The sequence below is a fragment of the Prinia subflava genome, chromosome 1 (genome assembly GCF_021018805.1).
Source record: "Prinia subflava isolate CZ2003 ecotype Zambia chromosome 1, Cam_Psub_1.2, whole genome shotgun sequence".
Classification (NCBI taxonomy): Eukaryota; Metazoa; Chordata; class Aves; order Passeriformes; family Cisticolidae; genus Prinia; species Prinia subflava.
Window position 1 is genome coordinate 106,850,756 of NC_086247.1, and position 119,643 is coordinate 106,970,398.

The following is a 119,643-nucleotide window of genomic DNA, read 5'->3' on the forward strand; positions in this document are numbered from 1 at the left end:
CCTTTTGGGAGCTTTTTTTTTAGCCTTCCCCACTTAAACCCCAAATGTCTTTCCCCACCATCTCACCAGACTGAGACTGAGCAAGGTGGTGGATGAAGCACACAGAAACAAACAGTGAATTGGGTCAGTGGGTCTACAAAAGCTTTTTTGAGAAGCTGAGATTCAAAGATGCCTGAGTTGGCTGTGGACTCTTTATGAGTTTGTGGTCCCAAGAATTGCAATACAGCCACCATTTCCTAGGCCCTAACCACTGCAGCATCAGAGTGGTGACAGGATATTTGAAGTTAGGGCTTGAAATCATATTTACAAGTATTTTATTTGTGGCCCACTAAGGCCCACACAAGACTTCAGGAACATACTGAGATTTAGCAGTGGGAGCAGAAAGAACAGCAGCACAACAGCCTTTTAGCAAGAGACTTGATGCTTCATTAAAGGCAGTATGAACAAGACACATGGAGTCATGCTTTAAAACGTCATCCAGGGTAAGTGCCCAGCTTGCAATCAGATGCATCCCAAACACATGGGACTACATCTCTGCCACCTCCCATCTCAGCTTCAGGACACCTCTCCCTGCAGGCCAGAGCCAGCCTTGGGACAGCTGAGCAGTCCCTGTGCCCAACAGCTGGAAAAACAAGGTGGAGAGCTGGAGCGCATGAGGAGCCATGAACGGAAGCACATGAGGGTTGAGCGCTGCTTGCTCAGCACTGCAGTCCATTCCCAAGTGGCTTTCCCTCATTATCCCCTTGCTCACAGGAGAAACAAAACCCTCAGTACATGGAGCTGTTGCAGTCACACTGAGGAAAGACGAGGTAATGGCAGGAGAGGACAAGGAGGAGGTGGAGAAGAGCAGGATGGGTGGGGAGGAGGCAGCTCTGTGAGGTCTTTTTCCACAGACACATCAGTCACTGTAGGAGCAGAATAAGAGGTCAGGACAGGAAGATCAGGGCATGACCACGAGGAAGGTAAGCAGGAGGCTGGGAAACAAGGGCAGGATGAAGAAAGTCCTGGGGCTCATGAAGCTGCTCTGCAGGAACATGCTGGAAATAGGAAAACAGAGATGTTTGTCTCAATTGTCGATTTGAGAAGCCATTAAAACACACAGAGCTGCAGAAATCTTTTTTTCTGCATTTTTCCCAAACCTGCTAAAGCCACCATGTAGGGAAAGCATTTGTTAGTACACGTGGAGGAATCTCTGTGTGCCCTTGCACACACCACTGATTGACTTCAGGTTACGCTCAGTGAAGGCCATTCAACCCACAGGGAAAGAAACACCTCCAGACAGGAACTACAGCACAGAAGTCAAGACACTTTCCTACTCTGCTTCTGCAGAGCTTCCTTTGGGGGCACTGGCAAGGTACACTGCCAAGAAAGGCATAGGCTGCAAACAGAGCCTGAGGTTTCTCTAGTTCCAAAAAAAGGAAAAATAAACCCTGCATTAAAACATAAGATGAATTTCATCAGGCAGAGGATGTTGCCACCTGTTGCTTAAATAAGGGGAGACATCAGTTCCATGTGGTTTGGGTCATTCCTGGGATTTGAATTCTTGTGCATGTTCCACGGACTAACAGAATATTTTTTTCTGCTCATAACTCAGGTGCCAGCAATTCCTCAAAACACTAATTTCTCTGCACTCTTCACTGTAATCAGGTTTGCACATCAGGTGGGCTACCACAGCAAGCAAACATGACCCGAAAAGCCTTCATATCAGCCCAGCTGTGTACTTAGCTGCCATTTTTTCCCTGGTGCCACCTAGCATGAGGTGCAAACCTTTTGAGAGAGCCAAATCTTGAGCACCCAAAAGCAAATCAAAGACAGAAAGGATATTTAAAATTATTTTCAAAGAACTGTTATAAAGTGTATGGCCAACACACACTAGGAATAGGAGTGAAACTGCTGCCCTTATTTGCAGTTCAAAGAATTAGGTTGTAACGTTGAGAATTAGAACTGAATACATTCTTCGTGCAGGATTAAATAAAAATGCTGATGTTTCTGTGAGACAGTAGCTTGGCAGACAATGAGAAATGAAATAAAATGAGCCCGGGTTGCTCTGCAGTCAGAGCTGATGAAACAGCAGCATTGGATTGGTATTCCCCCGGTAAAATGCCTCTGGGAAAAGATCTATTAATCACAACCATCTGGAAGGGAGCCTCGGCTGCAGATGCAGTTGGGATACTGGGGACAGGGCTGAGCAGCCAGACCAGTGGCTGTGGCCAGGAAGGAACAGCAGGGACTAAGCTACACAGGCTGTGGGGACAGGGGAGAAACCCCAACAGGGTCCAGTGCACAGGAGTGGAGATGCAAAGCTTTGGGAGTCACACTGATTTAATCAGAATTTAATTTCTGTTAGGTTTCCAAACATGATGAAATTACTCTGCAACTGGTTAGTCTTCTGAGGGCTCAACCATGCAGGGTCTAAAATCACTAACACAGCAGCAGAAAGGGAAGGGAGCTCCTGCCATGCCAAGTGGTAGGACACTCAGTCACTGAGCTGGCCAAATTAGCTTCATCTACTTTACCAAGACCCATTGCCCTGCCCACATCTCCTGCAAGTAAAGAAAATTTTGCTTCTGCAGGGAGGCACAAATCTATATCCAGAGAGAAAACTGAGGAAAATTACAAATTTAGGTGATTTTCTAAAGTTCTCATGAGGCCTTTACTAGTCATGTGATGCTGTCAACACAGTTCTCAGGCATGGCACATACAAAGTTGGGTTGAAAGGAAATTTGAAGTCCATCTATCTCCACCATCTTCCACAGGAAGGGCCACTTTCCACTACGCCAGGTTACTCAGAGTCCCATCCAGCCTGGCTTTGAAGAATTCCAGAGATGAGGTACCCACTACTACTCAGGGCAACCTGTTCTAGTGCCTCACCATCCTCACAGCTAAGAATTTCTTCCTAAAATCTAATCTAAACTGTCAGTTAAAAAAACCATTATTCCCCCCTGTCCTATCACTCCATGCCCTTGTTAGAAGTCCCTCTCCAGCTCTCTTGTAGGGCCCCCATGGGTACTGGAAGGTGCTCTAAGGTCTCCCTGGAACCTTCTCTTCTCCAAGCTGAACATCCCCAACTCTCTCAGCCTGTCTTCACAGGAGAGGTGCTCCATGACCATCTTTGTGGCCTCCTCTGGACTTCCTCCAACAGGTCCATTTCCTTTCTTTGTGGGGATCCCAGAGCTGGATGCAGCACTGCAGGTGGGGTTTCACCAGAGCAAAGGGTCAGAATCCTCTCCCTCTCCCTGATGGCCATGCAGCTTTGGATGAAGCCTAGGACACATTTGTTTTCTGGGCTGCAAAGGCACAGTGCTGGATCACACCCAGCCTCTCATCCATCAGCACCCCCAAATCCTTCTCCTGAAGGCTGCTCCTCTGCCTAGCCTGTATTTTGCTTGAGATTGCCCCAACACATACAGGACTCAGATGACTCAAGTGTGGGGAGAAGTGATTCAGAATGTCCCAAAAGAGAGAAGGAAATTCTTAAGGTTACCAAATGAGGTCTTGAGAGCAGAAAAGGGATTCCTCTTGCCTCTCTGTAATCTTGCTACACTACAAAAATCTGGTCACTGTGACATGACTGTTTTTTCCATTTCCTTTCATTGTGAAGATTATTGCTGGCAGACTGGGGCAGGGGGTATCCGAGAAGCCAGAGGAATTATATTCCCTTAGTAAAGCAAAAACTCAAGTTTTATCTCGACCTATGTGTCTAACTGTCCCATGGCAAGCTGAAATATGATCGCCTTCATTAAAAAACTGCCCTGTCTGCACAAAGCAAGCATCTTGGCTGCCTCAGAAACCTCTCCAGATGACAGTGCAAAAGTGATATATTACAGAACCAGAGCTGCTTTTGCAGCCAGAAGGGGAATGGATAAAAATTTTGTCTTGTTTTCCTGTCAGTCAGCAGTTCCTTATGATATTGCTCAAAAATCTGTTCTAGTGGTCATGCCCTTTTAATAGTGAAAGGGAAGAGAACAGGGTGCAGCATGCAGGAATTACTTGCAGTTGCAGCCATTACTTGCACCCCAGGACCCCAGTTCTGCTGCTGGGTCCCCACCTGTAGTCTCAGATGCCCTCCTGTATCCCTTCCTGCTCATGCAGACACACCCCAGGCAGCTGTGGATTCCTGAAGAACGGATCAAACTCTCCCGTCTCTGGCACCACAGTAAGGGAAGGCCTTCTGTTCACGGGGCTTCCTCTCTGTTGCCCAGAGCCAAAGAAAGCCAATAACCTCCATCAAGCCAAGAGGATGGGAACAGTGCTTTCTTCCAGCACTAGACAGTATTTGGATCCATGTGTGGGGGAGGAATCCCATTAGCACCCCCTGAAGATGACCTGTGCCATTTTTACCAGGATTTAACACACACTTCAAATGCTGAACACTTGTGACTAGATAGAAGGGAAGCTGCCAAGAGGAACAAGCTGAGCAGTTCCTGGGAGAAGTAACCATGTGGCAACAGGAAGGCAGCAGTGGGCAAATCCGCAGCATAGAGCACAGCTCCAGAAGTGCTCCATCCCTGAAGGCAGCCCATTTTCAGGAAGAGTAGCACAGCAGAACCTGGTGTGAGGAGCCCAGGCTATCCTCATGGCTGGCCACCTCAGCAGAACAGGATACTCACCAGAATGTGGGATGAGGCAGGTGTGGGCTGTGGAGAAGGGAGCAACCGCCTTTGCTGAGTTTTAGAGTGCACAGTGTGAGAAAACAGAGATGTTGGCAGTGGAGAAACATCAACTACACTGAGAGAGGTTTGTAAACATTAGGGGTTGGAAACCCAAGAACTGTGCAAAAGCAACCTCGTCAGGTCATCTGCAGGGAAAAGTTCCTCCTTACCTCGGGCACTAACACAGCCTGCCCTCAACTACCCCAGACAAATCGGCCTGACAATACTGCACAAACAGGAAGGTGAACCCTTCATGTATTGGCTTGCTCCACAACTTCAGCTACACTTTCTGCTTGTTGTCAAAGCATGAACCAGTGATCCAGCCCAACTCCTGACCTCCACATTGATTTACCTGTATTGAAACCTTTAAAAGCATTATTTAAAGCCATTTATATTTAAATCAGATCCAGGGGTTTCTTGAATCAATGAAGACAAAAGCAATCACCAAACAATTAATAATCTCTTATGCATACCGTGGAAATTATGAAGGGGAAATGTAGATTTGCTTCACTCCCTGAAGTGCCCAACTGAGGAATGGTTTTGGCTCCTTGACCACAAGAGTACTCTGGTCACACAGTGTCACCCAAACCAAAGAGGTCAAACGTGGCCTTTTGAAGAGTCAGTGCAGTTCACTGCCTATCAAATGGGAAAATTGCAGTGAAAGCCAAAATAATTACATCACTCTCTCAAAACTTTGTATTACATCACTCCCTCAAAACTTTGTATTTCATTCTGGAAGCAACAATTGCAGCATCCTGATACTCAGGATGCTGAACCTCCATTGCAGTCAGCCAGATAAGCAACCCAATGTGGGAATGTGTTTTATATGAGAAGAAAATCCTAAGTTTGCAGTCTTTACTCACTTCATATATAAAAATATAGATACATTTTCCTACCTATCTCTATCTAAAATGAAATATACCTACCACCCATATTTAAGTGCAATTGCATATTAAAAAGGGCTATTTGAAATGCCATTGTTGGCAGGAGCAGGATTATTTTCTCTCCCTCACTGCCTCTTTCACAGAACATGCACTAAGCTGAATGGAGATCTTCCTTCTCATACAAAAGCAGCAAAACTTCCAGCCTCACAACTATCTGGGACTACATTATTGGAGCAACTCCTGATATAGAAATGCCCAGCAGATGCACAGAACTGCTCCTTAACAGCTCTTGTTCTGTGCCTCTGCAAAGCAGGCGGTGTTTCCCTGCACACTTTAAAAGAAACAGAAGACAAGTCCAATACTATCCAGTGACACCTGGATGCAACAGGTTTCTGGCTGATCAGCATACACACCACAAAACCTCTCCTGCATGTGCTCAGGGTTGTGACACTAATTCAGGGAAATTTTAGTACCCAAATATTAGCAATTAAAATGAGTTTTGGCTTTGCAGAAATAACACATTTAAGTTATGTTTTATTCAGTGGAAGAAAAAAAACACAAACCCGGGCTGTCTCATAGTGCTTCATTAGCTTACAGATTTTGTACTACATTTGTAGTACAGTACATTACATGTACTGTATTTTTGGCTACACAGCTACTGTATTGCAGAGGTTCACACATCATTCTCAATTTTACTTTTTTAATACAAAAGCCCTGGTGCAGCCCAAACTTATCATGAAAAGCCAAAGCATTTTTAAAAAAAGTTGAGGCAACAGAAGTCTTCCCCAAAAGGGCAATGCTCTATTTCAGACAAGAACTCCAAACACACACTCTACATTTTTACCCAAGTACAAATGCCGTATAATAGATTATATTGCCTAGAGAAGCTGTGCATGTTCCATCCCTGGCAGTGTTCAAGGCCAGGCTGGATGGGGTTTTGAGCAACCAGGTCTAGTGGAAGGTGTCCCTATCCATGATGTGAGGCCTGGAATTAAACTTCAAGAACCTTCCAGCCCAAATGATTAATACAAAAGATCTAATGAGCTTACACAAGTTTCTGATCATCCTGAGTGTGTGTGAGAAGCTAGAGAGTAACAGTGGAAAGAATGAAGACAAGCATAGTGAAACCAAGTTTCCTGATAAATGACATCTCCATTTCAGAGCAAATGGGGATGCTAAAGTACCAGCATATACCCCCATAGAGTGCATCCTCAATTTTGATGGGTCCAAAAAGCAGTTCAGAATTATGTCCTAGATAACTGTTACCAAATTATTCAATTTACTGAATTAAACTGAAACTTGAGGGGCAGATGCAGGCAGTATACGTTCTCTGAGATCTACCACAGATCAGATTTTGCAATTCTATTTACTTGCAAGGGAAAGCTACGTCCACTTACTGATACTCAGTGTCTTCTCTGAAAAAGAGGCAGAATATTTGAAATGAGTTACAAGAAGGCCTTTATGCAGACTACTGAAAATGCAACTTCTTTGAGAAGCTAGCTGAATAAATCATATTTCTGCAATCATAACTCATGTAAAAGAAAAATGAGCAGAAACACAGCAGTAGGAGGAATAATACAGGGAACATCTGCAAAAAATGAGATATTCTTCATTATTCCACAGGCAAACAGACATAAGAGATGCCCATCAATTTTTAACAATTTACAAGTGTGTTGTTTCCCACCCATCCATCAGATCCTCCTAAAAGCTTGCAGAAGGCAGTAAGAACAGCAGGAAAAGCAGGACTGCCAGAAGGGGAGCTGGTGGGACACAGCACAAAGTGTGCAGGCTCTTGGTGCCCTCTCCTGGGCATGACAGAAAGATCCTTGTTTAGCCAATTCAGAGCATGGCCACGGAAATGGGGCCTTCAACACCTTAAAGTGATTCCTCAGATGAATCAAAGACACAGGTCAATCAGAGAGAAAGTTCACACACTTCTAGAGAAGTACTCAGCTGTTTAACTCCATTACAATTCCTGACACAGCAGCGTGTTACATCACAACATTGTTTATTATGTAACTTTTTACAATACAAACAAAAATACAGAAATGCAGTATATGAATACAGCTAAATGCAAAATGGTGATGTTTTTCTTGAGGCCATATTTCCATTTCTAGTAAAATAAAGAAAGACTGCACACAGGTAGAAACAGGTTGGTAGTTAACTCCACAATTTTGCCTAGAAATGACCTATAAATGCATTTTCCTGCTACTTACCATAAAACGTAAAAAGGGAGTTAAAGGAAAGATTTACTCACTGGTTCCTACCATATGAAAGAAGCTATATTCTATTTAGGAGGGCCAATATATGGAAAAATATCTAAATTAAATGTTATTACAAAAAATGAAGCAATAATGAGATCCTTCTGGCTAAAGAAGTTACTAAATGAGAATAGCATATATTTAAAGAATCCAAAACATAAAAGGGTTGTTATAAAAAGCTTAGGTGCACTGTAAGCTTACAACTTTTGTTTTTTCCATGTGTCCTTTTAAACAATGGAAGTGTCAAAAATAGGGTCAACTGTGTTAGACTAAATTACATTATTGTATATGCTGCACTGAATGGAATTCTTGTATTATAATAATAGAGAAGCATTGTTTGCATCATATTATGGCAATTTATCCTCACTAAAAACCGTCTAGAGTCCTGCATTTTTTGTAAACTGTCAAACCACCAGAACATGATTGTGCAACAGTAAAATGTTTTCTTTTGCATTAAAATGACACCTGTTAAAAAAAAAAAAGAATGAAAAAAGGTACTTAGAGCTGTTATTTTTCCAAGTACACAACACCCTAGACAATTCAAGGCATCTCATTCTCCATCAAAATTAACAAAAATTTGTCATGCTGTTAAATCCATTACTATGGATACGACTGGTGCAAAATTGGTCAAACGGATCCAACAAACACTGATGTCCAGGCTGGTATATTGGCAACTAATACATAACTGGTGGTCAGAATGATGCATTTAAAATATCTTCCCTTTCTTCTTATTCTTTTCCAAGGTTCTAAAATTCCATTAAAAAAAAAAAGTTTGTTAAATAACACATACATGTTCTGATTTTTTAAAAAAACTATATATACCTTTTAAAAAAGGAATTTTAATAAGGCTTTGCTGGTTACAGCACAATGGATGAAACTTACTAAGTACACAGTAGTTGTACTGTGTGAATCAAGTAATGCAGTTACCACCAGATTTCCCCTCCAAAGGACATTGGGAATTAAACATTTTAATTCTCAAAGCTATAATTCTTCATCCCTCAGAAGTCTGACACAATCTATCAATATAAATATTTATTTTTTTACACAGATATATTTATGTGTGGGTACAATGTTTTTTTGCAGGCTAAAATCTGCTTTAATAATAATTTTCCCATTATTGCTGAAATGTGGTCATTTGTAACTAAAAGCAGCTCAAGATTTTTCTTGGCTTTTAAGTGACACCTCCATAATGGTAAACGACCACGGATGGACCATTACTGTCTCAGAAATTGCCTTTGAGCAGAAAGCTACAGAACTTCCACTGTGAAGTGCAGGACAAGACTCCAATTTACCTGGAAGAATTCTGTTGTTCCAAAATACGTTGTTGAGCCTCCCAGTTCGCTTTCTCGTCCTCAAACTGACGACGCTTTTCCTCCAATTCTTTGTGTTGTGCCTCCAAATTCTTTTTCATTTGCTCATGGCGTCGCTGCAGCTGTAGAAGATTATGAACAGAGTCAGTAGGTGCAGAAAATACAGCAACTTTTAGAACTATATTAATAAATACCAGCAACTGAACTTACTAATGCAAGAAAATTATGTATTCTATTTCTCTTCAGAGAAAGCAGCTGAGATTAAAAAGTGTATCACCAGTAACAGAAACCAAAAGGTTATTAATCTCATAGCTTCACTGTACAGTTAACAGAAAATGCTCCAAATGCTGCCCAATTCACAAACAGGATTTATAAGCAGCTACATTTGGCAAGTAAAAGAAAATTAAAAAATACTTTGGTATTTGATGCAAACATTAAGCAGCAAGTTGCAGAGCATATGAGTATCACTAATGCATAAAAGAGCAGCATCTTTGACTTTGGGGTGAAAAAAAAATTGCTTTCATCCTACAGCGTTAACTACATTGTGTATCTATTTGGAAAAAAAGACTAGGTGGATTAATTTATTCACTAATCAAATGAATTAGTATTATTGAGGAAGCAACTTGTCAACATTCCAAAACAGAATAAGAATTCTCTCCTGCACACTGATGGGACAGACTGACAATCAAATGTATTGTGTGGGAGTATGGAAACTTTTGTCAGGAGAAGTGATTCCTTTTGTGTGGTATAATGGGTTTTTTTGAATTGAGATAATCATAGAATGGTTTGAGTTGGCAGGGACCTTAAAGATCATTTAATTCAAATCCTCCTGCCAAGGGCAGGGACCTGGATGCTCAAAGTCACATCCAGCCTGGCCTTGAACAGGGGATACCCACAATGTCTCTGGACAACCTGTTCCAGTGCCTCACCACTCTCATAATAAAGAACTTTCTCCTATTATCTGATCTAAACCTACATTCTTTCAGTTTAGAGCGATTCCTCTTTCCGATCATTCCATACCCCAGTAAATAGTCCCTCTCCATCTTTCTTGTTGGGTCCCTTCAGTACTGGAAGGCCCCAATTAGGCCACCACACAGCCTCTTCTTTTCCAGGCCTAGCAATTCCAGTTCTCTCAGCCTTCACTCACACGAGTAAAGTGCTCCATCCCTCTAATTGTTTTGGTGGCCTCCTCTGGACTCACTCCAACAGTTCCTTGTCCTTCCTGTGCGCTGGGGGTCCCAAAGCTGGATGTTGCACTGTAGGTAGGGTCTTACCAGAGCAGAGCAGAAGGGCAGAATCCCCTTCCTTGCCCTGATGTCCACACTTCAGAGAAAGTGATATAAAACCTCCTCTTTCCTTACTCTCTCACAAGACCCTGTTTTACACAAACCCTTGAAAACCTATTTCCTTTTACACATTTTACATGGCACTGTCTGTTTCCTACTTTTCTATATTTAGATAAATGTAACAGAAGTTTACCATGAATGGTGAAGATAAAAGAATGTATTGCATGAACATAAAAAACTGGTATGACAAGATACACTCAGTCAAAAAGTCATGAGATAGTACACAAAAACCAGAAATATTTTTGGTTTTTCTGTAACAAGGAGAATGTGGAGGCCAGAAGTATAAAAAAGTGTTCAAAAACATTCCAGACAGAAATTGAGGAAAGGATGAATCAAGTAACTACAAAAGCCATGATCCAGATAAAACATATAGCTTCAAAATTCTCAAGTTGCTGACTGGTGTATCTTACTATTCATATCCCTTTCTATTCAGTTCTCAAAAAAAAAAAAAATCTAGACTGGTTTTTTTTTCCCTCTGATCCAGTATGCCTTGGCACCTCTTACAGTGCCTAGGCTGCCAAGCATTTCAACTACCCTTCCAAGTTTCCTCATTTTACTTCAAATTTGGAGACAAACCTTCTTTAGGAACTTTGACAGTTCTGAACTTCTCTTTTAGGCTTCTTGTGAGAAACTGCTTTCCCAAAACTAAAAAATTACCTGATTTTTTACTTAGGAAGTTTTACTTAAACTTTTATAATAGTCCCTTAAAAATATCACTTTCAGAGCCCCTGGAAGCCTGTGAATAAACAGATTCACTGTGAAGACTTCACCCGGAGATAACAGAAATTAGAGTTAAGTATCCATAAAATTAAGTATCCAAAAAAACCAGAACACTGACAAAAACAAATCCCTGACTCTTCCTTAGCCTAGGAATTCTGATTTTGGTGATGTCCTATAGGCATTATGTCCAATTCCTGAAATGCTTTTTCAATACACACAACAAATGATCATTATTGCATTAGCTTATGTAAGCCATGAAAGTCTCAAGAACTTTTAAAATCACATGGAAGAATAAGCACAAAATACACCAAAGAAAAGGGAGCAGAAGACAGTAAGGAAGTTAAGGCATATTTTAACATGCTATGCCTGAAAATAAAAATAAAATGCATGTGAACATTAAAATTACATTTTAAGTTTAGGCTTATACCATTTCAGCGAAGACAACAAGCTGAGAAAGAAGAATGGTGTTGTCTTGACACATACAAACCAACTATGGAATCAATTATGTTGCAGAGTCTTGGCAAGAAGTCCCATCTCTACACTTGTTGAGCCCCAAGTTATATTGGTGTTTAAAACATTTTGATTACCTCAGCTTCAGAGTCCTTCAGCTTCTGGACTTTTTCTTTGACTTTCATCTCAAACACCTGTTCCATTTCCATTTCCATTTTTTTCATTTTGGCTACATGCTCCCTCCTTTCCTCCTCCATCTGTGCCAACGGGCTCCTGCCATAAATCCAGAAGAAGCAGTTAGCTAGTAAGAACTTTTTTCCCTGTCTGTTACATTAGGGCATCTGGAAAAGGCAAGATAAAAATGCTGAAGCAGTAAGATAAACACATCGCTGTAGGCACTGCTAGCTTAAATTCAATTTGCATTATTATATTAACTGTTTAGATAAGCTTTACTGAAAAAAGATATTTCACACAACGTCTTTTTCTCCCCCACAATTGATTTACACTACATTTAGGTTAACAGAAACTCTTGATTTTCTATCTGTAGAACCACCTGGTCATGGGAAGAGAAGAAACCAATGTTATAACAAGGAAAAGAAAATTAGCACCTTCCAAGTGATCCTTCAGGCAACTTTTTCTTTCCCATAATTCAAATATATAAAAAAAATTTAATGGACATAATAAGAAAATTAGGAGCACTGCAGACTAAAGTCCTATTTTCTCTCTAAATCTTCATTGTTCCCAAGGCAGCCCAAGAGACATTTAACATTACAACTGTGTTGAATGCTCTGGTCATAGTTTTAAAGGGAGATCACCTTCAAAAAAAAGGTTTGGGGAACTGAACATCAGTATTTCAAAGTATTTGTTAGAAAGTTTTTCTTTAGAAAGCTATTAACAGGCGTAACATATAAAAATAATGTACATTATTTTTAATTTTTCCATATCCTGTATGATATACTTTCCTGGATTGTACTTAATTTTCAAAGCTGAATAAGCCTCCTATCCATGTTATGTGATATGGGTTTTAAATACAAAGTTTCACTGTAAATATCTAATAAAACAGGATGATTGACATCTAGTGATGATTGCTATAGAGTTTTGTTAAGACTCTGCTGTTCCACAAAGAGCACTCAAACCCACTGGCCTCTGGTTTCAGTTTTGAATATCTGTGGCTTAAAAGGACAAAATTTTAGCTATTGTGTTGGCAAAAATGAAGGATTGATTATATTTGGAATCATTACAATCAATCAGCAGAGGATATCTAATGCATATATTGAACTGAATCTGAATTAATAGCTGCAACACTTGGATTTGTCAGTAAAATGATGCAGAATATATAGAACTGAAATTGATCATCAGATTACTTTTTACTTTAGTTCTTCAGAAGGTCAACTACTAGCAATCTTTTACAAGGAAAAAATTAATGGTTAAACACAGGTGAGGTACAATAATGCACAAAAATACTAAGGAGGTGAAAGAAGGTGAGTAGCAGTACTTGTGGAAGCTAAGCAGCTGTCAAAACAAGACTTTTTTTCTAGAGATGTAAAGTTCTCAAATGAATCTGCTCTTCAAAAATTAATTGCAAAGTAGAATAAATATCGAGCAATCATTGCTGCAGTTTTGACTTGAAAGGGGTGCAGAACTGTCTTTTGATTGAAAACTGAGTAATCCAATGGGGATGCCATGCAAGCTGTATTTGAGAAAGTGGTAAGAATCAGTCTGCACAGAAAATCTGAAGAACTGACAAGCGAGCATTTACAGCTGAGAGCTTTACAACATAGGTCACAACTGGTTTGCTGGGTCCTAAGTATGTGACACAGATAAAAGCACATCAGCCTGTATCTCAGGACAAAATTATATAAGGGATTTAAACAAAACCAAACAAAAAAACCACACACACATACACAAAAAAAAAAAGAGAGCCGAAGGGAAAAAAAATCCACAAACCACTAAACAAAGATGTAAAACATTTAATTGATTTCAGAGGACATGCTCTAGTAACAGTCCTCTAAGTTATTCTGCAAAAATTAAAAATTATTCTAGATATGTGCAAAGTAGAATCTCTGCAAGCAGGTAATAAGATAAAATCATGGTCAGAAATTATTGAAGTTACTAAATCCCCAATTCAATGATGAATTGTAAATTTACAGGTAAGACTAAAAATTCCACTAATTCTTTATAAGCATCTATATAAAGATGACTGAGCCATGGATAGAAACTGGGGTAATTCCATAATTTATGTGCTTCTACTGATTTTTGAAATTTGACCAAATTTGACTTGAATCTTAGCCAAAAGGTTTCTAAAGAGTATGGGTTTTTAGACAGGTACTTGTCACTGTAAACATTTATAAATCCCTAAAGTTTACAGTAGCACAGCTTTAGGAAAAAAAACCCAAACCAAATGCTAGTGGAAAAAACAACGCTAAGAGTGGGATACCAGGGAACTGTTTTAACTTTGAAACATCAGACATCAAAGTGAAATCCTTTTTGTGTTTATAGAATTTTTGTCTTAAGATTTTTGGAAAAATTTAAATGACCACTTACATGCCTTCAACTGTGTCAAATCTAAAAAACAAAAAATACAGAGGCTTAGCTTAGCATGCTTAAATAAAACCACAAAACCAAAAAGCAATAATTAAAAAAGTAAATTCAGTATTATTAGATTCCTAACAATTTTGCTCCCCCAAAAGCAAATTTTTCACACTAAAAGGAAAAATTGTTAGTTAAAGCTTGTTATATTTATTTCAAATTCAGTTAGTTGATCTCTACTGTCATGTCAACATTAACACGGTTTGATGTGCAGATGCTTTCAGGAATAGTTTTCCTACAACATCTATGCTTTTTAAAAGATTTCAAGTATTTTAGTGCCATGAACCACCACTTGCTCTAAACAAGTTTTCAGAAACCACTGCCACCTGGAGGCTTCTCTCCTCGTTTCGCATTTGTCAGCTAGCAGAGGCCAGTGTACTGAATGCCCAGGAATGCTGTGACGCTGCAGCAGGAGCACTCGGCTCCCGCGGCCAGCAGAGGTCTCAGCGGCCGCAGCGTCACCTCCCCGGGCTGCGGATGCTGCAGCCAGCGTGCCTCGGCTCGGAAAACGGGCTGGAAACAGGCTCTGATCTCACCATCCCCTCACAGGGGCTGCACGGCATCGCAGCCGCTTCACAGAGCTCGCCAAGAGTACAGGCAAAGGAGCTCGAAGTGGGCCGGGCTTAACACTCAGAGGGACTCGAGCATTGTGCATTTTATTACCCTGGATCGATGATGGATAACACTCATCTTTACGACATACAATATGACTTTCAATAAAAATAAGATTTTACTTTTGATTTCACTACAGATAGAACCTTCATATAGCAAACCAAAAAGACTTCTCAAATTACAACTTCTGAATTTCAGAGCACATGCCCATTTTCTCACATGTCACATAGTACACATGTGAAATTGCAATTACCACACCATTTAGAGACAAGTTATCTACTTATGTGAAGACTATCTTGACATTTTATTTTTTAATGGTTAGGATGATACTGAAAATTTAAAAAACAGACTAAACCTTAAATACAAAAAACAAAGCTCCATAACCATGGAAAATATGTGCTTTGGATTGCTCCTAAGTTAACAAGTTACTTACAGAACAGTCAAGTTTCACCAAATCAGAGTTAAGATTAATAACTGAACAGAAAAATGTTTCAATTCATCTACACAGTGCTATTAAAATTTGTAGTACATATTTGTCTTCACATAGCATTTTTGTCTTAAGAAATATGTTAACAGCTGCATGAAAAACTGAGATCTACTAGGATCATAAAAATACAGCTGTTGTAAACGTACAAAAGGTCAATCCAGCCTCCAACAGCTGCCAGCAGGAGACACTTTTGGAAAAGTACAAGCACCACTGCATGTCTCCTGGTATGTCTGCCTCCCAGTCTCTCAAAACCCAGCAGCTTAGGAGTTTCCAGAGCCAGGGGTGTATCTGTGTTTAACCATAGGCTTGTAACACCACCAGACAGCATCAGAGCCTGTCTCCATTCTCACAGACACAGGATCTGTCTCCCATGCAAGAACCGATATTGCCCCAGTTTGAGACACACACCTCTTTCAAAAGGCCAGCAGGCAAGCATGAAATTCCTAAGGGGAGGCACAGATAAACTGTTAATATCTGTTCCTCCCCCTCAGTTTCCAGGAGGCACATGGTTATTAGGAACTTGAAACTGCTTCAACTACACTAGATTAAAAAACCAAAAGCTACAAAAACACACTGAAGCAAAAAAAAGCATGTTATAACTTAAAAAAAAAAAAAAAAAAAGAAAAAGAAAAAAAAAGCTGCAACCCAACATATGGCTAAGGTAAAATGACAAAAATAGCATCAGCTGCTTCATAACCAGCATGTGCATTCAAGAATTTCATGTATTTTTCATGTATTTACTTATTAAGTCACCCTATGTTCTGGGGAACAAACTCTTCCAAAATATTCAAAACAGTCTTTGTAAGCTTGCCATAGATTTTGCCATCTTTCAGATGGCTGAGTCAAACTGCAATTATTTACTCATTCTGTTGAACTTAAAAAAAACCCCTGATAGCAAAGAGCACCTATTGTATTTACTCATCTCTGGGCTGCAGTACTGCAGTGTTCCAAGCAACAGATTTCCAAAGAAGAAAATAGTTCCAGAAGGCACATTCACCTGGAAATATTCAGGTGGGACAGCAAAGTGACCTTAAGTGGCAGAAGATGCAGAGTGAGCATGCCTCAGAAAGCAAAGTTATTCCAGACCCTCGTAGTGTAGGTTCTGGCTCAAGAAGAAGTATCAGGAATGCTATCAGAAACTGAGTAGGGCTGGAGGGGTGAATGAAGGTCACAAAGTTTTGAAACCTACTCATAGATCTATTTTTGCATAAAATAACATCTTATTGTGTCTGCAATATGGGAATAAAAAATAACTTTAAACAGTCAGTCTCATTATTTTTAAGAATGCAGAATAACCAGTCCTTACACGGATGAGGTAACAGACTGAGCCGGTAGGTGCAGACTAACACAAATCTAAGCAGGCACAAAACAAAAATAGTCAAAGTGCTGTCACTAAAATTCAGATGTTCCAAAATCTAAGGAAAACATACTAAGATTTTGGAAGGTATATAAGAAATTCCAGTATTTAACAACACAGACAGAAAAATGTAAACAACTTCCTTTGATATCCCAAATTGATATTTCAGTATGGGGAAAAAAAAGGTCACTTTTCAGTGCAGTCATAGCAAACAATAGTACAGTAAAAAGCACAGTAATAGCAAGTTAGAAGTCCTGGAGAAAATGCAGAATTTTCTCTTCTGCACTGCTATTACTACATTTTCACCTGACAGACTTGCTGTGTGCACTCAGAAGCCTTGAGATACGAGTCAGGGATACCACAATGGCAAGAGACATGACAGTGAGAAAAAGCAACCACAATGTTATGGACACATATATTTGAAAAGTAATATTTTTAAGACTTGACCTCATTAGAAACTCTACTTAAATGCAAGTACACTTCTGAAGAGATGCTATAACTGACACAAACTATTACATTTTTTGTCAGTGCCGAGCAGGGAAGTCTCATGTAGACTCACACTTGATGAAACTAAATCACGTCTACTTAAATCATTCCCTCACAACTTTCAAAGCATTAAGAGAGTGTAGAATACACATTTCTTTAGTGAAAAATGACTTTGTAGCTGCCATACTGGTGCAAATAGCAGGTATTTCCAACTGATTTCAGGCATCTTTTCCAGGAAGAACAGCTGTAACTTTGCATACCATTAGTTGCAAATAATAGTACCCTTTATTTTCATTGAGTAATTTGTATTTAAATATAGTACAAAGTAAGAGTACAGTTAACTATTAATTATTTAATCACCAACTACTGTTGATGCAGTTACTACATGCAGAGCAGGATATTTGACGGTAGCTATTCTCAAATAGCATATACAATTCAGAATACTGTGGAGCCTACTTTTAAATCTTTCAATAACTTTTTCAGGTTGGCAAATAATCTCTTGTCAGAGGTAATAAAAATGACATACCTGAATTTGAAAAATCAGTTACAAAAGCCCCCAAACACAGCATTGCAACTCCCTTCTCACAAAAGATAATGATGTTGCAATAATTCCCCTGCCGTGATAAGCAGCCATAGGAGTAGCCAGAGCAGCATTTCAAAGATGACAGTAGCAGATCTGCTTTTTCAGACTTTCTAAACAAATATTAACCCATTCTTCTCAAAAATATCCCTGGCACAGAATACTGGTCATTCATGCAGAAGAACCAATAATTTCACAAATAACATATAAACTAAAATAGAAACTAATGCACAAAAACTTTGCAGTACCAGTGAAATAAAACTCTGAGTAAATGTCCCAATTCTCTTCAAAACTGAATCCATTATTTAATATGTTCAGTGAAACTAGTGTAAACCTTAGTGAAAAAGGAAAAAAAAACAAATTACAAGTAAACCAGAGGCATATAGTTTCAGACACAGCAAAGGGACGACTGAAGGCTATATACATACAAATCTACCAGCACCTCTGCCCCAAAAGCCCCAAACCAAAAATACCACAACACAGTCACAAAACCAGTAAAGCAAACAAAAGGAGAGTAAAAAGATTAAAATGCAGTACATCCTTAAAAGGAACTTACTTTGTTAGCTGCCCTTTATTTTTGTTATTGTCAACACCGTTGTATGTAACAGCTGCCAGTTTTCTGCTTCTGTAGTTCTCATAATGTACATTGTTAGTGACATCCTTCAGGTCCTGCATATGAGTTCTGTCAATAAGTGTAAACAAAACACTTTCTGAAAGATCAGTCCCTGCTCATTTTGCAGATTGACTTGAATTAAATTATATCCCTCCATTAATGTCCTATTCCCCAGTGTGTTACTACTCTACCATTTAAATTGGAGCTGTCAAGAGAGCAAAGGCACAGAAATACCAGATTATTTTGCATCAAACGATCTAAAGCTTGCAATATTCCAAACACTAACTTACAGGACCAGTCTTTGGAAAGTTTGAGTTCAGTGGATAAACTTGCAGGTATTTGATAGGCAGATAAGAAAACTGTGTATTACTACTGTAGTAGGTGAGAAAAAGTATGTCAGGCAAGAAACAACAAGCCAAAACTTCCCAGTTCCTAGCTTTTAATTCTACAAGAGCTAAACATTAAGTTCAAGACTAAGCTAAAAGCATTCACTTCTTTTCACAATTTTCTATTGTCAGCCTGGAGAAAAGCCAAGCTTAGGAATCAAACTAACAGTATTTACAGCAGATGTAACCTAGTGGGCTGCTGGGAGCACAGGACTCAGCACCTAATACGACAGCACAGGCAGTCATGCTTTAGGTAAATTTTCAGTGCTAAAGTTTTTAGAAAATGCCTACAACTAAGTACACATCAGACTAACAGGTTTCTACAGACTAGTAACAAGAAAGAGAACAAGTAATCGCTAAAAATTCACTACCAACACCACTTCTTGCTAAGCTAAATATGTGGTTAAACAAGTTATCATAAAATGCAAGATAACTGTTTACAATTAAAAATAAGGGAATTCACATGAACTCACTATCTCAAATTCTTTTTTCTCCAGTATATGACTTCCTAATCCCTCAGGCATACCAGAAAACTTAATGTTACCTGTCAGTTACTTACCTTATCAACATGTTCCTCAGAATTGTGAAGTCACAGTGTTCGCCATTTTCAACTGCAAGAAGAAGTAAGCTTTTGTTGAGATGTCAACCAAAATCTGTGCCTTACACAGAGGTAAGACGTCACCCATCTACATTCATTCCAACAACAAATTACTCCCACAGCCTTTACTTACTCAAACAACATGTGTGTCAACAGAAGGAAAGCATTAACGTAACTATATTAATGTGTCTTACTAGCAGAGTTCCTATGCTCCCCTAAGCCATACTGGCAAACTGTACTCTGAGTCAGTGCAGCAGAATAAGCTACCACAACAGAAGCACAGTTTTGCCAGTTTAACTGTTTGATCCTTTGGCTGCCTGCTAGCACAGTTGTGTAAGGATCAGACACTAAGCGAAGACTTCAGTCTAGCTCCAGCTATATCCAATACCCGTTAAAAGACGGACTCAACCTGTTTGTCCCTGCCCAGTAAGTTGCAGAAGTCTTCCTTTTAATATGGATTTAGTTCTTTATTAATGAAGCAAAGAAAGACTGTGCACTGAACTTGATGAACCCATCTACAGTTCAAGAGAGAACTGGCAGCTGTCATTAGATGCCACCTATTCCACTGTGCTTATCACCCCACTAAAGTAGGAGAGGCTGATGCTGTGAGTGGCATTTCCCTGTGAGATCATGAAATGACACTGGAGAAAAATGCACACTCCAGAACTCTCCGATGCGCAGACAGAGAGGGCAACACACAAAGCTCTTAGCGCACACAAAAGAAAGGCACCGGGCAGGTTCCAATGTGCCTCTGAAGTAAAGACAGACATTTTCACAGCAAGGAGGGAAAAAAACAGGATGAAGGAAGAAAAATAGTCCAAGTAAATTCTGTGAATCCTACAGAAAAATGCAGAACATGGCCACTTTGTGTGCTCATTCTTGTATCTGCACTCCTGCATTATTTTATCCATGGTTTTACACAGAATGGTAAATTCCACTCAGATGGTACATGAAGTCATACTCTCAAAAAAGCATCATCTCTGTCCTTAGCTGACAGACTGAAAGCCACTCCAAGAGGTTCCTTTTAGTTAGGCTAGCTTTTCCCTTCCAAAAGTCATACAATCATGAACATGAAAACCGTTCAGATTTTTTTTTTAAATAAAGAAAAGCAGCACCATTTTGCACATCTCCAAATGCCAACAGAAGAGCCTGAAATAAAGCTTCATCTTCTCTGATGCAGCTGGTTTTTACTTTCTGCCAAACCTCATTTCCTGCCAGACATGCACTTCAAAGTGTTACAGCATTCCTTTCTAAAGTATTGGTCCATACACTGCTTGTTGGCTGGGGTTTGTTTTTTTTTGTCTGTTTTACACTGCATCCAATTTATAGTCCAATGCCCTTGGAAGGCAGAAATAGTGAAGGAAAAATTATTCTCTTTATTCAATACATGCACACCAAAGGAAAAAACTCAATGCTCATGGAAAATCAGTCTAATAGTGACTTCTTTACTACAGAGCGTGGTGCAACTCATGCCATTTGGCATTTGAAATATATGAATGGCATTAAAGCGCAAGAAATGGCTGCCAGAAGAACATCCAGTTATCTTCCAAGTCTCTGTAGCAGCAGAAAGCAAGTTTTAAACACATTTTTAAAAACCTTTAAAAATTGAAAAGTACTCTATTTATTTCTGGGTACCTTTCTGTTGCTAAACCCCAGCACTGCAATGTTAGACTCAGATGTTTTGGAAAAATTTGCATTTATGACAATTGAACTGATCAAATTAGTGTTTATAATGTGAATGCTCTAGAAATAAGAATTTAATACAGAGTTTTTAGATAAAGAAGGTAAAAAAGCTAGAAAACAACTGTAATTTAAGCCACATCATTACCTGCAATAAATTATTACAGGTTTTACAATTTCTTACTGAGGCTTCAACAGAAATCTGCTTGCAAAGTTACATGTTGCCGTAATCTTTACCTTGTTCCAATATTGTCAGAATAATATGGTATATTCAATTAATTTCTAGACCAAAGACCATTCAAATTAAGCATTTCAAACATTTCAAATACAGACTCACGTCTAGTAAGTTTTAAATGGATTAAAAAAAAAATCACAAGAAAGCCTTACCTTCTGCAACACCCCATGGGTACTGCCTTCCTCTAACTCTCTTGCCATTGACTTCAATGATCGTATTACTACCTACCACAGCAAGAGGTAAACGGTCCTACAAGATAAAGTATGACTTTAAAAATCAAAATCTGCTGCCAGAAGATACTGAAAGCATGCCCATGTATCAACTTGACATAAGCTAGGTCAGTGCTGTAGCCCTGCAATGCAGCTAAGCCAAAAGTGCAAGAATAATGATGTTTATTGACCTCTGCCCAGTTTAATGACTTGTATATACACACACTCCTTCTGAATTCCTTATGCTGCTGGATTCTGCAAATATAGTTAAGGAACAGACATTAATGTTACTCAGTAAACTAAGCAAGAGGCAAACCATTTCCTATTTACTCAACTGTACAATTATTTACCAAGTCACATACCCACTGGCTACAAGGGCTGTTACTTTGACTGGATCTTGTACCCAGTTTTCAAAGGTTTGGCAAAGAACTACGTCAAGTTCTTGTTTTCAGCTGAACCAAGAATGCCTCCAATGTAACAAGCAACAAAGGAGCCAAAAGCAGCTTCAAGGGGCAGAAAGGGACAGAGTACAAAGCCCAGTATTTTTCAATTTTGTCTTTGCTTTTATTCTGCTCCTCTCTTGGCTTAGTCCCAGAATATCTTCCATTTTTTGTCCTATTTGTGTTGATCTATCCTAGGAGATTTCCTCAGTAACAAAAAAAATTAAAAGCTCTTAGAAGCTGTTACAGCTATTGAACAAACAGAAGCAAGGCTCAAGAAACATACACAACATGGACTCCAACATGAAAGGACAAACTGAAAACATGAGTAAACTAAGAAAAAGCCTTTCAATAGCCTGACAGTCCTTTTGATTTTCTTTAGTCATTTATCTCCATTAAGGTCTTTAAGGTTTCAGTATATCAATCAGCCTGAGAGCTATTAGCAGTAATGCATATACTTCATGCCACTGCACACCTCTGTCTGAAAGACAACCATTGCCTCCTTCAAAGCTCAGAATCAATAATAATAATAATAATAATAATAATAATAACAATAACAATAACAATAACAATAACAATAATAATAATAATAATATAAAAGGTGGTAGGCAGTAGAGGGTGTATAAGGATGAATTTTCAAAAGTGATCTTTAAGAGTTCATTAATGAGCATGTGATCTAGTGCTCTCATTCTGAATTTCAGCCTTTGAGGGATTTAGACAGATGACTTAATAATGTCATTCATTGCTTCTGATAAGGAATGCTGACCCTTAGGACAGCTTTACATCTGATTTCTATCTTCTGAACATTTTGGTGAGCTCTTCATTAATGACAGAATGCTTTTCAAACTCAATCCCCCCTTGCCCCTCCATAAACACATTTTCAAAAGAAAGTAAGTTTACCTTTATCTTTTTAACAATCTTATTTTCTTCTTCATCATCCGTTTCTGGAAATTCATATATTTTAATTTTGTGTTCTTGGATTTCTTTCATTATCTAGACAGAAAATTATTATTTGTTTGAGGATTTCATACTTTATAACAGCCTGACTTTTTTTGCTGCAGTCTGATTCTCCTCCTTTTGTTAAATAAGTAAAATCTTTTGATTAAGGTGACTTAAATTATAACATAAAACTTGCACATATTTAACACCTTAGGTGACCCCCAAAGGGTTCACAGTATGACCATGTCTCCTTAGACAAGAGAAGACACAATCAGAGCTAGAGCCTCCCAGCTACCAGAATATTAACCACAAATACAAGACAGTAAAAATTAAGACCAGTTTTCTACAACAGGACAAACAAGAGGTTTACTCTAATGGGAATTCTACCTGCATAGAAATAGGTGTAAAACCAAATACAACCAATTGTCAGACACGTCTTGCAATGGGGTCCCTTACAAAAAACTGATATTTCAATAGATAATTGCAGGGACACTTTATCCCTTTGAGTTCCCACAATGGCTACTGCTGTCACTCCTTTTCTGTTTCTAGCATACCTGAGCATCAGTTGCTTGAAGCAGGATCACCTGCCCATTTTAATACAGCTTGTGACTGATGGACTAACTGTAGCAGTTAGTAGTGTTGAAAAACATTTGCAAGCAATAATGAAAATCTAAAAATAACTGAGAGCGTCACCAAAAAAGCGGCTATCCTGTTTTGATGCTCTATTTGTCTGAAGGGTATTTTTAAAAACAAGCTGATTAGTTTTGCAGAATTTTGGGACGGAAAAATATTGGACCATTTAGCTGACAGCTGTACTGCAGAGCCCTGGGGAATATTTCTGGCACACAGGTTTGAAGTCTTAAGAGAAGTTAAGTTTCCAAATCATGCAAGGACTTATTTTCAAAGTTTGGTTTGGGAAAGTCTCCACTATTTAACATCCACTCATTGATAAGGCTGCATAAATATTTAGAAATATTCTGTGTTCTACCATTTTCCTTCCATTTTGTAATCTAATTTTTAATCTTATCTAATTAAACCAAGAATTTTACACATAACACCTCTTAATGCTACCTTCTTTTCAGAACTCTGTGTTCTTCTAAACTAGAACTGGACAGAGTTCGATAAAACAAACTTTATATCTGTCTTGTTCTGGGTCCTCCTTGTCCTCTTCACACGATACTACAAAGCTTAACTGTTCTACTCTGATCGTGTAGCTGAAAATAAAACATAAACCACTTGTAGACACTCACAGCAAATATATTTTACAAATATAAAGACATTATATCAGTTGTATCAATGTTAGGTTTATCTCACCCTCTTTAAAATGCATTACCACACCCAACACTGAACAGGCTTACTGATTCTCATCTAACATCTGAGGTATCTTTAATAATTACAGTGTATCAACATGGAAGTGCACAGCACAGTGCAATCAGTAACACTGTGATACTGTAGAATACCTTCTTTTTTTTCACACACTTCTGTTTGGCACCTAAATCTTGAAAGCTTCTTTCCTCCCTTACTGATTTTTATCTCAGCAGTGAATTATTTCACTTGCCAAGAAACATACTATACTTAAAAACATCTTCCCCTAAGGACAGAAACAAGATTATTTCACCAAGAATTATAATTAAATCTAGAGATATAAATTACTTAGCTTTGCTGTCTCAAGTTATTGCTTCAGGGTTTAAGCTTTGCATGTAAGTTAAATCTCACCATTTCCACAGGGATCAACTTACTCAATTATCCTATGTTGTAAATATTAATTTTTCAACTCACCTGTTTTTTAAATTGTTGGCATTCCTCAGGTGTAAGTGTATCTGCTTTGGCAATAAGTGGAATGATATTCACTTTTTCATGCAGGCGCTTCATAAACTCTATATCCAAAGGCTTAAGTCTGAAACACAGCATTAGAGCTTTGCAATTTATATTAATTAAATAAGATTGTACAAATGATGAGATTTGTTCTGACAACTAATCTTAAGACACTGATTTATGAGTGACAGATGACCCAAAATGAAAAGGCTACCTGCAATTATTACAGGAAATCCCCTAGATTGTATAACACAAGAAGAATAAGTGGTAAATTAATATTACTAGTAGTCATGAGTCTTCTGCTGAAAGTACACTCATTTAAGCAAGAGATCGAGAACTCTCCTATGAAGGTAGTAAAGTCTGTGTTATTAGCTGGAAGATAATACCACTTAAAGCCTGACTGGTAAGAGCTCACAGTTGTGAATTATGCTCAGTTCACACATACAGTTACAGATTCTGAAAGCCATGTCTCAGTATGCTTTTTCTGGAGAGTGAGGTAGAAGACCTTTTAAGACCTTAAGATTTCTGAAGTTGGTAACTTCTGTAGCCTATGTACAAATGAATTAGAAATATCTCATCTCTGAACTGGTATGTAAAACAAGAAGACAGTTATGAATGGATGACAGTGACAAAAACTAAACCATCATGTGGGTATAGGGTGGCTGTGTAGTGTCTGTGGATCAAAGTGGTCAGTATTTCCTGTTTCCAGAAGTAAAACTAGAGAGGTTTCGATGCATTAATGAGAACAAGTATAGTCAGGCTTAAAGGATTCACTTAGAGGATTTAATAAGATTATTCTTCATCTAAAACAAATTAGTATTAGGAACATTAAAACCAGATTCATTTGGTACTGAAATTTCAGAAAACCATACATAAAAGAATGACGAAAATGTTAAAGAATACATGTTTAACTTCATTGTAACATTTTCTACCTGTCACTGATTTGACTAGTTCTCACCATGTGTCCATTAAATAGCTAACATTAAAGTACATCTATATTATAAGCACTTTTTAGGTTATCCATTCACCTTACTATACCTTCCCTCTACTTGCTTCAAAAAGCTACCTAGGGCAGCAACACTGGGTGGAAGAGCAGCTGCCAAAGCAGAGTTGTTCACAAGGTCTCTTCACCTAAGCTCTTGAGAGTTGATAGTGGAGGCTGGATCAGGAAAGCTTTACATAAAGATACCAAACTTTCAGAAAGACAGTGAATTCCATCATCACCCCATCTCACTTACCTGGAAGGGTTTCTCCTGCCCCTCCACTCTCTCCCCTTACTTCCACAGAAACCCATTCAATAATTTCAGGTGTTTATAGGAATACTAGCTAAGAATGGTGGGATGCATTAAATGGAAGGACTTTAACTGTTGGGTTTTCTTGATTTCTAAATTTCTAAAGCAGGCTTTTACAAATGTATTAAATGGACAAGTAATTTCACCTACAAGTGGTTTAATTCAATGTAAATATAATCACGCTTTAGGAGTGAAGAGGACACTACTTGGTGGGTTAGATGTGCTGCTGTCTGCACAGGAAATGGGAGCAAAGACTGCATCACCACAAAAACCAGGTAGGAAGTGAGCTCTGTCCTTTCAGAGGGGAGCATCTTAAAAGAGGAAATGAATGCTAAAAGCAGCACCAATTTTCTTCATTAACTTCCTTACTCAGATGACAATTCTAAGTATTTATTCCAGGAATTGAAAAACAGTATGCAAACCTAGCATAATTTTACACCTTCTTCTCCCCTAAAAATAACATGAAATATCTGTACAAGAAATATACTTTTACAGCTTTTAGCCTCTCAAACTGAGTGACCAAATCTTAATTCATCAGAAACATTTCTTTTTCCTTACAAACAATTCATACCTTCCCGCTGATTCAGGAAGTTCTAACAGACATGGGAGTGTGGAGGGAAGACATTTTTTGAAGAATCTGAAAATTAGCTCAGAAATGACTGACAAGGAATCATCTTCCCTTTATTTAAATTACATTTTGGATTTTGCACACTAGTAAAACAGTATGTCAAGAATTCAAGTATTTGCATTTGAAACTGACATGTATGTTGAGCAAAACTGGCATTACAAAGGTCCCTGTTGAACAACAACAAAATGCTTAATAAAGGCAAGTCTACACAAGAAAAACTCCACCCTCTGACATTTCTTTCCATATTTGGAAGTATCTGTAAAGTTCAAAATTATTAGACCCATTCCAATTCTAGCTACAGAAGCTAAGTATAATAGCTGGCATTTTTTACTGCCTGAGGAATACTCTTTAAATGCCTTCATCACTCTTTTCAACAGGTTTTACTACTTTTGACCTACACAATAGAATAGGCTTATACTTATCTTTGCCTCCTTCTGGTTTTGAAGGTTTAACTCAAGAGTCTCTGACAAATTTAATCATGATACCATGATAAAAAGATACATAACCAATTCCAGATAGTTAATCTGTACCTAATACACCCTAGAAATGCAGTTCTCCCTGTCTACCACTAGATAGAAGTCTGATCAAGTAAAAACTAAGCAGGGGTGGAAGATAACATAATAACTGAAAAAAATCTGCAATACCTATACTGGAATTTGCACTAGACAAAATACTACACACCAAGTGAATTATGGCATGCTTACAAGGATGCATGAAACTTCCTGTCTTCAATTTACATTAATGGGAGGGAGGAAGAATGGAAAGGAGAGATCCCGTTGCTTTCCATGTCAATCAGTTTCTCCTAATGTGACCTAAAGACATAATGATCACAAACAAACCTGGCACTTGTGAACACCTTTGTATCTTTCATTGCTAGAATTCTATTTCTCTTGTAATGCAATTAATGTGCAATCATATTTTCTGGTGTTTGGCTTGCTAGTGTTTGACAAGCCAAAGTAAACTCATCATTGAAATTAGGCATGATCTGCAGGCCTTTAAGAAAATCCAATTTGGAACTTAGCTTGACAAATTTGGATATTTATCTGAGATGAGAGAGAACAAAAACATAAGACACACTAATACAAACCCATGTCCTGAAGGAGCAATGAAGTATAAACAACACTGAACTCTGTTATCTGGCATCTGGCGTCTGTTCACTCGAGATTCTGCATTCAGGTAGTCCTCAAATTTACTGTCAATGTAGTCAATAACTGGCTGCCAGCTGCAGAGATTACATGAATAAAAACCTGTAAGTTACATAATTTACATAAAAAACCCTGGTTTTGCTAAGAAATAGACTTCACAATTTCCCCACAACTTGGAGTGGGGTTTTTTTGCTTTTCATTTTTTTTTCCTTAATTAAGATACTTAACACTGCAATTGACCAACTCCTCAACCTAAAATTGAGTTCCATAGTTCTGAAGATACAATGTGTGAGTCCACTGAAAAAACCTTTCAAACACAATCACCTTTATTGTGAAAGCATTAAACAGAATACTTAAGAACAGCAGCTAAAGAAATATGCTTCACTGATCACATCTTGTGACAGCACAGAAGATGGTTCTGCACGCTGCATGTGTGTGTAAAGAGCCAAATGCACCGTTCAGTTTAATGGAAAAGGCTGACAGTGCTTCAATCAAGTTATAAAGGTACTTGCAATTACAGCAGTTAGAAGTTTTCAGCTACATCAAGTGTTTAAAAGTGTTAATATTTTAACTGAGTATTGGAGCCTGCATTTTAAAATATGTCACAAGGTATTACATCTCACACACACAAAATGCAATGCAGAATTACCATGGGAGAACATACAAAGAATGTCTTACCAATTACTATTATCCACAGCATCTCCAAATCCTGGTGTGTCAACTATTGTAAGTAGTAACTGAACACCACCCTCTTTGATTAAAACTTTTGACTGCTCAACCTGTAAAATGAATACAGTAAGATTAAAGTTTTAGTAGTTTAGTCACCTATTGTAAACATCGGGAAAAGAATTTAATGAATAGGAAGTCTGACAAAGAACTGGTAACTTTTCTGCTTCAAAGGTACACCGTGTCTGTGTTTTGCTTATAAAATCCTAATAATTTTACAATAATTAATATTTTTTTTAAAGAAAAAGGTCATTATTTAAATAAAGTCAGTGATAAAAGAATCCTCTAAGTATATGAAATATCTTAATATTTAAATTCCCGATTAAACAGGAAAAACCTTAAGCAGGCATTAAACTTGATAAAGTTGCAAACTTTGGTCACTTCAAAGAAAATGACACTTTTCAAAACTAATTCGCCCCGCAAGCACCTCAGACACTTCTAGTCCTGTTAATGTATTTTTAAGAATATATTTATTCTTCAGCTAGTATAATGGTTGGGAATGGAATCACAAAGTGATGGTTTCCTATTACAAACAGAATTATATTGAAAAGTAATACAATCTGGCTGCAATCTGCTGAGCTAGACCTCATGTGACTGTAATGGATTGGGTTCCTGTTAGCTCAAGTCACTGATGGAAACCAGCCTCAGAAGGCAACTGCATCAGCACAAGGAATGATGCAAGATCTGGGCGTGGGGGTTGATGCCTCCAGTTGTGACCACCCATCCACAGCACAGCTCAAGCAGCTTGCAGTGAACCTATCATCAAACAGATTAAGCACGTCAGGACAGAGAAGATCTAGGTGAAGCAGCATGGACTGCTACCCCCTTCTTCCTACTAATATTTCAGTAATTATTGCTATTGCCAATGCTAGGTCCATCTGCCTGAGAAAGTGCTGTACACCAGTGACTTATCAGTGAGATGCAAAGCACTATGAAATGAGTCATGTTGGCTTCTTTCCGATTGCTCAGATGTTTAATCATCCCTTTTTTCCCTGATTTTAAAACAATTCCTATTAAAAGTTACTAGTGACCCTGTTTTCTAGTATGGATTCCAGAAATGAGCCATGTAAGCCATTTATCCAGAACCACACGAGAGCTGGCAGACTCAAGGTGATGCCACCTAGGTGCTTATTGCTTAACATTTCTTAAGCCTCACAAACCCTGACTAGGGAGAGAAAAGGAAGCTCTATTTATAATAAACCCTAGCTGGATGGTCTGTTGACCAGGTCAAGATTTGAGAAATATCATATTAATGCTTCTTGCACATCCATAATTGTTATGTAAGTGAAACAGACTCTCACAGCCACACCTGAACATTGTTGCAAACACTCTGCAATCACTGCTTATGTATGTGATGCAATGTAAATCCACAAGATAAATTAACACTGCAGAAGGTCAATCTAAATCCCTCTTCCACAAATGAAACATTGATTCCAATTCCGAAGAGAATATCAGGAACCACAGAAAACAGTAACTACCTACAAAGAAAGCTTCATATTTAATCTCTGAGTATGCAGGATGCTGTTTTTATCTACTCATCAGTAGAGATCCTACCCAAGTTGGATCAGTCCCCTTTGCTGCTAGTTCTCAAAGAGTTAATGGGTGCCAGGATACTAGTCACAGAACTATCCGGGTTGGACTAGACTTCAAGACCACCAAATTCCAACTCCAACATGAACAAGCCTTACTGCAAGGTTAGGAATGTGTAAAAAAACAGGGATTGAAATTAATCAACCAAAACTGTACACACATCAGCCTAAGCCACCACCTAGTTACTCTTTCACAAACTATACAACTCTCACTCTTCTAAAAGTGTGGAACTGAAAGCTGTGAGAATCTAGGAATACATGCACTGCTTTAGAAATGTATCTTCTAATTATGGTGAGTGTATTTCCTCCCACCCTCAAGAGTTCTATCAAGAAATGTTATTGTACACAATTGATACCAGAACGCAAGACAGTAATCCCCCGTCACAGTCAACTCAGCCAAGAGTTTACTACTCACAAGCTTTAGCACACAAGAGATTAACTTATGATTCCTTGCATTCTTTTGGCTATCTTGAATAAAGTGATCACACGGGCCTCCTATTACCAAGCTCTCTGCAAGTATAAGAAACCCACAACACTTGCAAAATACTAGAGATGATAATGTTAAGAGATGTACTCTTGCCAAGAGCTACAAGGTATCAGCTTTATTCTCCAGCACAAAAATTCCCAGCAAGAACCATTAAATTATTATGGGCTCGTGGTGGAATGCTTTTACAAAAGAAGCAATTAATAAAACATTATTTTGAACATATGTTTATAACAAAGGAAAAGAAAGGTCAGGAGGTCCTCAGAAATGTCATGCCAAACATTTTCCCTGATTCTGTATGCTTGTAAAATCTAAGTGTGGCTGAATTTGTGAAGTCACCTTCTGAAAAATGGTCTGCAGCAACTGAATCTCTGCAAAGTGCTAACAGATTACTGGGTAGTGAGGATTTAATTTTTCTTCTTACTTTCCATAAATTCATGTAGGTATCTTGCTATCAGAGTAGGGTTTTCACAAACCTACAGAACAAGAAACATTAGCTGATGAATTAAATGTCCTACACTGTGCTGTGGACAATCAGACCATATCCAGGCTATATTGTAAGCAGTAGATTCTACAGTAGATGAGGACCCTGCCACAAAGCCTCTGCAAAGTTGTGTTTTTCTAACCTAAATGCATGTGTCCATACATGGTCAAAGGCACAGAAAGCAGCAACATCTGGAGAACAGCCAGAAAATCACTGTAAACTAGTGTCATTCACAGTTAAGCATCCAACTGCATCACATCATCTGATTTACAAGCATTCCCAAAGGATTCATGGAAAACATTAGTTCAAGTCTTGGAATTTAAGACTTTTTAAGAAAAGCCTCCTCCAAGCAGCCCTTTTCCCATGCACTCCAGTCAGCTGGGTCACACGGGTCTCCTTGGCAGCTACTACACAGCGTTCGTCACTTGGTGCTTGTTACAGCTCGACTGCCTTTTATTGGATGAAACATGCCTTTGCCATCCTGCATTTAAGGCAGTCAGATAATGATCAGAGAAAACACATTTAATACCCTCTCATTTCTGAGTATGTTTACTTTGAATTCATCTGACACCAAATCACTCATTCAACCATTTTTGTGCATCTTCTGAGATTAATGCAGAGGACCTGCCTCACAAAACAACTCGAAAACTGCCATGGTTTTCAAGCCCAAACCACAGTTTATGTTTATCTATGCAAGAGCCTCTTACACAATTCCTCATCAATAAGTTGTTCCCACCATATAAGAACAGGTGATTGTTACAACCAAGATTTGAGGATGCTCAGGTGAGGAGGTTTCTCTCATCCCTACCCTACAAAAGTGTTTCATCAATCCTCAACTTAGAAAGGTTTTCACTGCCAAACAGTACAAATCCAGTGGATCCAAACAGCAATTCTCACTGCTTCATTCTTTAATATTTGACAGAAAACACCTCCACATCATATACATAGCTGCTACCACAAACGATTTTCAAGCTTGTAGAGGGAAACAATTTTATCCTCAATTACAGTGATAATGAATAAGATCGTTTCAGTTCCTTTCTTAAAATGCTACTCTGAGTTTTCATGCATGCCTAGGAACTGAAAGCAAAGCTGCATTGCAAGTACACTAAAAAAAAAGTACTTATTAGATAAAAGTAAACAGTAGTTTCTAGAGGGGAAGACAGTATTTAAATTTATTTCATTCCCACCATATTATTTTCTAAATCATGTCAGACCCCAATTCACTATTGAAAATAGTTTTGGCAAGCTCTTGGCCTCAAGCTTCAGCCCACACAGTGGAATTAAGAAGAAAATGCAATGGATTTTCAGCCTGAGCTCTGTTCAATCCCTTTTTTCCTCCCTATTCTTTCTTATTTTTATATAGGAAAAAAAAATCATTAAATGAGTTTTTCTGAAAGGTATGTGTCCTTTTCTTAAACCAGTAAGTCAATACAAATCAAATCACCCTTGGTGGTCAGAATGAACAATGGATCATCTAATCTTGCCACCTAACAGATGAAAGTACTTAACTCAAATTCCAGAAATTCCACACAGAAGTTTGTATTATTTTTTCTTACACTGATGCACCTTCAACTAGAGTGGGAGTGAGTTACCTTTGAAAGATAACTTGTCTTGGTTTGGGGTTTTTTCTTGTTAGCTTGTATACAAATTCTTCCAAAGATTTTTCCCAATTGAAAAACCAAAAATCTTCCAATGACAGGGAATCCATCCCACTGTTATTTAAACTAAAAATCAATGAACATAACCTGAATTGGTTTAGCTTCTGCTAAACTAAAATGTAACCATCAGTAATGAAATCATGCTACATCACTCTTCCAATAAAAAAAGTCACCCATCTATTTGGTTTTCCAACAGTCACTGATTGGCTCAGTAATAACTATATAACATGACAGTATATCTTTGCACACCTCCTCCATCCCACTTAATATCTCTTTGAAATAGGTAAGCTCAACCCTTATTCAAATAATGATCTGATGCCCTTGATAACAAGCTTTGAAGTCCACTTTGTCAGTCACTATGGTTTCACATTAAACTGATAAAATAACTTAATAGATATGAATAAAGCTTAGAAACGATTAATATATTGTTAATCAAACTCTGGATGTTCAGCAGCTTTCCTCCAATTAAGAAAAATTGACGTTCTGAAATGAATTAATTTTGTAATAGCATTCAAGCTTTAATGTTGAGCTAACTGATAAGCAATGCAATTTAAACTTCTCAATATGGACATAATAACTAACTTTTTCCTTCTACTATGGTAATTATTCTGTGTTCTGACATTGGATTAATAAATGTTTTACCCAAAACCCTAACCAAAAAAACCTCTGAGGTCCCACAAAACAGTAAGGACAGTGGTTCATGGCACTGGAGCTTAATTACTTCATTCCAATGAGAAAAAATGCACTCTATTGTACAGCTTCTATTTTGCAGCTTGCATCCCCTCCTAACTCAACACAGGGTTTCATCACTTTATGACACCTCTGTAATTGCCCAGTCACTTCAGTCACAGTTGAATTTTGCAGCTGGAGGAACTCTGTTGGGCAACAGCAGCAATGGTGAGCACCCTTGGTCCTCACCTGTACAAAGTTGGATTATCACAACCTATCTTCACCAAAGTCTTAAGCAAGTGCACATCAAGAGAGGTAAGCAGAGCCCAGGCATCCTTATTCAGCTGCTCAGCTGTGTAGGCACAAAGTACCTCACAAACACAATGATTTCCTAAACTACCCATAGCATCATTATTTCTTTGCATTAGGCAACTGTTATTTTTAATAATCTTTTTATAATACAGAAAACATGTTTTCTAGAGAGAAAATATAATTGATCAGTAGCAAGTTATTACACAAAACAGATGGATCAATTTCCAGTCTTTGACTAAATATTTCAGTAGCATCATGCACTTGTAGGAACATTGTCTTTGCCTAAGTCTGCTGCCTTAGGCAGGATCACCCTAGTCCCTGATGTGTCAGAATAACAACTTTTAACAGATAAACAAGGTACCAAGAAGGATACAGCTTGCAGAAGACTCACAGATACTTTTACACCCAGGTCCCTGCATTTCTGTCAAATCCTTTAATATCTGGTCTCTCAAAGTCTGCCTTAAACAGACAGGTTTTACTGCACATCTATGTATTTCTACAGATTTATTAATTATTTTAATTGATAATAAACAATACATTTCCAAAAATTTCAAATATATGTGTTTTTAAATCTACAGGCAAAACACAAAACAGTTCAGGGCTCCCACATTTCTACAGGCTACAGGTTTGAGAATCTGAAAGTTTTGTTGTTCAGATACACTGAAAGACACACTGAATATGTCTTAGTGGTTCATATCATGACTGAATTTATCTTGAAACTCAGGTGCTTATGTGACAACTGTACATCACCTTACGTTACTAAATTTGAAGTTACAATATTCAGGCTGTACCTTTTTTCCCCAGACATACCTGTACGGTCTTTTTAATTCTGTGTGAAGGACCTGGATACTCTGGGGAATACAATTCTGTTAAGAATAATGAGTTGATTAATGTTGATTTTCCCAGTCCAGATTCACCTAGAAGAAAACAAAACAGTTTCAGTAAAATGCAGAATATCACATCATATATAAACATTCAGACCTACATTTCACAAGTTCTTTAAACATAGTATCTGAAAACATGTATTGACCTCTAAGACTTTCAGTGTCTATCATCTTTTCCAATTTCAAGGAAAACCTTTCAAATCAAACTGCCACTGTTGGGCTCTGTAGACATTATTTTTTCTGATCATAGTGAGTGCATTCAGCACTTTTGTCCATTGCTCCCATTACAACACACCAAGATGATATTACACGAAATTTTATATACAAGCTATCTTCCTGGTATAAATCATTATAATGTCAAAGCAGATTAAGTCATCTTCTTTATTTCAAATATTATTTATTTGAGAGTCTTTATTATCAGGGAGGGAAAAAAGCAGGGTTGGGAGTGGGGGGTGGAGGGAGAAAGACTGAGATTAGTTTGCTGTAACTATTAAAGCCATGAGAGATAAGATGAAGTTTCAAACCACATGGTTTGCCTGGGAATTTTGTTGTTGTTGGGGCACAGAAGGGGGCTGGATTTTATTTGGGGTTTTTTTGGTAATTTGTTTGTGAGCAATAATAGGTCAGCCTTGCTAAAGAATCTGGAGAAACTACAGACAAACAGCCCGCAGCAAAGATCACCCTCCATTTACAGCTCTACAGAGACAAGAGCAAGAATTTCAGATCAACTACCTATTACTGTATTTTAAAAGAAAAGTGTTTTGCTTAGTTTTTTTGTTTTTGTTAAGAAACTACTTGAACACAACAATTCACACAGCAAGAGAACTAAGGAAGAAGGTATATAAAAAAAGTTGCTTTCTTTCTGTTTAAGTTTCATATGCAGTCTGTCAGTACACTGACCTTAACAAAGATAGACACCGAGAAATTTGCTTTCAAGCTAACCAATTTCAGGGCAAACTATGTACTTTCATTGAGGGAGGAAAATGAGCTGAACTGGGCCCATAATTGAAAGGTAAAACTTAACTAAAGCACTAATCACTCCAGTCCCAACAAATATTGTGTTGATTTAGAGACTGAACTGAGAAAACTTCCAACCCTGTCTTGAGATAAATGTCCTGGGTTAATGCAAGAGAGTTACATAACAGAAAGCAGTCAGGAACTGTCTCCCCTGTAATAGGTATCCGTGTTTCCTACACGAGCTGGCTCATACACAGCAGCCATCTCGATTACAGTGCTGTAGCACAGTGTCTGCAGCACCGAGCAGAGCAATCTCATTAGCTACACTGTAAACGGATTAGCAGCTGATGAACACTGCAACCAGAGCTCTTGCCGGCTGTCTGCGCTCTCAGTAGCGCTTGTTCTTCAAACCCCACCCTCTCGGACATGAGCTAACCCGAGCAGCGGCTGCCCGCAGCCAGGCTGATGGGCTGCGGGAGCCAAGGAAAAGGGAGACACTCAAGGGATGGTGTCAAGATAGCAATGAGCACTAACCCCACCAGGACAGGTTTATGCAAGCCAGCAGGGACATGCTTGCTGACAAGATTTCATCACTGCCTGCAGATTTTGCCTTTTTCCGTGCTCAGATGCATGAGACACTTAAGGACCATGCAGTAAACACAGTGCCTCCGAGTGTGGTTATAAAGAACACAGGTTTTCTACTCTGCATTGGCAAGACTTTAAGGACAGGGTCAGCTGCAGCCGTGAGGGCTCCCCACCAATTATGCAACAGAAAGAAGCTTCTGAAATGCACAACTTTCCAATCCCATAGATACATCCCAGTTAAAGCTTAACCTCCATCTCACAACCCTGCTGAAGCAATACACATCATTCCAGGTACACTGAAGGTTTTTATCCACTCTACTGAAGCCCTCAAGAGGGTGGCTCTGATTTTGAAATGTACAATTCCTAACAATGACCTTTGCTTTTTAACTTGACCATAATCTTGCAAAAGGTACCCTACTAGAGTGTTGAAGAAAGATTTCAACATCAGATTTTACTTCAGCATACAAAAAGGATTGCCCCTTCTTTTCCCTTCTATTAATTTCAGGTGAAAAACACTTAGAACAGCCACTTCTGAAAGTGATTGCCTGTCAAGTTGTCACTGAAATTCAACATAGGGAAGTGAGATTTTCAGCTTCAAAAGACTGTGATGGAAAACCAGCAGTTTGCCCTATATGGCTTGGGCAGTTGTGGCACTCCATACCAAGCAGTCCCAGTTCTGCTGAAGCATTACACCCTGAGAGATCTGAGGTTTGTTCCCCTCCTCACCCTTCACCCCCCACCTTACAGCCACAAGAATGTGAAAACAATTTTGAGCTGAAATTAGTGAAAAGAAAGTATGCTAAGGACATTTACACTCAATCTTGTTCCCAAAGGTGCCCAGCATCCCAGATATCCTTACCCACCACGCTAACTTTAATCAGCCAGTGCAGATTATAACAGTTTAAACTGCTTATCTGCTACCAGTAATTGAGGTATTACATGTAGGAGTCTGCATCAAAGCACCAGTCCTGGATGCAGTTGTGCCTTAGACCATAGCAGGCTATCATATCAAATGAAACAACTGCACCGAAACGGTAGGCAAAAACTCTAACTGGGACATTTAATATTGTACTATAGGAAGTCATGCTGCTTCCACTGTAATAAAAAAAAGAGTTTCTCTGATAACTATAGTGAAAGCAGAATTAGAGAGATCAACTGTTACTGAACATTCTAGCAGCCTTTCTGGACACACTAAAATATTCTGATCTTCATTAGAAATATGGTAAGGGAAAAAAAAAAAAAGCCAACCAAAACAACCCCCGCAAATCCCCCAAACAAACACACACAAAATACCCTTAACTCCAAAGCCAAACAAAACCCTCTGTCCTTCCCAAAATTACCTAAAAGGATTGCCTGCTGAAAAGGCTGGGAAATCCGATTCCACGGATGCAGCAGGCTATGAATATGACTAATACAACCACAAGGGAGAAGGGAAAACAAATGAAATTTTATTTGCCTTTACAGAAACAAAGATACATCCTAAATAAAATGCATCTTCTCACTTTCAGTAAGCACTTCTGATGAGATTCTGCCTTTTGACCATTGCGTGAACTGGCAAAAGGATGCAATGTAATAGAACCTTTTCAACAGCAAAAACTTCAAATCACTTAATGAATTATGATGCGGTTAGACCTAGGTGCCTAATTTAGAGTGAACAATTTTTAGAAATTTGTTTAAAAAAAAAAAAAAAAGGAAACATTTATTTTGAATCCAAAAGGTTAATTATTTCTGGTATCCAGGTACTGCTTTTCCTTGCCCTTGCTCTCCCACTGAATATTTCACATAGGCTTCAAGTTCTTCTGAATATTGTTTGTTTTCTTTATTATTTTGCATCTCATGTTTATCAGCAACTTAGTGTTTCCAAATGTTAACATTTTATCAAGCTATTTTTATAGCCACATTCAAACACATGGAGCTGGGCACTCTTGTTGGTGAAAATAAGCACATACTTTTACTAACATACTGTAGTGAAGGAAGACCTTTCGTAAGCCCGTACAGGACTAGCAAAAGTTTCAACTCTTCTCAAGTCCATAAATTTCTAAATGGCTGTACAAGTAGTGGAACTCTTCTTATACACTTGGGTTTAACAATTACCTCTTGACCATTAGCATCTTTATAAAGATGGCCCATAGCACATCACTTTAAATTAACCTTGGATAGCAAAATTTTTGCTTCTATGAACAAAACATTGATCAAGTACTTCCCTTTTTTCCTACACATATAAGACTAGCTATAACATAAAAGAGACCAAGAAAAAAAAAGAAAAAACATCACAATCAGTCTCCTCTTTTATATCTCAAGCATATGTATCTCAAACATACATCTGAGGGTCAGAGGAGACCACTGGGATTGTTTGAAAGCTGTGGAAGTCTCCAGAATAGTACTAAAGCAAGTAAGTAAAGGAAATGAACAATTAAAAAATGGGAACAATGGTGTGCAATCCATGTGAATGGGGGAAAGCAGTGCTCAGGTAAAAAAATAAGTAGCTAGCTCAAATGAGCTAAATAAATCTTTTACCTTAATTTCCAAATCCCTTCCCATAAATGAACCAAAAATCCTAATCTGTGATAATAGTTAGAAAATCTACTCACAGCTAACTTGTTTCCATCAATTCTTGCTAGGACTTTACTACTACAAAACGCCTCAAACAGCCAGCATCTGCTCCCTGTGATAACAGAAGTGAATTGTTACCCTTAATGATTCTTTTTTCACTGTTCATTGCTGTGGCACATTGAGAATGTGGTACATTTCCAACCCCCTCCAACTTTCCAGCCTCTGCCATTCATACTCAAATATCTATCAGAAAAATGGACAAGAAGTCCAGTCCAACCTAGCTTTCTTCCAGATTTATTTGTAACTTATGGTGGAGACTGCATTTCTCATTGATATATTGCCACTCTCAATAATACATCACACTACATCTTCTGGATACCACATCATTCTGAAAATCCAAGATTGGTTTTCTTCTGTAGTTTTAGGATCTTGTTTTCTAAAACTCAAGCCCTGAAAAAAGCACGACTTGCATTCTTAGATTTATGACCTCACGTGAGAGCTCAATTAAACATATCAAGTGACCAAGGTGAGTAACCAATCTTGAACATTGTCAGCATGCTCTCTGCATGACTTCCTACCTCTTCATTTTAAGTCGCTCTTGCAGAAATACCCAGAAGTTTTCTGCTCTTCACTAACAATTACTTGGCTATCTACCAATGAAAGAGTATTTCATGCTTATGCCCTGTGACAGTCAACTGCATCACTGGGAACACGCCACAAGTGCACTTAGGAATTTCAAGTTGCTTTCCCAAGCTCCAGGTGGGACTACCATCTGCCAAGGAACCACCCACCAGCAAGAAAAATGCTTTGCAGCACTGCAAACCAAGACTTCAGGTAAATTGCTCAAAGTGATTTGCTTCATGTATCATCACCAAGAAGATGGTCTAGTCTCTCTGTCACTCTCTCTATAAACCAGACACAGCAAGAACTGCAGATTCAAAAGATGCCTTAACTGCTAATTCTTATGCTTGAGAGAAGGTAACTCATCCCAGAGGGACTTGTACCTCATTAGAGACAAGCCACCAGTAAATCCCGTGGTAACCAGGTTTCTACAAATTGCACAGGGTTTTTGGAAGCTTCCATTGTATTTTAAGTAGATATCTGTACTAAATGTAGACATTTAGAGTTCCTTGATATAGTCAAGCATAAGCTGCAGCTGCTTCACTGCTTTTTCAGAATGAAGATATGAAGCAATACATTTCTTCTGTGATGAAGTGCATTTGATAGCACATTTCACAGCCACAAAGAGTTATTACAAGGGGATCAAATTCAACAGGAAAATGCTGTACTTCTCCACAACCTACTTATACAGGATGTTTACATCAAAGCATACTTTATTTTTAGCTGGTGAGCAAGTTTTTCATGGAATTTTTCCATTTTCTAAATTCTAATTATTGTGACAGTTTTTGCTTAAAATGTAATCCCATTAGTTTGATGCTGATGACTCAAAGAAGAGTAAAAAGCTTGTCAGAAGGCATAAAAAATAATGCATTTCATCTTCTTTCATCCTTGTACAATTCACAGGTTACGTACATGACAGCACCTGCAGCTTTATGCAAACGTGCAATGGCTTTGATGGCACTGTAATGTGCAGGTTTTTGCTTTCATACAGAAGGGAAGCTACATGAATAATCAGAGAGCCTCAGCTACGGCGAGTGGTATTGATGGAACCATCCTCTTGCCGAGGGGGAATGATGTTCTGCCATGTCATTATAGACAACCACAAAAATGGAGACTACAAGATGCTTTTAATTTCAAGTCTGATTTTAAAAGCTTTTCTAGAAGCTTTTCCTGTCTCCAGGAAAATACAAACCAACATTCCAATAAACATGTAAGAACATCCAAATGAAATCCATCAGAAGGAGGATGGGAGCAGGATCATCCTGCTGCCTCATATCCACTTTGCTATTTAGGATGGTGTCATGTGAAATCTTGCAAAGGATCAACTCTGCCTTTTATAGACATTTATAAGCGGAAGAAACCCAAAGCTCCACCATTTCACAATTTGAATGTGAAGCATAAATTATGGAAGCAACATATGTTAGAGCCACAGAGATGCTCCTAGCAAAACAGAGCAACAGGGAAGTCTAGCAGCCATAAATTAATTTCTGCCTGTCAGCAACTGCATCAACACCAACGTAATTTCAGCATTCAGGATACAGTAAGACAATTTAATCAATTTTCTTAGAGCAGAATTTAAAGTGCAATAACTGAGGGCAGACTCTTGGCATATCGTTGTCACAGACAACATTTAAATAATTCAGAAAAGCCATTAGCAGGGAGAGGAAATACATCAGAAGACTACTGCAACAGATTCTACATTGCATTTTCCAAGTACTATTGTTTTCCCCTCAAATCAGAAGCAGGTCTAGCTTTCTACAACTGACAGATTAAAACTGCCATGAAACTGGTTTAATTTCACAGGTGAAATTTTGGCTTCCGCAAAGAGAAATGGTCCCCTACTCCCACTCCAACTCTTGCACTAGAATTCACAACGCAGCCTATGAGAGGCAAGAAACAATCCAGCAAACTAGGATACATAGGGCTTCAGGATGGGAAAATGAGGGGGAGATGACACCAGACAGATGAGCTAAGTGAAATACTCTCCTCTCTTTTTGGAAATAAGGGTAAGTGTAAAAATCTGCATTTAAAACTAGACCTCTGTCACAAAAGAATCACCAACAATTCACAAGTCAAAGAATTTGTGGCACTTCCTGAAGAAAGTGGAATTTCCTCTAATTGCATATACAGGCTTTACTCCTGATAAACAGCGTGTCTGCTTTTGAAGTAGCCATTTAAAATAGTACATATTACCCAATTTAACATGAGGCACGGGAAGCAATCTTTCAGCATTTTGGACAAAAAGTTGCAGTTCAGTAAAACCAAGGAACCAAAACCACAAGTTTCTCTTCACTTTTAGTTATTCAACATTATTGCAGATGACAAAAAACACTCCATGGCATTGGTCCACTTATATCTAGTACCAAGAACAGATGAAATGCAACAATCTGAGCTTCAGAATTACAAGCCCACCACTAGATGCTGCAGTCCAGGCTTGCCAAAGCTTACCTTGCTTTTTTTCTGTGTTAGGTGAAATAAAACTCCAATGTCTGATTAAGCTGTAGTCACACTGCAACGCAGCTTTAGAGACATACAAGCAACAAGAAGTTGTCAAAACTGACCTACATGGAAAGCCTGAATGCACAAGCTCTCTGTGAAATAACTGGGTTAAAGAATTCAACTGGAAATGACAGAATCTGCAGAAATCCAGAACAAATCTTCTACAGTGAAACCTCATAACCAGGATACACCTTCAATTTCCACAGGTTTTCACAAAGCCAAAATTAAGAGCCTTCACAAGAAAAAAACAAAACCAAAACCAAAAAACCCAACAACAACAAAAAACACCTTCAAAAATCAAAGCAAGAAGAACAGAAACTGTTGTGTAAAATGATAAAGCTGGATGCTCTTTTTAAGGCAAGAATGCAAACATCTGAGACCACCACTGCCTGCTCTGAAAGAATTATACATCTAGAGAAGCTGCAGAGCTGGACTTACTCTCTGGAGGCAAATAAAGGGATAAATAGAATTGAATTCCCTGATTACATGAATTATTAAAAAAAAGAAGAGGGAAAGATTATTAGGAACATGAAATTTGTCATCTCTACATTACTGCTGACAACCAATTGTACAGCATTTCTAGCACATAATTGCTAACATTTGCTGACTAAAGAATGAAAGGTATATTAATGAACAGAGATCACAGACTATCACAGTAGGCTCTTTAATTACTTGGACAGAAACAAAACTGACACCGCTATTAAAATGCTAATGAAAAAATAACAGTGATGGGGTTTACTTAATCTTTAAGACTAAAACCCTTGGTACAGATTACAGGGTCAACATCTCAGACAGTGTGCCATGCATGCAACTCAAGAATAAGAAGCTCTACTCATCAACTTGAGCAAAAGGAGAGAAAGATGGAGTACTTTAGGCAGCATCTTCCTCAAAAAACCATCCAACTGATACATCCAAGGCATGAGTATCACAGAAAATTTCAGGACAAAAATCAAAATGATTTTTACTTACATGGAACCTAATGACTATCTATAGAAGAGTACAAAGAACACTTAGATTGACTTACTCAACACTTCATCAGCTCTTCCTTTGAAATTTTACACTAGAACAGAATAAAAGCTACTGGAAGTATATTGAGTGCTCTCAAAATATCCCACATGGGACACTCTGCTATTAAGCAAAACCACAAAACTTTGTCAGTTGACTTAACTTAGGACATTTCTTGTGGTAGTAAAAATTTCTTTCAATACCTTATACCTTCCCTCTTTAATATCCTCGGAAGCACTTTTTATAGCAGGAAACTATGTTATGACAAACCCCTTAACTGGCAGAAGTGGCAAGAGGAAGACACATATAGCTAGACAGAATTCTCAAAATTCACCACAGTGATATGATTTTCGTGGCAATAAGGAACAAGAAATTAGGGCAATGTTGTTTGCAAGTTAGGATAATTCTGCTGCTTTGACCTGGTGTTAGCCAGCCAAGGAGCAAGAGGATCACAGAGATGTGCTCTCTTGGATACACTGATGCCACTTTTAAGCAACCTTGGTAAAATGTGCTTTTGTTTCCATAAGACAGCCTCCACTGGATTTGTAAAAATGGGTATTTTAGCTCTAAGAAAGAGTGAGGAAGGTTGGAATAAGCTTGTGTAGTAAAAACTACACCCTTTTTAATATGGTAACAACTGTTTTGCTTAAGTGCTAAGCCATTGTTTCCAAATTGCTGCCACCACTGTTCAGTTTTCTAATAATGACTAAGAAGAAAACTGAGCTGCTTTTGTAGCCAACAGAAGCATCCATTTACAAAGTGGAAAGGAAAACGGATAGGTCCTATAAGGTCATATCCTAAGACCTGTCTAGAGTGTTTGCTACGTTCTGCAGTGAATGAGTCTGAAGGACAGACACAGGAGGCAGACCAAGACTCCTGGAACTCCTGCCAGATACAGAGGACACAGCCCAGAGCCAAGGATGCTGAATCTGGTAAGTCACGGGCCTGTCCTTTACAGAGGGTGAGGATGATACACAATGAGTTTAGTCAAAAGAGATACAAAACATAATTCTTAAAGTATTTTTTCACATAAATTCTTAAATCATTCAGTCAAAATGCAAAAAAACCCCTAACATCTAAGGAAGTGAAAATCTGACACGCTCTTTTCTGTCTCAATGCCTGCTAAGTTGCAGGTATTGTTTTCTGCTCTGCCTGGCACTGATGTAGCAGAAAAGTGGTGAACAAATACTTGTCAACAGTCAATTTCCTCAAAGTTAGCAACTTCATATATATTTCACACTTTTTGCAGCAGTGTATACCTCCAAAACCTAAAAAAAAAAAAAATCTTGCTATTTCCTCTCCACTACAATGCAATGGTATCCCTCTAAATTAAGCTTTTTAATACAAAACATCACAGTTTCATCTCATCTTTTATTTCAATATTTATGCTACCCTAAGGTTGAATTTCACTGTGGATTTCAAAGTTATTTGCCTCTATAGGGCTAGAAGGACATGAAACAGTCTATCAATTTCTAATTCTTTAAATTAGTATGCAAGGATACCAGCTTGACAGTACTATGCATTTTTGTTTTATACAAACTTCAAAATCTGAATTGAAGAAGTCTAATGTTGCTGTCACTTAGCAAAAATCTTCCCACGCCTCATGTGCCGCTTTTAAAAATTCATTTGAGCAATTATCATATTCCTATTCAAGTGTTTTTGTCCAAAATGATACATCAGATACACATTTTGCCTGAAATAGTCATTTTAGTAATGAGACTTAAAAAAAAAAAAAGGAAACAAAGTTAAACTTCAGTGATGCATGGAAGTCCAACTGAGACAGACCTGATTACCATAGTTATTTATTGACAGTTTATATGTGAAAGCTCCCCATTTGGGGAGCTATCTGAAAATGCACACTACTAAGATTTTCATATTCCACAAACGTTTCATTTGGAAACACATCCTGATCTGGAAACACGCAACCAATTTAAAGCCGAGACTGCATTATGCTAAAGGATGTGTCATTTACAAACATTTCAGCTGTACTTTTAAAACCAAGAACAAGTATTTGCCTTCATCCTACACCACACCAGGCAGCAGCTGCAACAACCAGTGCTTAAAAGAAGTGTCAACTCAAAAGCATGTTGCTAAAGTACAGAGTTATGTACATCCACTAATATCAGCTGATCTGACGCGTGACTTAAGCTGAGCAGTGCTACAGGTTGTGTGTGCTCTTCCCCTGAACTCTCCAAAATTTCAGATGCATACAGAATTCACAAAACAGAGTTTTTAAACATTTAGCCAGGAATAGTTTTTAATTCCACCTTGCAAGACTAACTTATGCATAGCCTGACTTAGTATTTTCAGTAGGAAGTTATCCATAGGAGAAGCTGCTCTTTCAATTAGAAGAATCAAAATTCTTCAAGGAAAAATATCTCAGACATAAACACAGATCCTTCCTTACAACCACAACATTACATAATTCTCAGGATTTTTAGTCTAAACATTAGTTCAATCCAATCAAGGCTCAGTTTGACAACTATCTGAAACAAATGCCTCACAACTGTCATATCAACCAGTACTGCAACCGAAAAAAAAATTAAATCCCAGCCTCCAAGTCATTCCTCCTTTGTGCTGACACAGGATATTCTTTTGCTGTGCTGCAAGCAGACTGAAGACTAACCTTCCTTGCAGCTCCCAGAAAACACTCCAGCTGGATTTGCACACTAATCCAATTCGGGCCAAGTGCTATTAGTTCTTTCAGCAGCAGCACAGACTTAGGCCAGGTTAAAATCTGAACTTCAGCCTAGAGGAACAGCTGCTATTGCTGGATCACAGTTTTTCTAATTAAACCAGAAGGACACTTTATAAATGCCACTGAGGACATTATTTTTTCAAGTACTTAAAAATCATGAAGAATCATTTCCATTCTCTTACTCATAACACTGACACCCTCTACATCAACTAAATTTTCCCATCCAAGCATCCTTAAAGGGTTGTCCACTACCGTATGCATAAAAGAGAGAATTCCAGCATACAGCATGAAAAGAGAATTCCAGCATCTGTAAAAAACATCAGGGACTTAGGAAAAAAAAAGTTTTAACAGAAAAGCTAGTGAAAAGAAGGCTGATCACATACTGCATGCACAGTATAATTTTTCCCCATTCACTTTGCTCTGTTTTTCATTAAGTAAGCAAACCTTTTATGTTTTGGGGTGGTTTTTTGTGGGTTTGTTTGGTTTGTGTGTGCTTGTATTGTTTTTGTGTGTGTTTGTATTTTGGTTTTGTAGTTTTTTTAGCAATGGAAAGTACTCAAGTCTCATTTTCCTAAGAGCCACCATGGTCTAAGAAAAGCAGCTGACAAGCACATGATGCTTAAATGAAAATATGGATCCAGATTTTATAATTTTTAAAGATGTGCGACTATTAAAAAGCTAGAAGAAAATGAGAACATGGACCTTGAATAAACAAGTCTAATAGTGAGCCCAGTGCCACAATGAAAAAGTAGTTTTCTTTCTGCACAGTTTTATCCATTAACATCTGTGATGCTCATCATCCTTGCTATGTTCTGATGGCAAACCTCTCAAAGGACCCAGCAGTCTTGGAGACAGCAGCTCTGGTTATTTTCCAGTGGTAACTTTATGCTGTTCACATTACAGATCTACCAATACTAAAGTGATTGATGGAAGCCTAGAAGAAGACAGTTTGCTACCATCACATTGGTTGGTGGAAAAATCAGCCATGTCAAAGAAATCCACTAGTATTGATATGAAAAAAAAAAAAAAAAAAGCAGCCAGATGCTGCATAGAACTCCAAAACTGAGTGTATCTAAGGCACTGACTGACAAGGATTTTCCACTGATTCTAATGCTTTTGAAAAGGAAGATCCAAGTCTGGGTTTTTCCTAGTCAGTTCCAAACGCTATGACAAGTAGTATAACAGCCTTATAAAAAGAGGGAGGAATAGGAGGGACTTTTACCATTTCAATAACATTAGTTATTGTTCAAACTTACCATGATGAAAAAACAGGGTGGATTTTTGTACTTGAATACCTATAGTGTTATTGGGAACTTTGTTCCCATCTACTCAAAAGTTCAGGCAAAACAACAGCCAAGTCAGCACCACAAAAATGAAGATGTAACTAAGCAGCCTAAAGGATAGGGAATTAAAAGGGTGAAGCCAGCAGATTCAGTCATTATGCTGCACTGTAAGGTGTCTCCAACATCAATATCCATCCAAAGGTAAACCAGTATGCAGGCAAACATTAGGGTTTGCCTGCAAATCAGAATCAACAGAAAACCTGGGGCTGGAATGAGGAGAACTGTGAGAAGAGAAAGCTGTTAAGTGTTCAAAAAGTACAAGACAGTTTAAATAAAACTTAAAAACAAACTGCTAACTATATCTGAAAACAGCAGTTACACATAGGCAGCCCAAATCTATGCTGCTTCTGAACAAGGCTTCTCAACAGTGAAGCAACTAAGTCACGCACAGTGGTCAGAGAAAAAACAAGGACAGAGTCCCAAATAAAGTAAAATACTTGGAGATCAGCACCAGTCACCCCAGCATCCAGTAACATGCTGCAGTGGAACAGTCCTGCAGAAAAATCAATTGGAAAGTTGTGGAAAATGGTTCTAGGCAAGATTCAAACTTCAGCAAAAATATGTTGTGCTGAGCTGTGTTAGAGTGTACATCAATAAGCCCTCTGCTCCCAATAGCATTCTTTCCAAAAATAAGCATAAGCACCACATAAGCACCATAAGCAACTACAACAAACTTCCTCTTTCTATAATGTGTTTCAAGTCAACTACTTTATATAGTTTCATCTTAATTTTTCTATTCTTTAAAATAAAGACCATGGTCGACACTCTCACCCCTTCAAAACATGATATTTTCTTCCAAATTTCCATTAGGATTTTTTCTTCTCCACTCATCTCTAATAATGCTTCATATGAATTACAGGCCTAAATTACTCCAGAACTAATTCAGGTACTGAAGTGACCAACAGAAATTATTTGTAATTGGATCCAACTTGCTACCTGTACACCAGAGTTACATTTCACAACACTGTTCTACCCCCTCAATCAGAGGTGCAGGGCTGTCATCTTTATCAGGATGCTCTACTGTTTCTTTCAACCATACTAGTAAATTCAATAAGAAGTGAAAATTATCTTTATCTGTAAGTTGACTGTCCAATTACTCGAAAAGGAGGATCCAGGGGGTCCCTAGCCCCTTGCAAAAAGGATATAAGATGTGTATTCCTGACCTCCCCATCACGACAAGCTGTGCCTTATCTGCTGCTTGAAATAATCCTGAATGGCTGGATGCAAAGTTGGCATACTTCTGTGTCAAAATTTCTCCTAAAACTTACCCAGCTCTGATTCTGAAAGGAGACATTTAAAAGATAAACAATGAAGATTTAAACAGAAATGTTTCTTGACAACTGAAGCACTTCAAATACCACTCCTGAAGGCCTCGTACTAAGTCTATCAAAGGTACTCCAACTAAATACGTATTCCCAGGTTGGGTATTTTGGATTTGTTTCTTGGTGGGCGGGGCCCACAGTGTTTTTTGACTTGAAAAGCTTTATGTCAATGATTAGAAGAGATAATTACCATGACTGGAGGAAACCATAAAGTGACCTGGATAGCATCTTTCAGTACTGAAGTACGTCTTTTTTAAACTTATTTAAGTATAAATAGCCCACAAAGAGCTACATTAAGATCTCTAATGTGATAAACAACAGTGATATCTGTAGCACAGGAAGAAATAGATAAGTCATTTTCTGCTATACTCTTTCAGCATTAAATTTCTTATTTCAAATCTTGTCAGATCTGCTCCAAGCTACATTCATTTCACAGGATTTGTACAGTAGCACAAAAAAAAAGGTCACATTTTTAATACCAACTAGATTTTTAAGAGCTTTTCATTGGCTTCCTTTTGCTGTCAGAATCACTTTCCTTATCTTAAAGATCATTATGACTATAGGCCTTTACTTAACAAATATTTGTAAGCTCCTCAAGTCTACTACAGACACACCACACCTATGTTCCTGCATCCATCTTCATGCTTACTCAACCGTCTTGAAATGCCACAAATGGGAACAACTTGGGGTCGGGGGAATCACTACAATCCCACCTTCCAAGGAAACAAAACTATCTGCTAATATTCTTATCAGGAAAAGCAAATGCAGCAAACCCATAGCAAACTTTGAAGTGTTACCTGTCTATGCTAAACATCTTGACATTTATTGAATTAAGATGAAAAAGCTCGAAGCTTTTACCACTGAGAAGCTTGTAACACTTGACAAAGCAATCTATCAATAAAATACAGTCAGAACTGCTTTGGCTAGTTCAGTCTAACTCAAAATGTTTAAGTTATAACTTATATCCCGCATGTTAAACGTGTTATGAGCTTTTATGGTTTCTCCGAGTTTTTACACATAAAAATCCTCCAGACTTCTAAAGCTTGAACTAGACACCTTGCTTCCTTTTATCCGTGCAAAGAAATCAGCCTCACCTAACAGAAAATATGAAGTGCTTCCTGTATACAAGAAAAGCCAAACACTGCAGAATTTGCATGAAAAGTTGTACTGCAGGAACTAAACTTTACTACTACACCTAAGGCCACACTTAGACTTTTACTGGAAACAGCTATGTTCAGAAAAATTGCCCTCATTTGTAGGCAGTTATTATGGGCTTAATTGCAAGCACAGACTTATAAAAAGGTTTATAAATTCTATTATTGCACACATTGTTCCACAACTGGCAAAACCAAATTTGGTTTTCTGGATACCAATGGCCATCTCCTCCTACCAGGCAGCCAGCACAAGTTCCCCTTTTAACCCTCTTGACTCTTCCTGGATGAAAGCTTCAAGGCAGATGAACTGAATGCTAATCAGCAAATGGACCCTGTTACCTGTAATCACTGACAGGACCTTCTGATTTAGTATTTTTTCTGAAAAAATCAAGTTCACATGCTGCCAAACTGCCCCACAATATGAAAGAAAGCCCTGTAAATGGGAACAAATGGGAGATCTACCTAAAAAAAATTAAATCATCGCTAAAACTGAATTGCATATGCAACCATCTAGCAGATAAGTCTTGCTAGCCAGTAACACTTGTGCTAACTAATTGTCCAACTAACACCAAATATAGAATAGAAAATGCTTATTTATATTCTCTCCCAGGGAAAGAGAGTCACACAGTTCTATAAAAAATGTATAGTAACAGTGACTATATAATTACCTCATATTTGTAGTCCTCAGCACTTTTTTAAATACTCTGAGAGTCTTAGAGAGGTGGTAGAATAGAAGGGATCTGAGAACAGACAGCTTGATCACTGTGACTTCCATCCACAAGGAATAACAACTACTGTAGTACCAGACAAAAGGTGTAGGGAGAAAACAGCTCCAATACTTCATACAAACATCTAAAATCCTGAATTAGGCTATCAAAGCAATAACTTCAAAATCTGAATGCAGAACACTTCCCCAGTCTCAAGGAGCTGTTTTGCATGATCACTGTTGCTGGCCCTAGTTATCTCAAAGTTTTTTCATAGATGAAGTATCTGATTATAGGGGTATAATTTGTATTCCACCCAGAAAGGAAACAAACCTCCCTTCTCCCCTTTTCCTCAAGACTTCAGGGTCTGACTTCCCACACCCAGAACTGGGAGTGAGGAAGTAAGCTTTATTCAACCAAACAGGAACACACCCAAAACAGTTTTTTCCTTATATTCTATTTCATATATATCTTTATTAATGCTTTTGACTCCAGCTTCCTTACATGGAACCTTACTGTTGCTGTTTACTCCTTTTCCCTTCAGGTGCAAAAGCACTGTTTCACCTACAGCAGAACAGCCCCTGTTTTTAGTGCTCAACCCCTCAAACAGCCTAAAGCAGCCACCAGTGAGTCAACAGATACTTCACTGACCCCATCAAAACAGTGCTGGTTTGCCAACCAAAGCAGCAGCACTCACAGAGAATAGCAGAGATACTACCCATTCCAGAGCCAAAGCTGAGAGCTCTAATATTAGTGCCTTGGAATATAATTACTGAGAGCAACCCATCGACTCTGCTATTAGGGATGGATGAGATTTTAGTTCTATTTGATTCTATTAATGAATTCCACTCAAGAAAATAAACCTGAAAAGTCTACGTAAAATTACGCAATTTTTGCAACCACACATCTACCCTCACAGATTTCATGGCCCACTGAATATATATATTTCATTTACAATTCTAACATTGGTCCATTGACCCCGGCAGCAATATGCTGCAGAATATGGTTACGCTATTTTGAGTAGTATTTTGGCAAGTACACATGAATGTCTTAAAAGAAACTGAATTTAGTACCTCTGGATCTTAAAATTCTGAAAGTGAAGGATGATACAGTATATAGCAAACATACTCCTACATGAAATGCATCATTATATAACAGAGCTCATGAGACTTCATAAAAAACATATTTGAGCACCCTTTTGCATACAAGTTTTAAATAAAAGTAAATATATCAGTACTACTGAAAAAAAAAAATCCCACAACATTGCACCTTTTAAGTCATCTTTATCTTTTTCTTCTTTCCATAATCACTGTTGGGCCTAGAGCATAGGAGAAACTGTTTTACAACTTCAGTGCATTTAACTGACAAGAATCAACATTAGACAACCACTACATTTCATATATCCTCAAACAAGAAGTGCCAAGAAAAATATGCCTGTGACAAGGCAAAAAGCTTTTTTTAATTCATCCTGTTCAGAGCATATACAATAGTGCTTAGTTTTGACTTATGGTCAATGCTGACTACTAATCAGCAGGATTAGAACTGAGATATTAAGAAGCCTGTTCTGAAAGGCAAGACAGAGTAGTTTCGACAAGCTTGAGTAGATAAATTATCAACACAGAACAAGTCATAGTCATCATGCATAAACTCAAATATGGCCAAGAGCAAACAGAGACATCCTGAAAAAAATCCTTAAAAACACCCAAAAACCTTTCAAAAACAGATTACACAACAACTTATATAAGCAAATAAAAAAGGGAAGGTTATACTGCATTTTAGCAAAACTTATACTTTATATTAAAAAAGTTACCAACAAAGTATTCAAAAAAATTTTTTGCTACTTTGTAAGACTCTTTAAAAACAGCTAAAACACAGAACCATAATTTCCATATCCAGGTTTTGTTTATCAAAAAAATACAAAATCCAGATCTTACTCTCAAGGTCTCTATAATTGAGATTGGGATTACATGTCTCAAAAGAGCTAATGAGGCCAAAGAGCTTCAGAATAGCTTCCATATATTCTTTTGCACTCTTTTCAGCATCTGTAGTTCTAGACAGAGACTTCAGATTCAAGCACCCTTTGAAAGCAGTGAACTGAACCAACTCCTCAATGAGTTACAAGGCAAAAAGCGAGAAAGCCCTTCAGAACAGCAGCAAACACATCCACAGAATGACCGTGAGCCAGTGGATTGCTACATCTGTGCAAGAACCAACTGCACAGTTAACCTTTTTCAGTGCCTTTGCAAAACGTGAATCACATGAGTCAGATGAGGAGTTACCCCATGGATTACTGTGTGGATTTTGTGATACTTGACAACTTAGGGCAGGACCAAAACACATTTGGGCTTCAACAGCAAACACCCAATAAGCTCACAGGTAACAAAAGCAGAAAAAAAACCTTTTGATGAAAGAGGCAGAGAAAACTCATGCTTTCAAAAAGTCCCCGTGATATAGCATTCAGAGCATTCCCAAAAAGCTTAAGTAGAATATAAGGAACTGCATTAGTTCTGAACAGTATGCACAGCCTCCCAGGCACACCTGACATACTCAAGACAGGCAACAAGTCTCCTCTAACAAATCTGCTTTGTAACAACCTGTTAAGTGTAAACTCATTCATCCTAATCTTCCAGGGAAACATGGAACACAGCACCTCTACTTCACAGAAGTTCACGATTCCAAAGTGATCTCAAAGTTTGATGAAAAAATGCTGTGGTATTCAGCAGACCCAAGATAAAGAGAAATCCTTGTGAGGTACCATCTGACAACCTCTTCTGGTATACCGCAAGAGGCTGAACAGAAATTCACCTGTTAGCAGATTCAACCAAGGAAGAAGGCTCTTCATGAGCCAAGGCTCTCTGCTGCTCCTGCCCACCTTCTCACCAGCCACTCACGTGGTTTCCAGTTCTTCAGCAGCACCCAGTGCTAATCTGAATCATGGGATTCAAGAGGGCAGCACACAGAAGGTATTTCTGTCCCAGTCACATTTTTCCACCTTTTTATCCATGGAAATTCAATTACTAATTGTTTTTGCAAATTGAAATTTACCTCTCAACACTAAGAACAATACAAGAAGTTTCCTTTGTCTGCTGTTTTCACCTTCCCACCTAGCATATCAAGTCCTCACTTTCTCCAAGAATAGCACAAAGAACCACAGCTTTTGCTTTACTGCTAGAAGCAGATAACTCTGAAGCCATACATATGGTTTGACATATGCAGTCACTTTGCCAGAATATGTGAAAGAGCTAAAAATTTTGAACAGTAAGTAATAAAAAGCCTTCCGGAAAAGATTCAGAGTGCATCAACAAAAAAGCTGCAGCTAGAAACATCAGAAACAAGCATTACAAGTTACTGGGCGTGAAAGAATGCTGAATACACTCAACAGTACTGCTGTGACACAGCAGCTTGAACTAAACAGGTAGAAAGCAACACAAGAGACAGCCCTTGATCTTCCATTATCAGAAGCATAAACACATTCAAGATACAATTTAACCAGGAAGTCACATGTGAACATCTACAGAAACAAAAATAGTCATTCTAGTTATCTTAGTCTTAGCTGAAAAATAAAAATTCCTCACTTTTTTTAGGTTTATTCTGAATGATTATTTTAATGACACTTCAATTAAAAGTTTCTCACTGTATCAAGAAAACCCAGCTGAGTTTGCATCTCCATGCAACACAATTTATCACAGAACTTCATCTACAAAGAGACTTTATACAAAAACCAAAAAAGGGGGATCAGGAAATTGAGGCTGCAGATTATTACAAGAGAAATATATTCATGCTTCTTTGTAATAAACAGGCAACATTAAATGAGTTGTCCACGTCACTCAGATAATACTATTAAGTGCAATATTTGACATGAAAAAATCCAGGTGTTTTAACAGGACAGATACTTTCATGGGGATATAGCAATTACTACCAGTCTAAATTGGGCATATACCCACCTCTCTAAAGGATACCATAACCTGCAGTATTTCTGCGTCAAAGTTGAGCTCTTATCTTTCTGTTGAGTTAAAAGTGCTAAGAGGCTCTCTCTTCTTACCCAAGAAGAGCCAGCCTCAAGCTTCATCTAAAGTGCATGGTTAGTAGGTTTGCTAGAACACTAGGTTTGGGGTTTTTTTGCATGACCAAAATCAAGCTGCTTAAGATATAACACTTCTCTAGGATATGACTCTTCTACTTAACCTGCAAAGATGTAGTTCTCAGCAGCTGGAGTATTAGGAAGCAGTATCCTGCTCCATATTAAAAACCTACAAATAACAATGTGAAAAAAGCAAAGCAAAAAAAACCCCAACACTTTATGAATGTTTGTATATGGGCACTTTCTCAAGAAGGAGCACAATCCCTAAATGTTGCGTAAAGCACAAATATGAAGAGCACACAGAAGTTATGAAAAATCTCCCCAAAACCATCGAATGCAGTAAGAAAATAATCATCTTTACTGAGGCTAGAGCTCTAACCTGAGTGCTTACTTTTGCATTCGGCAAGTTAAGGATAGCCTAATCTTACTGTGATGTATCTACACCAAACCACTCAGAAATAAGCAACCAAGTACAAACCACAACATGTTTAGTGAAGGGCTTTTCTTTATATTATTTTCATTTTAATAATTTACTTATTTAAATATTAATCACGTTCAAGATACATTAAATTGATTTGGTTTTTCAAGCTAACAGCAGGAGTTTTAAGAAAGCTGGTAAGTACACATATTGACAAACACAGCCTTATTTGAGTAAGCAGAAAAAGTTCTCTCTATCTGCCAGCAGTTCATCTTGCTAGTAACAGGGAAGCGTTTGTCTCCCTGCTTTTCAGCAACACAAAATCCAACAAAAGATGCAGTAACAGGCCAGTTTTAAGATGCTAGAGGCATAAGATAATCAACTATGATTTACTTATTAATTGCATTATCTTTTCTGTAGCAGTTTAACAAAAAGACAAACACTGAAAAAGGTCTCCACATTCTGCATACTCAAAGTAGTGTAACTCAAATAAGAGCTGTCAGTTTATGCCATTTAATCAAATGCTAGTTTCTAATCATTTCCATCTACTTTGAGGCAACTCAATTTCATCTTAGGCTAAAAAAATCTACTTTTGGCTAAAGTATTTTCACTTTCTCACTAACCCAATACTGTGAGTGGCCAAACTTCACCTGATTAGCAACTGCAAAGCATGCCAGGACACAAATTTAACCACAGACAGATTCTAAAAGGTACTAGATTCACAAAGATTTCGAAGTCCTATCAAACCATCAACATCTTCCATCTTCCTGAGCTCTACTTCTGGTTGAAATGGTATAAACGCATTTCGCAGTTCAGCCTTTTTAGAGACAAAACAAACCACCTCAATGGTAAAATGAGAAAGCTGAATGGCAAGATACCTTTGCAACATCTCATCCACATGATGAATCTCTACATGGCAATGCTGTCTCTGGAAAGGCTTGGACTACTGAGTCAAAAAAATTGATTTGACAGAAACATTTGTCAAGTAATTTTAATAATCAGACTGGAGAGCCTATGTTTCATCACAAGTTCAAGAACGCAACTGGCACCAGACCACTATCATCGTGTGACTCCAAAATGAGACCTTGCTTATTTTATCTAACCCAGCATCCTCCTCCTCCTGAGAGAGGACAAAAGCAGATGTTCAAGAGGAACCACATGAAAGTGCTTTGAACAGGGGCTGGACCAGATGACTTTTGAGAGATTCCACCCTAACAAACTATTCCACGATTCTGTAAAAAGGCATGCAAGCAAACAGCGATGCTTCCTTGAAATACCATTTACCTCACAAAGTTTATGGTGCTAGTTGACAGTAATATTTATTTTGATGTCTTTACAACATGTGTTTTTGAAAATTCATATATAGTAAACAAGGAAATATCAAAAGCCACGCCCACATACTATTAAACTCAAAATTTATTTCTCAAAAACCAAAGGCATAGACTTCAGTGAGGCATAAACTTCAAGCATGAAATGGCTGCTTAACATTTATTTGCAGGCGAGCTATTTTGAAGCCTTTTAAGAGCTCTATAGATGAAGAGTCAAGAAACTGCAGGAGGCACATAACTGGAGGCCTCTTCATCCATCTTTACAGAGAGCTGTTTTCTCCAAATTAGTACCATGACATGATTTCAGCTACTGTCATTATGATGATCTTCCTTCTGATTTCCTACTTATCCTGCTGTTTGTATCTTTGCCTGGTCTTAAGTCAGCTACTCAACACCATTTAATAGCCACTAGAAATACAATCAGAACACTCTACTGTGCCCTAAAAGCAAATTACTTCTCATAAATGAAGTTTATTTATTAAAAAAAACCAAATAGAAAACTTCAGATGAGTGCCAAAACAGGGAACGAGAATGAATATATCTATATTACACACACAACGCCTAGAAGTTTGTCTGTTGATTACATAGCACAGCTGCTACCTTGAATGGTAGGTTTCAACTCCTTTCTAATTAGACAGGTATATAAAAATGTTATGCATCCAGTTGTAGAATAAATGCATTTACTGTTACTAAAGCAGAAACTATTTTTAAGTAGAACCTCAAACAGTCCAAGTATCTGCAAAGCTCATAAAATACTTCCTCTGAGTCAGTTTTATTTTATTCAGCTATCTGAATGATTGCCATCTGACATAAATCAACTAAAGCAGATAAATTCACAGTCAAATAAAATTTTGGACACTGTCCTCCGTTCAAACCACAGCCAAACAGTGTATAAAAATTACACCCTTTTACTTATTGTAGACTGAAATAGTGTGGTAATTCAAGTCAAATTGTTTCAATTTGACAAATATTTAAAGCTAAAATCTGGCCCAATCGTCCAGGTCTCAACTAATTTCTCTGCAGTCACTAAAAAGTATCTGATCATAGAATGACTTTACTATTAAACAACAGTGGCTAAAAGGATCAAATTGTACAGAGCAAGAACAGTATTTCAGAAACACAGCATGTTTTTCTTCTTAAGAACAGGGATTCAGTTTTCCAACCACTAGACAGTGTTAGTCTATTAAGTGGATTAGTAAGCACGGTGCACTACTGGATTAAGGTCTACCTGTCTTGTAGCAGAAGTTGATACTGATCTTGCAAAATCACAGAAAGAAAACGTTGCCCTGCAGTGGCCATTGGTTTAGTTTTTTATTTTCAGTTGCTCAGGAAGAAATAGGAGGCAATCTTGTCTTGGGTTATGTAACAAAAAAAAAAGGTGTATTCTATTTCATCTGTTGAAAGCAGTTGGGGAGGTGTTTTTCTTTATCTCTTGTAACTCCAGGGGGGAGGGGGCTGGCCTTCTGATAATAGGCCAGCTGTTAAAACCAGGTGGGGCAGTGTTTCTTATCTCTTTCACCACTGTCCACCCTCCAGGGGGGATATCTTCTGTTAATGGGCCATTAAGGCTCATCAGTGACGTGACACATTACATCATCCCATTGTGAGATGCTCCACCCGGTGAGGGGGGAGCCAACCATTTCTATCAAGATAAAAACTGAGATGTAGGAACACCAGGCAGCCTGTTTTCCACTGGATTCCCAGAGGAAGACTGGATCCATCTCACCACCACCTTTCTACTGGATCATCTCTACTCCACAGAACAACATCTGTTACTCCAGGAGAATTTATCTGGACTGCTTCCAACACCCTGACCAACAGGGTGTCAGGTCATATCTCTTGACTCCATCAGGGTTTTCCAGGACTTTTGTTTACTTGCTTGTTTGTTTTTTTGTACTACTGCATTTGTATTTTTAATATTCCTAGTAAAGAACTGTTATTCCTATTCCCGTATCTTAGCCTGAAAGCCCCTAATTTCAAAATTATAATAATTGGAGGCAGGGGGCTTACAGTCTCCATTCCCAGGGGAGCTCCAGCTTTCCCTGACAGATATCTGTCTTTCCAAACAAAGACAATCTATATCCTTGAATAATAATAAAAATTTTACATACTGAAAGACAGTAATAGAATAAAAATTGAAAAATTCCAGCACAACTTTACAGAAGAAACAAATGTAAAATACTATTTTTACTGATACAATAAACTACATATAGGAGGAGTTTTGAAAGAGCAACCAAGATCATGCTCTGCAAGGTTTGACTTTCTGGAGTTTCACTTACGTGCCACAAATGATGCTGCCATGGAACATAGGTGGGGTGTGGGACAAGTGGCTTCTTTTATCCTGCTCAAACCAACCTCTGCACCAGTTCCCTCACAGGCTTCAGAGTACATGGAAACCAGGTGGCTGTGATTTTGTTTAAAGCTACTTCTTTCTGCATGAGAAGATTCGTACTAACAAGGTTACCTGTGGCTTCTTTAGAGCCAGGAGCCTCATACACTGGACCTATGTAAAGAAATTATATGAATTCTTTTCATAACTACCATTGCTGAGAGCACTGAAGAATGGTTAGTCACAAACCTGTGCAAATATCAAAAGGTTTCTACATTCCCCAAGTCTTTGGCCCAAAGTCTGGAGGTACAAGGTTGGAATCTGCTGACCAAAGAGACAGAAAGGGATATCCCCTTAAAAGAAGGGACATTCCCTTAAAAACAGTTACAATAAATTTGAACATGGCTTTATACTGCTAATGCATCAAGCAAAGCACTATCACATTTCATCCAAAAGCCAAGAAAACTTGTCTTCAGGTCCTTAAAAATCCCCTTGTGTTATTTTTGTTATTCAGTCTTACGTGAAGAGAGGGTATTTTTACTGCAGGGTATTACATGAATTGCTCAAAGGCCTCTTTGAAAGACTGTGCCAATGTCATGTAAAGCATATTCTGGGATGACAAAAAGAAAACAAACCAAATAATCTTCATCAATGTCAGATGAAAATAGCTAATAAGGAAAACAGTAGAGCAAAAAATAACCAGAAACTGACAATAAACTGTCTCATTCATCAAACCAAGGAAGAACAGATGGTAAAATAGAATTGTTGACTTTTGGGACAAAGTTTTTTCTCAGAAAACCTACAGCTTCCTTTAAACTCTGCAGAATGGGACAGAAACTTCAACAGTATCTTGTCATCAGAAAAATCATGTAGATGTGAAGGTAAATTAATGGATCACAGTTTAACACAGAGAGAAAGTAGATGTTTTACAGATTTACAACGTAGGGTTCAAGGAGATAGCTCTTTACCAGATTATTATATCACAGGTGAACCATTCACATCTTGCACAAGCCAAACTTGGAATATTCCTGAGATTCCTCCCTACCATGTTTGTGAATACAACACATAATATTTCTATCTTGAAAGACAGAAGACACAGGCAATGTGCATGAAGGCAAGAAACACCGATGGATGTGTGCAGTGAATGCCCTTTGATACTCCATGCCATTTGAGCTTATCAAGCATCAGCAACTGCTTATCTGATAGTTATATACTTCAGTAGTGGTTTGTTTCTCAGTCGTTCAGTTTAACACAATGCTTGTGATCCTGTACTGAAAATTCGTGTTCCACAGACATATAACTTCTTTCCACTTCAGACCACTGAATTACTATTTTTCCACTATCTGAGCAACAGAAAATGAATCCGCAACTCTGGATTAGCCCATAAATTCAAAATTCAACATGTAATGACCTCAGACTTCAAAATTTTTATTTTAAAAGCTGTTTGAAATGTCACCTGGGAATGCTCCAGATTCTTTTTCAAAAACGCAAGCTGTCACCTTATACAGAAAGCAACACCACATATCCCAAGCAATAAAACAGCAGAGCCAGATGCCGTGAGAACTGACACTTGATGTTTTTATCCAGCCCACATTTATCTGTGTCCTTCCACTGCATTGCGTCCCACTCCACAGAAGGCTGAGTTTAATTTCCTTGAATCACAAATCATTTTTGCCCTTCTGAGAAGCCTCTACCCCATGAAACACATTTGTTTATCCTTCACAGGAGAAGTTTCATGAGCAGAAGGACCAGAATGATTCCCTTTGCATTAACTTTGACAGACACATGGTTCCAGTCATAAGATACCAGTGCAATTCTGGCTTAAGGTTCCATCTTTGACCAAAACCAAAGTTCCACTGATAAAAAGCTAGAAGTGACTGTGAAATTGAGAAACCAGGACCCTCAAAAGAAAACTTCCACTTCAAGTTTAACAAGTAGTTCCTTCAAGAGGGAAGGAACTACACCAAATGGCATTATTACAAACTTAACATAGCTTAAAAATCAATACTGTCAGAAACTTAGCAGTATTCCAAGATAGAGTGTAGGAGTTCTGAAATTTGTGCTCTTGGTAAACCACCTAAAGAGAAAAATCAGGATAAAAGTAAAAGACGACAAGAACTCAAACAGAAAAAGGTAATTTGACAAAACAGTCAGCTTCAGCAGCCTTTCTCTCCTCCAACCACTGATAAATCTAAATAGTCTGTCTTAAGTATTGTATTATGGTAAAAATTACTGGAAAATACCATCAGATACACCACAAGAAGTGAGAAAAATATTATAAGAAGATGCTCATTCTCCTTAATAAGAGAAATTCAAGACAGGAGTATGGTATTAACTCTATCAGTAAAAGTGCTCAGAATCTCAACAGAAAAATATCCAAAACCCAAAATGAAACAGTTGCATATAACAGCCATACTACATAAAGAAAAATACTGGAAATGGAAGAAAAACTAACTGTTTCAAATGGATTGACAAGGAAGATCTGAACTGACCGCTGTAAAATCAGCCAGAGGGAAAACAATCATATTGAATCCCATTTAATGAGTCACATGGGCTTTACTACAACTGGGTATTTAGGCCACAAATACTCCATCCAAGAATATCACTTGGGTTACAATATGAAACTTTCCTTAAAAAAGTTGTCAGCATTTCTTGATACAGCAAGCAAGACTAACATTTTCAGTCAACAAGAAATGAGAAGCAGTTTTTAACTTATACAGCATATTTATCTATACAAAAAATTGGCTCCTACTTTGAATCTCACTCTGGGCTTGTAGCAATGATGGCTTCAAAACCAGTGCTGCAGTATCCTGATAGCTGATTATCCCGGGCTAAGGAACTGGAAACAGTGTTAATGTGACTTCTAAGGGGTCACTGCTTACAAAATGAGCGACACTTAGTTCACACCCTGCTTCTGCACTTGATAGCTCAGGACAATCTGCTGAGTAGCATCAAAATAAGTGCTGCCCACGTGATAATCAATTTAAGAAATAAAACATTCATTAGTTTGGTACCTTCTCTAAGATGTGTTTAATTTCACTCATTACTAATGATCCTTATTCTAATATCAAAATGCCAGATGCATTCTTTTCAGCTAAATTGTGACCTACAAACCTGTCATTAAAGGAGCAAGGACCAGGTCCAAATGCTGATCTCATCTAATGAACAAGCTTACTGTTGTTGTTTAAATTTATGGGGGGTCCCCGGGGAGTGCCCCCCGGAGACCCCCGGGGTCTTCTGGGGTCGTGGTGTTCCCGGGCTTGCAGGCAAGGAGACTCAGACGCCGGTGGGGTGCTGATGAGGTGAGGGTTTATTCACTGAGGGAGAGGGGAAGGGGGGGAAGGGAGGAGAGGGAAAGGGAGCATCAGGAGGCCTCCAGGGGTAGAGGGGCAAGAGGGGCAGAGCCTTCTGCCTTAGCATTCTTATCACAGAGGTTCAAAGGGGCGCGGTAACATTCTCCAGCCAATGAGGTTACAGATACACGATACTGCAGGGAGGGTACAGACTTGGGATAAACCGTACATTTTCCAAGGGTGAGCCAGAGCAAACCATTTCCATAAAATGCAATCCCACAGCTTACTACAAAAAAATTAAAAATCAACAGAGTAACTGTGTGTTTGTGCGCGTGTGGGCACGTATCTGGATGTGTAAGATGAGCAAGCACATTTTTATTTAGAAATAAAGAAATGGTAAGGTAGGTGAAGAAAAAACACCAGGAAAAAAGCATTTATGCAGTTAGGAACACATCAAAGATGGTCTGAAGACACCTAGTACTGTGACAGGATTAATTATGTAGGGAACCACCAAAAAAATCCATGAAGCTTCAAAAGTGAAGACGACACCTGAACAATGCAGAGCATAGTCTCTCATTAGATGATTTTATAAATTTCCTGAATTCATCTATTAGAGATGAGACCCAGTAAAATAATTCACAGCATTTTTAAGGAGACTGACAAGAAAACAATATAAGGAATAGAAAAAAAAAAAGTTGTTTGCAACAGAACCATCACTTAAAAAAAATAAACACCATTTAGATTACAGGCAGATTTTTGCCAAATTATGGGTTCACATCCACACATTTGGAAATACAAGTCTCTTCCCATAAAAACCTTTGCCAGTAAACAAAGGATTTTAATAGATAAATTAGGATCTGACCAAAATACTGCCACACGAGAAACAGATTATGTTTACAGACCATTATCTTTACAGTCACCAAAGCTTTACAAAAATATTTTATTTTTCCAAGCAATATTTTAATATACTAATACTTGGTACTTTAAGGTTAGTTGTCAGACTTTGAGTCACGTAACAGCAAATATCCAATAAGAAGTACCCTACTGTAGTTGGCTTTCATGTAATCTACTCAAGAAGCTTTGCATCCAAACACTTAATAAGAAAACAAAAATCCAAAGGCTCTTTAGAAGTTATCCAGTAAGCACTACAATTCCAATTAATGTTGTAATTGCAAACAATTAAAAAATGAGAATTCAAGATCAATCCTATTAAATGCCAACTTTACTTCTGTTCATTAAAACCTTTAAGCCACTGCACAGAGAGGAAAATGTTTAAAATGAGCTTAACAAAAATTAAGGGGTTTTTTCCTATTGAGTGATTAAAAGCCACTATGCTATAAGCAACTTGTGGAAGTATTTGAAATAGATAAGCTCAAATAGGTAGATTAACTGAATTCCCCTAACAATAAGTTTCAACAATAAGCCACTGTAAAAAGTTTCTCTTTTTCATCAGGTTGTGGACTTTGTGCAGGTTTCTTTCCCCAGCAACAGAAAAAAGGAACAGCAAACTACTACAAAAGAGGCAAGAGAAGCAAGTATGTTGCCAACTGTAGTTCACTGCATTACAAAAGAAAGAGGGGGAAAAATAAGAAAAAATCCATCCATAAACCAACAAAAAAGTATGAGAATAGATTTTTCTAACTGAAGGCAAGTACTCACACAAGTATGTACTTCAAGCACTCATCTGAAAGTAACTCACTGGAAAAACATGCAGGCCAATAAACTCACCGTTAAGTTACTCATCTTTCACATCTTGGAGAGATACTTATTCTTCATTAAAAACTTTCAGAATTCATCTGTTCTGCCCTCTCAAAAATTTCTTATCAACCTCTTTCCACAAAAAGGAGTGACAGGCTATTGATGAGGCATTACTCCAAAACAGCAATTACTCCAGAGGAGCATGTCATCTGTAGACATACACTGGCTCCATTCTGAATTCCACTGGTTTCCAATTTCCTTTGGTTTTACCTCTGCCAATTCTCCTACATTCAACCTATTTTGCTTTGGCATCCCCATCCAGCACATGTTAAAGTATTCAGCCATCAATTTTTATACTTAGTAGGCATCAGTGGAATACAATAAGTTACTTCTTTAAAGAATTCTGTAACCTTAAAAACAACCTCTTCTACACGTATACTTCAGGAAACCTCATAATCCAGTGAACAGAATCCCTGCAACTTAATTTTATTTTTTATATAGTTTTCTTAAGGAGCTATTTCCGCTATACCACAACAATTGAACACAGACCAACATTTCTTTATAGGAAAAGTACCCTGAGAACTGGAGGAGTGCTGTCTAACCCAGCCCCAGCCCACTGGTACAGCAGTACCACACAGGGAGTTGCCGTGCAAGTAGCCCGAAACAAGCTGCAGCCAAACATATACAATGGCACACAGCAGTTTTCAGAGGATGAGAGAACCAGAGGAATTCAGGTATTCCGAAGAAGTGAACTTACAGGGGGAATGGAGGCAGGATACCTGCAGGAAATCTTGCTAGTTCTTCTCCATCACATTTTTTTGTAAAAACCAGAGGATGCTACTCCAGTCCTGAACATGAGACTGTACTCCCCTGACTGCATGCACAAGGCACTGCACACTCAGCACCGGCAGGGCAGGATCCTAAGCAGCCTGATAATGAAGGTCACACCAAAGGCCAAATCCTACTCAGATACTGTGGTACTAGACACACGAATGAAACCTTAACTAGGAGCATTTCAAATCACAGCAGATCAGCAAGAACTCGCAACATCCCAAAACTGTTCCTACTTAGTTGTACTGCCCACACACAAGTTACTTTTCATTTAATTATTCTTCCTATCCTGTGATAAATGATTTTGTTCCTGGCATTAAAATTGACTGCAAGTAAAGTATAAGTATCTACGAGCAGCTGAGCGTCTTGGTACCACTGGTTGGCTTGATAAATAAATTGCTTCAGAAAGAGAAAAAGTGAAGGGGGTAATTCTAATCAGAACATGATCCATCACCAGAAGATACAAGCATTAAACCAGTCCAAGCTTTCTTCAGTGAACAATAAAAGCATTTTAAAATCAGGGTGTGCTGCTTCTTTAATGCAACTTCAAGTCTTGCAAAATACAGTCCTTTTATTTGCATCCATGCCAAAAAACCGTGTTTAAACCAAAACACTTGAGTATGCATATAATTACAAATGAAGCACTCCAACAATATTGCATAGCATTTTCCTTTGAGTTGTAATCCAGAGGTGATCTACAAGGCTAAAGAACAATTTGGAAACAAAACAGGCAATTTACTACAGGAGAGGTTTCAAAACAGCTCTCAAAGTCAAAGCCACCCAACAGTTGCTCAAGAACTAGGAACTGTGTAGAAAGGTGCTCTGGAAAGCCACTCAACTGTAAATGTTCTGAACTTTGGAAATCAGATGACTTTAAAAAAAAAGTCCAAAACTTAAAAGTTCAACTTCTAATGTGACTCATGAAGCCTGAATACTTTGACATATACAGCTTTAGGAAAAGTCACTACAACACATATTCTTAAATACATAAGGTCTACAGGAGAAAGGAATTGTTGAGAATTATGATTTTGCATCTAGTTGGGTGTTGGTTCAAACCTCGTTACCAGAGTCATTTCAATACAAGGACAACAAAAGAGGGATTTCCTGACTCAGTGTTTAGAAGGAAGACACACTGAAAAATAACTATTTGTTCCACACCTCATATACACTAAAGAACACACCCACTACTTAAGCAACTGTAATAATATTAACAAACAGATAGAACTACATTTCCACAATTAAGACCTGCTTTAATTGTAAGTTACTAACCACAGTCGTATTACTTCTGGAAGTTTTCTTTTCTTAAGCATCTGACTTAAACATGTACTTTCCTCCAAAAAACCCGTACACCAGAAAAATACAGAGAATACTCTTTGGATTTCAGACAGACTAAATATTTATGTCGGGTTCTCAAGTGTTTCAACAACTATCTGATACTTGAAGAGAAGGAAGCAGGCTACCAAGGCAAACTTGACATTTTTTCCCCTGCTGAGATTTAATGCTTCAGATGCAGAATCAGTTGCTTTAAACCACTATTATATATCTTATTTTGAAAGCATCAAGAATGAAGCTCAGTTAAATGTATGTTTCTGCTCACTTTATGTCATGCCCTCAGAGGAGGTGCTTGTGAGTTTTCATTCTGCAAAACCAACTTGTTGCAAAAACAGCATGATGATAACTACTGCTTGAGAATATAACTAATATGAAATTGTCTCATGAAGATGAAAGACAAATCAATGAAAACTGATTAATAAGGGAAACAAAGGGCTATCTCAGTCTTCAGTTTCTCAAGAACAGTTTATAAACACTAACAAAAGAATCAATACAATTTAGAGAAAACAAACTGTTTGAGATAGAAATGTCAAAATGTTTATTATGGGTAAATATTATAGAGTAACACCAGTTTCTATTAAGGTTTACTTCTTAAATTATTCTTAAAACATTTTCAATGATTCTTAAAACATTTGATATAAAAAAGGTATTTTGACATCCTCTTTTTGTACTTGTATGTGTGTAGTTCATAATCACTTCACCCCTTAGTTATATTTAATGTAAACACCTTAACACCTGGAAATCAACAACTACAGTTACAGAAAAGAGCTCACTAACATTACAAGCCTCAAATACATCAATCCTACCAAGTCCTGACTTGAAAGAGCAAGAGTCCACATGGGTCCAAAGCAATGCCACCAACCAACTTAGCTCAGGAGGAGAAAAATTCTCCAGAAACCATTCTGTAGGCTATTCAACAACTACTTGCATGCCTTATGCATGCCCACACTTAAAAGCCCACTCTCCAAATTCACTGGCACAAAGAAGAGCAGGAAACCACCACACACTGCTATGGGCAGCTCCATCATTCCAGGGCAATGACAATAACTGGGGAAATGTGTGTTTTGTGGAGTACATTCTCAGTTTAGGCACAGGAAATGTTCTGCAAAACGGATCTACTTCCTTGCAAAAATTCTTACTGGGAACATCAGATCTGTTTGATGCTGTACTTGCACTTGCTCAGTCACAAAATCTTACATTGTTAAATCCAGAATTGTTTCTACGGCAGTAGAAACACACACAACAGAACAACCATACTGGCAAATTCTCCCCAAACACTGCTCTGGTGAATTCTCATACTACACATTCCAAAGACAAAAAAGCTAGATATAACACTATGCATATCTATTAAGTTTAACTGATAATTCCAGACTAAATATACAACAGGAAAACAGTTTCCATACAACTGCATTAGCTGCAATATCAAGCCACATGGACATCTGAAGAGAGCTGGATGCAGATCACAGATCCCAAACATGATTTGTTTTGTTTGTTGTACCTGTTTAGCAACCACAAGTATTGCTTTTCTCTTTTTTCCTTTCAGAACAAATAGGTAACACACTGACACCAAGCACCTCCAAAGAAAGCAGAACCAGCAGATCAGTAGCTGCAGTAATCTGCAGTAAAAGGTAGCCATGCACACGACTCTTACTAGTAGGAAGAGCAACAGAATATTTTAGATAATCTCCAAGAGATAATACATCCAGTACTCTTATTTTTCCAGCACTGACCATACACAGATAAGCACTACATTCTAACTTTAAACTCTACCAAGTAGATTATAGATAATTCCCTTTACTACTGATCTCAAATCAAATCAGAGTACACTACCTTATAGGATGAATACAGCTATTTGCAGATTACATTACAGTGTTTACCAACACAAGTGATCAGTAATACACAAACTATTTAATCTTCATATTTAAATACAAACACATTTTTTCAGGGCATACTATTACCAGGCACTTAACTTTGAAACAAAGTAATTTCTCTACCCTACCCCTCCCAAAATGTCCCCAGAGTAGGAAAAGATCAGTCGTCATTTTGTTTAAACACTCACTTTAAATCTGATTTCTATACCTGGGGGTCAGAAGAAAATTAGTGGCATTTTTAACTTAGGAAAATACTGCCACCTCTCCTAGTAAGCTTCCAGACAGTGGCATAATACTCCATGCAAACAAATGAAGTCTTAGTAGTAAGCACAAAAATAGTAAAACTAGTCAGCATCTCATTTTCAATCTAATTTTGGACTAATTTTTCTTCTTGAGGGTCACAATCTTCTACAGCTTTCCTAACTGTAATTGCTTTAAATTATACTACAGGGAAACAAGAGAACACTGAGGTAATTTTGCAGACTTTCTCCAGTTCTAACCCATCCCTACATCTACCACTTATGAGGACAATTTCATCCCTTGCTCCTTTTTATTACCTGTATATAGCAGAAAACGAAATTTTACTTTAGACTTTACAGTTTTGTAGCAAATAATGAATTATGCTCTTGGATGCTAAACTATAAGGGAAACTGTCATCAAGTTCCAAAAGAAAAAAGCAACCCTCAAATTTTAAAATTCTAGCTCACTTTTGTAATCAAATGAAAAATACACATGACCTGTACAATGAGTTTGCACCCATTTGCCCTTGATTCCTAACTCTGTCAATAGTACTATTATGTTACACGCTACGTGCACACAGTCTGTACAAGATACCCTCTGTGTTGATGACAAAACAAAGCACTATCAAGCTAGCCAAATTACAAAAGATAAAGCTAGATAACAAAGTGACAGATGGCCATTATAAAACACTTTCTAAACTATTACTATTATTATTTCGCTGATGAGCATGCCATGAACATACTGAGTCTCATATCCAGTAGCATCAGTTACACACAAATGTACCCAACTTTACTAACAGTCTATTATCATAGAAGTACACAAAAGAGCAAGAAAAAAGAAAGAAATTAGATTTCCTAGCATGAAAGATGACAAATTTGGGTCATCACTGAAGCCTAAACAAACTGTTCTGAATGGTACTATTCATTAAAATCAAATAAAATTTCCCATTTTCTGTAGTCCACAGGGAACAAACTGTTTATATTTGGTTTTCTTTGCAACCATACAAACTAGAAAGGTTTGTTTAAATTAAAGCTTTGATTTTGTAGCATAGTTTTGTGGCCACAGAAGTGCAGGATAGACTAGATCCTACTGCCTGGTTATGTACCAAGTTTGCCCTGTTGCACTCAATCATAAAAACAGTTCTCCTTTTTATTCAAATGAAAATCAAGTTCAAATTACTTCTATCATACCTGCAAGTAGCATTTTAGACCAGATCCACACTGAACTGTTTTCTTAAGACTGTATGAACTATACAGTTCTCATCACTGATTCATCTCCTCATCAACTTGCAGACCAGACATGTTCTTGTTAACCAACCTAGATTTATCAGTCTAGCAGGGGAAGATCCATGTTTTCTCCTGAGATCATGCAAAGCAGATTTATATCATCATCAGACTTTAAGAACTACGTCAAAACAGTTCTATCGATCAACACCCGAAGCAAAGAAACTTACCTACTACCATGAGAGTGAATTCAAATCCTCTCTTGACAGACTTTCGGTAAACTTGATTCGGAAGATTTGCAAACCCCACATACCCTTCAAGGTTCTTCTGTTGCTAAAGCAAGAGATATTTAGGAAAAAGAAGTTAAAAGGAAAGCACGTAATTTTTTAGTTTGCTTGTGTTCTTAGTTATTGAAATGTTCAATTCCTTTTCACATTTGTAGAAAAGTGCTATGTACTCAACCTCTCAATAACCCAAGCCATCTACATTCAAGACAGTGCAATGAACTGCAGCAAAAAAATACAAAATAATTTTTTTACTGGATCGCCAAAAAACTGGCACAACTCAGCCACACTAGGAGTATTTTGAGCAAATACAATTGCCATATTTTGACTATTTGTACAACCACAAGGGTGCAAGTGCAAACAAATTAAAACACCATCAACTTGGAACTAATGCCCATTTGAAACACAGGCCAGCAGTATGAATGCACCTTTCCTGTACTTCCATGTCATGGTGGTACTGCCTCAACATGATGGAAACCAACCCGACCTCTCTGCTTCTGTGTCACACAACTGGAGGCCTTCCTGTTACACCCAGACTTACACCAATGCAGCACATCTTGCAACAAACTCTCCATACAGGCAAAACTTGAGTTGCCTTGTACTCTGAAAACCTTACCCAAAATAGTGCCTACTGAGAAAGAAGAGAAGAATTCTGGATGTTAGCCAGCCCTTCTTCTCACGACATTAATGAAAATACTGGAGGTGCTCAAAATGCCTCCTCCTCACTAAACTAGACCCAGCAATCTTCCAAAGCTCAACTGTGCTACCTTGGCACTACTCTTCCAGCACAAGCCTACAACTGCTTGTTTATTAACACAGCAGCTCAGAGGATTGTCTTACAAGACAGGACAATTTAATTATTTTACAAACAGATCTGAAAAACTGAAAACACTGTCTTAAGACAACTGTCTACTTAAAGCACCACAAGGCCGTGCTTGTCATGGAGCAATGATTTCAGCCTTTAAGCTTTTTGTCCATGCAAAGTTGAGAGGGTGTCATGTGACGGTGGTACTGCCTCAGTTTCAGAGTTTAAGAGAGCTGTACATATCCACACAGCTGAAATGCTGTCTGCAAGTTTAAATCCCACTCCCTAAAATTATCTTCAAAAGCATAGAGGAATTCTAAAAAATAATCTGTAAAAGAATTTTCTACTACAGGCACTCTTGCCTGAGAACTTATCTGTATGAGATACAGTATGATTAATTTAAGTTTGGTATAAGGTTAACTCGTTTATCTTGAAATTTTTTCCAAAACTGACAGACTAGGTTCATTGCAGTAATAACTCACAGAATTTTAAGATTAAAAATATTTCTTTAATTAAAGCAAGGATATAAAACCACAATTACCTTTGAAGTATTAAATGCAAGAAGAACTAACCTCTTGGCAGTCCAACTGCACTAGTCAATAAATGGACTCTGCTTTAAGTCACCCAACCGATTTCTCCATTTGGCAAATGAACTATTAACCTCAAACAAAGCTATATCATTGCAAAGACTAAGTTAGAGGCTCAAGTTTTCATACTCATAACGCAAGAAATGTTATTACTTCCCTAAATGTAGAAATCTTTGCATCAAGTCATCAAGGAACTTCTTTTAAAAGAAGCTTTTTGTTTCAATATAGCCTTTGGTGCAGCCATAACCTCATCTGAAAGGTTCTAAAATATTTTAAAAAACACCCAGGAATTTAAAATCCAAATATTTGTTTTAATTTTCCAATCCATTACTGCATGTAAGGAATGGAATTTATCACAATCTAAAACTCTGAGCAGAAGCCAATGCTTTAGAGATATTACATGACATGCAGGTCAGAGCTTTTTAAGATATTAAAGAGCTCCTTAACAGTGCAGGTCCTTAATAACCATTAAGGATGTGGAACTCCTATTCATCCTACCAGATATGAAATATCTAATCACAGTCAGACACTCCTAATAGTTCTACTTGTCAACCACCTGCATTTTTTAGTATCTACATACCTTTTAATGTGTGTCATGCTTACCAGAAACAGTTCACCCCCTCATTGGCTAATTCTTTTGCTTAAAAAAATGGGTTACCATATAATTCTTCTTTTGAACAAAAATTATTTCTTTTCCCTTCCCTTTTATAAAGAGCTCTACAATTAGGATAGTTCTACCCCTACAAACCTTTAGATCACTGAGTACGAAATGCTAAAAAATAATAAGATGGCAATTTTGGGGTTGTTTGCTCTACTAAGAGGGTCTACATTAATCACATCCACATTTTTAGATAATGAAATATAAATGGCAGTAACCAGAAAGATGAAGATGTATGAAATGCCACACTAGCCATTGATGCTGTGTTTAATGTGAACATTTGCCATCCACAGGAAGGAGCCTTTTAAAAAACTGCAGCTGGATGCCAGATTCAGATTTCTGGTGTACCAATTAAAATTGAAGATTTCAACATACTGGTTTTTAAATGGTTGCCTTTGTTCATAACTTGCTACGTCTAAAGAGACCAAAACAAATTAGGAATTGACTTTCTTCAATTCCTGCAACAGCTTTTAAAAGAACTTAGTACCTTTTTTTGCAAAAGAATCGACTTCCATTGTCTTGAACATGGTGCCAAATGAGATCTCATGTTTCTGATACTTACAATTCCTTTCCCTTAACTTTTATCTCTTCTCAATTTTCAACCAGCTGCTACCTAAGCTCAATTTTAGCTCATCCACTAAAACCCTAGTGCTTCTTCTATTCCCAATTAGCTGTAAAACAACTGCATCAAAGTAATACTTACAGCTACTTTGTAAACAACACATTTCCATCATTTTCAGGATTGAAGATATCAAGAGGATACATCCAGAGGTAGTCCAGTAAGATGACGAATTTGAACCATTGCAGCAACGAGTCCATACAGGTGCAGCCGCAATCCAGAGAGAGGAACAAGGGCAGTGTGAGAAAGAAAAGAAGAAAAAGTTACTTACATTTGATCAAAGTAACCCCAAAGTAACCCAAAGTATTTTCCATCCCCATATGCTCAGTATGCAGCATTTTAAGCAGAATCACAGAATGGTTTGGGATGGATGGGACCTTGAGGAACGTGTACTTCTAAACCTGCTGTCATGAGCATGGACATCTTCCACTAGGTCAGTTTGCCCTAAGCCCTAACAAACCTGACCTTGAACACTTCCTGGGATGGGGTATCCCCAACTCTCTGGACAATCAGTTGCAGTACCTCATCAGTGAGGCACCAACGTACCACCTCACAATAAAGAATTTCTTTCTCGTAGCTAGTCTGGATCTATCCTCTGTCAGTTTAAGGCCATTTCCCCTTGTCTTCTCACTTCATACCCTTGTTAAAATTCCCCCTTCAGCTTTCTTGCAGACCTCCTTTATTTATATTGTTAGTAACCTTAAATTAGTTTGGATTATACATAAGACAACTTACTTATATGGTAACATACAACATGAATTCCAGCCATTTAATGATCAATACAGATACAATAGCTCTTTTTACTTCAGTTATTCAATATGTTTTTTGTTTGCCATATGCTACCTGAACCTGTAATGCGTTCAGGGTGTTTCTTCTGAAGTGTTCCCTAGAATATGCAATCTCATTTCACCACGCTATTGCATAGTATCTTTATTTGAGTCTGGAAAAGGTACAAAGATCAAAGTCATCATCACAGCAAATGTCTCCCAGGATTCTGTATTTCTAAGTCACTTTATACATTCAGTGAACAGTGTCAATTCACTTCATTTGCAACACTGAGCATCAGAGCACTGCTGCAACCTTGGGCACAATTGTCATGGTTCAACAGCCAGAAAATAAAGAACAAAGTAGGGAGCACAAGTTAAGTGTCTGTTCAACAACATCTAACTCTGTGCATGACAAGAGGTCTACAACAGTTCTGAAACATACCATTTACAGTACCTTAAATACAAAGCTGTACCACAAAGATCTTTTGTTTGTCACTAAACATCTTCCCATGCTTGAGTATTTCAAGACATTGATACCAAAAAAAATAAAAAAAAACCTTAATAGCAAATTCTAGGCTAGCAGTTAAGATGCTTCCACACCTTAATATCTAATTTTTAATCAATCCCATAGTCCCAGAGTCTGAAGCCATTTTTAGAAACTTTACACTGTGATGGAAACTGCAGTTCAAAGTGGTACTTAAGTCCCCTTCTGCTTTTCAACCTCATGCAATATAAGCTTTCTCTTCTTACAGCCCCCTTCATGTTCTTTCAGCATCCAGAGCCATAACAGCTCAGCACATTGGGTACACTGCTGCTGTTCTGAGAGAACAAAAAAGCAAAGCACTGCTGATCAATGCCAGTCCTTATCTGTGCCTTGCAGAAAGGTAGCACAAGATGCTCTGGGAGGTAGCTCCCTCTGCTTTGGGAGGAAGGCAGATGCATACGCGGCAGAACTGGAGCAAGCTGTATGGGCTGGAATACAACTAATGCTGCAGATCCCACTGCAGTCCCAGTACCCAAAGATTTTAGTATCAACCACCTTCAGTACTATATTACTATCAGGTGATCATGTTGCACGTCACTGCTTTAAACTGTGAAAGAAGGGAACATCATCAAGCACTAGTTCACCAAGTGCACCCAAGGGCCTCCTTCCCTGGACAAAAGCAGTTCTATTTCAAAACCTATCATCCAGCAAGAACAGCCACATGGGTCACAAGAAAGTTCCTGCCTTTAACAGTGGCCAGAAACATATATCTAAGGTAGCACATACAGCAGAATAAACAGAGCAATGTTTTTCTTAACACCTCCACAGTCACCAAAGATCTACCTCGCAAGCATTTAGGATGGGAGTATTTCTTCACTTAGACAGCATTTGACCAATTTCTCTTCCACACACATTCGTCTTATAATCACAAGAACAGTATCCACAAAAGTCCCTGTAGCACAGACTCCCTCTGTACATTGTAAAGAGGAGGACGCTATCATTTCTAAATTACCTCCTGTTACCTTAACTGTTGCACAGTAATATCTTCACTGGAAAACAGCCCCAATCATCTAACACACTGCATTCAAAAGAAGCCATTTCATGTCTCTGGCTGCTCCTGCTGCTCTTACATAACTCCAATTCTGAAGAGGCCAAGGCAAGAGCTACACACAGTATCTAAGAGGCAAAACACAGATCCAAAGTCTGATCATGTGCTATCTCTTATTCTGGCCCGTTTACCAATTCCCAACATGTAACTTACTTGACTCCTTTGAAACACTGAGCTGAAGACACTAAACTGCATACGAGACCTCATTTGTGAGCTTTAAAAAATGTTCACAGCTTGTCACTGAGCATACAGCACAGCAGCAGTCCACATGTACCACTTTACATTCACCCATGATGCATTCCAGCATCATTTTATATCAAGTCTTCTAATATTTCCAAGTTCCTGCAGTTGTCAGCCATCTCCAATCTAACTTAGCACAAATGAAAACAAGCCATACAATTATAAATTTGGCCTTAGATGACTTTCAGTGCATCCACTCTGTGTACTCAATGTTGCTTTAATGTACCTCTCCCTCAAGCAAAATGTCACAGCCCACATAAAGCAGCTGCAGAGCTGGTGTTTTTGGATCCATCATCTGAATCAATGAATTAATAGCCAGCAGCAAACTGCTTTAACAAAGCAAATGAGTGAAAAGAGAAACAAGGCATCAGTGGCTTCCCAAGCAGTTCTAAGGGAGATCACTGTTAAAAAAAAAAAAAACCTTTCTTTTTAAATAAGTCTATAATCTTTGTTACTGCCCAGACACTGTAATTTACATTTCTCCTTTATTCTGGGATGACTGTGTTCAGGAATGATAAATTTAAAGCCATTTTTCAGGTATTACCATCTGGGCCAAAAAATGAGTCTCTGTCCTAAGGTCCAGTGCCTGACAAAAGAGCACACCTTATCCCTCTGATCAAAAGGATGAAGTCCAAGGTGAGCTAAAGCCATTTCTAACCTCTGTGATGTGCCTGGGAGCTCAGCTCACACTCAACACAGCTAAGTGCAGCTGCTGTGCATTGGTAGCAACCAACAGCCTGTAATATGATGTTATGAAAACTCTTTGAGGATTTATGACATAGCCAAACTAGCAGCAAATATTAATGAAGACAGCTGGAGAGAAAATAGAAGGCCAAACAGAAAAGCAATGTGACATTGGGGAGTCACTGTCCTTTCCAATCAAAGTTGGCTTTAGCGCTTCTCAATCAAACTTCTGAGAGAAGGAAACACTTATTTTTCCTCTAGTCACCTCCTAGGAAATAGTGCTTTTTAAAGTATCCAGGAGTATCACAGAAAACCCAAAAATTGTTGAAATCTGTGATTTTGTGATTATCACAACACAAAGCAGTATTAGAAAGGGCAGATATCCTTTGCATTCAGCATATGATAGCAATGTTTGCTGTCATCAACAATGAAAAGAAAAGCTGATCATTCTTCACACATTTCACCCAGCTGGAACCAGGGGCATGCTCTGAACACAGTATTTTTTTCTACAATTTGCATTTGCTATTGTGTCAATTTATTTTGGTAAGGTAACTAGACGTAGGGCAAGTTTTCTGTATAAACAGTTTACTTTGAAAAGATGTCAGTGCTGCTAAAACACAAGAATTTGCACCTGCTCTAGCAAAGATTTCAATAATGAAAATAGTACCCTTAGAACTTTGAGTTGAATTTCTGATTTAGCCACAATTTTTCTGTGCAATAACCTACCAAAATGCTGTGAGTATGACCAGTTTTTCAGCTTCTGGTTCTATGCATAAAGACTGGTCTATAAACACTGTTTACTTCTATTTCCATCTATTTTCTATCCTTGACATGGTAACTTTTTATTTTCTTCTTTCTAACATTGCTAGTTACTTGAAGTCTCCACATCAATACAGAGAAGGCTCCAAAACTTGCAAGAAGGCCTTACCAACATCTTCAAAAACCTTTTAAATTTTCTACAGTTTATCAATCTGCATTTTTTTCAACTTGTCAATATGGAGGCAATACCTAAAGAAAACAAGCTATCTCCCCATCTTGTCCTCCCACATCTCAGACAACAACTGCACATCTTGGAACTTATGATTTTTATTACTGCATTCTTAAAATAGAGGCTTCAGGTAGCAGTATTTAATGACATAATGCTTCTACAATCCATGAGTGCTTGTTAAGATATGTAGTACCTCACCACTGACTTTTTTCTCTGCAAAAACTCTTAAAATAAACACAATCCATATTAAAAAAAAACACCAACAGAAAACATCCAAACAACAAAAGAACAAAGTATGGAAATAACAATATAAAAGAGGAACTCATTTGATCTATTTGCAGAATTCAACTTAAGCTGAGCATCTATGAACACATTTTTGCTTTCACTATTCAAAGTAAAGTAAAAATATTTGCTGGGTCAGTAACATCTGCTGTAATCTGCATGGCAGAAGTCTAGCAATGATGGAAAGGAAATGAGCACTTCTATTCCCTCAAACAGACATCAGCTGCAGCCTTTCTTTGCAAGAAAACAACTTGATTTCCAAGTGTGAACTGTGGGTATGGCCTACATTAGAAAAAATAAAAAATATTTTCATAAAGGATCAAAAAAAAGAAAATCCTTTCAATGCATAACCACAATTAAGAAATGAGGACCTCTTTCAGTCTCTAGCAGCAAGCTGAATAAGTCAATAAGTAATTTCAAGTATTGATCCACTGAATGCACTAATTCAACTGTTCCTCAGAATCTCACAAGGCACAGTGAGTGAGTACAGGTGAAGAATGAGCTTTAGGCTTTCCTCTTTTTTCCCATATCAGACACTACCATCTGGCTTATTAAAAATAGTGCTAAAATACGTGTGATATCTAAGAGCAAAAGGCCTCAGCACTGTAAAGACCAGAAAGAGCAGACAGCATAATCTGGCTGTTGAGCTACAGGCAGCATGTCCAAGAGGAAAGAAGAAAACTCCAAAGAAAAACAAAGCACAGGATGTAGTAGGCACACTACTAAACCTTAAATTGTCTAGTAAAAGAAATCTGTGAGACTTCAGAGCCAGTGTACAATATACACAGCAGCTATAGCCAGCACACTTAGTGCTGCACTTCTTTGGCAGCCAAAGTGCAGAAGGCAGACAACTACAGGAAAACTAAGCCCGTTAAGTATTTAGAAAAACCAAACTAATTATAGATAAATGGGGGGAGTGAAAGGGGCAGAGAGGGAGGAAGGTTATCAAACTATAAAAGCAGGCCTGTATAACTAAAATACACAATATGAGAAAGTTCTACCCATGATGACTCTACAGAATAATTCAGGCCAGCCACACATGTCAACATTTTTTTTTGTTAATAGTTCAACTTCCACTAGAATTAGCTGGGCAATTATATCCTTGAAAATAAAGTAAATCTTTTTTGCATTTTAGATTATATTCTAAAGTGCAAGAATACTATTTTAAAGCTTCTTGAGTGTTTGTGGATTTCCCCCTTTATTCTGGCTTTAAAAAACCCTTTAGTCTGCCTGCAGAGAGCAGCACACAAACCATCATCACACAGCAACTTGCATCCAACTGAAATGACCGACTGGAAATCACATTTGACAGTGAAGTGACCGATTATCTTCCACTCTATAAAGCCAGGGTCGAAATGAAATGGCAGCTGGGGACCTCGTGTCAGGAACGGCAGCAGATCACGCAGCATCAACCACACATCACTTGGTGCTCGATCACCACCGTTCACCTCCCTAACTCCTCCTCCTCTGTTAGGCTGTCCTTGAATGCTTATTCCAACACAAACACTGAACCAAGGGCTGAAGATGAAAGATACAAAAGAAAAAAAAATACTAAAAAACACCCAAAAAACCAAACCAAACTATGGAAGACCCTGGGATACAAAGCTTCCATGGAAAGAAACCCAATAAACACAAACAAACAACTCCAACAAGAATGAAAACAAACTATCTGTTATGACACTTCCTATTTAACATGTCTCATGTCTATTTAGCTTGCACATATTTCCCAAAAGACATCTAAATAAAAGATTTTAAAATAATTTTTAAAACGCCCCAAAAAACCCTACCAACCAATACCAAAATGGTGGCACCTTTCAGACAGTTTTATCTCACACTATTTTCATCTCCTATGACATCAACTAAATTGTGGTTTTGAAAAGAGACATTTTTACGGAAATGGAAATTCTCACCCAAGTAGGTCAGTGCCTCTACATGGAGACCATTTCAAGAGTCTCACTTAGCACAGAAAACACAGAGGAAAATAAGCGACAAAGCACAGTAAGTACTAAGAAACAAATAAGCATGTCTTGCTGCAACGCATCATTTAGTTCCTTTGTCATACCCTTTTTCAGTTCCTTCAGGTTCACCCTAACATTGCATCTGCCTTCAAAATTTGCATACGGATTGATCAATTAACTGAAAGACTCAGCAGGTGATAATCAAAAAGAAAGTGGGAAAAAAAAGAAACTCGACCCAAGAACAAACCCAAACCAACTGATTCCCACACCAAATCTCCGGTGAAGCAGCAGACACAGCACAGGCATCTCATATAAGCCCAAGCACTGAAGTGAGTTTCTCAGGAAGAGCAGAATGCTGCAATCCAACTGGCAGTATTTCAACCAAGGGACTCTGAAAAAGGCATTTGCAGGTGTGCACTCTGCACTTCCTTCTGTTTGATGCCTGGAATCCCCACAGAAGTGAACTCCCCAGCAGTACATCCCATTGTCCCTCCTCCTCAGCAGCTGTAAGGATGGCAGGAGAAGAAATAGCATTATTACAGTTCTAGCCCAAAGGGGTTACTATCAGATCTAGTAAAAGTTCTTGAACATGTAGGTGCAGAAATGCTAATGAAAGGTGAATCATTCATGCAAAAACACTCAAGTACATTCAACACAGTCTAAATTAAGTGTGTTCCCCTTAAAGAGAGAAATTACAGTATTCCATCCTGATTCTTCTGTTAACGTGGACAGTTCTCATTTAAGAAGTAACTAGGGTGAAGGGCTTTTACCATACATTTCTGTACGGTAAATTAAACTCATTCCAATATGGAAGTCATCCGGTTTTCAATATATCCATATTTTCCTATACTGCTTTCTATGCTGAATTCCTTACCCTCATTCCTTACCCTTACCCTCTCTCTGCCATAGAGAAGCTTTCAAAAGTCCTGCTGGCTTCACCACAACACGTATTTTGAGCTAAAATTTTAAGGCACATCCCCCTGTTTCCCCTATAAGAGCATATTTCAATGATACCAAAACACAGAATTTAGGCTTTTGAATTCTAATTTTCATGATATGCTGAAATCGTATTTTTGTGTTTCAATACTTCTACTACAAGGTTCATCAAACTCTGAGAGAGGTCCATAGGGGTATTATTACATTACTAATACTTAGAGAATTTTCCCTTTTAACTATTTCCACACTGAGTTCTCTATTTAGAATACAAAGAATTCTAATGAGACCGAGATGATTAAAAAAAGACCTAGGTGTTATTTCAAAGAACTATGCCAAGTTAAGTATTAAAAACCACTCCATGTGTTAAATACAGATGTTATGAAACACAGCTGGCTGGCTGCATTGTTTTTAATTATCTTTATTTTTAAGCTAGAGAGATACCACAGAAAGCTCCCATTATAATCACTGTGTAAGAAAGATAGTAAGTAAAAGTTGTTTCCCTGGAAGTTGCAATGGCACCTGATACAAAGAATGGCCCATATCTACAGCAGAATTTATCATCCTGTTTTAATATTAAGACTATTACAATATAGAGCTGGTAAAACTACCATTCATTAGTAAAATAGATAGGCATTTAGAAATCCTAAAGTTTTATTTCATTTATTCTATATCAAAGATTTAATTTTTAGCTTGGTGTTTACTGAGTATGTTTTTCAAAGAGGAAGGCAACACAACTTAGAGCAACCAAATCACCAGCAGTCAAACTGCTTTGGATGACAAAACTGAAGACTGCAAGGAGTGAAGCCACAGCTGGATCGCAAACCATCCCAGTGATTAACAGCACCAAAGCTGTTGGGTTTCTCAACTTCCCAAATCCTTTTGTTTTTGGCTTTAGTGAGGAAGCTGGCTGTGAAGAGCATGCATTACATGGTCCAACATGCACACCAGCTGAGCAGCTATCCTGCATGATTAATCCTGCCAAATTTTCAAGTGGGAGTTAAATCCTCTCCACACCTTGCTGCCACACCAGAGTATTCAGCAGGCAAGATTCACAACCAGAAACACAATTCAAAGCAACAGGAAAACCAGGATCACTGCTGATGCCCACAAGTGACAAAGAATTGGACATACCAAAAAGGAGTCAAGTTTACTTAGAGGGACACTGCATGCCCTGAAGGCAGATCACAAGGCCAGAGGCAAGTGAAAATCATTCAGCCACCAGGTTAGAGGCCATCCATTAACATTCCTTTGCAGAAGCTGTGTCTTAATCACTATCAAAGTCTCCTCCAAACCAACATGTGTTTGGACAAACAACACATCAGTGACCCTTCATTTCTAACATACTGACATTCAAATAACTTAACTTGGTCTGCATAAAATACTCAACTCCACAGATGAAAATTTCAACTGTTCAAGAATTCTGAACATGACAAACCTCAAAACACTTTCTACAGAGTCCCTGTTATTAAAGACATGAAAAGGATCACCACCACCCAGCTCAAAAATTAACTTGCTAAATTTGAAACTGCTGGTAAGAAAAACCTCCCTGCTGAAATTCCCAGCTTTCCTTGCTAAATTTTTATGGGATGGGGACTCATTACCTCTACCTTCTCCTCCCTTAAAGCATATAGTCTTCAGGATTGTTTTGAAGTTGTAACATTTAAACATTTTTTCTTTAACTGATTGAAAAGGAGATTCCTTTTATTCACAATCCTCAACTTTAAAACAAACAACCACATACTACGGGTTTTGCCTCATTCTCTTTTAAGGTCTTGTTCCTCATTGCTTCAGTCTCTCACATAGAAACTGCAGGTTCTTTCCACTGCTCTGAGAACTTACTGGTTTGCAGATGCCCACAGAATTGCAAATAAGAGCAGTGAAGGTCAATACTTGGCACAGCTGAACAGTAGGAGGTAACTGCGAACTTCAGTACCATACTGCAGCAGTTTGCAGTCTGTTCTCATCCAAGTTCTCCCTTAACTAAGTGCTACAAAAGTAAAGAACACAGAAGGTAACAGGATGGCTTCCCTTTACCCATCATCAAAGTATTACTCAGACCTTGATTTTACACCATCTGGCAAAGCCTCCCAAGAAGAAACCAAGATAATCTTCAATCTCTTGGTTTGTTAATACACCTTTACTAACTACAATTAGGACATGTTTGTTCCCAGAAGCAAGGGATGGGGAGAAATAAGAGGATGGGTTTCTTGGCATCAGTCTACTTTGGAAATTTTCATTGTCCCAAATCTGAAAGCATTAAATTACATTTAAGCCAGCATCTGGAATTTTACTACAGTGCATATTGGCAAAATCACACATTCAGAAAAGCCTCTGCTGTCAGAAAGCTTCCAGAGAATTATACTTCTCCAGCAACAGCTTTTAATGCCTCAAAACTGCCTTTTGGTTTGTTTTAATAACAGGAAGTCAGCTAAAAGTGGTATCTCTAGATACCACCAGAGTCAGGATCTGGTCATAACTACAAGACCTTCTACACTGTGCGATTTCTGCAGGCATCATTAATGAGGGCCTTGGTTTCGCAAATCACTCTAGAAAAGTCCTAATGATAATAAAATATTACCATAAATGTCATAGGCAATTGAATTCAACAGCCTGTAATAAAAAGCCTTACCTCACCCATTCAGTGATCAAGGAGTAAGCAACAGCAGCTGCAACAAAAGCCATTAAACTTTGCCCACTTGTGTTTATCCTCAGATAAGTCAGCAGCACTCACCAAGGGGAGAGTACTACATTCTCAACCACTAGCACTAATTCCTCCAAAAGGATACAGTCTTCCTCCTTCCCTATCTCAACCTCTGGTAGAGTGGAAATAAAGAAGTTGTACAACTAGATCAACTACCACATATCTCTGCTGCCTTGGGCACACTAACACAGCAACTGCCAGCCTACGTTAAGATTCAGTATTCGGGTGGGAACAGAAAGCTCAGCTCTCTTCTCTTTGCAGCAGTGCTGTGTTACCAGCATAAAGCACACACTAAACCAAGGCTGCATGTACCTCTCTACTGCCCAAGTGGTCAGCTGATGCTCCATCTCTTGCCTCCAGCCCACTTGCACTTCTTTTTCCACTCCAACACTTCTGTGATCACATGGTATGAAAGGTTCAGGGTGCTCAACTAACAGAAAGAAAATTCATCTTGAGGAAGAAAAAACAGGCAGATGCTGTGAGCTGAGCTCCATGAACTGACTCACTATTGGGTTAAAGAGGCACCAGGGTGGGCAGAGCAGCAGAATTGCCTCCTTTCAACCAGCTGGCCAACAGAGCCATCCATGAGCTTGCTGATGTAATGGAAAGTTAACCTTAGCCTGAGCTCACCCTGGTGGTGCAGGTCCTGGGTGAATCCAGCCTCCCCTCCTATCAGTTCTGATAACTGCACATCGAACAAGTGAGATTAGCTCACACGCCCAGCTGAAAACTACTGTACTGTAAGGTTAACTTTCCATTACATCAGCAAGCTAATCTAATCATACCACTGTAATGGTAATCTACACTGTGTGTAGAAAAAACATACAATCAAGACAGCATTTTTCAACTGCAGCGCAGCTACAGATCAGTCGAGGCTCTAAAATCACATGGTGAGGTTCTCACGAAGGAACAAAAAGGAAAGCAGAGGACACTGCACACTACAACTTCCTGCACACTGTCACAGAATTACACATAAATGAAATGAAAACACTGCAGCTCGCCAACACTGGAAAAGGTTTAAGTTTTATATTAATGTTAACTTAAATATTCTTGGCAATTCTGACCACCTCACTAGGTAAAGTTGCATTGCATTTAAAGGTCAATATGAATCATTACATGAATTTTTAAATTAATTATTTAATTAAAATCTACAAGATATAAAAATAGGCAATATTTAATGCATTATTCTTCTAAGAATCTACCTGCCCATAATTCAGTCACAATCACTGGCAGCAGCACCAACCTTCATGCCATCTTACATTTTTCTCAGCATCAGCTCCAATGACCTACCTCAGACAAATGTCACTCCAGAAATTCAGCCATCAAGGACTTCAGCTGCCTTTGTGGAAGATTTCTTTATAACAACATCACTGTATGATAGTGATGTGTATGATATGATTTCTGCATATTTGAGGCTATTTTGATTAGAATTTGATAAACTACTATTTCATAGCTCAACATTCATCAACAATGTTGAAGAGCACACCTCATATCAAGTTTGTATTTCTATTTTTCTGGTCATTCTCCTGTCATGCTTTACCCCACAGCCCTGGAAAGAAGCCTCATTTGGGATATTCTCTACTTTAAGAGCACACTTCTAAAGACCACTGTAATCCTTTGATCTTTTCTGTCAAACAAAAGAGCAGTTAAAAGTAATTTTTATTTTCCTCAGGTCTCACATCTTTTGTGAGTATGATGCAACCTTTCCATTTAAACAGTTCCATTTGAAAAGTGTCAGACCAAAACTATGCGCTATATCTTAATATTGATCCCCCTAAAGTTACAATGGGTCATGGGAGGAAGCAATCTACCTAATGTTTTCATCAGTCCTTCTCCGGTTCTAAGTCAACCCCTTAAGTATTCAGATTAAAAAATAAAAAATAAGAACCACACAACTATTAATAGCTTTAATTAATAAGAGTAATAATAGTAACAAACAAAAAAAAAGGCAATTAAGAAAAGCTGGTGGCGTTATTTTCAAAGTTGACCAAAAAAATTTCCAAATCTTCTGTGCCACTAAGAAATAATTCAGTTCTTTTTTAGTTTTAGTGCTTCTGAATATAACACCCAGAGTGATATTGTTCAGCAATTCTGCTTCCAAAATTATTTTTGAATGCATACTGAACTATAACTGTGTTAAATGACAGAAAAGTGGTGTGAAAACAGCCACACAAAGAGCCATTTGAAAATAAGATACAGAAGTATTATGTTCCCCATGAGTGGCTTTAAGAAGGGCTGCTGGGCAGTGACTCTGAGCAGCAGCGGTGCCAGACCATGCGACCAGCAGGTTCCTGTAAGGCACATCTGAAGCGTGGAATAGCACCGATGCACAAAAAGCAGAAGATTAAGTGGCTTTTGGAGGAAGGAAGTCCAGGACATACATCAGAACAAGGTTTAGTCAGGCGTGTGTTTTACACTGCTCTAACTCAAACTGTCAGAAGGAAAGTGGATACATATTGGCTTCTCAACTGCTTATGAACCTACTGGCTACTTTATGATTTTTAATGTAAAGTAGGGATGCCATGGCTTGAGTTTCACAGCCACATCCACGCAATGCAGGCAATACCTTGTTTTACAGGGCTGCTGCATTAAACTAAAGTTATGAAGGTAAATACTGACTTGATTCTTTCCTATTTAAAAAAAAAAAGAGCTACCTGATGACATTACAGAGTTATCAGTATGCAGCCATTGAACCAGGGCTGGAAAAAAATTTGACTCATCCCTGTCATACATGAAACTCACTCTGGCAAGGTGAACAGGAAATCACTGGTTTCTGTGACCTGAGCTCCTGGTCCTTGCAGTTGAGAAATGCCTTTACCTCGTTTGCGCCACCATTCCCACTTCTGCAGGACATCTATTCCACAAACATCAGCTCAAGACGTTCAAACTCTCCTAGGGAATAGTTTGTGACCGCCTACAGTTTAACACTAGCCCAAAATTGAATTAGTAATTTAAACGAGGCTTAACTAAACTACTTAAATGGTGACTAAATGCCATTCTAATTACAGAGCACACATTTGCAATTAACTAGCTCATTTCAGGAGCTGGAGCACCAACTTACAGAAAACAGAACGTCGCTCATACATACACATCTCTGGTCTAGACAGGTTAAGTGAATAGTCTGGCAATAAACTGAAGCTAAAAATGTGTGTCACACTACAGTACTCTCTCCTACACCTTCTCTGAGGCAAACTTTCCTTCACAGACTTTATGTTTAAAGTAAGGTTTTGAATCTGCAGCAATTGTATTTTGTAACTATTTGTTGTCTTAATGGGTATTTTAAGGTAGTAATAAAAACCTCATCACAGCAGCACTGAGCTACTAGAACTGAAGAAAATAAAGCACACAAAGTACGAGCCTGCCCCATGGAAGAGATTAAATACCACTAAATTGACAGCCAGTAGAAGAAACAAAAAAATCTGCTGTGCACATTTAGATATTTCTATGCAAGAAAAAAAGCAAAATCTCTTGTATCTTAGCTTACAAAGCAGACAAATCTGACCTTTCATTTCTGCGCAAGATAAACAATCAAATTTTTATCCACATACACAGAAACACACATGCACTGAGTATGTATCTGAAGCCCTGTTTTAACTGTGACCAATTACTTGTCCTTATGGGTAAACAGAAGGAAATGCTGTGAGTTATTATCAGTGCATGGATGATATGCACAGTTCTTGTTGCATCTGCTTCAATTTCAAAATGACTTAAGTAACAACTCTTTCTTCCATAACAGCAAACACAGAACAGGTGACACTGCTGGATTCAGATTCAGGTTTCAACACAGACAAGGCAGTAATTAATCTTTAAAGCAATGGCTTCTTGAAACCCACTCTCCCAAGGTAAGAAAAAAAAATTTATTTATCGGTTTTTATTATTCACGAGTCAGCTTTAAAAAGATGCAGTCATCCAAAGTCAGATTGAATTACTGCTCTTATGTTCACAAATCAACAGCTAAAGATGCTAGTAATCCCACAAACCGAGCAGGTATCAAGTATTCCCTTATTTCCTAACATTTCAGCAGGTAAAAACTTTATTACATATACAGAATTATAAAAAAGAAATAATACTAGTTTGATATCTCAGTAACAGTTCTAGTCATAAATTATCATTTAGCACTGAGAAGCAATTGCTACAAAAAACCTCAATTCCATAAGAAAGTATGGTCTGTCTTTTAAGCCCAGATATACAGCAGTGGCCCACCTAACTTTCACGCATATTTTACACAAACTGACATTTTTTTGGTCATGTTATTAATACAGCCCATAGGTATTTCTCCATACAGAAGCATTTCTTTCACTGAGCACAACCTGAAGCCACTGTTAGTCAGAGAGAGATTACAATGGCCAGGAAAAAACATTCAGTGAATGGGTAGTTCTGACAGTCTTCTGTTCAGCGATATTACATCTGCAGGAGGCGGCACACAAACTGCACGCAGAAGATTCCTGAACGCTGTCTTTTCTTGGAATTACATTTGCACATAACTGGTTCAGAGTGAAGCCAACAACTTCACGCTGAAATAAGTTTAGCTGCTTTTCCTTAAGTCACTCATTTAAAAAATCTTCGTGCACAATCTCCCCTTTTCCCAGCCACCCTCCCGAAACACTAAGCACCCCTCCAATTTATTCTGCAACACTGCTTCGCTAAGCGAGCAGATCAAACAGAAACTGCTCAAAAAGGCGTTTCATACAGACTCCCGGGGCAGCTGTTCGAAAATTGTCATTTCTACTTTCTCCTTTTTACAAACGACCGGCCGAGGCCCCCTCGGGCTGCAGGGGCACGGGCCGGGCCGGCGGGGGAGCGCAGGACGGACGCCCGTGCAGGACCCAATAAAAGCCAGACCCAAAAGAGATACAGCCCTCCAAAAATGCCCTAGAGAGGAAGGGAAAAAAAAAAAAAAAAAAAAAAAAAAAAAAAAAAAAAAAAAAAAAAAGGGGGGGGGGCGAAAAATAAAAAACCAAACCAAGGCAGGAGAAGGCAGCAAGCGAGGCGGGCAGCCGGCTGGCGGGCTCCCGCTGCCACACACGCTCCCACCCGCGCACGGGCGCCCCCTTCCTTCCTTCCCCCTCCTCCCGCGATTCCAGTCCCACCCGCTCCTCTCCCGCATATTTGAAAGGCTGCTTTAATTCCTGCAGCAGCGAATTCCTCCCTCCCAAATTTGGGCGCAAAAGGAGAAAAAGGGGAGGAGGGACCAGGATGGAGGGGGAAGGGGAGAAAAGAGAGGGAGAAGAAATATCTCCGGCATTCTCGCCGCTCAGCTCCCCAAGCCCCGCGCAAGCATTATACAATTTCGGCGAGGCAGGAAGTGACTGAGGGGGGGTGGGGGGAGAGGTGGCGGCGAGGGGGGCTGGAGCCGCATCTGAGGAAGAGGACGAGGAAGGCGGGGGTCGGCCAAAGGGACGGGGGGCCCCGCGGCGGGGCCGCCGGGATGGGAGCCTCAGCGGTGCCCGCTGTACCCCCCTCCCCCGCCGCCTCTCAGCCCACCCATCGCGGAGACCCCACGGCCGCAGGCTCGCACTGTCACGGCCCCCCCGCCGCGCCTCGGCCCCGGGCTGGAGACTCACCCATGGCGCTGGCCGGCGGCGGTGCGGCTGCCGCTGCTGACGCTGGGCTCCGGCTGGCTGCTCGTCCTCCCGCCCTGCCTCCCTCAGCCGCGGCGGCACCGAGCGGGCCGCCCCCTCCTCCCCGAGCGCCTCCCGCCAGCCAACCCGGCGGCGATTCTCCAACGCCCCCTACGCCGATTCCGCCGAGGGGCCGCGGCCCTTCCGCACACAGCGCCTACGCGCTCCCGCGGCCGGACGGACTTAGCGGCTCCGCTCCCGCCGCCGCCTCCGCCTGCTCCTCCTCCTGCTCCCTCGCCGCCTCCGCCCAGCTCCTCACACGCTCCCCGCCCGCCTCTCCGAGCACGCAGCGGCTTCCGGCTCAGCCCCTCCGCCCGGCGCGGTCCCCACGTCTCTCCCCCGCCCCTCCCAGCCCGGCGTCGGTCTCGCTGTTATTTCCTCCCGCGCCGCGACGGAAAACAGAGGGACCGCTCGGAGGCCATTTTGGAACCGGGCGCTCGCTGCGGGAGCGCCGAGGCCGCGCGGCGGGCGGGCCGCGCTCTGCCCGGAACAAAGATGTCCGCCGGGCTTGACGCGCGGGGCGAGGCGGGCGCACCGCCCCCGCCTTGCGCCGGGGCCGCGCTCGGAGCGGCGCTGCTCCGTGCCCGCCTGGCCGCGGGCCCCTGCGCCGCCCTGCAGGGAGAGGCCGGCTGGAGAGCGGCACCGGGACGGGCAGAGCGAGCGAGGCCCTCAGCCGCCCTTACCCCCGCGGAGGCTCGGGCTGCGGCACTGCGGCGCTCCACTCGCCGCTCCCCCCACATAGTCACGGTTGGGTGCCCAAGTCTCCCATAATGAATGAGGACTCAGTGAAAAAAAACCAACAACCAAAACACAGCCAAACCATTTGAAGGCAGCTGTTGGCAGGCACTAGGTAAAATCCTTCTAGGGGGCTGAAGGGATGCTTGGGTGCACTGGGAATCCCCTTGCCAAACCCTCCTGCCTGGGCTGGTCTAGTACATCCCTGAGACCCTGAACTGGTTCCTCGGCAAAGCCGCTGCCAGCCGGAATAAACGTCCACTGCAGTTACAGAAGTGACACGGGAAAACATGGGATCCAAGAGAGGCAGAAACATCTCTTTTGCCTTTCCTATTCCTGCAGAGCTCTCAATGTTGTATTTCCGTTTTACGTTTTTGGTAGGTATCTGTCCAAAGACTCCAAAAGCCTTTTAAAATCTGGGATGTTTTATGCCCAAACTGGAATACTGGAGACCTGTATTTATGATGTGCAATCTGAAACTTAGCATACTTTCTTTTGTGTTCAAATATGGTCCTTTCCTGGCCTTTTCTTTCACATGGGGCACAGTGCATTTCTCTAATAGGGAAAGGTGCTTAGCAAAAAGGTAAAAAAAATATACCGTTTATTATGTAATTAGTTGCTGCCTCTATTAAAAGTGCATCTTAACAGCATGCCCTGGTACTGGGAGGATGAAAACAGCGATTTTAATTTCAGCAACAAAAGGAAATTTTTCAATAATCCAATATTTCTGCAGGCAGTCATAGCCAGGTGGGAAGGAGCAACAGTGAAGACATTAAGTTTCCTTTGTTTCTCATAGAGTTCATGTTTAATGTACTTTTTTTTTTTTTTTTTTTTTTTTTTTTTTTTTTTTTTGGTGCATTTGATAAACAAATACTTTTTGTGACGACAAGGAAAATGCATAATCTTTTCAGAAAGGTATGCAGCCCTTCATGATGTGGTTCAGCACTGTTTAAGAACTGGAAGTGTTACAATATACTGTGGTTCTTGGGTGCCCAAGGGAAAGAGATTATTATTATTGTTGGTCACAGGACTGCCAAATGCTATCTCGTAAATTTGTGTCTTTCACAATGAATGAGGTAAGAAATAACCTTTTTTTCATTCTGGTTGGTTTAGGTGGTAATGTCCATGGCAATGAGATGGAGCTACATTGCTTTTGTGGTTATTTGAATAACAAAGAGAGACATTTTACACCACAGAAGTTGTTCACTGAATGCAAAATATGGTCCCCACAACTCTCCCATAAAAATACATTGTGGGAAAACAAACAATACGAATAGTATGTGTTTTCTCTCTTGTAGTAAGAGCTTCACATTGCTCAAAAACATTTATCTTGTTTTTCAGATATGTAATGTTGAAAAAATAGCATGTAACTGCTGGGAATGCCTTCAAGTAAGAAATCATGATTTTGGGGAATTCCATTTTAAGGAAAACATTACTTTGTGGATTGATTGTTGGAAAAACAAAAGTGAGCTTGCACCTTTGAAACCTACTGCAAAACTGGCACAGACTTAATGAGGAAGTAAGATGCAAGCCAATGGGTTTTATGTGAGGTTAATGTCCCATTTTTCTGGGTTGTGAATAGCAGTGTGGGGAGGTGTTTCTTTTCATACAGCAATTCACAGGCTTTGGAAGATTCTGCAAAATTGTGTTCATTTTGAAAACTAAAGCAAATGCAAATGGATCCCTGAGGCTTGGAAAATACTGCGTTTCTGTGTACAATATAATAAATCTAAGCTTTTTTCATTCCTGTAGTGATCTGCTTCTCCTCTTCAAAAGCAAAGGCTTCATTAAATATGTCACTGAACTTTCAAAAACTGGACTCAACAAGTAAATTTCAGGATTCTGTAGATTCTATTTATGTGATTCAAATATGGAAGATAAAATTTTGTGACTTCTTTTTTGTGAAATTAATAAAAAGCTCTGCAAACTTAAGTGTAGGACGCTAGCTGCCGTAACTCAACCCCCATCTCTGTCCCTCTTGTCTTCGGATACAGAAACAAAAACCACTCACCTTATTTAGAAAATCTGCTAACTAGAGTTGCCTCCAGGTTGGTTCCCAACCAGCCTAGCCAGTTTCAATCCCTCCTTGCCAGTGAGACATAGGAAGATTATTTTGTTTTTGTATTTCTTTTAATGCAAGCAGACATGACTCAGTAGATGAATTTGCACACAGCATTAGCTCCAGCATGAGATGTGGTAGAATTACTGTGCTTGTAGTCTGCTGATTTGCTCCTGCACGGCAACTCCAATTCCTCCTGGGTTTGTAGGGCACATGGTGCATCTCCAGACCGAATCATGCTTGCTCAGTCAGGCCAAAGTATGCACCTTCCTTTGGAGCTACTGTGCAAGTGTGACAGATCTTTGTGTACCAAGCAATGTCTTGCCGAAACAACCAGTTTTTACACTGAGTGAAGTCCTAAATTCCTGCTCCTGTCTACAGTCTAACTCTTGCAAGATAGGAGGCTGAGGATGCTCAGTGGGGAATAATGAGCACAGCATCCTTCATCCATTAAATTTGTAATAATAAATTTCAGATTTGTAATAATGCCTACCAGCATCTTGACCAATCTTTGACTCCCTTCTTGTCATGTTGACCAGAAGCATCTTTTGTCCTTGTACTGTGTTGCCTCTTGGATACCTGTTGCCCCTTACATTGGATGATCTCTTTGTCAATGCTGCCATTTTGCAAGAAATAGGAGTAATACAAATGCTAACAGTAATGTGAGGAATCGGGTGTCACATCTGTCTTGTTCATTGACCCTATCCTTTGGGGACATACCAAGTCAGTACGGTCATTCACCTGAATAAATATTTCCAGAGTCAGGCCTGTATTTATGGCACGTTTCTGTTCTCAGAGGAGGAGAGCTGTCATGAAACAGCCCTTGCAAACTCACAAGCAGCACAGTAACCAGCTGGAGGGATGGAGCACCTCTCCTGTGAAGAAAGGCTGAGGGAATTGGAAAATCATTTACTGTGAGGGTGGTGAGGTACTGGAACAAACTGCCCAGGAAAGTTGTGGCTGCCCCATCCCTGGAAGTGTTCAAAGCCAGATTGGATGGGGTTCTGAGCAACCCAGTCTAGTGGAAGATGTCCCTGCTCACGGCAGGCAGTTTAGAACTAGATGATCTTTAAAAGCCTATTCTAACCCAGGCCTTTCTATTATTCTATCCTAACTATCATTACTCCAGCATCATGACTGTTGTCTTTGGCTGCTATCGACAAGATTATTCTGCAGATACGCAAATGAAGCAAGATAAAATGTTCACCTCTTGGCCCTCTTTTAAGTTTTGCCATTTGCTTTTTTTAAAAAAGTGCTTTGCAGCAATAAGAAAGCCACATTCACCAGCAAGTGAAAGCTGTAAAACTTATGAACACAGGCTTCTATTGAACAATTGCTACAGGAAAAATACAGCATCTCTTGTTTTGTAGTATGTTTACTGTATCGTCCTGGTATACATCCATTACTTCAATTATCTAAAGAAAGAGGCTTTGATAGATTATGACCCAATGATGTGATCCTTGTGAGAGGCACACACATGCACTTATTGTTTAAGGTAGAAAATGCTGGCTTTGTGCAGTTATAGTGGTGTAGCAGAGAATATAGCTCAGTAGAAGCAGGAAGGCAGCCTAACCCTTAGCCCCACACTCATGCCAACAATGATTACTTCCTTAAGTGAGGTGAGATACAACCTTCATGGCAGTTTCCCTCATCCATGTGAAAGACTCGCTTCTTGGGAGACACAGGAGGTTTCCTGTAGTGTTAAGCTATTTGAAAAATGCACCATCTAATGCGTTGTTTGTACAGGAGTCACAGATGCACACTGGTGAGCTGACAGATTGAAAAATACGTTTCCTACGCCAGGAATCAGAGCCTTGAGCAAAGGCCCCTCTCGCCCTTCCACCCCTCCGCTTGCAGGCAGTAGCAGCAACTGCGGGTATGACCAGGAGCAAGGCGATCATGTGTGCCACGTGTCCTGTAATTCCAGTTCTCCGTTTGATTATTCGTTAATAAGTAAACCCCACTGGGGCTGGGCAGGTCTCGGTAGTTCCTTACGAGGCTTCCCCTATAGCCAGACGTGTAATCCTTACGGAGCAGCGCTGCAGCTGAGTACGCTGCTGTGTCTGAGCAGGGCACCAAGGGGCTGCTCAGGCTGCCACTGCTACGAGAGCGAGGCCTTTGGGCAACTGGGCTGGCTGCCTATTTACATTAGCAAGTGCTTCCTAGCCTAGAATAAGGTACTGCTGTCATACTTTGCATATTAGGTTACGGGAAAAAAAATACTTAGACATGTAATGCAACGTGACATTTTATTGCCTTTTTTTTTTTTAATATATTTCAGGAAAGGAGTTATGCTTTCCCAAAGAAAAATGTTTTCTCTTAAAATGAATTAATGAGCTAAAAATTAATTTCCTGCATAAATGCTAGACAGTGGGTTTTCTTTAAATTCCAGAAGGAAAATATTAAAGAATAAATCAAATATTACAGAATTAATTAAAACATCAATTCTGTATGTACAGTACTCAGCTCTTTATTCGCTTTACTCATATCAGGACATTGTTTCTATAAAAAGTAAAGTGAATGACAGGTTCTGATGGGAAACAAGTGCTGTGTACCCTGTGCCACTGTGGCCCCAGCAGTCTGCCTTTGTATTTTGCAGTTGTCCCCTTTTGGTTAAAGGTTATCTGCATCAGCCCAGGTGCATTGAATCGGGCTTTGTCTTTGCACATACTAAAGCAGCAGTACATCTAGTACTTGACATTAGACTTGAGGTAGCAGTGTGCACATCAAGGCCTTGGGTGCAAACGCTGAACAGCTGAAGCCAAGTGTTGCAGATTGTGCCATTACTGGCATTTTAATCACTTTGTCACTTTGTTCTGTTTCCTTTACCTGTAAAAACGTAACTGTAGCTTCTGTTATAGTTACTGGCATGCCTGCAATCTGGAATCCTCTCCAAATTCATTCCAAAGGGACAAGTCTCTCCCTTTGTGCCTCAAGTCGGACCAGCCTGGACCCTGCTCCCACTGGGTCCTGAGTCCACCAGTGCACTTACCCTTGTGCCACTGTGCTTACTAGCACATGACTTGGCTCCCAAATCTGCCCTTGGAGGCTGCACCTGGCACTTAAATGATTTGATTAAGCAAAATTAATTGCTTGGCATGGCCTTTAGGAGCAAAGGATTTCACACAGAGAAGGGTTTGTACCACCACTCCTGTCTAATCTACCACACAAGCGTGTGTGATTTGTCCAGGGTAGTCAGACCATCCTTCCTGGTTCTTCTGAGTAGCTGCTCTGTATGAACAAAATTGTTGGTGTCTTGGAACCAGAGCATCAACCCTACAAAACCTCCTGAAAGTCGCTTTTCAGACACTCAGCAATTGCAAATTCCAGTTTCAGGTAGTCCTTATGCATTTGATCTCTAGGTTCCAGCCTAAACTCAGCCGTTGAACCTCTGGGCTAGAATCAATGAATGGAAGCTTTTATAGTTCACTGCCTGGTTTTGTCTCCTGCTTTTGTCAGAGGATGACTTGTTTGTCCAAGTCTTTTGGGCTTTGCTGATAGTTTATCTAGAGGCAGTCATTAAGCTGAACACACCTATGCATATAGCTCCAGTTAATCCAGTACAGCTGCTCACTTGTCTTTTGCAACAAAAGGTGATATGAAATACTTACCAGTAAGTAATAAGCAAACTTTTTTTTTAACTTAAACCATGTGTGACAGTTGGCATCTGATTGCACATAGGTCTGACTATGCTACTGCCATTGGTGAGAGTGGGAATTTTGCAATTTAAGGTTTATACTATCTTGAACAGTGAAAGGTCTCTATTAAAAAAAAAAAAAACCCTCAAAACTATATTTTGTAAGAGAACCATAACCTGCTAAAATATGGATATAACAGTATAGAAATACTCAAAATACATTATGGTTCAATCCACTTAGTTAAATTGTTGGTGCATAATGTAGAAAAATCCCTAGAAACATAGAACAAGGAAAATGCTGAAACTTGATTCATATTGCTTCTTTGTATTTATATTCTGAATTGCAATATTCTGAATTCTATTTTACATAAAGAGAAAAGTACTTAGCGATTTTGCTATGATGACTGAGCAATACTAGAAATAGAGAACAGTTCTGAAAGAATCAGTTATATAGACATTTGGGATTCATAATGGGAGATAATGGTCTTTTTGATGATGAATCCCCTATATAAGCCAAGAATATTTCAAGAGCTTGTTTCAAAGTAGATCCATTAGCATAACTCAAAACTTACCCTTAGTTTCCAGATAAGGAAAGATCTTGTGGTGTTGTAATAACAGAGAGTTAGAGTGTTACAGAATTTTTGAAGAAATTATGTGCTTGTTACATAGCCAGATTTCAGGCACAATTCTTACAGTGTGTAAATTTTAATGCAAAACACAGAATCTGCATGGAAGTGTGGAAAAATAAGGGTTGGGCTTATTTGCATAATACCATCAATATATTTTTGAAACAACTTCTGAGTCATGAGCTCATTAAGTGCCCTTCTTGGATGAACTGGGAGTATGGACTCTTCCTACACAGGATGTTTCTAAACTCCTTGCCAACACTTTTTTTCCCCTCCCTTAACAGTCCAATGTAATGCCATGTAAAGTCCTGCAAAAGGCAATGTAAAGTCCTGTAAAAACCATGGTAAAAAACGGTGGTCAAATATATGGGGAGCATGTACTGTTTGGTTTTACATTGATAGCACTTTTTGATAGTTAATCTTGTGCTCATGGAGTGCATAGGAACACCTCTGTTATATAATATACTAAATAAAAGATAGATAGATAGATAGATAGATAGATAGATAGATAGATAGATAGATAGATAGATAGATAGATAGATAGACCTGAAATGCTAAGATGTATAACTTCATGTTTTACGAATTTAGTAGTGTTTGTAATGGCCATTCCTGTCTTCAGATATTACTCATCTTCACCAAAAATACTGTGATAGAAATGGTCTATTAGATATGGCACTTACATGCCAGTTCCTGTGTGTTCTTTATTTCCTCGAAATACCTAGCTGGAAAATTAAATGTTATTGGAAGAGGGTTCAGTTGTGTAGGAAGCAAATACTTGTCCATATTACCTTTCTTTAAAAGGTGTGTCATGCGTTAGCACTGGCCAGATGTTAATGCTCCCATGAATATATGTTTTTTCTCTAACAACTACTGTGGGATGTGATCAGGAACAGAGCAGAGCAGGCTTAAACTTTAAAAACAGAAAAACAAAACTTTATTACATTACATAAAAACAGAGATAGAAAACTCTAAACACACACAGAGACAGAAATAAAAAATTCTCAGAACATTTCTTCTCCTCCCCCAGTTTCTACCCTTTACACATTACCCTCTATAGACCAAACCTTTGGGTTTTAAATCAAACAATCACCACTAAAAAAAACCACCAATCTTCAATTCAGCAAGGGAGAGAGGAGTCTCTCCTGCACCCCAGACTGCTCTTCAGGAAACACAGGTCTACTCTTTGTGTGTTTCCATGTCACCCGTGGCACCGCCCGGAGAAGTCTGCCAGGGGACATTTTCTCTTTCCTGTGTCCAGTGCTCTCACCACTGTCTATAGGCCAAAACTGCATACAGGGCTCTTTTAAGGATGCTTTCATGCCGAGCTCTCCCCATCTTTCCCCTGGGGCCGAGGGCTTTTTTTTTTCTCTGCGGGCAGAGGTCGCCACCACACCCTCTCCCTTCTCTTCTCTGTTCACTTCACTTCACTGCAACAAGTTGAGCTAGGCTACATCCACCCCAAAATGCAGTTTATGTTCAAAAGAGACTTGAGTTCAGTCTATGGCTAACATTATGCAAGAAAAGTCCAGCTCAGAAGCCACTCTTCTTCAATTCCCTGCCCATCGGATTCTTTCCAATCGTGCTTTATCATCTCGGTCCCAGGCTGTTTTTCTTTCTCTTCTGAAACCACTAGCCATGAGAATCAATGTATGGGAAAAAAGTTTCTTTCTGCCTCAGAAAGAGTTAACAGTTTCTGGCTCCTGGCAGGGGGCTGCAGGCTCAGGCACTCCCAGGCTGGGCAACTCCCAGGCAGATGGGCACTTTCTCCAGGAGAGGGGGGAAGAAAGAAGGCACCTCCACAGTTTTCCACCCCTTCAGCCTGGATGGGGCCAGCTCAACTCAAAGCTTGTCTCTTCTCTTCTTCCCTCGGGGCCCCAGCTTACTTTAATCTGCAGTGTGGTTTCTCTCAGCCCGGCCACATGGCCCCCTCCCCCACCCAGCCTAGGAACTGAGCAGGAGAGAGGAGATGTTTCCCTGCTGAAACCAGAACCCAAAAGAGACTGAACCCCCCTGGAGTCCTGCTTTTAACCCCTTGTGTCCTCAGAGGCGTGTCCAAACCTCTGAGTGGCCAATCCAAGTCCCAGCACAAAATATGATCACTGATTGGCCTGCCCACATCTCCCTAGAAAAATTTACCTCCCCCCCCCAACCATGACAAAGTGTTTTGGCTACTTTATTGCAGAAAGAATGTACTATTGTTCTACCTTTAGTGTATTATTAAGCAACTTGTGCAGTTACTGTTGAGTTGGCTAGCTGGCTCAAAAATGCAGTGTATTTCATTCCAGTTCGTGAGCCAGTGATCTCCCATTTTGTATCAATTTATTTCTTGGTGGTTTTTTCACACACAGAAATTGCATTTATTTCAACTATTTGAAATGTCTGCAAATGTCCTCATGGTAATGGAATGAACTTGGCAGCACTATATAGTTATATGAACCATTACAAGACAGTAAATAAAAGATTTAAGGCATAACTAAATACCAAATGGAAGTCAATAGGTTTGGTTACAACAGAGTTTATTGTGAAGATACCTCAACAACATTAATATTTTTTCCTGGAAACCCCTACTTCTTGAAAAAGTTGGTTTGGACAGACTTAAAAGTTTGATCCTGATGTTTTGGGGGACGCCCTCCAAAGGAGAACCTTTCCCTGCAGGTGCATGGATCAGCCCATAACTCTGTTGTGCCTGAGTCCAGACAGCAAAGGTGGATGTTGGAACCTGTATGAAAGAATGGGGATCACTTAATTTTGAGATCATGTATCTATTGGTGCTATGGTCTGTCCATAGTGGACAAATGGAGAAGTAATCCTTTAGAAAGGTTCTTAGCTTGAGCCTGTGCTTTTGACAGAAAGCAGGCTAAGGCAGTATTTATGGACTGTCAAAAGATGTAGTGTATGTGCATGAACTTCCAATGAATAAACAAGTTACTGTTTCTTGTAATGGCATGTAATGGAATAAGATGGCTGAATACTTGCAGTGCATTTTTTGCAACACAACAGTATTCAATTTTCTTGGGCTACCACTGGCAAAGCAGCCTTTTTCAGAGTATTCATAATTACCACAGCCATCAAAAAATTGTCCATTCAACTCAATGTCTTAGATGGACCCATTAGCTACTGTTGTCTTTTTGCATAAATGCAGTTGCAAAAGTGACAGGGTTTTAATGTGGGATGTCTTAATCCATTGTGATAGCTACATGGCTTCTTCTTTGAATATAAAGGAAGACTGTGCAGTCAGGCATATTTTAATTCCATATCTAAAGTTCATCAAATGGAAGAGAGAGCACTGAAAGCCTTAAATAAACCACAATGTGATAAATCATAACAAAGTATAAAATTAAAACATTCAGTTTATTTAGAGAATGTTCTCAAAGAATGGAATACATCAGTCTTGAACCAAAGCATACGTTTCTGTAGACCGTTGTTAATTCACAGTTTATTTATAAAATGATTCCATTTTTGATAACATCTGTATATGGCAAGGTGCCTAACCTCTGGGGCACAATGGGGAGAAGTTATAAAGTTAGCATCCTCCTTCCTCTTGATGTACAAGCAAAGAAGCAGGAAGGAATCACAGTATTACTCTGCTGAATTCAGGCAGCAGCATCTGCTGAGTCTTAGTAACTTCCACTCATCGGAGAAAAGACAGAACTGCTCTAAAATGGAGGCAACAGGAAATCTTGGTAGGAGGCTCTCAGAACAGCCAGCCAATGAAAGGTAGGTACACGGCTGTAGACCTGTTGTGGTACAGAGTCAACACTGACTTCACTCATGGTGCCAACTAGACAAAGTGACAAAAATAAATCAGAAAATACCTAACTCCAGCTGTTTACACAAAGCACAAAACTCATGGGTGTTATAATTCTGCTTTTCTCTCCAGTTGCTTGACTGGAAAGCTGCTAAAATTTAATTTCTATTTTAGCAAATTTTGGAAAGAGCAGTGAGTACTTTTGAATAATGCATATATTAGGTAAAATACTGATCTGTATGGAAACAAAGCTCCTAAAACACATCTTTGTGTACAGAAATTCCACTTGCTGTACATCACTGAAAAATTTAGTATGGCAGAAAAAATAAATCTGATTGGCTATAAGATGTTTTTTCTGTAATAGTTATGACCTAAAATATATTTTTAATATAGAAAAATAACATATTGTTCATTTTTTCTGATGGATTTTACCACTTCCTGCCTGATTATTGAGGAATTCAGAATGTATTTTGGCCAACAAGGAGTATGTCCACACTAGGGACATTTCTTGCTCCCTTTTCAGGAAACACGGCTACATTACTGCTGTTAATGCAGGCTTTCTCACCACCATTTATCTCATGCTGTCTGGCCTCCGTCATTTTTCTAGATCCCTCTTATCTGTTCCACAGTGGGCCTCTATCTTGCAATTAATTCCACTTGCTACAGAGGTTGGCAATGCTCACCCTCTGGTCCCAGCCATTACAAATACCTGTAGCAAACACAGAGGAGATTGCAGTACCTGTGCGGGCAAATACCAAGCCAGCAACTTTCTCACACTTGTCTGGAGATCAGCCTGAACTCCTTCAGACACCGTTACTCAAAGTGACCATTCACCCCTCAGCATGTGAGCCTTTGGAGCAGGGACTATATGCTTCCAGGGCAATGGGGGGACCCTGTCCTTGGTAGGACAAGTAAATAGAAACAAGATGAGACCTGGCTGGCCTGCTTTCCACTGCCTGCTCCCATCTTCTCTCAGCTTGAGCTCTCCACCCTCACTTGCTTGTTTCTTTTTTTGTGTTTTTTGTTTTTTTGTTTTTTTTTTGTTTTTTTTTTTTTTTTGTTGTTGTTGTTGTTGTTGTTTGTTTGTTTGTTTTTTTAATGAAGGTTAAATATTTTAAAACAAACAAAAAAATCTATTTAATAAGAAAAATACATTAGCAATTGGAAGGGTGTTTTTAAGATTTTTCTCCTCAGCAGACTGGCTTTCATTGAGTATAACATGCATCTCTGGTAAATAAATTAGAAGATAAATAGCATTAAACTCATAAAACAATTGCTGTATTTTGCTGATGGTTGGCATCTCTGCAGTACAGCTGCTTCTCCCGGCCTCCTGGGAGTAGAAAAAGGGACAATAGTGAGCTATGCAGTGTGACTGACATCTCTTCCACACTACCAATCTAAAGGCACACACATATTTACCAATACTCACCATCAGATCAGAGCAATTTCCACAGGTTAGGTAGCGTTTTAAAAGGTTTTCTGTCACCCAATCAGGAGCCAGCAGATGGTCAATGCAGGAGGTCATACACGATGGTATTAACAAACTCTTTTGCCCATGCAGTCCATCACTGGTCAGACAATGCCTTTGTATCTCTCAGAACACATCTCTTTTCTTTGCATCTATTCTAGCAGGTGCAGCTCTGCGTGTCAGCCACCCCAAACAGCCAGCTGTGCTTACTGTCTGCAGCCATCAGAGGAGAGGAGTCATCACTGAAGGCTGTAAATTAAAGGGGAAGAATGTAGTGGCTTTGGGACTTCTGCCCAAACAGATAAACCTTGACTGCTGTTGTGCCTTTGCTTTCGTAAGAAGCCCCAAGTGCTATTTCTGATCAGAGAAGAAAGAAGTCCTCTGCCATGACCCTCACCATGGTCAGCTGTTCCAAACTGGAGTTCACACTCCAGCATTGCCGGGACTGTGTTGCTCAATTCCAAGTGCAATTCCCCATGCTGTATTCACATGGATCTCCTGATTCCTCTACTGGGTCCTATATTTTTGCACCTCCTCTGCTGATATATGAAAGTTTTTCATTAGTTCCCTGCTCCCCAGTGCCTGTGTCCAATGAGGAGTCGTCTGCATTGAAGTAGGTGTTGAAAACGCAGGAGGGAACGGGAGGGTTATAAGTAACTGGGTAATGGGTAATTCAGTTAGTCTTTCAGGGGCTAAGAGACAAGAAGACTTACTCTAAGGAGAAGTCACTCCTCAGGAAATCCTTATGGATCATTGTTCCTATGGAGCAGGAAAACAAGCCTCTCACAATAGAAAATATCTTCCCATCAGCAGCACTAGAAAATGATAGAGCAACCAAGCTCTGGTAGAGTGAGTCATCACTCAGCAATTTTTCTTCAGTGCTTTCCCACTGATTGCTAGCAAAGGTCATGGGTTGCTAAGCCAGAGTCTGGAGTCTGTAAGATGGGAAGGGCCATCAGGAAGCCCTGATGCTGACAAAGATGTTTACTTCTAAATTTCAGTCAAGCTCAGAATTAAAGTATCAGGGGAAGATCCATCTTCTTTCATCTAAATTTCAGACTTGCATTTTAGCCAATCTGAGGGAAGAGTTGTGGTTGCTATGGATGAGATATATGTAGAGTCCAAAACTCAGAATTCATTCTTTTAGTAGACAGAGACCAAAGAAGACAGGAGAAATTAAAAGAGTGTAGTGCTGTCACGTCCCCTGCTGAGACATCCAGTTCAGGGTTAGCTCCAGATTATGACACAGAAAGAAGCTTTGACTGCAGTGTTCCCCTGCCTGTTGTGATAGAGTTCACTCCCCTCTGAAAGGTCTTCAAGCCATCATTCAGCTTCTTCTCCATTCCTTATTTGTACTGCCCAAGTATTTAATTTACTGCCTGTAAATCTGTGATAGGAGGAATTACATTCGAAAAAGGAAAATCATTGCTTTCTGCTTCATTTATCTTAAAACTAAATCTGTAGCGAGGTGTCACATTCCCTTCCTTCCTGCACATGCAGGCCTGACTAAAATAGCCACCCTCCCCTAACATTCAGTTATCTCTGGTGTAGCACCATTGCCTGTAGCAACACTGAGAACAGTTAAGATAAGACATCAGTGTTTTATCACTGTTTGGTCTAACCTTACTCAATGCAAGTCTGGGTGATGGAATAATAATACAAATACCAACACCTTAAAGGACCTCTCCTGCCCTAAAGCTATTATTTCTATCAACAATTGAGCCACAGGAGAAGTCCCAACAATGCAAGACGTGGAGGAAGAACCCAGGTTTTAGGGTTACATTGGGGCAGGAGGCATAAGGAGAGGTAAAAAACTGGAGCCAGATTTCCTGTCCATTGTGTTCTCATGTTTCTGCAATATCACTGTGAAAAATGAGAGAAAAGTGCTTCAGTGGTGTTAATCAACCATTAGTGACTTACTGAGCTCTACAAAATGTATGGCCTTCATGGAGGTCTCTGGTTCTTTTTTCCAAGATTGCAGGGAAACTGTTTAATTTTTGCATTTCATGGTGGTTTGGTTCCCTGTGATTTCCCCTGATGAGGGTAAAGCGACAGGCTGTGCTTGGGCAGGGTTTCTGTCCTGAGAATGTCCAGACGTGCCCCATTCCCCTAATGAGATTATTTTTACTGTGTCTTAAGGGTATTTTAGGTCTTCACAGAAACTGGGTTTTAGCTGCATACCTTACAGGCACATATATCTATAAAGACTGATGTTGGCTGCATACAGTACTGCTCAAAGAAATGTCAGAAATACATAATGTATGATAAACAGAAAGATGTTCTTGGGGTTTCAATCATCTTTCTTCTAAGTGAGGTATTTCAGGACTTCAGCAAAATGCACGTCTTGCATTAGAGAAGCTTAGCAGGCTCAGAATATGTATATCCCCATTTCCCTTCAGCCTGTGAAGCTGCCTTACTACCAAAGCTGAGTAAAGTATCTTTATTGAGTCAGTGTAAACAGCTCCGATTCAGCTCTCAGCCCTGCAATCACACACTGGCTGATTTTTTTGTTGGTTTGTTTTTTTTTTCCCTGCAACATTTTTCTTTTTCGGAAATAAGAACTTTCTCATGCCTGTTGATTTCATCATACAGGAATTTAATTCAGCAGTCACCTTAAAAGGCCATTCATTTAGATTTAGGGAGGAGCACATTTGCTTCCTCTGCAAAATGTCATGTCAAGGCTTATATTTTTTTTCCCCCCTCAATTCATCTTAAAATAGGAAATGCAGAGAGAGGAGGGTCTACAGTAGAACACAGCACACATTTATATGGTCACCTAAATGAACAGAGCTGAAAGACTCATAAGCAATGCCACTTTCACTGAACGTGAGTATGCTGATTGTTCTTTCTGAGGGTCACAGGTATGGAAAAAAGGCACAACCTCTTTTGGTAGGGTGCTGATTCAAGCTTCTTAATTAGCAAGCTAAGAGATCAAAGAGCAGAAAGAAGTCAGATGAAAGCTAGGTGCTGGTGTGGCTGCAATTCCTTTCCTAACTATCTGTTTCCCAGATTACAATGATGTCAGGCTATATCTGTGACAATTAACATGGGGAGGAGGAGGATAAAACAAAAGCTTGTTTACTGTAGGCTGTACCAAAACAGTTTTTGTATAGATTTCTCCAAACGAAATCAGTTATTGTAGGTGAGTCTGGTGGCTCCAGGTATTATTAAAATTGTCTGCACATCTCACAAAGCCATGTTTACAGCCACTTATAATTTCTTCTGAATTCAGCTCCTAGAATTGAGCTGTTCAGAGCTGTCTGGCTCTACTAGGTACACCTACGGACGCGTGGCTGTAATTTTCAGATACAGCCTAAAAGGCTTCTCCAGGTCAAAGGTGTTTGGAGTGGAGATTCGGCCTTTGCAGTCAGGAGGGCTGGGAGGAGGAGGGAGAGGTGGTCTTGCTGAAAGAGCTCTCTCTTTTACACTCCTTCAGCTAACACAGCCACAGGTCGCTTAGTCAGAGGGAGGCCCTTGAAGGTTTGTCACTCACAAATGTTCCACAGAAACCTTCACAGATAACCTCCCTGATGACTTGTCTTCCCTGAGCACATTCCAGTCCAAATTTAAGGTAACTTTTCCTCCTGAACAGTTGTTACAAGGCTGACTCTGTGGCAGGTCACATCTAATGTTGAGATCTGAATGGAAAGAGGGGCACAGGCTGTTTTTCAGCCAGCCTCCCCTGACTGGCACTATGGAGGAAAGGAGAAGCGGCTGCACAGCAGAAGTCTCAGAGTAGTGGAAATTGATCCTGGAGGTGGCAGGAGGAAGGATGAAAGTTTTAAACCAGAATCAGAGGTGGGGAAGAACACTGATGATGGAGTAAAGTGCAAGGCAGAAGCTGGAAGGGGCCATCAGAGCTTGGGAATACCCACAAAGAGAACTTGTGGTTGAACCTGGCTGAGTTGACACAGGAGAAAGGGAGAAAGGCAATGGGAACACTGATGCTGAGACAAGGAGAGGGGAAACAGTGCTGGTCTAAGAAACAAGCTGTACATGGGGCTAATATCTGTGGTCCATTAATCTTGGATTTACTAAGGCCTAGGTTTTGCTGTGCAAGAAGATTAGGACTGTGTGGGAAGTTTACAGAGTGGAGGACTAGAGCAATCAGAAGTACAGGACTTAAAGCTGAGGGCAAAGAGAAGATGTGGTGTGGATAAATGGCCTCTGGGGCTTAAAGGCTCCCTTAGACTCTCTCCCATTGCTCCAGAACTCCTTGCATTCCAGGCAAACTTTGTATATGTTTACCCGGAAGCTCCTAATTTCCCTGGTGGTCAATGTGACTCCTGATGTGAGAAAGTGCTGTATTCAGAGCTGTAACTAAAGTCAATAGGAGCTATGTTTTTCATATATTAAAAAAAAAAATCCCAAACATTAAGTGCTTAAAAGTGCCAAGATTATTTTCTTTTCCCTCCCATTTTTTATCCACTCACCTCACAGGTTTTCTTAAAAAAAAATCGTGAAATACACAGATTCTATACTGTTAAATGCTAATAAACAAGCATCTCGGGGAACAAAAAAATCCTTCTGTCATTACGAAAGAATACAGCAAAGTCTGAAGCCCCATTAAACAACCAGTAGAACACAAATCACTGAATAGTTGCTAATTACATCATCAGGTCTTGTTCTGTGTACTGGCTGAAGCAAAGATACTCTGAAAATATAGTTGTGTATCATGCTAGTAGGAGCTGAGTCATCCATGGAAGTACTAATTGGAAAAATATCCATTTCTTCTCATGTTATAGTAATAGAGTAAATGCAAAGATTTTAAGCTTTCTTCACCTGTAGACCCCTGTAAATGTTACTAGAGAGATGCAGATCCTTGAATAGTGACCAGACAACAGCTTGTTCTTTAGTTATTTCTGCTGCAGCCCTTGGAAGTCATCTGTGGAACCCTGGGAGTCTGCAGACCATATTTTAGACTGCTGTCTTTGCACAAAGGCAAAAAAAAAAAAAAAGTGTTAAACCAAGAGTCGTATTTTCAGTCTGTCCAGTAATATGCTCTGTGTTGTAAGAAAGTGTATGAAACATTCAACACCCTTGCTGCTAGCAGTCATCTTGAAAGAAGGGAACAAGTGTGTTCTGATTATGCCATATCAGATGTTCTGCCTAAGACTTGTCCACTGGTTTTCTTTTTTTTTTCTCCCTCTCCAGTGCCACTGACAAGCCTTGCATTTCTCTAGTTGGTATTTGTTATTGTATCCAAGCCCGAGTTAAGATCCAAGCACACTAACTCACCTCTGCCAAGGCAGTCCAGCTCCTAACATGCATCATGTAGGGCAGAAATCCAGTTTTAAGGCTCCCATACTTGAATGTTTCCATTCCACTGCAAACCGAGAATGATGTTTGATTCTGCAAAAACAAACATTATGAAGGTGTTTCCCCTTGGAGTTTGGGAACTTCTGTCACTGATGTGTAAGGATCTGTAATTACAGCAGTGTTCCCTTCCATCCACCACAGCTGTCTCAGGCAATGTTCCCCCTCATTAGGAAACTATCCTATAATTTAAGATTAGAGCTCGAGCATAAGGCAGTAATTGCCCCTTTCTGTTTGAGTCCTTACAGAAATCATTTTGTCAAGCTGAGGCGTCTGTTGTGCTTAGACCTTTCCACCTTTCAGAAACAGGTCTTTACTTAAGCTTCATTTTAGTTTGCCTGGTTTGAATCAGCAGTTACCCCAAATGCTGTGAGAGCCGGTTGTAGATAGCCCTGGCTTCAGGAAAGCCAAGCCTCTGATACTCTTGATAGTGTTAAAACCGCTGAGGATTTTTTCTCACCATCTGACATTCAGCTTTTTATTACATCAATGACCTGTGTCACTTTCCCATTAAGTTATTCTGTCTGTGAAAATTATGGTAGCAGAATTGAAAGTGGTGTGAAATGATAGCTTTATTCAGTTCCCCATTCTGAATAGCTGCTCATTTCTGGAGTATGGAAAAAGACACATTTGTCTTTATTCATTACCCTTTAAAATGACACATATTTTAAAATTTTGTTAGTTCCATCTGTGTGATATATGAGATGTTCCTGAGCTCATAATTTGTCACTGCTGCTTTTGCATGACTTAGTAATAAAAATCTTAGTGGTGGATGCTGGGCTGGTGGCAAAGGATGTAGCTCCTTGCTCGCTTGTTTCTGATTTTTGATCTTTTAAGCCATGAACCCTGGATTCTCCTCTGAAAAACTCGGTGTTTGCCAGCTGAATTATAGCAACACACAGATAAAATAAATTTGCCAGCAAGCTCCTTTTAGCTATTTATTTACTTTTAATTCAATTTGCAAAACATAAAAAAGACGAATTCTGAGCTGCAATCACATTTAACAAAGGATTAAAAAAGCAGACCAACACATAAGAGCTTTAGCAAACCACTAGCTTTTTCTCACATGCCAGGGCTCTTCATCACATTTTTCAAGACCAGCAAAATGAACAAAAAGGGCTCGGTGTGGGTGGGCTTGGGACAGAGGTCTAACGTGTGAATGTGGGCTCAGAGTACTTAAGCTATTTTCTGCTTCAGTCTTTCTGCCTCTTGCTTCAGTGTGTGCATGGCGAAGGTGTGTGTGTGTATACACATGTGAGTACATGTGCACATCTTGCTCCAGGTGCTAGTGTAACATCCACGTATTATAAATTATACTGTGAGTAGCTGCTCACTGCCTTTGCTTTTCCTGATGTTTCCTGTTCCAGCTTTTTCCTGAACTGCCAGCATTAACTTACTTTCACTTTACTGCCAGAACATGACACAATGCAAGAGATAAATTTCAAAGTTCCACAGATAATTTATATTGATTCCTTTCCAATTATCCCCAGTTAGTGTGGATAAACACTTCCCCAAAAGACAAAACCCTAAACCACATTCTGGTATTCGCACTGACTTTTTGGAGAGACTGACTTTTACAAAGCGATCTGCTGCCTCATGGGAAGAAGAGAATTCCATTTCTGAAAATCAAGCCTTTGTTTTTACAGAAACCCATACAGCTTGCATTTGCTGACTCTCTTCATGTGCTGCCAACGAGTGGGGATGGCCTGAGCCTGACTTTTCCTTCCTCATTATACGTGGTGTGTGTTTGCTTCTCTTGTGGGCTGTGTTTTCAGTGTGTTTGCTTAGTTTCTCACTGTCTGCCATACTGACTTCTTTATTCTTTCACTTCTGAGTTTGCTGCATATTTTATTTCTGTCTTGCATCTGCACTCTGCTTGCTTTGCTCAGCTGAATTTAGCATCCTGATTGTATGAAGATGTGCCTTTTTTGTCATTTTAACCTTTTCTGTCTTAATGCTCTGTAGGAGAGACTGCAGAGGGCAATTAAAAATAATTAAAACTCTAAAATAAAGCCCTACTAACAGCAAGAACAAAATTTAAAAGCCAAAAAACAGTCTTTGGAAGGTTAAAATTATCAGAACAGGCAGAGTTTTAAAAGATGCATAATTTCTTCCCACATACATGATCCAGATGTTACTCAATAAAAGAATCGCATTTAAATATAAAAGAATCTATTTACTGTGTTGCATAATCACTGTATTTTTTAAGTTCAAGAAAAAGATGAAAAATTCAGGTTCAGTAATTCACAGCTTTCACAGAAATACAAACCTTTCTTAGCATGGTTTATGTTCATTGCAGAATATGATACTCTTATCTGTGGTAAAATTCTGCAAGGTTTATCATCAACTCTCAACACAGATGAACTTCAGATCTGGCTGCTTTTCTACAGAAGCTATCTGGGATCAATGGGGTCATGCTGTACCTGCACTCCTTGCAGAAATATCTGAGAGAATCATATTGGTTATCTTCTTGCTTCACATCCCCTCATGGAAAACTGGTTGTCAACACTTGTGTCAGTGGGATGTCACTTGATGAGATACCTCAGATTTCTAAAGTGAACAGTTGTGTGTATCTCATAATCTGAAACGGAACAAAACAATCATCCAACTATAGCCAAGCCTGGGAATACAGGATGTCAGAAGGAGAAGCTATCTCAAAATAAGTTTGAAGAAAAGATGAGTAGAGCTGACAGATGGTACAGCACTTCAAGGAAATCACGACTTTCCCCTTCTTCCATCAGTTGCTAAGGAGAGATGATATATAAAAGAGTATCAAGAATATCAGCACCCAGGTAATACTTAATTCTGATGGGTGTTTGAACAACAGGAAGCCATCTAACACACCTTCTGTCTTAATCCAACCTACTTCTTGGGGCTGGGGCATCTATCCCTGTATCTATGTCTAAAATGGAAGATGGGAATTTTTCTATCTTTTTAAATGTCCAGAAAGCTGTTCAGAAGCATTAACCAGTCCACTGTACAGCTATGCATCTCTTCAGCTGCAAAGGCAAATACATACAGCTTAGAATGTATGTCCCTGCAACTTAGTGATTCCCCATGCAATTGCTGCTTTAAACCACAATAATGACCTTTTTCTTTTTGGCTTTCTGCAGGATGGGGTTTAACCCCATTAATGACTGTATTTCCCTCCTTACCACTCCAGGGATACTTGGCTCAAAGGGGATGATGTAATTGTCTTGACTGAAATGAAAGTCATATCAGTTGAGGAGACAGAGTGTGAAGAACACACATTTGCTGCAGAAATTCATCTGACAAAGAAAAAAAATGCAGATAATTGCTTGCATTTTTAAAAAAGATGGCAAGGTGCATATGGTTTACTCAAGTTTTAACTGACTGGAGGGTAGAACTGAAAGTGTTGTTGGGAATGAGGCTACATCTGGATAGAGATCAGTTACCCGCAGTGCTCCTCAGGGCTTAATCCTGGGGACAGTTTTGTTCAATATATTTATCAATGATTTGGGTGCAGGAGTTGAATGCACCATTAGCAAGTTTGCTATTGATACTGAACTGGAAAGTGTTGTTGATTGTTTTGAAGGACAAGTGGCCATGAAGAGGGATATGGATAGGCAGGAACATTGGATTATGATTAATGGGATGACATTTAGCCGCCTGAAATACCAGATTCTGCACCTGTGAGAGAATACTGCTGGGTACAAGTATAAACTAGGAGAGGAGTGGCTGGAGAGCAGCCCCATGGAAAGGGGTCTGGAGGTGCCAATTGACAGAAGGCTCAAAAGTAGTCAGCAGTATGTGCCCTGGCAGCCAAGATGGCAAACTTCATCCTAGGATGGATCAAACACAGCGCAGCTGACTAGCCAAGAGGGTTAATTATCCCACTGTATTGATCTGGTGCAACCTAATTTTGAGTATATTGTGTAGCTCTAGACCCCAAAACTTAAAAAGGATGTGAAGATCCTTGGACGAGTCCAGAGGACACAAAAGATGGTGAAAGGGCAGGAAGGCATATCCTTTGAGTTGCTGATCTCTTCTCCTTGGGATCCAGTGATAGGATGCATGGGAATGGTTCAAAGCTGCACCAGGGAAGGTTTAGCCTGGACATTGGGAAGCAGTTCTTTACCAGGGAGGTGGTCAAACACTGGAATAGGCTTTCTAGAGAGATGGCTGATATGCCACCGTTGATAGTGTTCAGGAGGCATTTATTTGGACAAAGCCCTTAATACCACTCTTTAACTTGGTCAGCCCTGAAGTGGTCAGGTAGCTGGACAAGATGATAATTTTAGGTCTCATCCAGCTGAACTATTCTATTCTATTCTATTCTATTCTATTCTATTCTATTCTATTCTATTCTATTCTATTCTATTCTATTCTATTCTATTCTATTCTATTCTATTCTATTCTATTCTATTCTATCTAATATTCTATATTCTGTTCTAAACCTTCCTTCAACAGAAGCAGGGATATATTTCCTGCTAAATTATCTCCCTTGTGTCTTCCTTTAACAGCCTTATATCTACTAATTTCTCAAAAGACAAAAGCTATTGGTGCTGAGGATGAACCAACATAATTCTTAGATGTGAGAAAAGCCATGTTTACAACATCTTCCACTTAAACAACATGCAGAACCCTAAACAATGGCCCACCTGTTGGAGTAAAGCAGAATATTTTATGTTGTGGCCATACACAATCATGACAATTATGAGGAACTCATATGAGTTAATGAGGAGCACTCTTACTTGAAAACTGAGACCCACTAATGGAACAGGATCTGCAGGTGTACAGGATGGAGTCACTCACCATCTCAGAGAAGGAAACTTTTATTTCATGAAGGGCCTTCAGGGAAAGGAAAAGAACCAGGCTTCTACAATTTTAAAATGAAAAGCACCAAAGAGAGCCCAAAGCACCCGTAAGTGTTAGTGGGAAAATCCCTTGAATTATAGCATGGGTCAGGTTTGAGTGACTGGCAGCAAAATGTGCTGCAGATTAAGTGCACATGATGGTGATGTCCAGAATGGGAGGCAGAGAAAAAACAAGGGACTGGTAAAGCTAGACAGGGCCAGTGGTGGTATCTGGGGGATTTTCATAAGATTTATGGCTAGAAAGGAAGATGATGAGAAGCAAAGGCTGTGAAAGTCACTAGTATGATTTAGGGCTAGTAGAACGGGACAGGGAACAGTCACTGGAGGCAATTTTTTTTGGTCAGAGCACAGCAGTGGGGGTGAGGATAGACAGATATCGTTCAGGCTCATTTCCCAGACATTCCTCAGGTGCATCTCTTATTCCACATAACAAAGACTTAAGAATCTCCTTAAGACTCCTCTTTTTTGGCTTGAGTTTGACTTGACTTTATTGAACTAGCTTCCATAGTGGTGCTGTTCAGCATTGGTCTTCCCCTTGTTTTTTGCTGTGAGGTCTGTAACTATCTCAGTCAGACTTCAGGCTCCATAGTAAATTATTATAGTGCTAAGTATGGGTCACAGAGAAATACAGCACCTGTGCAGTAGCTAAATTACACCTATGGTGTTCTATAAATAATAAAATACCCAGGAGTAAAAATTACAAAAGGGTAAGATGCAGAACTTGAACCAGTTGTGCTGTAGCTCTGGTCAAATTAAGTTGCAGTCAAGAATTTTAAACATTATGCTACACATTTTATCTAAAGCATTTAGTAGCACACAGAAAACCTCTTCACTAGGGGAGAAGCTGTGATGTATTTCTAAGCCAAGAAATGTCACAGACAGAGTTGTCACCAGTGAAAACCAATTTGGACTCAAGTGAAAGAAAGGGTAAAAATGACAATAGGAGGCCATTGTAGGACAGTGGGGGAGGATGAAAAAGCAGAACAGGAAATGTTTATGTAGATAAAAGTAGTCTGCAAAAAAAGCTATAACAGGAATCATAGGAATTTCAATCATCCTGTCACTGAGGGGAATTGTAATTCAGAAATATCAAATAAATGTGAAAAGCCAAAGACTAACAGAGCTCTGAATTGTCTTTAGAAAGTTTGTGAACACGCTCTACATATAGAAGCAACAGCTTCAGAAAGCTCACATCCTGGCTTTTGTCTCCAAATCCAAAATAATGCAGATCTGAAAGAATCAGTTTACTGACCTTCTGGGTTATACTGCTTGCTCTATTTTCTCAGGCCTTCTGCAGATGGTTGGGGGCTGGTATATTCACAGAGGATGTAGTTAATTTAACTTCTGAGGATTTTAACTCTTGTCCTGTTTGTGGGGGGCATGAACTATATATTGTTGGGAAGACAACTTTACAACCCATGAGATGGTAAAGTGGCTATACATTTTTACTACCTGAGCTATTCTTAATTGAAGTTGGTATAAAAAGCAATTTCTGGAAATCTAGTCATTTCCAGAAATCACAGTATACACTAAAAAAAGTTTAGTTCAATTTGTATTTTAAAAAAATAATGTGCAAAATCCATTCTTCTGCCAGCAGTACCATATTGGTTTCTGTGAAGTTTAAATTCTCTGCTGCAAAAGTGCAGTTAAGATTGGGAGGCACTGCAAAGCTTCTTTGTGCTGCAGTTGTAAGAAAGAGCAGTTCAGTGAAAATTACTTGATATTACTCATGTGATGTAAAAGTATCTGGTAGCATTTGTCTTCTGTCCATTCCAAGCTTTTTTGTGTGCCTTCTACTCAGGTTCTTTGTGTCTGCTGCACCACTGCAAGCTTTTCTTTGCCCAGGGTTTCCACCTGGTACTTCCAGTTGACATTCAATTGCCCTTGATGCTTGCCTCATCCAAAACCAGTTTGTTCTGCCACAGGGCCAGCATAAAAAAGGTGGCAGTTCCCTCTGATATTGGACTTCAAGACACTTGAGGGGGAGGGAACACCATCTCATACTAACGGGACTGCACTCAGAAAATAAGAAGAGTTGAAAGAGTAACCACCAAATATTTATGAGAAGTAATTCAAAGCATGTTCTTTTGAGAAGCTGAAGCTCTGAAATTTATTGAACTAGACTCAATTTTTGCAAAGATTCATCTGAACAAGCATCTGGTATGTTCCGATTCATAGCACATATGTTTGCCATTGTATCATTCTGCACAACAATAATCACTTTAGTATTTAGCTTTGACTTAATTTAGTATTGCTACTATGACACAGAATTTTCCTTGACATCTGCAAAAAAGGATAACATAATTTCACAGTATTTTATCTTTTCTGGCCTTTATTTGCTCTGGTAAAAGATGATCTAGCTTGATATTTCTCAAGACATAACTGTTGTGTCTGGAGTCATCCTTGTTTGTGTAACAGGGATAGCACTTGTGAGACTTGCAGGGGATTAAAATAAGCATTTGTTTTATAATGTGATTATAACGTGATTCACTAAGGTTTTGATGAAACTGTGGGGGAAAGTGCATAGTTAATTCTACTCTTCTCTGGCTTCATGTGCATTCTAGCCTCCAAAAGTTGCACAGAGATTTTTTGAAGAGCAAACTAATCAAACCATTTCATAGAAAATTTTTGCTAGCAGCCTGCATAAATGCCTGCTTTATTTTAGTGAGCACTTTCAGTAGTATCCCACAACTGTTTTCATAATCTCAAAACTCTTATTTCAAAAAGCTGTGACAATCAAGCCAATTATGCTCCCATGGAGCAATTTTTAGTTATCTTTGGTCAGCTTCCACTAAAAACATATTTGTGTCTCCTTGCTGTCAGCTGAAATATTTTTTTGGAAATCAGTATTATTTATCTCACTAATTACCCTTTAACTTGCTTTTGCTTATTTTTACAATTTTTCTTTTTTTTTTCCTCTCTACTAAATTATTTGTTTTTTTAAGGCTTACTACTTATTGTTTCTGCTGACCTTTGGATCCCTGAGCCTATGAGAGTCTGGGATATTTTTTCCTATTTAAAATACAAAAAGGGACACTAGTTTCCTTTTCTTTTTTTTTTTTTTTCCCAAATATTTTCTGCCAGCAATTCCCTTTCATATGACTGCTTGATTTGGCTTCCCCAACTCACAGAAATTCACGTTAAAATAGGAGTAGAAGAGATTCTTTTGGCAGCCTGCCTGCTGAACTCTAGAAATGCCACTTCACATAGTCCATGCTTTGGATGGTTGAGTGAGCTCCAGAGAATATAGCTGGGAAGAAAAATCTGTGGACTGAAGCCTGTTAATCTGAGGAGAGGGGAAGGTATCCTGTAAAGTGCTTCATCCCGATCATCATGTCTGTTTTGTTCTGAGTGCTTCATGTTGGCCAAGTAATTCATTCTCTTCACTGCTTCATTAGTTGGTCACTGCGAGAACTCAGCCAGCAGGCACTAGTGGTGCCCATGAATTTTGTGACACTGACACCCATTTATTAATAAGCACGTTAAGATATGGCACACAGACAACCATACAGTTACTAGATAGCAATGAGTTTAGACCTGTGCTTACCCGAGCATCCTTTAGGACAGGAATCTGGCAGGGAAAAAAAGGCTCTGTTGTCACTTCAAGGTCATCTTCCAAGCAAGACAATCCTAACTATATAACTGGGAAGTCCTAAAAGCATTTTGGTGCTTCATAAGTGCAATTAAACTGCCAGTTTACACTCAATCTTTGCATGGAAAACATTAAAATTCACAGCAGATTTCCAGACGTCTGCTTCCCAACTGTTTTTAAAATCTAGGTCATTATATATAGGTGGCATCAGATAAGTCTCCACGGAAGTCTCAGAATATTTTAAACAGCAAAATGGGTCAGACTTCTTTAAAGCTTGTAACCATCTAACACAAGTTTTCATATGTGTACAGTCCAAGAAAGGTTAAATATCTCTCTTGACCCCTCACTGAATGTGGATTTCTAATGTTCCATGTTCTCATAGCTCTGTAAGGCAGCATTTTCTAGATAAATTCCTCTGCTATTTCAATCTGTGTGATCTCTTTTGCCATCCAGTATGAAATATATGGCAATATAAATCCTGTCTTGTTCCAGATCTTGGTCATTCATTTCCACATGCTGTGCAGTCATTCCTTGACTACGGGCATTTTCCAGAAGTTGAAAATTTGTTTCTTTGAGTTTGTGATTATTATTGTCTTCATTATGTTGCCCCAGAGTGGGACTGAAACAGCGATTCCAAAAGGTGCCATGCTCCCTGTGTGCAACTTTACACACGCTTTGAAACAATTTTCAGACTAGCAGGCAACACAGTGCAGAGCAGAGGTGTGGGGTAGTGCAGTGCTGGAGAGGGCTGCTAGATGGATGCTGCTGGGAAGTAGCAAGGGGACAGATGGGAGGAGATGGTCACCAAGGCTGACAGTACCATCAGGAGGAAAGCACGGAGAACATCAGACCTGTGTAGTTCCAGTGCAGAGGGATGATGAATTAGACTGCTGGGTGAGAAAAGCAGTCAATGCTCTGACTTGGGCTTTCTAGAGGTAGAAGCTACTTCACTTGTGAAGCAAAATGTTGGGGATCCTGCCATCACTGACAATAGATGTGTCAGCTTGGGAACCTTTATTCTGGCACCCTCGTCCTGGATCAGGTCCGCTGCTTAGGGTCATACTCCAGTTACAGACAGGTCGTGATTCCACAGGAGTAGAGCCATGGGGGCCCCTAACAGCCCCAAACCAGAACTACAGTCCAAAAGCCTGACACATTTTCCCACTGCCAGCCTGAGTGCCTGAGAAACCAGCTGAAAGCCAGGCCAGCGTGAGAAGGTCCTCACTAGCCTGAGTGAAATGCATAACATTTGGCAGCTCTGCAGGCTATTGAAGCCCATAAAAACATTCCCAGTGCTTCCAGAAGACTGCAGATCCTGCCTACAGGACCTGGTTTCCTTGCTCCAGGAACTCAGATAATATTACCACCTTCTGAACATTAATCCACCTGCATCTGAAAGTGTTTACTATTTTTCCTGATCTTTTTACATCTGCTGCTAGTTTTGATGTATCTTCCCACAACTGCCAAAGAATAAATTTGGCTCCTTTTTTCATTTCTTTCCATTGCAGACAGTGTAATCTCCTTGTGCCCATTGCAAATTCTGCCACCACTGAGCTCTTCTGGCATCATGCTGGCTTGTGTTTTTAGGACAGAGGGGAAGAGGGTTTTGTGTGGTCATTTAATGCATGAGAAAACTCATTAATAGATTTTCTGGGTAACTGAAATGTTTTTATCTGCAGAATAGAAGGAGCCTAACACTGCAAGCTTCCTCCTGATGTCCTGGCAGTCTCCTGCAATTCCAATTTGGTGTGACTGTTTCTTTGGAAAGGAAGACTAGCTTGAACTCTGTGTTTTTTTATTCTCTCTGCTGGTGCTAATCAATGAAGCAATTGTAATTTTTTGGTGATGTGAGTGTTGCCATGTTTTAAGCTGACAGGAAGCCCATCACTTGCACAATTGCTAGGTCACAAGGTGAGAATGAGAAGGAACCAGGACAGTGACTATGAATGCACAACTGAAGAAACTCACAGTCCCCTTCTAAACAGTTGAAATAACCAGTTCCTTCACAGTGGGGCATTTGTTAATAATGCCTGTTGCTGTGAAATTATGGTGATGTCAAGTCAAGAGAAGATAGTTACTTAAGCTAAGCTGTATGAAACAGCAATGCACAGACTGCTCAACCAGAGTTACAAAGATTTTGTGCAACTAACAGATGCCTTCAAAAAAAAAATAGATGACCAATATTATGTGCAAATTGGACCATTTGGAAACAAGAATTGAAAAGGCCTGTGTGTGCACTGTCAGTGGCTCCTTGTCTCCCTGGGGAAGGGCACTCTCCTTGGCCATGGCAATGCAGTGTTCTTCCCTGAAGATGGCCAGAAGCAACAGAGCCATCTACTGACTGACAAGGTTAACCACAGCATCTTTGGGTGCCTTCTCATTTCACTTGCCATTTCCATCCTAAAATTGTGGCCTGTGGAGAACTGGTTTTCAGCAGAAGCTAATTACTGAAGCACGCAGTTAATAGCTGATTAGCAACTTGATGAGTCTCCCTATTACTCATCACTTTGGCATCTGGTTAGGTACCTGTGTGAATAAGCACTCAGAGCATGTGGCCATGAATTTTCCCAAGCAGGCAATGGCATCATATCTCGTGGTTGAGAAGCAAGGTTGGTGTTCACCAAACACCGATTACTTCTAGAAGGCAGAGAAACACTCTGGACATCAACACAATAATATTAGAGCAACCTGGCAAAATAAGGGGATGGGAACATTTGACATGGGAATCTTTGACTTGGGGATTATTGAGGGTCTTTAATTGAGTTTAGGAGCTGTTTGTAGGCTGTGTGCTGATGCAGGTGTTTGAAAATGGAGCCTGACATGCAGCACCCTGTGTGCTATGTGACCTGAGGGCTCACATGTCCCAGGACCATGGAGCTTTGCAGGAAGTCCATGTCTTGCCAAAGACTCTCATTAAAGTAAACAAACAAAGAACCTTTCAAGTTCATGCGACTTATAATGACAGACGTGAAAACTGAGTGAAAGTGCATGAAATACTGATTTTAAAGACCATTTGTGTTATGGTAACACCTAGATCCTGGATGGATGTTAAGAAGCTCCCTCTTATTAACCTTCTATTGGTTAATAATCATTTAAGGTTCAGCAGGAACAAGGTCTGTGCCAGCAAGCTGAGAAAATACCTGGCATGCCTGCTGCACAAGTAGCTGGCTGAACAGTCCAGAAGGCACTCAGGCAAACGTAGTCAAACAGCAGACTGTCAATATAAGAAGTCTGGCATTGTTATGAAATGACTGTAGGGATCAAGACTGGCCAGAGCAACTTGACTCTGCCCAAGAACCCTCACGACAGCTTGTAGAACCTGGTCTTCACAAATGGTGCATGAAGTCCCACAATCTCCCTTGGATTTAGGAGGAGCTGTGTAACCTGCAGTGCTACAGAGGAAGCTCTAAGTGCTCTGTTAGGCAGAAGGCTGATTACATACACACATGGGATTCCTTGCTAGAACTGGAACATCCAGATTTACATGGCCAAGACTTCTCTTTGAAGTGTTACTATGAGGAAATTGTGTCTTTCTTCCTCTCACAACCACTTCAGCGTGGCTTGAATTAAATTATAACTAGGTTTAATCCCTATTGCTTACACAACCTATAAGTTGAATTCACCCTTTGCAATTTTTAATAAAAACAAAAGCCAAGGCATCAAGAACTGCAGGCAAAATACCCCTCCTCGGTTATTTCTTTGTATCTTGCTGTCATAAATGAGACTTGACTATAGATTCTCAGAACACAATGTAAAGCTCCACATATATGAGAAATGAGCTTTGAGACTTTAAACTGAGACTCAAGACTCTTCTTATGATATTCAAGAACTTCTAAAATCTTTCTTTAAATAAGAGTGTGACATTTAGTGGACAGAGATAAATGTTATTATAAAATCTTAGCTGCAAGAACAGCATTTCAGACTGAGAAGGTTATATTTTTCAGAGTACAGATGTCAGGATGACACCTAAAAAGACAAACAAGAATAGAAAAGCATTTGGAAACAAAATATTTGGAAGCAAAATCTAAACCAGCTTGTTTCCACTCAAAAAATATATGAGCGTCATCACAACAGACATGAGACAATGGCTCAGACATAACAAATTATAAATGTACAAAATATATGGATTCCCAGGACAACGGGATCTTGTTTCTGTAAATACCGATGCACTGAAATGGACGGATGAAGTTTCCTAGGACTGCTCATGAGTAAAGTCATTAGTTAGAGTCTGTAAGTCTCCAGTCATGTGCAGTGACATCTGCAAACCTGTGAGACTGGATCTTCAAAAATGATGCTCTGAAGAACTATGGTTTGTTTTCTATGGATTGGATAAAACTTAGCAAGCATTTGATCATTTCTGTTATAAATAATAATAAGGCATATAGACAAGACTGAGGGAAGATAGCTATTTTATAATCATTAGACTGGCAGTTTTTAAAGGTTTTGCTCTGCCCCATCACAGAGGCACATTCCCAGCATTTCATGCTCCTCTGCCAATTAATGAATTACTTGTGTGGCTATTTTCACCTGTGTAGTGCTGACACACAGAGTGTATAGCACAGAGGGAGAGAGAAATCCCAAGGGCGTTGCTGTGAGGGATACAGCCAGGAGGTAAAGGCTACAGCAGAGTTGTAGGAAGGGAGGAGCTGCCTTGCTAATTCCAAGCATTTTCATCACTGAGCCTGCCGTGTTCTCATCCAGACAACTCTGCCATAATCACGCTCCTAATTCTATTTCTTGTCCCACAGGTGCCACTGAAAGAAGATGCCATGCCATGCCATGCCATGCCATGCCATGCCATGCACGGAGCATGGTGAAGAAGGCTTGGAGCCGGCAGCGCTGCACTGCTCTGCCCTTGTAATTCCCTGTGCAGTGTCCCGGGAGCTGGGGGTGCGCTCAGCGACAGACAGCCCTGTGGTGGTTAGTGGAGGAGCAATCCCTTCTTTCACGAAAAGCTGAGTATTCACCTACATATCTTAATTCTTTCCATGCACGTCCTTTCTTGCCCTCACCCCCTAAATTCTGTTGACACAGAAAACCAGGAATTTGGTCTTATGTCTGGGATTTCTGGGTAGCAAGCAACCTGAGTGGGTGTGCAGATCAAGTGATGTCTATCCAGATAACTGGCCAGCACACATACAAAGATCAACTGTAGCTGAAGTGAATAAAAATCCAAGGTATCTGGAGCATGTCACACTTACTGTGCAGGTGCCACTTATCTGAGCATGTGCCAGCAGATGTCTGCATCCCTTTTTCTGCCTGTGTTGTCCTGAGGTGAAATTAGAGCTGCTGACACAAACTTCACACAAGAAAAGATAAAACAATTTAAAAATCTGACAGAGCCCCTGTAATGTAATTCATTACAGGGTTTCAGGTTTCAGAGGAACTTCCCCTTCGGGCATGAAAAATTCTGGCTATCATCAAATCTCGTGGGTTTTTTTTCCTTAGGCTTTCAGCCCTGAATACACACAAAGAAAAAAAATAAGACTATATAAGACTATAGGAAGGAGTGATCTTTTCAGTGACAGTAAATTTTACATTGCCATTGATTCAGATGAGTCCATTACTGTTCCCTGGAGGCGAAAGGGATTATATTCTTATTGGCAATGCTTCAACATAGCTTGTATGCTATGGAGAATGAAATAGGCACCTTTTCACTCTGCACTTGGTCTGTTTGGGAACAAGCTACTCCTTTCCTACCATGAACTATGCCCTTCCCTAAGCAAATACTTCCTGACACTGCCCTCAAAACTGGGGCTTGGGAGTATCTTTAGACAGCAAGTTCCACAGACTAATTTTACGCTGTTGTAAAAAGAACTATGAAAAAAGGGTCACACTTTGTTTCTTCTTATTTTAATTAAGTATCGCTTTGTTCTCGAATTATGAGAGACCCTTTTGTGTTTATTGCTTGTATGGTTATGGACCCAGAACTGTGGGGCAGCATGGGCTGTGCCATGATGCACAAAGAAGCCCCAGTTCCTGCAGACACTTTCCTCTCCCAAGTTTCATACATATACGTGAAACACAACCAGCATGTTGCTTGGTCTTCAGCCAGGCACTGTGGAGAATAGTCCCTGCTCCAGAGTGCTTATAAACCTCAAGAGGAAGTCCAGCAAGTAGCAGAAAACAAGGAAACATTTAGAGTGAGAAACACTTTTTCAGGTCTCAGTGTCATTTTATCATATACTACCCTATCAGTGTCTTTGTGGGAGCTGACTGCAATTTCTTCCTTGTGGGCAGACAGATAGGTCTCCTAATGTTAATGGGGTGTCACATGAGTAAAGAATGCTACTGCTG

General features: G+C 39.3%; 1 protein-coding gene across 1 annotated transcript; it reads right to left on the reverse strand.

The window, feature by feature from the left end:
• Nucleotides 1–7,525: 7,525 nt before the first annotated feature.
• On the reverse strand, nt 7,526–71,669 carry SEPTIN7 (septin 7; the record flags this gene model as incomplete). The annotated part of the gene is made up of 14 exons (XM_063390218.1): nt 7,526–8,543; nt 9,090–9,229; nt 11,761–11,896; nt 14,168–14,188; nt 18,291–18,416; nt 19,293–19,344; nt 21,399–21,495; nt 22,796–22,888; nt 24,614–24,731; nt 27,657–27,791; nt 28,393–28,493; nt 34,447–34,553; nt 68,836–68,938; nt 71,643–71,669. Coding segments are annotated over 14 exons (1,296 nt in total), but the record flags the coding sequence as incomplete, so codon positions are not given.
• Between the last annotated feature and the right edge of the window lie 47,974 nt (nt 71,670–119,643).